The 144,179-nt window shown below is 35.3% G+C and overlaps 1 protein-coding gene across 1 annotated transcript; it reads left to right on the top strand.

Annotated features, from left to right (window-relative positions):
* The first annotated feature begins 18,868 nt into the window (after positions 1-18,868).
* Positions 18,869-113,879, top strand: LOC145693271 (retinol-binding protein pinta-like). The gene is made up of 7 exons (XM_081769115.1): positions 18,869-18,887; positions 46,281-46,429; positions 54,995-55,154; positions 70,086-70,335; positions 91,951-92,061; positions 107,325-107,430; positions 112,981-113,879. Exons 2-7 carry the CDS (start codon positions 46,318-46,320, stop codon positions 113,130-113,132), a joined length of 891 nt encoding a protein of 296 aa, XP_081625241.1. The 5' UTR covers positions 18,869-18,887; positions 46,281-46,317; the 3' UTR covers positions 113,133-113,879.
* The last annotated feature ends 30,300 nt before the right edge of the window (positions 113,880-144,179 follow it).

Here is a 144,179-nt window from a genome sequence, read left to right on the forward strand (position 1 = left end):
GAAGATAGTCATTGTTATTTGGTCATGAAGTCGGATCACACTCAAGAAACCCTTTGGGTATTTTAAATCTCTCGAGGAAAATTTGTTTGTTGTAACAAAATCACTTATTTCTCTTTTCACAAGAATATAGCTACTATTCTTGTGAAAAGAGAAATAAGTGATTTTTTCACAGAACATCAAGTACCAGAGCTGGCGTGAAAATTTAGAAAGATCCATTTCAGATAATTCAGCATCTATTTGCCTTTAACTGTACAAATCTTTCAAAAATTGTAGATCTTGTAATGGTAAATGGGATGTTTGATCACATTTAAGCTAATTGTGAACATATTGTCGGATCAAAAAGTGCATACTCTCCGAAGACCCGTTTCTATTTAATTCGTTGAACGAAATGGTTTGCGAAAGAGAAATATTTTAAATAGTAGCTTGGTTTTCCCATCCACCTTACATGGTGAATTGCTCCAGGCAAACGAAAGAAAACTCGTCAAGAAGGTATGCCACAGAAGAATATGATGGTCAGTTCTAAAATTTCCCTGTAATCTTCTCTGCAGTGTCCTGCTTCTACAAATTTGATAGCAAAATTCAACACTTTATTTCTACATCGGAAATATTGTCTGTTACACCATCATCATCAATTCCTGAAATAAAGTTAGTGCAATCTATTCTAGACCACTCGTTCTGAAAACACTTCAATAGGAGAACGTCCAGTCCAGATGCAAACGAAACACAACACTTATCAAATACACATTTTAAAACTAATTCATAAATGTTGTATCTACAAGGAAGGTATAGAAGGTTATTTTGGAGTTACTGCTCTAGAAGAATGCAAGCACCGTTGACAAGATCCATATTGCAAGGAGTAGTGTCACAATAAACTGCCTGCATGAACTTTACCAAGTTCCATTCTTCTAGCGAATGTACTATAGTAGAATCAACATGTTCTTCTCTTGATGACGACAAAATGGGAACACTAATTAGCCTCTCATGACCATCTTCTGTAATAATTGTTGATAACCTGTCGGCAGTCTCTCTGCCAGTCAAATTCAGCAGTAGTTTTCCGTTCCAATGCAGAACTAACGCACTTGATGCACTCTGAAATTATTTCTTGAAGTTCTGTGCACTACAGGTTTTCTCTCAGCACCGGTGAATGGAAGACCCATTTATTGCTAGTTCCTCTACATTATGGCCTAATGCCTCTGCCGTCGCTATCAGAATATGTATTGCTGCTCTATGAGTGATCTTTTATCGATTAAGAACAACACCAGTATTTGAGTAATAAAATTAGTTTTTCCCCCTTTTACATCTCTTGGACGGTCTGGGCATACACTCATTCTATTTACATTTTCTCTAACATTCTCAACTGGGTTTTCCTCTTCATTACTTGAATTGTTCCATGTCTTTTGGCGTATAAAGTTCAAACAAATTATTTTCAGAAGTGCATTTTCTTTCGCGTTCCTCTTTCGTTTGAAGCCGTGCATATCCCTTTCGTTCTTTTCACGCCAAACTCATGTCTTTACTTTTAATCGTGTAAGAATTATTAATCTGAAAAGCAGAAATCTTTTCACAGGGTGATAATTCTTGCATGACTAAAGCTATCTTTAAGGTAGTACCAGATTTGTGCTTCTGGTAAAACGGTATCTCAAAACGATATGTCACATGACCCTCTTTCTATTTAAAAATTTTGACTTGAATCCAAGATTGCGGATTTCAAGATGGCCACAATGGCGGTACTATACAAAACTAGATGTTTATTCCTCTATTTCTATTATCCAGGGTATCTTTGCATTACATTTAGCCGTTTCTAAATTATATGAGTTTATTCCAGATTTTTCCCATATACTATGTACTGTAAACGGATTCAAAATTTTAGGTTGCTTGGGGCACCATTTAATATTATTCAATGAAGCTAATTTTTCTTCTGGTTTAATTTAGTCCCATATGTAACCATTTTGGGGGGTTAGATCAGTCCGATCTGAAAATTAATATTTATGGACCACCCTAATATATATTTAATATATATATATATATATATATATATGTTGGGAGCAATGTTCGAAAACGGCCATTGGCCGAAGAAAGTGATCAATTCTAAGTTTGGACAGATGCAATTATCCAAAGTACGAAGAAGTCTATCATTTCGGGGTTTGGTCGCTTAATAGTATCCAAAGCTAGGTTTGGATAATTACAGTTCATCCAAAGCTCAATTTAGAAAGGAAAATAAGAAAAAAATTTATTAATTTTTTCACATTTTACACATTTTACAAGATTTTTATTTTTCAATGTTTAAGAAATGAAAATGTATATCACAAAATTCTGTCAAATAAGAAGTATGAAATTCGTATATGAATAAAAATAGTTCTTCGTATTAATTCCTTCTAATTCAGCTTACTTTCTTTTTTAGAAGACTTTTAGAAAATATGCACCATATAAAAATAAGTACAATAATTAATTAAGCATTAACAGCAAAGTGCGTTAAATGTTTTAAGTTCAGTTATTAACACAATGAAACAGTGAAGAATTTGAAAAACGTGTGCTGAAAATTTTAAGCTGTAAGTGCGAAAAAATATAATGAACTTACAGTTATAAAATGGAATAACTGAAATGCAGATTCGCCACATATACAGGCTCTTCAAGTACATTGTAATAGGTCAACTGTCCAGTTACTTGTTCCTACACGCACTTGAGGAATGACACTTTGAGTTACACTTTACACCCTTCTTTACACAATTACATTTTTTGTTCAAACAGAAGTTCCTGCAGCCGCACTTAATAAACCCCTGCCTGGAATGTGTTTCTGCTTCAGCTACACTTCTAAGTGAAATGTCTCTCTGCGGAACATCACTGATCTGAAGAAACTGTTCATCTGCGAACTGGAACTCATTGCGCGCGTACAGCTTTCTAATAATTCCCGAAGAAGTCCCCAACTGGTAGAGATCGTTATCGTTTCTCCCCATAACCACAGCCATGACGTTCCTCGGAGCAGCTCTGCCTCTGTCCAATTCTGGGATTTTGATTAGAACAGTTTGTCCTACGTCTGCACGAGGGAATGTTTTACTTGACGCCATTAACATTTCATTTGCTTGTCGCTTTAAATGTATTTTGGATCCCTCACGTGCCTCTCGTATACTCTCACTTCTTGTGCAGATGTTGCATCTTTTTTCTTGATTTGCGCACGGACATGGAGATTCATTTGCTTCCACAATTGCAGTGTTGATGGTCTCTAAAGAAGCTGGAAATTCTGGAAAAGTCTCTCTTTCCTGCCGAAGATTATTAAGGGAATCACGAACGAATGAATGCTGTGCGTCCTGTCCTGAAGTGTCTTCTTGTACATCACGAGTCAATGAATACTGTACATCCTGTCCTGAGCCTTCCTCTTCCTGCATGGTGTCACAGTGTGGATCACGAGTCAATAAATTCTGTACATCCTGTCCTGAACCTTCCTCTTCCTGCATGGTGTCACAGTGTGGATCACGAGTCAATGAATTCTGTACATCCTGTCCTGAGCCTTCCCCTTCCTGCATGGTGTCACAATGTGGATCACGAGCCAATATTTCTTGTAGATCTTCCTCATTGGTCAAGTCTCGTAATAAATCACATGGAAGAGATGAATCCGAAAGTCCATTTCTCATGGGAACGCCAAACAAAGCCTCGTAGGGGCTCCGGTTAATGCCCCTATGGAAGGACCTGTTTTTCTTCATCTGGACAAAACGAAGACCCTCAGCCCAAGACGAACAGCTATTTTCTGCCATCCATGTAATAAGAATGTCTCGAACATCTTGGTTCGCTCTCTCAACACTTCCTTGAGACTGAGAGTGGCGCGGCTTGCCGTGCACTATTTTCGACCCAAACACTGAGGCCAGCTCACTTGTAACTTCAGCTGCGAACTCACGTCCGTTATCACTTTGAAGAATACAAGGTGCACCAATAATGCAAAATATATCCATCAGATGATAAGCAACTTCTGATGCTCTTTTTGTCTTTAATGGGCGCAAAAACAGAAACTTTGTGAGATGATCCTGATAATTTAATATGAACTTGTATCCTTTGTCCGGTTCACTCTGCATGTCGATAAGATCAACCTGACCCCTAGAATTAAGCAGATTACTGAGAATAGGTTTAACAGTCAGTCCTTTGCACTTTTGCTTCTTTTTCAACTGACACTGCCCACACAATTTGAGATAAATATTGATGATCTCTCGTGTTACATTACAGTACTTTAGCTTAAGTTCTTTGTCCAAGCATCTCAAACGTTTGTGGCCAGTGTCAATGTGAGCTTTATGAATGACACTGTATAATTCTCCGGTGTGACAGAAATACCTAATAACACTATCACCATCTTTACGTTTTTCGATAAGTTTCTCAACCCCACCAATACTTAAAACATCATATCTCTTCAGGCGACGATAGTCCAGTGACGTCAGTGACTCACCTCTTTTCTTTTTCTCTTGCGAAGCCTTCACCTCCAACAGCAATTCATTGTACTTCTCTGGAGATAACAAGAACGTATTATCTGCTGTACTAGCTCGAACGTAGTCGTCTAGTTTTGCTTTGAAGTCTTCTGCTGCAACCATACTCATTGTTGTGCACGGTCTTCAATTTCACTTCAACGAATAAACAATTGTGAGTGGCAAAGAAAGCATACACGTTAACACATAAAGCTACCGCCTGACTGAAGACTGACTTCTGCTTTACCCTCCCTATATTCTCCGAATGCGCATGCGCCACGAATAAAAAATTGCAATGACATCTCGCAAGAACAACTGGAAATAACTAAATTGAGCTTTGGATGAACTGTAATTATCCAAACCTAGCTTTGGATACTATTAAGCGACCAAACCCCGAAATGATAGACTTCTTCGTACTTTGGATAATTGCATCTGTCCAAACTTAGAATTGATCACTTTCTTCGGCCAATGGCCGTTTTCGAACATTGCTCCCAACATATATATATATATATATATATATATATATATATATATATATATATATATATATATATATATATATATATATATAATTATGAAGAATTAATTTAATAAAAATATTAAAACAAAGCCTAGATTAAGTTTAATTGACCTCTTCCATTGAATAGTAGCTAGGCGAAATATTAGAAGTCGTTCTTCTTTATACTTATAACACATTAAAAATAAAAAAAACATTGACCCCATTTGTTTTAATTTATTTTATATTAAATGGGCATCTTCTACAAATGATATTAACATTCATAAGCTCATGAATTTTGAGAATTTTGGATGGCAAATGCAGGCTAAAAGTTTTTAGAAAATCTGAAAAAGTGTTTGACATACAATTTCACCACTTAATTGCGAAGACCAAACTGTAATATTTAGTTAGAACACTGAGAAGTAAAAGTAGGAAACCAACTTTGTATACAATTCTGCAAAACATTGTGTGTATACAGAAAATTAATCAGATTCTTTCTGACGAATTGTTGAAATGTAATTGCGCTACCAAATCCGTTCCAAAACCATCGGTTGTGTTATACTTTATCACCATCATTTTATTAAGTATTTCCCTACATTGCAATTTTCTACTGTTGGAGTGAAAAGGATGGAATATGAAATGATAAGACGTGTTTGGTAGTATAAGGTGAACAGGTAGGCAAGTATGGGTACAGGAAAAAGAAGAATATATTTGTTATATATAAAATTTATATTATGTGTGTATCTTAGATGTAATGTACTTCATGTGAAGTTCAAGTAAGAAATTCATGAGGTCTAGGAGTGATCCAAAAATAATTGTGGATACCGTAAAGGCGATGCGCCATGAGATCGAAATATGTGTTTTCGTTTGCAGACGTAACACGGAAAAATATTGCTTAGAAAGAAATTTTATGTTATGAGGACATATAGTTCCAACTATAAGGAGATGGTTTTGTGACGTAAGACTATCGGAAAAAATAAAATAAATCTTTGCCATGTATAAAACCTGTATTATTTATTTAACTTACTTATAAGAAGCATATAGATATGTATCATTCATCATATTTCACTCATATTTACATATGCACATTGATTGATATGACGTAGATTGATTGATATTGATTGATTTTGTTCAACCTTCAGATTAATAGTATACCAGTTTAGAAATTTGAAGAATGATGATAATGATATTTTATGTTATATTGGTGCTCTAAGTCTAATTCGCTAAAGATATTATTATTATTTTTTTATTTTTTTTTTGGCAAATCTGTTTCAGAAGATTCATCATTGTATATGTGGAGGTATAATCAAATCCACGATTATTCCGATATTGGTATAAACAAGATATACACCTAGAACAAACTAGGTTCTCTTGTTTCTTGCTCTGTGTCATGATAAAACTGAAGAAACGATCAGCCGGTGAAGTTGCAGACTATGGCCATGTATACTCATACCTTTCTTTACTGGTTCCATGCACTAAAGGTCACGTTATACTCTAACAATACACTGAAACCGTTTACTAAATATATTAACTCTGTAAGGAAATATACAACAAATTAACATACTAGGTTCTGTTTCCCGGAATGTGATCTAATACAATAAACAATTTATATTTCGCACTTCTCATGGTCTCCAATTTTAAGTAACACCTGTTAAGGATGACAAAATTAATGTAAAAAAAATTCTCACTTCCGGTCAATTTAAGCTATTATTTCATGAAAACTAGGAACAATACTCTTTTCTCCAGTTTCCATGTACAAGTGCGAATTTGATTCAAGCTTTCAACCTAAGGTTTTCGAAATAAAATCAATTGGTAAAATCTAACCCTTTGATCAGTTTACAACATTCTTACATCCTATCTATTGGTGGTACCGTATAAATATTAGGAAAATCACATACGCGTACTGGCTTTCCTTACGCAATAGTTATTGGTGTTTCAAAGCATATTTTATATTGTAAATACCTCATCAATTGAAGTCACGATGCCTACAGTATTCAATATATTTTTCACCTGGAATCAATCGTTTGACCCTGCGCATATTTTTACATTAGAAACATGTAGGTTCGCATTGATTTCTCGTGGTTCACACGTATGATGTAGAGGCACTCATTAGTAGCATCACATTTGAATTCGATTTTTAATTGTGCTCATGTCCATCATACTCTAGTTTAAGCTGTAGGTTCAAGCAGCGGCGATGATTTCTGAATAACTTGCGGAGGATCATTAAAGCATGCATTTGTTTTCCTTGCAAAGGTATCGAAATCTTAAGTGCTCAAGCAAACTTTGAGGTAATCTCCTAGGATTGGCACCCGTTGGTTCACGTTTCATGCAGATTCTGTGTCTCAATGGACGTCAAACTCTAAACTAATATACTAATTTTCTACCGCTTCATTTTGCATAAAATCTTCGTTGTAAAGTTTTCATAAGTACATGATAGGAAGGAAAATGTATCAAAATTCAGCCTGCTCTATGTTAAAATTCATCAAATATTTCTTCAATATGTATCATTTACAACTCTTAAGAGATAAACAAAAGCATTCTAGAAAAATGAGAAGGAAGATTTCATTACTATCTCTGAATTTCATAATAAGATGCAATTAATAATTCATCATTAATTTAATCGCAAATTCATTTTCAAGCTTTCACTCCAATATCATACTTCTTTTGTCATAGGAAACCAAAGCAACCTCAGTACTTTTTCTTCAAGGCTAAGTCTGTGATATGCATTAGTTAAAAATATAAGGTTATACTTGGAATCATTTAGACGGAATTCACACCTTCAGTAATATCTCATTCCCTTTTCGACATGTATAAACATTTTCGACTGACTTGCACATCATCGGAAACGATTTCCCTAGAGGAACGAATTAACATAATGTCTTAAAGTATTGAATGTTTTCTCACCGACAATCGAACTCGGACCCTAAATATGCTTTCAGTTTGAAAGGTCTCTCACAAGAATCGAACGCAATACTAGTAATTTACGATTTAGAGTTGAATTAATCCTTGCATGAAAAAAAGAATGCTTTCTCACCGAGAATCGAATCTGGAAACCCAAGGATCGTGGTCCTTCGTAACTGTATGGTATACGTATAAACAAGATGAAACATGATTTCCTCTTCGTCATCCCCTCCTCCATCATGTATGTGTGCACAGATATCTGTATACATAGTGTCATTAGTCTCTGTTGAACAGCTACTGAAATAACATGGCTGTGTAAATCATAAGTTACTTTATAATATTGACTTTCATAGATTTCGAACATAATTGGACATAGAAATGTACGCAAGATTTCATTTAAGCAGCCGATTAGAAAAATACGAATTGTGGAAGATTAATGGAACTGCGACCAAATTCTGTATCTGAAAGAATACCATTCCAACAAATGCCAAAATTATCATATAGTAGTGCATATAAATGTTTTGCCCCTCAATATAATCAGTATTGTACAAAGGAATTAGCCTACACTTAAGAACATTCGAACATTGGGCTGTTTCATCAAAACAATGTCCGGATCAATTAAGTGATGCTGGATTTTTTTATACGAACAAAAGAGACCAAACTATATGCTTTTATTGTGCTGGTGGATTAAAAGATTGGACTGATAACGATGTTCCATGGATAGAACATGCAAAATGGTTTCCTAATTGTCCATTTCTTCACCTTAAGAAGGGTCCATTTCTTCACCTAAAACTTTACCACTTAGCCATCGCTGCCCGAAATAATTGGTTAAATGAGAATATGAACCGAATGGGACAACTCACGAACACAATGTTATCAACAATCAATTCGCGTGTCCTTTGATCGAACCAGGGATTCTTTGTACCAGAGGCTAGTGGTCTACCACTGAACCACCGTAATAGTGATTGATTACGTCGCTTTATCTCCGTCGGAAAGTTGATCGTATGAAAAGCGCAACATGCTACTCAAGTGGGTTTCGAGTTACTCTGGGAACCGGAATCCGATGTAGTTGTCGAATATTGTAGCATAAGCATCGGGTTTAAAGCTGAATGCAATTCACCACGTTATGGCGTACGCTGATGATGTGAATTTAATAGGTAATGATAGGAGAACAATAGAAAGAAATGCAGAGGTCCCATTAAACGCTTCAACCTAACTGAGCTTGCAAGAACTTAGGTTTAGAAATAAGTGCAGAGAAAATCAAATACATGGAAGTCTGTCGAGATCGTAATACTGCAAATTATAGATTTGTTAAAATGTCAAAGGATCAGTATTAACAGACCAAAACTATATTCATGAAGAAATAAAATGTGGACTAAAAGCAGGGAATTCGTGTTATAATTTAGTTCAAGACCTTTTGTCGTTGCGAATTCTGTGGAGGAGTTTGAAGCTTAACATATATAGAACGACAATCAGGCCTGTTTGGTTTTGAGTTTAAACGCCCCGTTCAGTAGCGAGGCTATATGAGACGAGACCTACTGATTAACGTGGAATCCGAACCACATGAGCTCCGCCGAGGGTCGAACCCGTGTCTCCCAGAAAGGTGACTATCGACATCTCATTGGTATATGAAATAAAATCTTTCAGTATAATGACTCAAGATTATACCCTTTAGCCTAAGAAAACGGATCATTAAGGCAAGTGCATAATAATGGAAAAATTGGTACAACAATAAAATGGGAGGAATCAGGAGTAGCACGAAAAACGCACGGAGATGTTGTCCCACAAACTTACCTGGGAGGGAATCGAACCAGGAACCCCACTCACCACAGGTAAGCGCTCTATCACTAAACCACACCCTATATATATTTACAGGGTGTTAATGAACTATACCGACAAACTGTAAGAGATGATTCCTCACATCAAAATAAGAGAAAATGTTCATATGGACCTATGGCGAAAAGTGCATAGTTTCAGAGCTAGGGCTGTCTAAAATCGCGAAAATGCTAAGTTTCAAAAGCTACTATTTCGAATTCCGGGAACTCTGGATGGCGCTCCTTATCAGCGTAAAGGAAGCCACAAATAGAGAATCCAAAAGTACATATTTCGTCAATTTTCAATAGGTATACAGGGTATTCCCTACAGGTTGTAACTCTCAGATATGGTCTAAATAGAGTTTTCAGATATACCCTGATTTCAAGGAGGGTCCAAAGTGGGCAGGAGGTAAGCCTTGACAATAATGGACATCCAATGCTTCGGAGAGAAGTCGGAAGTGTTAGGAACTGGCAGCTCAGTTTTTTTTGTGTGTGTGTGTGTATGTGTGTGTTCTGAATAATGTATGATGCGATGTATTTCGTCACGGTGTATTTCACGTTTTCTTCACTTATTACCGTGAAAGAAAACATTGCAGCATGTGTTTTCCCGAGTACGAGAAATCGTGCTGCTGACGATCCTTAACACTTCCAACATCACGCCAAAGGATTCTGTGTTCACAGCTATCAAGGCGTCTGGTTTGCCTACTTTGGACCAATCATAAAATCAGAGCATATCAGGGACGGCGCCAGGAACGCTTGATGGGGTGGGCGGAAAGAGGCGGACCTAGTTCCTGGGTGGGCGGACAATGAAAATGAGAACTGGGCAATGTAGACATTTTTGACAATAATTAAGTTTCAATTATTATAGTCTTTAGTTAGCTAAGGCTCAGACCGAAATTGGGGAGGAACAAGGATGTGGAAAACAGCTGTCATGGTCTTATAGAAGGTACAATTTCAGCATTCGCCTGGTGGGACTAGAGAAATGCAGGACTTAGGATGGGCTATAGGCTCGACCTACAGAATTCCGCGTGGCAGACACACTACCTCTACTTCAATTTTTTTAAAGCAATAATAACGGTGTGTACTGTGTAGTCGATGAAGTTCAAGACAGCTTTAGCTCCTCTCCCTCCAAGAATGCACATGAATGCATAGAAATAAAAGAAGGTTCCAACAACAGACTAACAGATAATACTCTACTTTTCGTTAATAACATAAAATGCACAACAAGTAGGTAAAGTAAACCAAGGATAAAATAGGCTACTGCAAACATTTTTATCTTTGAAGGATTTATTACAAGAAAGCAAGAGACAAAAAATATAAATCAATATATTCAGAAGCAATACTGTCGTCTTCGCTCTCTCCAGCATCTAGTTCATTTTCACTTTCTTCGTAATCGAACACTTCAAATTGCGAATCCTGGTTGTCACATGTATTTGTATTTTTGTCTTTTTCTCTATTGAAGAAGGATTATCACTAACGTCAACGGATTGAAAATCGCGTTTCTTTGAACACAAGGAAGACACTGAGCCTGAGAAGAGATCACTGATAAGTTTTTTTAGCAAGGTGACCAGACGTCCCGTTTTAGCCGGGACAGTCCCTTTTTTCCAACCGTTGTCCCGTTTTTTTCTGATTCTCGAACGGGACGCCTAAATGTCCCGTTTTTAAGTAAAAATGACCTAGGTGTCCCGAATTATTATTCAAAATATAAATTGTCAATGCAAATTTTACTCTCTTCCGTACCAACACTCGTTGCCAAGGTTCAGCCGTGTCTAGAACTTCTGAATTTTCAAATGGGAATTGAGTGTTCGTGGTTCAAGTGGGAATTGACTGGGAATTCTGAGTGTTCAACTAGTTAAAAGAATAGTTGGGTAGAACTTGCAATCGGGACCCATTATTTGTTGTGTGGTACACGTAAAGTTAGAAACGGTGTGTTATCACTCTTACTTGTGTATTTTGTAAATTGAGAACACTGCTGAGTCCCAAAATGCAATCTGGAAGTCAGATATCCCTCCCCCCGTAGCCGATTCGTATGCGTCCCGTTTTCGCAAGTGAAAATTCTGGTCACCTTGTTTTTTAGACATATTAGCTGAACAAGCAGCGACCACCGAGACTTCTGAACGCAACAGAGATCAACTCAACAATGCTGTAATAAGGGTTTTTTCAAATCTGTTTAATGCCACACGGATAAGACATGTGGTAATTGGTACATTGCTGTAAACAATTGCAAGTTGCAACCCTTTTATAAGAAGCTATCGCGCCGACACAAAGCACTATTCCCCTCCCTCCCTTTCTGAAATGAGACAATAGACAATACTGGCCACCTGTCCATTATTTAGGAGGCTTTTTAAAATGTACTTCCTTTTTTTCAGTGCAGTACATACAAACACTGGCGTTTCAATAGCACGATTGTGTATGTGTGTGTTAAACTTTAATTCAATTATCACGACTTTTGTCATCATTATATTACTACAAGTATCTGTCTTAAAATCATTGTTCATTGCAGAGTTAAACAGAGTCCTAGAACCTATTACATTTCAATCGAAAGTAATACCTATTGCTTTTGAAGTACAGGATGTCACCTTCAGTTCCAGATTTACGTATAAGCTTGGGGGCACCAAAAACATTTAAAGAAAAATGACTGTAATGTCATTTCCAAATAATATGAAAAAACAAGCAAGATAAAACGCACATACAACAACGGTCTTCTGTACTATTTATGTATTAAGCTCTCATGAAGCAAGTAATAGGGCCCTGTTTTAAAAACCGCCTGCAATGGGATTTCTGTTGCCCAGCTCTGCTTATAATGGAGCTCTCGTTTCCCAACTCCGCTTGTAATGGGGATCTTGTTTCAGAGCCCCATTTGTAATCGGGACCCTGTTTTACAGCCATTACACTTAACTATTTTAATAAGACTTCACAGCATAAGTGATACAGTATCTTGTATGCGGATAGAACTCTAGTGCTACCCTTTCTTGTACTATTTGGAATTCGACAAGAAATTGAGTCTGGTAACAGTGGATGCATAAGAAGAAGACATGAAACGATAAGCTGGCGAAATAATAGTAAAATATATTGGAATTACAGCCCTAAGCGGCAATAATCTTTATATCGCGAAATTATAGATATTTCGCTGTACGTAAGTATGAAAAGTAGTGTGCAGAAGTATTTTCATAACTTTCAGAACTTGGCACTGATTTTCAAAGTGATATATAGAGTTGAGTTGATTTTGAATTTAATGTCCCTTTCAGCAGCGAGGCTATATGAGACAGAACCTACTGATTAACGTGGAATCCGAACCACATGAGCTCTCTCCGGGAATCGAACCCGGGTCTTCCACTCCAAAGGTGCGTACGCTAACCGCTTAGCCACGGAGGAGCTCATATAGTGATCTATAGAGTGCAATAATGGATCACTAAAGGCAGGGGCGGATCCAGGGGGCGATCGCCCCCCAGAATTGAATATTTTTTATTTTAAAAATAAAACCTATCCTAAGAATTTTCACCTTTGTATTATAAACGTAAAATAAAACCTATTGACTTCGAGCGACTGCCTCCCCAAACATTCAGAATGGACCCTCCCCTGACTAAAGGAAAAAATAGGAGCACGAACCATAGTGATTTCATCCATTCGTTATAGGCATATGAGTCGTTCGTTTGTATACCAGGTATATTAACAATATTTTATGTATCGTTACGTTCAGAACTGCCCGAATTTATGTTGTGTAAGTTAGTATGCAGCAGACTGAATGCATTAGGTTATCGGCACTAGTTACTACATAGCAAGGCAAGGTACCAACATCTTTTCACGTCGCAGTAAAAAGATGCTACCTACATTTATAGGACTTATAATAAATAATTTTATTGCAACAGTTAGCTTTTTCAGCCAGAGACGTATCTAACCAGGGGCCGGAGAGGTCTAAGCCCCCAGTTTTTTGAGTGATAGAAATAATTGAAGCCATTACTTACATATTTTTGAAAGTTTATAGTAAACTCACGATATATCTATCATTATCTGGGTTTTAGTTGCCCCTCCTCCGGTTTTAACCTTCTAGATTCGCCTCTGCTTCCAGCGAATTTGTGTCGTAATACACCTTGTGTAATCTTCGAGAGTTGCATTCCATTTTGAGTTACTCTAGTAACCTGACCTGGAAAAAGCTCACACGATTAGTTGAACTTCAGGCAGTAATTACCAACCCTGTATGATATTCAGATTGTATTTACTTACATCGGATCCCTGGAAACGTTTCAAACTTTATCCAACTGAATAGAAACAACTTGAAATGAGAAATGATGCGGCATCCACATATTGTAGAAGAATGGCGTGGAGCGTTGATTATAGTTGGTGCAAAAAGAAAACAGAGAAGATCGGCAAGGGGCTTTATTAGGACCAAATTAAACTACCGCTAATTTTACAAATTTTACAGTTTTTCTGTAATGTATTCAAAACAGTAAGTTAAGATAACGAAATATTTGCAAAAACGTATTTAGATATGTATTAGGTCCATAAATTACCATATAGCATATATTCAAATAAAAAAGGCGGAATTTTGTCGTTGAAAAAGAAAGCTAGAAATACAAAGAGCCCCATTAACTTCAATAGCTTAGGGCCCCATCAAACCTAAATCCGGCACTGGTCACCTTCATTATTCTACTTCTGTTAGGGTGGGCGGATGGGTGGGCGAGGCCATCCATCGGGTGGGCGGTCGTCCACCCTCGCCCACCCTTAACGCCGTCCCTGGAGCATATCTCAAAATACGGTAGATGGCATTCTTGGGAATTTCACCCTGTATGGGAAATTAATGAAGTATGCATTTTTGGATTGCGTATGTGTGATTTCCTTTACGCTGTTAAGGACCACCTCCAACAGTTTGTTGTTATAGTTCATTAACATCCTGTATACATATCAAGAGAGAGAGAGAGGGGGGGGAGAGAAATAAATAGATAGATAGATATAGATATTCTTTTCGAGTAATCGAAATACGCAGTCCTTATTTAAAAGTTGAATTCCATAAAGCCCTAGGCGAAATATTTAGATATTGCTAGTATACGAGCATATTATAAACGTTGCCTAATTAATTAATTAATTAACGTACGTTTCGTGTGAGAAAATGAAATCTTCGAGTTTTACGTTCCACGGTTATGCCGGCTAAGCTAAAGGAGACGGTGATACTGAGAAATGAATGAAATGGTGGAATGAGGAAAGTGTGAGGAACCAGGAGAACCCCCAGGAAACCCACGTACATAGTGTTTGTCCACCACAAAGTTCACTTGGCGCGAGCTGGGATCGAACCAGGGATTCCGAAGCACCAGAGGTGAATGCTCTACCACTGAGACACCGCGGCCCCTACGTTTCGTGTGATTTTCTTTAGCAGAAATAATATTTTCTGCTAATGTTTAAATTTTCAAACTGCCCGTTTGGCACTGTACGGTGATTCAGAATATTTCGCTACCATGTGTGTTAAACCACTCACAATTGAATGTGCTGTTTAAGTAAATAATAATAATAATAATAATAATAATAATAATAATAATAATAATAATAATAATAATAATAATAATAATAATAATAATAATAATTATAATAATAATAATAATAATAATAATAATAATGTTTATTTGTGTGCCATGAACAGCCTAACGGCAAAAATACAGCACTTTATCAGACAAGATAAACACATATTACATACAATTTAAGCTACATACGAAAACAATAAACCATAATAATAAAATAAAGTAAAATAATATCGGATTAATAATTCCTTGTCAAATTAACACCAAATATTTTTTTAGTCTCAAAATAGTGGTCATAAATACTAAAAATAATATTTGTCAAGCTCTAAAATTCATGTTTTTATACTGATAAAAATAAATTAAACTAAATTAAAAGAATTGGTCAATCTTCTTAAAATGACAGATTTCGGATTCAAAGGAACTAATGTTGATCTATTTCTTGTATTATAAATTGGTACCCTTATACCTATATTATGCATTTAATATTCACTATGATAGTTATTGTCTAGTAGTTTCTTAATAAAATCTCTTTCAACAAGTTTTCTTCTGTCGCTCAATGCCTGCAATTCCCAAAATTGACACCAGTACTCATAACTATGTGAGTAATATCTATTCACATAGTAATATCTATTCATTTTATGGCAGAGTAACCTAATAAAACATTTTTGTACTGATTCAATTTTGTTTGCCAATGTTATACCTATACCATTCCAAATAATTACACCGAACTCTAATTTTGATCTTGCAAACATCTTGTATAAATATATATATGAACTGGCATTTCTAAACTCAGGCCATTATTTGAAAATGAACCCTATTAATCTTCTAGTCCCTTGGATTGTACCATTTATATGATAGGTAAATTTCATATTTCTGTCAAACACTATACCGAAATCTTTAATCTGTTCGGCTTTATGTAATGTTACTCCATTAATTACATATTTGCTCACGTAGAATTGGGTTTTGTTATTATATGATATTGTATTTAGTTTTCTCACAATGTATTTTCAATAAGTTACTTTTACACCATGTACAGTGAAACCTCTGAATAAACGGACACCAAAGGACGGGAATTTTTGTCCGTTACTGAGAGGTGTCCGTTACAGAGAGGTTACACAAATTTAATTTTTCACAAGGGTAATTGTATATATGTAATATATAGTAAATACATTATGTGTGAGCTTAAATACTTAAAATAAATATGAAACTACTGTATTTAGTACATATTTGAATTACTGGGTGGGATAAAGGAAAAATTCATTGGGAAAGATGAAGGAGAAATTCCTGGGAATCAGTTAATATATTTGTATACTGCAAAAGATAATGCGTGTATGGTAATTTTCTTAAGCACATGTCATCACCCTTTTAAAAATCCATTAATTCACATACCGCCTATACTAAAAGTAAAAATAGCTTAATAAAAGTATGCAATGTTATTACTAAATTCTGAAAATGTGGAGAACAAACACACGAACTATGATTTTTTTGGAAAATAGTTTGCAATAGTTGTCTGCTGTGTACATCCTACGGACACTAGTTTCTGTGCGAAATTTGCTTGTAACTGATCGATTGGAGAGCTTCTGTGTTACCGAGATTAATGGCAAATCTCTTTTAATCGTTCCACTGTTTGACACACCAATTTGTACAAAAGAAAAATGTTGCTTTTCCAAAAAAAAAAAAGTAAAAGAAAACATTGCTTGCTGAAAAATATTATTGCAAACAAACAATGTTTGTTTTGTTATCTATGAGATTGTCGGGAAAGATGGAAGGCCCAGAGGGAAAAGGACTAAATTTGTTAGGGAAGGGAATCTTTCGCATAGAATTCTTGGCCATACGACTGACACTGCATGAGTATTATTGTTTACTGAAAGTTTTCTAAGATTTCCGACAAAAAGCAGTTTATTGCGGGCAGAAAAAAAGAAGAATTTCATAAGTCCAGCTAGAAACTGTTCTGTTTGATGGTTCACCAAGTCTACTTACGATAGATATCTTGTGGGGAAAGACTTTTCTGTCTTCTGTAATATATCACAGAACCGAGAATAATTCCTGTCCGTTATGAAGAGGTTATTGAAAAGTTTGGGGGGGGGGGAAGGACTGTCCGCGTCCGTATCTGAGAGTGTCCGTAAAAGGGAGGGTTTTGTTCCATAAGAGAACATATATAGTTGCCGGGACAAAAAATCTGTCCATATTATAGAGGTGTCCGTTAAGGGAGGTTTCACTGTACTAACAGTATCTAGATCTTCCTGTAATAAGTAGTTACCATACTCACTATTTACTATTCTAAAAAATTTAAATCATCGGAATACAACAAAATATTTGAGTATTTAATTTTCTCATGCAAATCATTAATAAATATTGAAAAAAATGGGGTCCCAGAGAAGATCCCTGAGGTATATCATTCTTTATATAACCGTAACTAGAGGTTATTTGACCAATGTTTACTTTAAACGTTCTGTTTGCTAGATAGCTTAGAAACCAGCGAATGTACAATAGAGAAAGGCCTATGTTTCTTAATTTATCAATAAGAAGTTCATGCTCTATGGAATCAAAAGCTTTTGACATACCTTTATATATAGTGTCTACTTGTAATCTATTCTTAAGTCCCAAATGTGTAAAATCAGTAAATAGTAATAATAATAATAATAATAATAATAATAATAATAATAATAATAATAATAATAATAATAATAATAAGAAGAAGAAGAAGAAGAAGAAGAAGAAGAAGATAGAAACAAAAACTCAATAACTGCAATTTTACTGAAATTGTGAACAATGCCATGTAGAAGATTATGTAGAAGAATTTAATCAATATCATTTGTGATGAAAATATTTGGTATATATGTTAATATTTTATATTATGTGGGAAAGTATAAGCAACATTCTTTGATAGGTACATATTAAAATATGTGAAATTGAAATTAATACTTTGTATATTCAACGATCTTTTTTTAAAAAAAAAGAAAAAAGAAAATAGAAAATCAAGAAGTAAGGAGCTTACAAATCCTATAAAGAAACTAATTTATATCTAACTTGTAAGGAATGAACTTTATGACCTTACAGCTGAGTTGACACTATGTTATTGCAAAACTGAGGTTCTTGCTCATCACATTCTGGAAAAAAATGCTAAAGGTTTAACTTCCTTTTTATCTACCGAAATAAACAGGACTTTGTACACTTTTTCATGTATTTGTCAAAAGATAACAATAACAATTGGAGATTTCTTGTTATGATGCAAGTTCCGATAATCTGTCACGACCCTTTCAGAAGATAACTGATTCAAATATTATAACGGACATAAAGAGTTTAGTCCATGCGGAGATATTCTGACTCTCTTAAGTTGATTGACCTAAGGATAAGTTCTTCAAGTGCCCAAATTTTAATAGAGTTTGTGAGTATTGTGCTTATTTATTAGTTGTTTCTTTTTACAGCAACTTTCTTCATGGTGTTTATTTTGACTTTAATAGGCTTTTGACACCTTGAACTGGAAATTGTTATTGAAAGTTCTAAAAAAAAAAGTTTGGGTTGAAAGGAAAGATCGAAGACTCATAAAAAATTATATATAACCAACAAGTAAGTGTTAGAACAGCGGAAGAAATGATAGAGGATAGTGCAATTGGAATTGGAGCTCGACATGGATGCTGTCTTTTGCCAACAATATTTAATATCTATATAGAAGAGATAGCGAAAAAGAGCCTACAAAATGAAGATGGCATTTCAGTAGGAGGTAGAATCATTGGGTGTATAGACCCTACTAGTGCTGTAACGTAGATTTTTTCTGGGGGGAAGCATTAATACGCATATTTGGGCCTCCTAGAGTAAGTTGTTTTTCTAATTCTTGGGCCTCTCGTTCCACCTTTCTCTTACTCTTTATGGGCCACCCGGAGCCTTTGGGCTCCCCGAGCGCAAAGTCTGCGGGGTCGTTAATTACATCCCTAGGCCCGTCGCGTACACGACAAATTAAGGGGACAATATTGACAAATCTCAAAGTCATATGAATAAATATTATTTGTAGGGCCCCATATAGTAGACACTTTTAACAGAAATGAGTCCATGACTCATTTTTCTTTTATTTACCTTTTGTGTGCTGTATTGTAGTTTAGTGAACTTGTTTGATACTTCATTTATAATTTCATGTTCGTATCGTATATGGAATAACAAAATTTTGTCTTAAAGTAGCCCCCACCTTTGAACGGCAGAGAGCTTCCCTGGGGGACAGTTGCCTCTACACAAGTTACGGCCCTGGTGTGTACAGTCTGCAGATGATATGGCGTTTGTTGCGGAATCTGATGGGAAAATCAATAAGAAGTTAGAAAACTTGAGGAAGGGCTCTGAAGAATACGGAATGAAAGTAAATGTTACAAAGACAAAAGCCATGGTGATTGGAAAGAAGATGTCTGTGTCAAATATAGAAGTAGGAGGGTGGGAAATAGAATAGGTGACCAGTTTTCGATACTTGAATAGTATTATACTACTAGTGATTATATGATGTGTACACTTGAAATAAAGCAAGGTTAGAAATGGCGATAAAAGCCTTTAGGAGAAACAAAATACTATTTTGTGGGATCTTGAATAAAGAGTTGAGAAAAAGACTCATAATATGTTTCGTGTAAAATATTATATGGATTAGAAACATGGATATTACCCAAAAATGAAATAGTGTGGGAGAAAAGAACAATTTTGATAGTATTAAGAAAAGGAAAAGAAACTGGTTGGGACATTGGAAAAGAAGAACTGTATCATGAGGAACGTGGTAGAGGGTATGACGACAGGAAAGAGAGGAAGGGGGCGAAGTAGACTACAATTAACTGTACGTGAAGACGAAGAGGTTAGCGGAAGATCATCGATCACGGAGGTTTCTAAGTTATCTCGAGTGACCTGACAGAATACCTCTGATGATGATAATGATGATGCGATTCTAGTTAAATGGTGTAATATACAAATGATTATCAAAATAATAGAAATGCGTATAGTTTGCAATATATATGATGTGTGTGTTGGTAATATTGAGGATATGTGTGTAGGATATGATATGATCGTCTGCATAACGTCAGGGAGGCTAGAGCGAAGTTATTTGTTTTGAAATTCAAAGGTCAAACTATGGTTACGTTAGTTGGTAGTGGTTAATTGTGCAGTGTTCATGACTGGAATAGGAATTAGTATTACTTTTCAGCACAAAGGCTATATAAGACAGGATCTATATTTTAAGGTAGAATTCGAATCATTACAATGTGTTCAAATTTTATTTTTTCTTTTACTTGGAATCGTACTCAGAAACCGTACACAAAAGGGTCTTGTAATAATTACTACACTATCAGGGACGGCAATTATGGATGCGTGGTTATTTGTTCAAATATATATAAGGTTACCATGTGTTATTTGTGTAGCGAGGATTGTGTTCAACATGATGGCATTTTTCCAGAACTCAGATTGAAGAAGGTTTTGGGAAACTTAATAGCGGATAGAAGAGAAATCTCAGTGCCAGAACATAAAAGAAGTTTCTCACGGGAATCGTAGAACAAAGGGATATAAAAGAGTGTGGAAGTAAATCAACACCTCGAATAGCTTATTACGTAATCATAAGTCAGACTCGAGTTCATAACTCAAAATTTGCAGGCAGGTCCTCATTTCTAAGCCGCTGACTTTAGGATGATCGTGCCTAAAATATACAAAGTGATTCAATCATTTTGCAACACGTAATACGGTCGAGTGAGTACTCTTTCCCCAAAATCTTCACCAACAGTTCGTTTTTATGTATAGCGTACTAGATGGCTTAGGCTCTACGATACTGTGGGCTGCAATATCCTGGCCGTCGGTTTATCGAATGATTACGTTAACAGAATTTATTTCTGCGAGTACTTATTTTAAATAACCACATGAATGTTAGGGTTCGAGATGTCAATGACGTAACGTTCGTGGATAACATGTGGGGTACGGTTACATGAATACTTTTATAAGAATATTTTGATTATTAGTTTTTAGGTTAATCCAAATCGTACAGTTTTGAGAGGACTTGCTTTTTCCCCAGACAAAAGAAAGAAAGAAGGAAATAAAAAGAAGTGAAAAGAAACATGTAGATATTTTAAACGTACGATTCACCAGAAATGTAACACATATTTTATAGTGCTTTAGTTTGTTATCGGTAAGGCATTATAAGAAAAAAGATACAGTATCAGCAATGTTATTTTTTTAAACTTAACACAGGAGGAGAATTGCTGAGTTGTCCAATTCTAATCAACTTTACAATATACTAAGGTTAAGGACGGTATTTAAAACATATACAACCCCTGACTTCCGAACCAGTAAAACATGCAAATGTAAGTTTAAAATCACTCGAATTCTGGACATTATTCAACTAAAGTCAATACTAGATAAAACTCGAGAAAGAGTGATTTCATGAAATTCCTTTCTAGTACAAGCAAACTGCAAACTCACTACAATTAAAATCACTCTTTCCAAAATTAGTTTTTAAAAACTTTTTTCTGACAGACTTTGTAGAGATTTATTTTCTTTTTATTTCTCTTGTAGATTATATATATAAACACAATTTTAGAGTTCAAATTTTACTAGTCATTTCAATTTTCTTTCTTTGATTATTATCACTTGCAAAGCATGTTTTAAGCCTGAAATATTGAATTATAACATATCGCATGCTTCAATCAATCTCACATATGATTACGCAGCACAAATTGTGCGTTTAACAAAAGCAACCGTCGCATCAATGTACCAATATCCAGTGGTGCTACTTTAACTTTTTAACAACCGGTTATGTATATACATATAGAATACTATATACAGGGTGTCTCAAAACAACACCGACAACTTTTGGGAGGTGATTCCTTATACCAAGATAAGACCAAAAGTATAGACCAACTTGGGCGCACAAATGTCTAACTTTCGGAGTTATAGGCTGCAGAAATCATGAAAAAATTAACTTCGGTGGCTCAGTGGTAGAGCATTCAACTCCGGTGCTTGGGGTCCCTGGTTCGATCCCAGCTCGCGCCATGTGGACTGTGTGATGGACAAACATCGTGCTCGTGGGTTTTCTCGGGGTTCTTCCGTTTCCTCCCACTTTCTTCATTCCACCATTTCATTTATCTATCTTCATCACCGTCTCCTTTAGCCTAACCGGCATAACCGTGGGACGTAAAACTTAAAGATTTCATTTCATTTCACATCTCGCTGAAACTTCCTAACTAAACTTACATCTGTACACTTTCTCAATAAAACTATACCTGTTTAACAGGGAAATAAGGGAGTAGCATGAAAATTTGATATTGCACTTCATCTGTACTCTTTATCTTATAAAAACAATCTAGTTCTATTATTTTCTTTTCTGAAAATATTGATACCTTTTATAATTACTTATCGTCTTTTCGAGACGATACTTAGTCGTACTTACCCGTTCAATACCGCATAGTCATAGTGGTTTGTAGCATTGGACCCTCCCACAAATAAAAAAAATTCTAGGTGCGTAACTGCTTTCGAGTGACCATAAGAGAGAAAAAATATGATGATCTTGTGGAAAAAGATGGTTCGGGGTTTAAAGAGATTTACACGTTTCATGCATCTACCCTACATACCAAAGAAAGTTATTTTTAAATATAAATCCGTCAGTTGATCTGTTCATTCTTCTCGGTGTATATAAAGCCATCTAAAGCCCCATTAGTCAATGTGCCAGCACCAGATTTTAAAAATAGGGCTTCCTTAAGATTTTCCAAGGAAGGTTTTACATTTTATATGCTCAAAGGTAAGTGTTGTGTATTAAAAGATGAAAATTAAAAATAAATTATTTCCCGAAAACTCCTCCAACGATTTTATTTATATTTCAGATACCAATATTCTATTAACAACACTATAATATGGTATAAGGTTTTTCTCTCTGGGAAAAATCTTTAAGATGTATTTTACTTTTGCAGCGGAGTTATTTTGCAACGGTTTTTTTTTTTAATGACCAGAGCAAGTATGTGCTTATATCATAAACAAATGTATTATTAATAAACTGATTATATGAAGTAACTCATCCGTTCCGAAAAAAAAAATCAGAAGGGGCAGTTTATTGGTGTAGTGTGTTATTTTCGGACAAGTTTCTTTTACAAAATGACTTAATCGGTTTTATTCAAATTTCATAAATGCGTGTCTCATTAATAATCTTTTAATATGCATTAAACATATTCGTTCTGTAAAAAAAGAAAAGAAAAGAAAAGAAAGAAAGAAAGAAATCACTGTTGATCTCTTCTGTAGGAAAGCACGTTGATACATTGAAATTGGAGGTTTAATATGATGATCTAATCATAAATGACAGTTTCAAATACTTTTGCAATTGCTAGTAATATAGCCACTGGATTATAGTTTTCTCTACTGTTTTTATTGCGGAGTGTAGTGACCGGGCATATTAGTGACTCTTTCCATATGTCCGGAAAAACGTTTGTCCTTTTGAGATGATAAGTAAGGTATATAGAGCGTGTTTCAAAATATTACTACAATTCTTCACAGTATTGTGTATTATCAGTATAGTATATTATCAGTTCTAATTGCCTTATTTCGTTTCAGTTTCTTTATTGTATTTCCGACATATCTTATACTATTCTCCTAATATGTAATAAGTTCTCATATTCCTCGTGTAGATATGTTTTATCATGTGAGTTAATACTATTTTTATTTAAGGAGGAGGATTTATTGTAAATGGACTGGAAGTGCTGAGCAAAAGTTATCGCAATTTCATCATTTTTAGATAGCCACTGTTCGTCATAAGTCATGGACTCAGAAGAAAGACGTTGGGATATACATTTTTAATGTAGTTGCAAAAGTTTTGTGGGTTTTGGATTATATTATTTTCAGCATTACAGATAAATTCATTATGTGCTATTGCTATTGATATTTCACGTTTCGCTTCCCTACTGAGTTCTCAGTATCGTTATAATGATATTGTTGAATGGTCGTTCCCTTCCCCTGGAGTCACTTTATGCGATGTTCTTTCTTAAGTTTAATTTTTGTAGTACGTTTTCAGTAAACCAGCAAGGGAAGCCTTTTTGTGTCTGCCTTTTTATGGGAATACACTTCTCAAATATGTATTAAATTACCCTATATAATTTTTCTACTGCTTTATTTGGATCTGTACATTTGTTTACATATTGCCAGTCTATTCTCGCTAAATCATTACTATAAACACTTATATAATTTCCTTTCATAACATTGAAAAAAAATTCTTCTTCTGTCTTTGTTTCTTCTGTTCCTTTTCTTTTCTAGCCTAGCTAGTTTAACATGCGGAAAACTGATACATAAAACGTAACGTGAAAATACTTAAGTCAAAACATGTGGTAACCCACTAGGGATGGTACCGAGACCGAGACGGACTTTTATATACCGAGACGAGACCGAGACCGAGACGGACTTTTACATACCGAGACGAGACCGAGACCGAGACAGACCTCTATAAATCGAGACGAGACCGAGACGAGACCTTGGTCAGTCTCGAAAGTCTCGGTCTCGTCTCGAATATTGACAGCTATTTTGCTTTTACTCAAAATTTGTTTCACTGCTGTGTGAGATAATATGGGACTCATGTACAGTGGCGTATTTAGGGGGTAGGTGTCGGGCTCAAGCCCCTCCCGAAATAAATTTGTGATCATTTTTTCGCATTGCACGTACAACACAAATGTTTCTTACCCGTTCCTCAAGCTTCTTCCGAAACAAAATCAACTTCTGTTGTATATAATCTTCTCTCTCTATATATATATTGTGTATACCTGAGCGTTAAGGGGGGGTATGGCCCCTATAGCCTTCCCTTGGATCCATGCCTTTGAAAATGCTGAAAATTTGTACCATATTGTGGGAAATATTGAAGGGAAAATTCTTCTAGATACTCTGCAATACCACTAGATAAACAAGCAGTGTTGCCAACGCGAAATAAAGGTGCATTTTCTCAAATTGCACTATGTAAGATATTACCTATTTCTAATTTAGATATTGAATAAAACCACAATACCACATACATTATTCAGTCTAACAAAGGACAATACAGTATCACCAACGTCAAAATTTTGAAGATCTCTAATAACTCAAATGGCATAGATGGTGCAATGCGCATCATTTGTATCTTAGCGTCAAATACTATTATCATGGTATAATGTATTTCGAATGAATGAAGGATCAAAGTTACAAGAAATGAAAAATTTAACTTTTTCTAAAGACTTCACTTGGAAAATGTGCTGACATATCACGTCTCATCATGTAGATGCTTCCAAAAGACTTGTGATCATAATGTCGTTTACAACAATTGTTATTTCAAACTTTTTCAGAGATATCAAACACATGGATAGTGATTTTTGTACTGCTTAGTTGTTCCCCTAAACCTTAATCGTGATGTACACAAAACCATGATTAATTAAAAGTTCTAATTATACCCTAGTTACATTTCACTTTTTTTAGTTTCACCACCGACCACCTCAAACTCGATCCATACCATATAGCTATATGCAAATTATTCAAGGACTTACAGTTAGTAATACACATTGTGTTGATTTTTGGATTGGTTTGTTGTAGTTTAACGTCAAACGATTATGCTAGGGCGTCTAAAGGAGACGTGGAGCTAATTATTATAATGGAATCCGAACCACTTCGGTCGTTCAACTGTACCCCCACCAGAAATCGAATTTGGGACGGCGCGAACCGAAGTCAAGCGTGCTAGCCACTTGACCAAATGGAGTCCTCACATTGTGTTGATTTAAGTCATTGAGTCAGTTTTGTCAGATTCGAAGATCAAAAACTAGCATGTCTATGCTCCAAAACTAGCGGATTTGAACTGTTTGTAGGACAAATATATACGATAGAAATGAATTATTTGGTAACTAATGACTGGTACTAATGAAATGATTTTTAATATGGACTGGAAAATGTGCTGGACATATTGCAAGAAATTATGATCGATGAACAAAAACAATTCTAGACAGGATACCACGAGATAAAAACAGTCTAGAAAACGTTCTTGTACAAGAAGGTTTGACGAAATCAAGAACAACTGGGGAGTAACCTGAGATAGAATTGCTCAAGATAAATAGTTGTAGAGAAGACCTTCATCCAGCAGTGGGTTGATAATGGTTGATTATTGGTTGATTATGATTGTGGTTATGATTTTATTATATCTGGACCTCAGAGATAAACTAAACCAAGTTATAATTTCATAATTTTACAGGAGAAGCGAAAAACCGGTTCTTTGAGTAAGACCTATAGTACTGTTTTTCAAACTATACTAAGTAGTTACAAAGTAATAGGATGCTCTTTGACTTATATTATTATACCACTAGAAAGAACATAGTCTAGGCCTATTAAAAAGTATTGTTAAATCAATTTCGACCAAAAAGTGAATTAGCATTAGCATAGTCTACCTCTAAAGTTCATATATATATATATATATATATATATATATATATATATATATATATATATATATATATATATATACTTTTACTGGGTAAGGTAGGGTAAAAACGGATCCAAAATTTAACGAAATTCGTACAGCGAAAAAAAAAATTTTTGACTCTCCATATTGCAGCAAAACTACAAAAATTAATACAAAAGAAAACTAGAAAGTTAAGAATCACTCGAATTGCCGGGACAGAGAAAATAAATACATATAGCTCGAATTACCTATATATTTATATAATATGTATGTTCATGTTTCGCAAGTAATTTTCAATCAATATAAAATTTCAACTTGATGAACGCACGATTAGTTTTCTCGAATAAAGATCACATGCACCGCTGAGAGCTCAGGAATAAGCTTAATCTATGTTACGGCACTGGATATATGCTTATGCAATACATTACGACCTTATGAACTTGTATAAGAAACAGAATGTACTTCAAGTGAGACGCGAACTATACGAAACATCGTACTTTGAATCTAACTTGTTTGGTGATCCAACCCGAGACCACAGATAGCAAAGATGAGTGCCGTAGCTCTCACCACAAGGTTAAGGAAGTGCATGTTTTAAAGAGTCTCTTAAACACTGAGATGTGAAACGGCAATAAAGCATTTGATCAATTTAAAACAAAATATATTGTAGTAATAATTTACTGTATTTATTAAGATAATGAATATTATATTCTGTTTTTAAAATGACAGTCAAAGCAGGATGTATTGGATAATAACTGAGAAATAGTAAAATTTAAATTTCTTTACGATTAAATACATTCGTGCTGTTATGTGTTGCGTTATCCGTTAGGAGGTATTGAACAATTCTGATTCAGAGGAAAGATATAAATTACTGTATAGTACTGAAGTTAATTTAATAAAGCTTAATTGTATAGGCAGTACTGAGACTATTTAAGACGAAGTCTATTGCTGAAAGTGAAATATGATTTACTATTAGGGTTTTATCCCAAGTATGTTATACCCACTGATGATTGAACCTGGAACACACACATGGAAAGCATTAGCACTAGCAAATTAGCTACGAAGAGGTACACTCATGTTCAAAATTATTGTCGAATGTCTATAAATGTGTTGTTGTGCGAATATAATTTGATAACGCATTCGCCTGGAATTTCTTATAATGTTAGTATGTGAATAATCGGCAAAGACATGTATGTGGCAAATTTCATGTCAAAAGAGCAGTAAATAAGAACAATAAAACAAAAATAAAACTTTCTCATTCATTTAGCAACATTTTGTTTTATTAATTCTAACTTTCGTATTTATTTTTTTTCCTATGAAATTTACCACAAATATACATTTCCCGATTATACACATAGTATCAGTATTAAAAGTACCCTGCAAAATCATTATCAAATTTTATTCTTACAAGAAGACAGTTATAGATATGCGACAATTATTTTGGACATGAGTGTACATCATACCATAATTCTAAGTCAAGAATGAAGGCAAAAAATAAGAAGCGGAAACAACAGACTGTACGATAATAATACTTTCACAATTTTAATTTCACACTATATATTTCGAGACGAGACCCGAGACGAGACCGAGACTTGGCTTTCGAGACCGAGACCGAGATCGAGACAGGCATCTGTTGACCGAGACGAGACCGAGACCGAGACGGCGATTTTTGACTCGAGACGAGATCGAGACCGAGACCGCTACTTATCAACCGAGACGAGACCGAGACTGTATAAAGTCTCGTCTCGTCTCGATACCATCCCTATAAAACCCACGAAAAACCTGCCCGGCACGCCCCGAGCATATACAAAAATACATACAAAGCGCAAAAGGTTTGGCTAGTGAATGCACTTACTTTACTTACTTACTTTATTTACTGAGGTGATCTTTTGATCTTGTTTTGTCTTTTACAGTAGATGCTGAAAATGACCGCCTTGTGTTTCAATGCATTTTTGTGCGCGTACTAACATGCTATTATACACTTTGCGCAACTCTGCAGCATCAATTGCCAAACTCTCATTACGAATATTGTCCCTCAAGTCTTCTAATGCTTTTGGATTACTTGCATACACTTTTCCGTTTAGATTACCCCACAGATAAAACTCGCAAGTGGTCAGTTCCGGCAAACACGGCGCCCGAAATCTTTTGCTGATAGTCCATTCTTCTGTGAATCTTTCATGAATTCGTAGTAGTGACTCGCGGAAGTGTGACAGGTCGCCCCATTCTGTTAAAGAAAGCCTAAGAAAGTTCATGGGGCGTCAACTGCGCGTAAAATTCCTCAAATATTCGCATATACTCATCACTGTTTACCGTTGTTTCAGAAGATTCAGTATGTTACTTACAATCCGACTTGCTGACACAGCACACCAGACTATTATTTTCTGATCGTTATGAGATTCCTCATGAATCTTATGTGGATTGGTTGTTGACTAATATCTGCTGTTTTGGGTGTATACATGTCCTGTCAGTTGGAACCAGGCTTCATCACTCATAAAATACAGCGTTGGGTCCAATATTCAATTATGAACCATTTCCAGTAACCATGTACAGTAATTCACACGCTTTTGCTTATCTCCCTCCTTCAGTTCTTGGACACATGTCATTTTGTGCGGCTTCATTCGTAGATCTTTTAAGACACGTTGACAAGACTTAGGACTAGGCTAGTCGACAAAGCGTTACCCCCCACAGTGAACGCGGCCTAAGTGGCTAAACGGTAATTTTAGTTTCACCAAAGTTGTAAATCATACTATGAGCCAGTCAGGGTTTCCAGGTCTTTTCTTTTCATTTCCCGCGCCAGAAGTGGTAGACCTGGATTCGATTCTAGGCAGGAGGTTATGTGGTTAGGGTCCCACGTTGAGCTGTAGTTCACGTCTGATGTAGCCTCGCTGATATAGTCGAAAGAGACGAAGCAAGAGGCATTTTCTTAAAGATATCCTCTGTATCGAAAACAAATATTAGACCCCAATCAATAACTTCCAACATTTACACTACTTTATACTTTACTAGCTATGCACGTGCCTTTGGAGAATGGGGTTCCGGATTCGAATCCTGTGGGAGATCATTGAAAAGTTTCAGCGCATAAAGGTAGTTTAGATTCCACCTTAAACTGTAGGTCCACATCTTGTATAGCTTCGGTGCTGAAAGGACCGCTAAATTCCAAGCCACCAAGTATAAAATTTACATCATGATATTTTTAACCAATTCTCTGGTTTAATCTTTTAATTTTTTTCCTCTCATGATTTTGGCTTCTTCTGAAATTCCTACTCTCTTCCAATTTTAGCACCTTATTTTCAGTTTCAGAACAAAGTTGATAAAACACGAGCAGTTACAGTTAAAATAAATAAATAAAATAAAATAAACATATCTTTCCCAGGAATATTTCTAAGCTGCATGGAAAGAAATGTCTGGAAACTGAAACATTATGTGTTTGTTTTACAAAACTAAGTTTCGAAATAATTTGGCAACGTAGTTTTTCGGTCATTTCAAAGACTGGAAAGAGAATAAGATGTATTGAACCCCAATTTAAAATTATGGTCTTTGCTGTTTAAAACATTTTCGATATACCTAAGTACCAAACTATTAGAGGTGGCATTTTCCGCCTTTCTACTGTGCACACATCTATGGCTTAAACCATCTAAGGGCAATTGTTCCATCATCCACCCCATAAAATGACGCATAGGCGACCCTGGCCCTTTCGGACTGTTGCGCCTGAAGGTTTGGTATATATTAGGTATATTGGAAGTTGGCACAACTTTAACAAAGTATTTATTATTATTATTATTATTATTATTATTATTATTATTATTATTATTATTATTATTATTATTATTATTATTATTATTCATAGTGAACATCAATTTGGCTCGATGTAGCTCTACTTAACAGTAATAAATGAAATCATAAAATAAGAATATTCTTACCTTCTTCATTCTGAGAATTCCGTTCCATTCCCTTTCAGTCTGGAACAAATATCGCAGCCACTTCTCTTCACATTTTTATTTTTAAGTCACGATTCATGTAGTTCGGATCTCTTAAATCATATAGGCATGGCATATTTTGTATTTCGATTATAAACGCCTCTGTGTTAAACACACTAACCATGACTGGATATGTACACAGGACACGTTTTCAAACACAACTGATAATTTCTCTTTGTGATTACACTTGTGGTTATCTGTTTGGGGGTGGAGTTCGAGCTTCGGAGATAGGGGCTCAAATTCAAGTTATTTCGTTGTTTCATCTTTTGCCTAAAGCCAAATATTTTGCTTATAGATTACCATGGCATCAGCTAACTGTCAATCAAGTGTATCACGAGAAATCACCCTATTGTGTTACATAGATTTTTCTGTAATTAGCTAATTTTTCGGAATTTCCTTCTATTTTTGTGAATTTTCTTTTGTTATACACACATACTTTATAATAGCAGAGTTCCATTCTCTGCACAAAGCGTCTTCCAAGCAGCTGTTTCTTGCTACAATCCCCTTGCCTGGCAACACGTCTTTCTTTTCTGTCCTTCCTTTTGAAATCTTTTAAACAGCAGGCGGTCTATTGTTCCGACCTGCACCAAATACGCTCGAGCCGGCGTTTTTTCAGCGATTTTATTGCTTTCGCGTTCATGTTTAGCCGCTCAGATTTAAATACATGGTCAGCGTATTTCAAGCATACGCAGGAGCAATAAATACGCTTTGCGATCGCTTAAAGTAGCCGGGGACATAAACGCGAAATGTTCGCTTGTTGCGACAATTTCCGCGTCAATGTCCTTGGAATCTGGATCATTCGTGCTTGAATATACGAGATCACAGCAGGTGTACGAACAGACGGAGGTCGATTTGGTTTTTGGTTCCACACTGTACTTGCAGTACGCCACTTCTTCACCAAATGATGTATACTGCTCTTTACCGGTACGGAAACATCAGGATACTTCCTTGCAAAAATGTTCTGCGTTTCTTCAAATGAACCGGTAGACACGTACGTCTCCAGTATTGCGCTTCTTTCTTGTAGAGAATACATCTCATTGAGGCTTATTTCATACGTTTTAACATAGGCTTTCGTACTGCAAACTGACAACACACTATACAAGCGTTGTCGCAACAATAGACGATAATTCGCAGTCTGCCTGTCTGTGGTGGTAAGTTTTTTTGTCCGCCACCCGGTATATGCCAAAAAACAGTACTTCAGAAATTCCTTAAGTTAGAGTAACTCCTATTGAAATGAAGCGGACACATGCCAATCGTAATCGAAAACTCCGCTTTTAAGTGAATGAGGGGGGGAAATTTCTATACTTTTCTTCAAACTTAAATAAAGTTTGTTTGTTTCATCATCACGAGAAAACTACTGAAACAATTTAAATTAATTCTCAATCATAATTAGCACTTTCATTTAGCTCCTTGTCCAAGAAAAGGAACATTAAATGTTTCGTTTATATTAATAGGAATAAATAGACGTAAAATTTAAAAGTATCTAAAAGTACTCATAGTTCATGCATCTAAACTTACTTAATTTATTTATTATTATTTTTAAAAAAGTGAATTATTTTTCACTCCATAGTCACAGGCATCGGTATGATTGCATTCCTGCTTGGTATACTATCTCAAAGAAAAGAAATTAAACATACTGAAAAATTATAGAATCCAGCTACAATAAGTTTTCCATTTTCTGGTTTGATATCAGTAACTTTTCTCATTTTATTCATTTTAGTAAGATTAGAAATATCCAGTACGATGTATTATGTTTAAGTTTCAATTCCTTTCTTTCTCTGAGTTCAAAGTAAATATGTGTACTGTGCAACGAGGGCTGATAGGAGTAAGTATGAAAGAGCTATTACTCTACTTCTTGTAATTAACCATTCCGATTTGGTGAATTCAATTGCTGAAAATGATTGCTAGCACTGGATTCTGCACCAAAAGGAACAGAGAAAAAGAGGGTATTTAGTGGCAGATCATATACAGGATGGAAGCTAAATGAGGGAAAAGTGCGAAGATAGGATGTAGAAAATGTCAAGAAATGTCATGATAATTTTGAAAAGAGTAGAGGGATTGAGGTCAAATGTTGGATATAAGAAATGCATGTAGAGTTCCACTAAATAGGAGTAATGTGAACAGTGTTTTGACTGCCAATTGTATGTAACTGGCTGTGAGAAGAGTCACCAGTGTTACAGCCGGCACGTTTTGTTGGAGAGGTCATTAATATATCAGACCCTGAATGGGACAGATGTCTTTGTGCAAGGTACCATTCATACAGTGGAACCACTTCTCATTCCGTTACACGTTGCAAACATTCTTCTTGATATTTCAGGATTCGATTCTATCTCTTTCTATCCCTCGTGCATACAACATGCTCATGGACTGTACTACAGGGTCTAGTTCCTTATTCACGCCATCTTTACGCCAATATTGATATATTACCATAGCGAGGAACGTCTCCTGTTGCAGACGTCAAAAACTATTGGCTAATATTGATTTCAATAGATGGTGTGCGTCAAGTGTCATATGTCACATGAATCCTTTCCCAGATATTCTTATTGCGCTAAGTCTAACATGACAGTTTTTCAGATGTCCCCATGGTTCACATTACACATATTCAGTGGAGCTCTAAATGCATTCTTCATATTCAACATTTCCCCTCAATCCCTCTTCTCGTTTCAAAATTAACGTGACATTTCTAGACATTTTCTACGTTCTATCTTCGCACTTTGTCCTCATTTATCCTGATTCTGTGTACGGTCTGTCACTAAACACCCTCTTTTTCTGTTTCTTTTGATACTGAATCCAGTGTTAGCAATTATTTTCAGCAATTGAATTCACCAAATCGGAATGGTTTCTTGTTAGTAGGTATATAGATTAAAGGAAACACTTAACTAATGTTACCCTTTTATGCTCTTTCAGTTCTTACGAATATGCAAATCTTACAGGTATCTTACTATTTTACCAAATAAAAGAGGAGGGTATGTGATTCGATCTAGTGTCAAAATACTAGGCAAGTTTTCAACTATTAGTCTATTCACACATTCAAGGTGAATCCGTGGATTAATTTTCCGACATTTTATCATACATTAAGCTTTGTAGCTGTAGCGAGTCTCAAGACAAGGGTTTTCTGTTTATTTCTACATTTGCATACAAAATCTTGATTGGAAAACTTATACGAGTGGCAAGCAATCTAGACACTAGGTTTGAACAAACAGATTCAACATTTTGCTCTCTATCCTTCCCCCTTCCGTTATTTGCCCAGCTTCCTTAGTGAAAATTTGTAAATTTCTTTTGGCTATCAGAAAAAAATCCTCGAAATTTCGATTCTCAGATAAAAAACAATGGAGCTTAATTTTGTTTTCTGCTTATATTTTTGTTATGTTTTAATATTTCTTTGACATTTTAATACAGGGAATGCTTTCCGAGAGAGAGATAATGCGTACATAAAAAAGACACATATATCACATATTGGAAAATGATGAGTATTTTCTGGAAGTCAGGATTATCGATAAGTGAATGATACTGTCACATGTTTCATATTACAAGAACATACTAGGTCTCTGTATCATACTTTATTAATGAATAAATCACATTACTATACTTTTTTCACATTTAAAGAGTTTACTCACTCATATTGATCACGAACAGTGAAAATTCTTGTTCCAATCTTTTAGTTAATGTTTTGATTAAAATTTTATTATTTTTATTTTATTTTTAAATATAACCCTTTTAGTTTGAAAACTTTTTCTTTCTCTGAAAGTTTGTACTTGACATTTTTGAATTCCATTAGTTTGATTTTCTTTTAAAATATTAATTTTTTAGTTTTAAAATGTTTTATTTTTACTAACGTTTTCATTTTGATTTTAAAAATGTTGGTTTAAAAATTGTTTGAACTCATTGCAGCATACAAGCTGGACCAATGCTGAAGCAATATGATATTTACTCATTTCAGAATACAAGCTGCACCAACTAAATTTATAGATGTAAATATTTGAGAACTAAAACTTTATCTAAAACTTTTTTGACAATTTCCTAATTTAAGGGGTGGACGAATGTACGCTGCCAAATTTGAATGATGTAGCATCATGTTTCATGTGTTCTGTCCAAGATATTGTGTTCCTAAATATCACATATGATCATATATAGCAATAAAGCCTCATCTAAGAGAATAAATTATGATAATATCCTACCACATGGTAAAATGCGTTACTTATGTATATATTGTGCAATCTTTCACCCATAGAAGAGGGCAAGTAGAACAGATAAAATTTACAGGTGTATATATTAGAGTTCTAGAGACCATTTACCAATAATTACTTTTTCCAATTAACAAAGTAAGGTGTGACCAGTGTACTATTTCCAAAAGTTAAGAATGATGGTTCAATGTACGCATGTCTTATGAGAGAAAGTGAACCCTATACTTGCCTATATAACCATATAACCTGACCAAATCTCATTAAAGAAAATAAGTTAGATCAAACATCTGTTAATTTTTTTTTTTTTTTTTTTTTTTTTTTTTTTTGCAAATTTTAGAAGGGAATGATAGGAACTGAACAAACTTACAGAGTTATATACTACTGTCATGTACCACGTTTCCAAATATTAATTTAGACAATTTCCATAATATAAGGGAATTGTTTTATATACTTTTCCCCAAACTTTGGGGGTAGCGCAAGATACCCTACAAAACTTATCAAAACCTGTATGACGTTAGAACACTTGATCCTGTCACACGATGTCCCACAGCAAATCAGATCCGTTTTCGTTCAATTGGCTCAAATACTACTAAGTTCCAATTATTGTAATACACAATCCTTTAGGGCAATAACATTTGTTGTTTAAAGGTTTCCTTTAAAATGATTAAACACATCAGCGGTTTCTATTTTCTTTACCTAGATGTGAAGAACTAAGGGCTACGGTATTTCACTAAGATGCCCGTATCTGAATTTCTTACATGTAGCTATTGAACTCTGATATCAAATATACTAACTAGAATTTTTTTTGTTTTAGAGATATGAAATTTGGTATTTACGTTTTTCATTTATAATGATGTGCATGTTTCTGTTGTTATCGGTCGCTGACATAGAAAGAGGGACAAATGAATGAATGGGCCTTTATGTTTACCGCATTGCTATCTTCAATTGCTCGCTAATACAGAAGTTCGACGATAATGCAACGAACAGCCATGTACGTGAAAGTATAAAGGTAGCATTCATTAGATATTCTTCCTGGGTTCTAAGAAGAAAATTACTGCTAGTTCTAATGCAACAGTTGTGTTTCTTTACTTAACATATCGTTGGAAATTGATTGGATAGATCTTCCATGTTTATTTTTCTATTTCTAAAAAGGAACATTGAGATTTTTAATGAACTAAGAAAAAATTCCGTTCACATCAAAACACAGAAAATCGTATTTTACTATCCTTGGTGTAAGCTAGTAAGTATGAAGTAAATTTTAAATACTATATTTTTGTTACACGAAAGTTAATAATAATAATATATTAAAGTAAGCTGTTTTGCAGAAATAAACTCCTTTGCTAATAAAATGAATATTACAACGTTTCCTTTACCGCTTTGTATTTCCAGCAACATTTGATATTAGTTATTTATACATGATTACTCTTTAAGTTAAATTTGACAATCAAAGACAATGGCTCAATCCTAATTTGAACTTCAGTAATTATAACAAACTGTAGATAGAAAGGAAACTACGAATATATACTTTGTAGCCTAAGTCTTACTGATAAGCACACGGTTAGAGCATATGAAAGTAAATAATTCACAAAAAATCTTAACTTGTACTGTTCTGTACTGTTTTACTTAATAGCCTGTACAACCGGTGTTATTAACAAGCTAGTTCAGGAAGTAGCCGAATGGGGATCAAGCAAATATAGGGTATGTTTTGCCTGCTTGAATTTAATTAAAGCAAACAGAACAAGGATTTTTCTACAATTATTTAAGATAAACTAAAGTATTCTTGCTGCAATTCTCAATTCAACCATTTCCATGCTTCTTGTATATTTACCAGTGCTTGAAGTATATTTTATACACCTCATTACCCAGAAATGGCAAATATTGCTTGAATTCTTTTCCTTGTCCTCAATTCTTGAAGTATCTTAGATATCGGTGTATTATGGAGCAAACGCAACACAAAACAAACACATTTCTAGCCAACACACACTGAAAATATTCATTACCAACTAAACATTCATTAGGTATTAAGAGATGGAATATGTTCTATTTCATTAGACCGTGACACTTAAGAGAAAATAATATTAATAGCATACTTAAAATACATCGCAGTTACAGCTTAGGCAACCAGTACCACAAGCAGAAGAGTTAGTAAAATGTTATCGAATTATGTTTTTTGAATTAATACTTTTATGATGGAGAACTCCTCTCTGGCTAAGTGGTTAGCGTACGCCCCTTTGGAGTGTGAGATTGGGTTCGATTCCCGGCAGGAGCTCATGTGGTTCGGATTCCACGTTAATAAGTAGGTTCCTGCTGCAAGGAATGTTAAACTCAAAATCAACTCACCTCAACTCTTTTGATAGAAGTTTTTTTATCAAAGAAATTATTTTGCTATCAGTAAAGATAGAAGGAAAAAATGGCAAAAATTCCATCTAACAACTAAAGTATGGTTTTAATAGGTAGTACGCATGTGTTCATTTCTAAGTTTAGCAGAAAATTTCAAATTTGGCAAGATGGGCCACAACAAGTGTACAATTAGCCTTGTAGATATGGAACATTAATGCTCTTGTAACACATTGCAGGCACGTAGTCAGGATTTCGCGAAGGAGGGGGGGTCCGCGACATGAAATACTGTGGTCATCACACCAGGGGCTCGATCATTCTAAACAATTTTACTGGAACATATGTTGGTTCGTTTAGCCAGGATTTTGTAACGGGAGGTGGGGGGGGGGGAACGTGACATGAAATTCTGAAGGTCCAGGAGCTAGATCAATCTAAACTACTTATACTATCAGCATATATTGGTTTGTGAGGATATGTTCGTAAGTATTTTAATAAACTATGAAGAAATCTCGAGTAAAAAAAAGTGTTGAAAAAGATTATACAATATTTACATCCTTCCCCTGTTTATTCAAATATAACAATTTTCCTTTCATTATGACCTCAACATATTATAAAAAGTACATATTCACTATTAGAAAAAGTACATAATAATGTCTTGTAAAATATTTTGCAATATCTGCGTTCCTTTTTCTGTTGAATCAAATGTTAACAGAACTTTCTTTCCACATATATTTTTGTTTTCATCATTCCGTCAACTACTGTCTGTTTCAAATGAAAGGTTAAAGGAGCAGTAGAAAGTTGTTTTTGAAATAACATGTTTGATATTGCAAGGATGCGATGACGAAAAATTATGATAAAAATGTCTACTGTTACACAACGGTACTATGCTTTCGGAAGCTTGAAATCTCCCTGACTAGTAGCAGAAATTCTGGGAATTCCGCAACTTTTCTAGAAATTTCAAATTCTCTTACTCTTCCTGGATATATCGCACACCTCGCAACCATATGCAAGTAATACACATTTCCTCATAAGAAAGAGTAACCAGAAGCTTCCTCTAGTTTATTTTTAACGCTGAGCCTTCTTTTTCTCATTTCATTTTGTATCATCCTTCCCTATTTTTTCATTATTGGTCTCGAAGGAGGGGTCCAAAACTCCCGGACCCCCCCCCTTGGCTACGTGCCTGCACATTACAAAATTTTGACCAATATTTAGCTTAATTATTTGAATACTTAAAAACATAGGTGTCATAAAAATCCGGCAATGAGTAAACATATAATTTAACATGAGTAGACCTCGAATTGATTTGCATTTTTTTAAATGTTACAATATGCATGCAACATTAATGGAGAAACTATGATCTAAAATATGGAGTAAGGAGATAGATATGTACAAAAAATGCAGTATTCAACAAATTTATTCTGCTATCTACCAACCGAATTTGTAAAATTTGTTAAATTGAATTAGTATATTCAATATGAATGAGTTATGGTTCAATACATTGTTATATATGTAGAAGATGCAAATACAAATGGAATGCATGTATCTTGAATGTATGTTAAAATAACCACTGTTCTTCAAACTCGTGTACTACACATTTAGTTAACTTTCGAGTTACTATAAACAAATACATATTTTTTAATATTTTCTTTTCTTTTCTTTGTTTTCTAACTTTGTGCTTGATACTCTTACACGTAGAAAATATTTATCGTGTCTGACAAATTGTTACGTATCAATGTTCAAATGTCACATGCTAAAATAATCGGAAATCTTTTTATACATTTTTCTAGAAGCACTTGATTTACAGCTGATATAAATTTTAAATTGAATGTTGTTGCATCATCTGACTCTGTCTTTCACATAAATGCTATCCAATTGGTCTTGGAGAAATATGTTGTCACTGATGGAAACAATTCCAATGTGGTGGAGAGTTCTAAGTTTCTATTGTATTACTCTCTAGTAGTACTTGAAACTCTACAGGCATATGCACACTTAGCAAAATTTTAGACCCTGAATAAATGCTTCCCTGGGTACATATGAAAAACTTTTGGCAGTGAACTTCGACCTTACTAAAATTTTAGAACATGGATAAATGATGTCCTTCAACTTACCATTGGTCTTCAAAATTATTTGATCTTCTACCTATGACAAGTGTAATTATTTCTACACTCTGCACCTTACATAAAAGAAAGGGACATATGTCTTGATCCTGACTGTATGTGTGCGTTTTTAGCGTAGGTATAACAGAATACATTTTTCCATTCATTGGTATAGTTTCTTCACCAACAATTAACTGCTTGCAAAGAAATAATTTGGTCTGGCATTATGATCTCAAATATAATATACAAGCAAGAAAAACTAAATTGTAGCCTTGCTTAATTGATTTAGTAAAGAATATTGCTACTTTTTAGATAAATCTTGCCTGTCGGAATGCAGGAATAAGCCTTGTTCAGTTTTCAAATGTGATTCGCCAACACACAATTTCCACATACTTTAAAGTCCACACAGCATGAGGTCTGAGTTCTACCTTTCAGAAACTAATTTTACTCAAACTAATTGTTAAGAATAGGAAACGTAATAAATCCATGAATTATTAGACCAAGAGACAAGGGAGTGGTAACCCCTCCCCCTCAGGGAACTTTTAACACTATATTAGAAATGTTCCTTAGGGTCTTTAGAATCAAAATATAGTTGTTGGTCAACATATAAATAAAACATATTGGTCCTGGAGTACTTAACCCTTTAGCGGCCGTGTATACTTACAGGCAACGATGGGATCTCTTTAAACGCCGTAGATCAGACCGTTAGTGCAACACTGGAACAAGTTGTACCTCGATCGATTTGTAAGGTTGTAGGCTTTGAGTTTGCGTAATGAACGGGACATTTACGTGTACAATGGAAACGTCATTGAGAGATTTTTAACACAATTTTCCTTGAAAACGCCCCTTGTCGAGATTCTTTTAATTATGTCATGGCAACAGTGCAAATTAGGGGAATAATAAAATGTGTTTGTGTGTCGTATTTTATGTTCAACTTAAACTGAAAATTTCATCTAGATCCATCGAATAGCAGCAGAGGAAATATATATTTTTGAATAGGTTTCACACAGTTCATAATAATAGATTTTCATGGAAGTACTAGTATGACTTTGTGTCAATGTTCCGACCGTCAGTGCAATACTGAAACAAGTTATACTTCGATTGATTTGTAAGAATGTAGGCTTTGAGTTTACGTAATGAACGAAAGATTTCTGTCTACAAAGAAAAAAATATTTGAGGGGTATTTAAGAAACTTTCCCTAAAAAAAAAAAAAAAAAAAAAGTCCCTTCTCGCAATTCATTTAGTTATTACGTAGGAATACTGCAAATTAGGTGTTTAATAAAATGTATTTGTGTGTTGTGTTTCATATTCAACTTAAACTGAAAATTTCGCTTTGATCCTTAAAGCATCAGCAGAAGAAATATATATTTTATAGTCTCCACAGGGTTCATAATAATTGACTTTCATGGAAGTACGAGTATAACTTTGTGTCAATGTTCCATTTTATTTTTCTACACAAAACGAGTGATACAAATTATTCTAATTGATTTTCTCATGCGTAATATTATGACAGATTCGCAGTACAAAGAAATCCCCCAGAAAGATTTTATGGTTTCTTGGTCATAATCATCATCATCATCATCATAGGTATTCTGCCTTTATTGGCAGGTCACTTACCGCAGCTGAGAAGCTTCCATGCTCCACGGTCCTCTGCTAACCTTTTCGTCTTCGCGTATGATCTTTCTGTTTTAATATCATCCATTAATTGTAGTCTCCTTCGCCCCTTCCCTCTCTTTCCCGACACCATACCCTCTAGGACGTCCCTCATGATACACTCTCTTCTTAGGCAATGTCCCAACCAGTTTCTCTTCCTCTTCCTAATAATATCTAAAAGTGTTCTTTTCTCGCCCACCATTTCTAACACTCTCTCATTCGTTTTCCGCTCGACCCAATTAATTCTTTCCATTCTTCTCCACACCCACATTTCGAAGGCTTGCAGTCGATTTTCGTCACCTTTACGTAATGTCCACGTTTCCGTCCCATACAGTAGAACACTCCACACGAAGCATTTTATGAGTCTTTTTCTCAACTCTTTATTCAAGGTCCCACAAAACAGACTTTTCTTCCTCCTAAAGATTTCTTTCGCCATTCCTATTTTTGCTTTTATTTCACGTTCGCATTTCATGTCATTATTAAGAATACTATCCAGGTATCGAAAACTATTCATTTGTTCTATTTTCTCCCCTCCTACTTTTATATTTGACACAGACCCCTTCGTTCCAGTCACCATGGCTTTTGTCTTTCTAACATTTATTTTCATCCCATATTCTTCAAAGCCCTTTCTAATTTTTTCTAACATTTTATTGATTTTCTTTTCAGATTCTGTAACGAATTCTATTGGTCATAATATAATAAAGATATTTCTAAGCAACAATTTTCTGTTGTGCGGTTACATTATGTATGTATTATACTTTTGAAAATACTTGTTCTTCTGCTATTCTCCAATATATATAGAACTTCCAAACATGTCTGCTGATACTTGAAGTTATCAACCAATTCTCGAAGTTATTGCGTAGGACATGTATTCTTATTACATGAGCACACTGATGACCGCACTTAATATAATATGTAATATGTATTTTCTTTAAATTGCAGTAATATTAAACAATCCGTTGCTATCTTTGTGTTCTTGTCTGTCTGTAAGTTGATAATAATTGCACATCCGCCCAGAAATCCATGTGTTCTCAGTTATTCGGGAGAAGAATAGCAAACAAAAAGAAGCCAGTCAGACAGACAACTATTGCAACAAGACAATTGCTCAATTAAAAATAGAAAAGGTTGTGTAATACGCTGCTCACAAAACGAAACTTACACGCGGACGACAAATTTAATCGAAAAAGTATCCGTAAAATTCTCCAGGCCAAAGGACTGCAACAAGAGAGTGGCACTGCAAAACTGCACCGTCTAACATCAATTTACATCCAAATTCGTACAGAATACGGCACAAACAAACACAGCCTATCGCTGAGACTACCAAAGTTTCACAAACTTACGACGGTTGCTAAGTTAATCTGCTGAATCATGTGTGGCGGAAAATTGTACACTCTTAGTGGATAATTCATCATATTTAGAGCTTATTCCTATACGACAGTATGTAGCAGACATCCTGTTTAACAAGGAGCAGTGCGTATTTTGCCAGAAATAGAACTAAAATGGGGATCACGAAAAAAGGGAAAAGATGTTTCATGGAAAGGTCTAATGATATGTAACACTAGAACAACTGAATACCATTAAAGGAACACGTATTCGATAGGAAGATGAATCACTACTGTTACAGATTCAGGAAGTGGATCTCATAGCAGCCGAAATGAGTTATCACAACTTGTACCAGATCTTCGAGCTGAAATTGTTCATGGGAGAAACATAACTAGTGTTTTGGTTACTGAAGCAGCTTCATTGTTACTGTGAGCTTTTATTAATCACCATCGACAAACATCAGGTTTTTCGTGGCTACATTCCACGGCACAATTGCTACATTCCAAAAGCTCAGACTTCCCTCATCTCCTTTTTAGTTTATATCTATCCTTTTAGCTGCAAGTAATGCAGGCCCAAGTCTTAGGAAAACCCGTGTCTCCAAATTTTTAACGCAATATGTTTGGTCAGCTGATTTAGGTCTATTTCAAGACAGATGCTCCTAAGTATAACAGTCAGATATCTTACAAGCAGTACAGAATTAATAACTCTACTCAACCATACGGCCCACTTACCTTCATATATAGAAATATTTGAATTAGAAACAGCAATGTATGATTGTGTTTTCAAAAGCGGTGATGACCTCTAACCATCAGTCTTAAAACATTCATATATGTTCTCTTCCCTATTGATGGGATAATTTCAGAAAATGTGGTTATTACTTTCAATTAAAAGGGTAAATATAAACTGCATGAGAGATGAGGTAAATATGAGCTTTTGAAATGTAGCATTTCTGCCGTGAGCACCTACGAAGGAACTCACGCCTGTTGGTGGTGATTAAGAACAGCTCACAATAACAGTAAATCAGTTTCAATAACCAAATCACTTACTGACATACCTGCACAGAGTGAGAATTCAATGCATTTATCTTTAGGTGTATTTCTTCCATGAACAATTTCTGCTCGACGACCTGGTAAAATTTGTAGTACCTCATTTCGGCTGCTTGAGATAAATTCTTGAATCTGTAGCAGTAGTGATTCATCTTCCTTTCGAATACGTGTTCCTTTAATGGCACGTTCAGCTGCTCTAGTGCCACATGTCACTAGAGTTTCCCATGAATCATCCTTTCCTTTTTTTCGTGATCCCCATTTTAGTTCTATTTCTGGCAAAATACGCACTGCTCGTTGTTAAACAGGATGTCTGCTACATACTTTTGTATAGCAGTAAGCTATAATTATGGTGAATTATCCAACTAAGAATATACAATTTTCCGCCACACATGATTTAGCAGATTTACTTAACAACTTTGGTAGTAACTTTGTGAAACATTGGTAGTCTCAGCGATAAGCTGTGTTTGTGTGTGCCGTATTCTGTACGAATTTTGATGTAAATTGATGTTAAACGGTGCAGTTTTGCAGTGCCACTCTCTTGCCGCAGTCCTTTGACCTGGAGAATTTTACGGATCATTTTTTCGATGAAATTTGTCGTCCGTGTTTAAGTTTCGTTTTATGCGCAGTGTATTACACAGATTTTTCTATTTTTAATTGAGGAATTGTCTTGTTGCAATAGTTGTCTGTCTGACTGGCTTCTTTTTGTTTGCTATTCTTCTCCAGAATAACTGAGAACACGTGGATTTCAGGGTGGACGTGCTGCTATTATCAACTTACAGATAGACAAGAACACAAAGAATATAACGAATTGTTTATTATTACGGCAATTAAGAAACTACATATTACATACTATCTGAAGTGCGGTCATTAGTGTGCACATGTAATAAGAATACATGTCCTACGCAATAACTTCGAAAATTGTTTGATAACTTCAAGTATCAGCAGACATGTTTGGAAGTTGTATACAGTGTAGAATAGCAGAATAACACGTATTTTTAAAAGAACATAATGTAATCGACCGACAGTAAAATTATTGCTTTGAAATATCTTCTATTGTACCATGGACTAACAAACCATATAACCTTTCCTGGGGGATTTCTGTCATAATATAACGAATGGGAAAATCAATTAGAATAATTTCTATCACCTGTTTTCAAATGGAACATTGACACAAAGTCATACTCATACTTTCATGAAAATCAACTATTATGGACCATGTGAAGACTATAAAATACGTATTTAATCTGCTGCTATTTGGTGGATCAAGACGAAAATTTCAGTGTAAGTTGAACATAATATAGAACACATAAATACATTTTAGTTTTCACGTAGTTTGCAGTGTTGCCACTTTATAACTAAAAGGCTTGCGAGAAGGGACTTTTTAGGGAAATAGTCTTAAATATCAATCAATTAGTTTTCCTTTGTACACAGAAATGTCCCATTAAAGCGTAAATTGATAGCCTTCAATCGTACAAATCGATCGAGGTATAACTTGTTCCAGTGTTGCACTAACGGTCTAATCTACGACCATTTAAAGAGATCCCATCTATGTCTGTAAGTAAACACGGGTGCTAAAGGGTTAAGCGCCTCAGAACCCAGGTGTTGCATATATGTGTTACCCAACCACTTTTTTTATTCTAAGAACCATATGGAACATATCTATTATTGTAGCAAAAATTCCCCAGTGGGGGAAAGGAATTACCACCCCCTTGTCCCTTGGTCTATGTGCATTTATATGCATATCTGTTAGGAATATGCTTTACGCTCAGTACAAAACTTCGTTATTTTATCTGGAAGTACGTTGTAATTGTTGTAGACGACATATCAATATTACATTATAAAAACGAACATGCATATATGCAGACAAGAATTGAAGTTTGATCATGAAACAGCTTTCACCGCTATATTAAATAATTTCTCCTGTTACTTAGTACTTAAAATGATAAACTGTCATTTATCAGAACTACATACCACAGTTAAGTTGACCCCCCCCCAAAAAAAATAGCAAAAATTAAAATATCGTATTGTACCTACCGTAATACATTATATCAAAAGTGAAGATGTTTTATTTATTTTTGGAAATACGGAGACAGCATGATACAAAATGTAATTTTGTGGATGCCAAAAAATACCACATCATGTCTGATATAAATGATATAAATTGTTGCCACATATGAGACAAAGGCGTCCTTTACAAGTGTTATTATCGATGGATGGTACAGTATATACAAGGGCAGTTTTAGTCTATATTATGTACGTCATGTATCGTTGGGTACGTACACTTCACGTACACAGGAAGCATAATGCATGACACAAAGAAAGTATCTGTTTTATATTGAGCATTGTCTTATTAATTGGAAAAGTTGAAAATTTATTAGTCAGGAACACTGTGAATACAATATGGAATGAAAATGTCAATAAACTTCAAAAGTTTTATTTTGTTCATAATATAGGTTATATTTATATTTATATACTGAATATTATATTTATAACTGGTTATATTTATATACTGAAGTCTCTAAGCTTCCTAATTTTTCAATCGTTCGTTGTCGTGTATCATTAGTTCGAGTTATGATGCAACTTTTCTGTAGATCTAATATAAATAAAATAAAGAGTTTGTTTGTCTGTGTGTGTGTCTTTGTGTCTGTCTCTGTGCAGCCTAGCGACCAGATGAGTGGACCGAGAGTTACTAAATTCGAGTCACAGGTTCCTTGGCCCCAAACCAAGACGAAAAGTTGTTTTCAATTTTCCTACCAGGGACCGGGGCATGTAAAAGTAGTAGAAATGACCGATATTAGTGCCAAATTCATAGCTTTTGCGGTCGCTGAGATCAATGGTGAAACTTCGATCGCAATAACTTCCATATTTACCCCATTCGGCTGCGGGCCTCGGTCACGGAGAAGGGATACCGATACATGTAAAAATCATCCAAAATGCCCGATATTAGTTTCAAATCCATAGTTTTCGCGGTCGCTGAGATGAATGGTGACACTCCCACAGGCGTTGATTTCCAAATACAGCTCTCATAAGAAGAATGAGTATTTCAGCTAGTATAAAATATAATGTAAGCATATGATAAACTGATTTTTTCCTGTCTCTCATGTAGCGTATGCCCGATAACATCATTAAAACCACAGACAAAAATGGAATTATATCTTCTTAAAGAACGTAAAGAAGATCCGCAGCAATTGGAAAATGATCTGAAAAATATCAAAGAATGGCTTAGAAAGGAACCGCACATGCCACAGGATATAGGTAAGGTAATTTAATATATTTGATATTTTATTTTAAAATATTTAGTTTATTTTACCTAAATACTTCGTAAATATTCGTTTACCGGTATGTAAATATTCACTTTTATTTTTTATTTTATTTTCATTAAGTTCATAACTAAATATGTATGTCCCTTTATGAATTTTTCCGGTATTATATACAGAATGCGTAATATTGAAATTAGGTAACGACTGAGTTATAGATGATTCAACGGAGATGAATCAATCCGTGTTTTAGTGCTTTCTGTGTGTTAGGTTTTGAATACTTCCTTATGTAAGACATATTCTTTTTCGCTCTTATTTAATTGTTATGAATATGTAAAAAAAAAATAAACTCAGCAACTCAGCTTAGGAACAACAATAATTTTCAGTTAAAACACTGGAATTAGCTACGACATTGGTGATATCGGTTTTGGATCACCTTACATCACCTTAATTGTTCAGAAGAACTGAATATGTTTTCATTTATTCATCACTATTGTTTCATTAATTGTATCAAACTGCATTATCTAAATACAGAATAGGGATTGGCTAAATACAGAACAACTTTGGTATATATATATATATATATATATATATATATATATATATATATATATATATATATATATATACATGCGTATTAGCAGCTACAGCAATTCCAAATCCATCATTCAAGATATTTACTAAATAATTAAGTATATCTTATAATCTCGTTTTAGGGTTTGAAAGCGTTTGTTACCTTTAATATTTACAGTTATATTTATAAACTTTTAAGGGAAAGAACCGACAAATACGGAATTAGTATTTGGGAATCGTTCTCACCAAGTAGTAAAAAGATTAAAACGTTCGACAGTTTTATAATACCTAACATTTGACACGTTTTGCCAAAGTTTTTGTATCGTATAGAAGACAATCTTTTTTTTTTTTTGCGATTCCTCTAAAGCACTGTTTATTTCATTTTTTTTTTTTTTTTTTTGAGTACGGTACAGTATTACTATGTTTGTCCAATTTTCTCATGTTCTTTATTAATGTTAGTTTGCCATTTCAATAATTTGGTCTACTCATTTGCAGTGCTTCGTGGTTGAAATTACTTTTTTAGTACTATATTTAATGAAAATATTCAGACTTTATTTTCTAAAGTATAACACAGTAAATGATTATATTGTTGTGTATTAAATTCGTAGTTCATATTGTGCTATAGATTTGTTACATTTTATAACTGTTTCAGCACATACTGAGTTTTTTTGCACAAAGACTTTGGGTAGACTTATTTAGCATTATAATTGAGACATTGTTTATTAGATTGGCCTTTAGTAGTAATTTTGGTGCTGCTGTTTAGAAATACTACTAATTCATACTTTGATTTAGATGGTAGTGATGTTGAATTTATAAAGGAGACATAAAATATGAGTCGAACCTTATAATTTACATACTAACTCAATCATAAAGTTTTGCAGTACAGACAATTAACTTTCACACAATCGATCAGTTTCAATTTCAATCATATTTCAATGAACTGCATATAATTTCTTTATAATTTAACATTACTATTTTCTTCATGTTTGATATGATGCTTACACTTACCTATTTCCTTCCGTGCAACGCGCACTTTCATGACCTGTTTCCCTTCTATACAAACAGCTTTCTTTTGCCGACAGGGCAATGTTTGCATACCAGTTCGTATATTTCCAACATACAAATAACTTTTTTAGTTTTTTTATTTCCTGGTTATATATAAAGAATAGACAGCACAAGAGACAGATTGCGGTTTGTTTAAATTCAAAGCAAGCAATTTTACCCTAATACAGTAATTAGAATTTACAGTTAATGAAAACTGGATTTTTATATGCTACCGACATTGAGGGTTGTAGTCTTAGAAACATAAAGTACTTAAGTATGTCTAATCCTGCGCAAAAATTGGACTTATAAATGAAAATGTGGTAATGAAACTTCATGAAGTAAATTTTTAATGTTTTATGTCTTTAGCATAGTAGAGAATGCTCATCACGAAATATTTATGATAAATTATTTCATTATGATCCCTACATGTTTGACGACACAAAGAAGGCAACCAGGGATTCAAGTTTAATTGGAAACTCATTATACCTAGACCTGGTCTGATGCTGAAAGCTAAGAGAAAATTTAGTCATCACGGAACATTAGTTACTTCCAATTGTCTGGGACCAAAGGTTTATATTGTAGGAAATATTTTCCCACTCTAACGCGTTGGCCGTGGTGACAAATTTTCCGAAATTGCAATTCGATTGCGACATTTAACACTATACAGCTATCGTCATACGACTGATATTGTACAAACGGTCTGTTCTAGATATTTGTTCCATATATTAGCTCTACAGATTTTATGTATATTCCCCTCGATGTCATCGTCCCCCCTCTTCTAAACTTGTATTCCATCTCACTACTCTTGTCATGTCATATCCAAAATGTTATAACTTTTCTCTATAGCAGTTATGTTAGGAAGTTATGTACTACTTCCGTTTATGCACCTACACCAAATAACCGGCAAACTTAAACTCAACCTTGTCTAACATCGGAGATATTTGCCTCTTTACACTGCAAACGTCAACGTATTTTGTTCTCATGGATTTGTTCTCTGAATTAATAACAGTAATCTACACAAATGATTGGTGCTATTAATTCAGAGACTTTATATTGGAGTTTATTGTGATTGGCCATAGATACTCAAAATACGTCTTAAGGTATTATATGTTAGGGCCTATTTATATTCTTTCACTCTTGTTACTGGCTCAGAGAATTGGTAAGAGCTAAGTCTAATTAGGTAGAATTACGAAACCTTCTATTTAATCGAGAGGCCTTGAATACATTTAGAAAGCGTAGACATGTTTAAATCTCAGTTTTTTTAAAAAACATTAATAGTTCACTCCATTTTAGAAAAAGCTGAAGAGAATTGAAGAGAAAATAACATAACTTCTTTCTCTATTTTTCACTCTGATGCCACGTTTTCTCTGTTAACGAGCTCTCTGAAACATATATCTGGCAGTATAAATACTGTATCTCAGACATTGGTTATCGTGTACTCACGATACAACAACCTAATATGGTGTTATTGGAAACAAGGAAAAATGTGAGATGTTTTATTTGAAATTTTTAGAAAGCTCTATTCAGATTTTAAAAGAACACACAAAAAGTGTACAAAGAGAGAACCCAGAAAGATCCAAGGAATCATAAATGTTCTAAAACAATATTTGGTCTATGTGACTTCCGTAAAATTAAACAGAAAGAGATAAGAGAAATTTAAGTAACAGTTAGACGATGAGAACAGCTTTCGGCATTTTGAATAGTGCCGAAAAACTTGACTTGAATTCTTCTTTTAGATTGATACAAACAATATCTTCACATTGGAAACCGATTGTTTACTATTAAAGTGTTGAATTTGTGGGTTCTTCAAAATATTGACGTATTTTAAAACCTTGGTATTCACAATCCATTGTCTATAACATGGGTAAATGTTTGTTAATGTTTTCAGTAGAAGATGAATGCGATCTTCAAGGAATGGTCTCCGGATTCAAGAATAAATCCATCCGCATTTGAACATTTTGATATTTATTCACCTGAAATTCAGCATTAGAAGTTTATTTATTACTATAATACATATCCAATAAATCTTAAATTATTTAAAATTTCATTTCTTTATTTCGTTTATTTTGACATTAGTACACAACAATAGACGTTTTAGAAAGTACTGGAGGTCATTTCATTCTTATGGTAGTGGATTACAGGTACCGCCAGAGGAGCCACGTCTGTCCAAGTACTATATCAAACACATTACATTATTATCTACGAGATAGAATTAAATTTCATTGTGATAATTATGCCTCCAAAAATGTATCCTTATGGGTTGGATACATAGTAACACTTTTCAATGTCGGATATAGCTAGAGTCAAATTTTAAAAAAGGAAACATTAAGTGTAAGTGCAAAAGTTTCAAAGATTCTGATAAAGGGATATATATATATATATATATATATATAGCAATACATCATCATATGCATCAGTTCTTAAAGGACACAACGCCTGTAAAAAGTCGCAGAAAAAAGAACCAACTCAGAGGCGCACTCTAAGTATCATTTATAAGTACGATAATATGTAACCAAAGAGAAAACACCATCCGAATAGGAAAGAACAGCATATGATCAATGGCTAGCAGCTACAATTAATCACATTTTCTAATAGATGATGGGTTTGGAAACAACGTACAAATGCCAGTACATGCTCTAAGAGCAAGAGTAGCATATAAACGACCGTATGAGCACTAACTAGCTGATGATAAATGACTTTGTGTTATCATCCAAGATAAGACATGGATCTTTTTTGTCTGATTCAACCAGGCTCGTGTGATTTGCTACCGTCCTACCTGTATCATGCACATTGGATTCGCGTGCTAGAAAATTTTCCCCAAGAGTCTATAGTAGAGGTGAGTTTCTGTCCTTTTGCAGCCTTCCTATATAGAATGATATCCAATGTAAAGATTAGAGATGCAAAAAAGCCGGCTTTTTTGAATCGATGTTTTTTTTTCACATAAAAAGCCGGCTTTTTTGGGAAAAAAACGAGAATTTTGGAAATTTTGCCTTTTTTCATTTTCATGATTTTTCTATATAAATAGCTTTCTTATAGTATGTTCTATAGTTAGATAAGAATTCCATGACCTAAATGCCATATTTCGCTCTGATATTCACCATCAAGATGGATGGAGCACATATTTTACGAATTAAAGCTAAGATGAAGAATGTAGTATTTGAGGACAATTTTAGAGGCTATTTAACTTTATTTTAACTTTTGAGTTATCGACATTTTTTTTTCTTTTCTAGATCGTTTTAGTTTGTCATCTGTGTTTCATTTCTAAGAGCTTAGTACTCTTAGCATCTAGCGCAAAAGTTAAACTTATGTTTTTCTATATATTCGTCAAAGCGTACGTTTTTCAATATATCCGTCAAACTGTACTTAAACATTTCTGTTATACTGTAGCTGTGCAATGATTTAGCAATAATTTTCCGGATACAATCTTGAATACCAATTTACACAAATAATCAGTAGCGGATTTAGAAAAGTTCTTTGGGAGGCGTTTCTCTGATTGTTGCGTTTTCTAAAATGTCCTAATTTTATTTGAGAGGTGCTTGAAGTTTATAGGTACAGGCATAACTAATATTTCGTTTCGTTTATATGTTTAGCAACAATCTTCCAGATACAACCTTGAAGATCATTTTATACTGAGAATCAGTGGCGGATTTAGAAAAGTATTTTGGGAGGGATTTTTCTTACTAATGTTTAGTTTTTCTGAACATTCGTAATTTTTATTTGACGGGAGCTTAAAATTTATGAGTAAAGGTATAACTAATAGATATTTCCTTTGTTTTAGACATTCCGTAACTTTGGGGAACAGGCTTCAGTCCGAAAGACCAACCCCCTAACCTTCGCGAAACCGTCACTGCTGGTAATTAGTAATAATAACGATTTAAAAACAATAAGAAAGGAAGTCGGCCAACTCACAGTACACGCACTATTTCTACATTCACAGATGGAGTGAAGAAAAGCTTTGTCAGTATGGTCGAATGCTGGGTTGAATCCCGGACTTCCCGATAGAAGCGCAAAGGCTAACCACACAGTCATGTTTGTTGTGCAGTTGTATTTAGCTTAACTCAAATATATTCCGTAGTCCTTTTTTGGAAGGGGGGAATTCCGTAATGATATGTTGAATCCCTCTTGTTAAAAATTCAGAAAACTTGAGAATTGGGTAAACCGTGATGGTGGTTATATAAAACTTAACTGTAGAATTTCAAGAATATACAGAACCAAAAGTTCTAGATGTGCAGCCTTTAAGTGTATCATATAAATCTAAGTTCTTCTCTTATGTTTTATTTTAATTTTATTTTGTTTCAAAAAGAGGGCATGGAATATTTTGAAGTAAAAATACTACATACAATTTTGTTAGTTATTTGTGTATTTTTTAAAAGAAGTGTTTACTTTTGAAAGGGTTGTCTGGTTTACACCAGCTTTTTTTATTATTATTATTAATGGGTTTAAACCAAAAAATAAAAAGAACGAAAAATGCGAATCGTGTGAACTTTGTGGTGACGTTTTCACATATCAAACCATCTGCATTAGTTTTATTTCCTTTTCAGCTTTTAATCAAGGTGTCCCATGTTCAATTCTCGGTCGAATCACAACCCTTCTTTCATGCGTAAACCAAGTAGCGGTTCGGATGTCACTTTAAGGGTCTTCACTACAGCGAAATTAAACTACCGCTAATTTTAGAGTTTTTCTGTAATATCTTCAAAACAAATAAAAATATTCGAAAAGCAGAAACGTAGTGAAATAGACAATACGATTTTGCACGTGATATCTTTACCACAATTCACCTATCTGCTTTTGGTATGCCGCTATTTACAGAACCAGCAAAAAATGCTAAACCTATTTACAGTTGCAAATCGAAAGCAGATAGATAAGTTATGATAACGGTATCACATAAAAAATCACATTGTTTAGTACGTTTCTGCTTTTTAAATATTTATATTTTTTTTTGAAAATATTACAGAACAACTCTAAAATTAGCGGTAGTTTAATTTCGCTGTAGTGAAGACTTTTAAGCGAAAGTATTCTCCTTGATAACCTCGGTATTACGTAAGGATGTTAAGCCTAAACACACGAAACTAAATCAAATTGTATATTTTTGCATGCCTGAATGCCTGTTGTTTTATAAAGAAGCCAACGTTGCTTAAATATATTGATAGCAATTGGCAAAATTTATGGATTGCCTACGTAGCTTCCAACATTAGATTGGATTGGAGTTTCAATGATATCTACATACTAAATTTGTAATTTAATACCTCAGTTTTAGCGTACTGATTATGATACGTTGTCCTTTAAATTTTACATGCAAATCAATAACAGGATTTTCCCGTTATTGCTTTACGTTTAAAGTAATGACGGGATAATCCCGATGGCTAGGGCGGTAGTTTCTCAATTTAAGATATTTACTGACCAGACTTCTTTAAGCTTATGGGACCCCTTCCAACATAACCGCGTTTTTGCATAATAACACCAAGGCGAAACAAACTTCTTTCTGTGCAGGGGCAGATCCAGGGGGGATCGGGGCGATCGCCCCCCAGAAGAAGAAACTTTATTGTTTTTTATGTATAAATAAAATCCATTCCAGAGATTGGAGCCCTTAAAAGTAGCATTATGGCAACCCACCGCCCCCCCAGAAGTCGGTCCTGGATCCGCCCCTGTTTCTGTGAATATGTAATATAAATACATAAAGCAAAATATCTAAATCAAAAAACCTGGTTTAAAGCCAAAAAAATCTGGTTTAAACTCCCCCCCCCCCAAAACGGGTTTTTGGCATTTTCAAAAACAACCCTGCTTACCTTACCAATCCTGCTTACTTTTGTATATAGGAGGTTAAAAAATTCTTATTATATACATTGATTAATCCTTTGGAATTCATAATGTAAATATGTTGAAGTAAAATTGTTTGAAATATCTTTTCGAAATTCATGGTTTATTTTCGAGGTTTTATATTATTATCTGCATCAACCATTAATTAAATGACTTTTTGTTATAGAGAAGCGAAACAAAGTCTGCTTTATCAATTTAAAGCAGAATTTTGAAAAAAGCCCAAAATTTCCCAAGCAAAAAAGCGAAGCAGAAAAAACCGAGTTTTTTTTCCAAAGAAGCCGGTTTTTTTCTCCAGCCCTTGCATCTCTAGTAAAGATACATCTCATCTCAGATTATATGTTCCGCTATCATGCCACTGATTTCTATGGCAATGAGGTTTCCAACCTGCACATCCACCAAAATAAGGCCAACAGTTACATTGAAAACGGTGGGCTATATGGCGTATAACAAGAGACAATATCAAGGTATCCCATTAATATATATCCGTGTTAAATTGCCAAATACGTCGCTCTTGGACTTTTGTGTCTTTTATGTATTAAAGCGGTGCATCACAAATTGCTGAGCCAATACACTTAAAGGAGTTGGGAAATCAACCAAGAACGAGTGTACTAAACTGGATCACGCTGTGGTGATTAGAAGCCCTCTTCAATGAATTCGCCGATGTCGTCAAATTGTTCATCTCAGAACCAACATATTGAAGATGGTCGGTGGTGAAAAAAGAATTGTATAACCTAGTGCAGGAGGGTAAAAATCACTACCATAAAGTAGAAATTACCCTCTGTTTAAACTATTAATATATGAAGATATAACTCACAGTTTCACAGGTTTTCACATAGAAAAATGCCACCATATTTCTTCTTACCGTCTGGCACAGAGAGCAACATGCCTAGTACAGAAAATGAATATACCACCCGGATATTGGCTTCAAACAAATATAAATTATAGATGTTTTAGTAACAAAGTTTCTGTAGAGCTTATTTAAAAATCAAGCGTAAGTGATGTCTGCAAAATCCTTTGGTGTAATTGGCGTTTTTCTAGATACTCCAAGGTAACTAGTTAATGTAATTATACTCTCACGTTTTACCATTACTTAATCATAATATATTTTGTGTAATATTTTTTTCCTTAGAAGATGCTTTTCTGCTAAATTTTCTAAGGCAGTCGAAATATAGCTTACAGAGAACAAAAGAGAAATTGGATAAACACTTCACATTTAGAGGAGCTCTGCCAGAATTCTTTGCATCAAGAGATCCACATTCACCTGCAATTAAAAAATGTATAGAACATCTGTAAGTATAAAGTAATTTGATATATTCCGTTGTTAAAATAAGTCATATAAAGGTATGAAATAAACTTAAGTACGTCAAATTTAGCCGTGTACATTAAGCCACCATCCTATTTGCATATTTGGCGTTCCGATGAGAAAAAGGAAGAAGTGTGAATGTTTCACTTAGTGGTCTCTATAATTAAGAAATTACGTCAGTGTTAGTAGATTCATATATAGTAAACCTAAACAGAGTTTTAAATGCATTCACGCTATATAGGTTTAACGGAGAACGCTGTATAGTTTAAACGGGACTGGAGTCGACATTTAATATGTGTATTCGATAGAATACTTGAATGTTTATGGAAACTCTGTTGAAAAATAGAGCAAAAATAGTAGTTTTCAGATGCAGATAAATAATCATTTACTTTGGTGTTTGTCTTTTAACCAATCGAAGATTACTTTCTGAATGGCCCTAGTTTAGTGAATCATATAAAATGGCCTTTTCACTAGGATGTAATTATTTTAAAATTAGTCAACATCTTTTCGAGGACGCAGATACTGATAACGTCAATTTATAAGAGGAAGAACCAACACAGTTCATTGAAGAAGAAGAAGATGCTTTTGAAGATGATATGGAGTCAAATGAACAAGATGGTATTGTTGGCAGTGTAAGCTCCGAATTTCTTGTCAAGTCTAAAAGATTCTTCTACAGATGTCTCACAAGAGGAGATTGTTACTTGTACAAGAAAGACAGAAAATAGTGTGTTTAATGAACTATCTGGTTCTTCGCAGATATCTTGTTCAACAATGTGTACCGACAATAAGTATGCTTCTCTGTTGTCTATAAAGAGGAAAAGAAGTAGATCTAAGTCAGAGAGTGCCTACTTAGAAGAAAACTACTATTTTACTCTAAACCTTACAATCCCGTAATTTTTCAACTCAGGATGTAAATTTATAGATAATGAAGTCATTATTGGACAACAACTAGGCCCTTCAGAATGACTTAAATGTGCAACAAAAACATAGAGAAGTGACTGTATCTATTAGAGAAGCTAGAAAGTATACAACTGAGCTGAACTGCAGATCATTGTGCTTCATTTACAAATCCTTGACATTATTATTCATTGCATTAATCTAACATGGAAATAGCTCACCACAGAGAAAACTTTCGGTTGAATTTTGGCTGCATAAATAATTTTGATATGATAGAAATACGAGCTTCTGTTGACCTTTCTTTTTCTTGAGGTAAACAAGACCATGACATCCTTTTACATAAAAGCTTGATTTTCACAGGAAAAAAAGTTTGTGAATTTACGTTAAAAATTCCGTGTGAACTCTTCGACTGAAAAATTAACACACTTTACATTTAGTGCATGTCAAAATTTTACTTTTCTAAATATTGTATTTATACAATCACAATCAATTATTACTATTGTACTACTATGAGTTTTAATTTAGAATTTTACTTTGAAATAAAACACAAACATTTGATTTGCTGGATGGCAAAGCAAACTGTAAGGATAGGTAGAGCTAAGTAATTATGTTAGGAAGTGGTTTAAAATGTTTGGTGTAATTGTTCAGAAGTGTTGGTAAGGTACTTTACTTCTTGTCGATGACTAACAAGATTGTAAGTTCCACGATCTAATTAGGGCCGTCTTTTCTCCCAAACTAACTTCTCAACGCAATTACCGACTTGTCTCTTCTCCGATGAAAATCTGCGCTTCTGTCTGATGAAAAAATGCGTTCTTCCACGAAAGATCACTGCAGTGTGGTTTCAGTTCTAAGTCATTTCCTGGGCTCCACTTACATTCCTCTTTTTCTTTCCAAATATGGAAATCGGCGTGCTAGAGGACATCTCCCATATTCCACATGATGATTGATGTCACAGAATTTCATCTTGGGAAGTTGTGAACCTCTGAAGGTAATGTCCTCATCAAACCTCACTTGATGGTGATGAACCCGATGAAATTTTGATGTTGAATCAAAAATCGAAAATGAACCCCTGACTGCTCAAATGAGAACACGGAAGACGTAGACCTCCGTATAATATATCTTCCATATTGTTGAACGCGGAAACAACCTTTAAATTCATAATTCAGCATTTCTCAATATGACGATGATGGAAACAAAAATAAAGGAAATATAAGGGATAAATTAGAAGTTTGCTTTAACGTGACAAAGTTTAATGAAGTTAGGAAAAAATAATACAGAATGCTCTGCGAGCTTTGAGACTATAACGTCATAATTTTAAAAAATAAAGTTTAATAAAGATTTTCTTGAATTAAGGTCCCGATGAGAATCAAGTTCGGGAATTCCAAGATAACATCCTCAACACTATCAGTACTTTTATAAGGTAATTTATGAAACCATACCTACCCAAGTATTATGCCATTAGAGAGATTCAATTTAATTTGCAATTGACTAAAATTTGATGACAGTCAACACAATCAGAATGAAAGGCCATTGATCCCTTCACACACATTAATTGGTTCTGGTACTAATTCATTTTCTTTTCTATAACACATTATAACCATCTTGTGAAATTACTGAAGATGAACTGGTACTTGGTTTACGTGCAAAATGCAAGTTTCGAATGTATATTCTCAACAAACTAGATAAATATGGTATTAAGCTACCGTATACGAAGCGGCAATTGATTTTACTTTCTTAATGGTATATCGTACGTTGGAAAGGAAATCCAAAAGGTAACAAAGCATTACCTGTTTTGTCGAAGAATTGGCAATACCTATTGTAACACCCTACATACGTGTAAATCTGTATTTGTAAACAATAAAACGTGTTTCTTATTTGTAAACAAAACCACATTCTCTCTTACTACAACTACTAGCAGGGCAAGAAAAGGACAAGCAGAGTCACCTTCATTAAGTCATGTGACAGAAGAGGAACACTAGTAAAACCACTATCCACAAGAGGGTATAAAACAAGTCTGGGAAATCTTTTTCAGCATCAGATTCAGATAGCCATCCCTCTATCCTATCTTGCCTAGAGCTCTGAGAGATCTAACCCAACAGAAGCCTCTTAAGTTGTCGGAAGCTCGGATATCTTGCCCACGTGGCTTGCCTGAAACTCTGTGGGAACTCAGTTCCTCTCTTGCTTGCTTGAAGCACTGGGAGATCCTAAACCGCAACCACCTACCTTGCCTGGAGCTCTGTGATTTCCATGCCTGCTTAGCTTACTTGGATCTCTGCGGGACCTCAACTTCTCTTTGCTTGCCTGAAGTACTGAGAATTTCTAAATCGTTGCCACTTAGCTTGTCAGTAGCTATTTGGTATCCTTCCCTTAGCTACCTGGGCCTTGGATCATCTATTTACTCTATCTACATAAAAGAACTTCGCACTGGTGTTGAGACTAATAAACTGACTTTTTATGTTATGTTTTTATATAACAAAACTTTTATAATAAAAGGTTGTTGGAGAGAAACGAATCCTGTGTGCTAAATTATTCTACCAAATACTTTATGAGAGTAATTTTACACTATTTCAACATATTTCAATATTGCAACTGGCAATTGGTATACCAGTTTTCCATTGATGAAGATGTTAAACGATTTCCTGCCAAAAATTGTATTGACAGCCCAGGGGTGTAGCTACGGAGGTTCCCATCGGGACGAGGCCCCCAAATGATTCCCTGCCCCCCATAATGACCAGATGTTAAAACATCATCGTGAGATTACCTCGCTTCAGTCATTTAAAAATAACAAAGTTTACATAATTAATAATTTACGGTAAAATAGTATAGAACAATAGTATTTTACCATACCGATCACAAAATAGTATAGTATTTCTTCCTTATAGCGATCCGTAAATAGTATAGTATTCTTTTTGTGACAGCAGATTACACAATTTGCGGCGATTTGTATTCGACAGTTTGAAGACAAACGTTTGGCAAGGTACTATAATTTCTACCATAAAACAATGGTACTAAACTAAATTGTAAGTACATTATATTATTTATATGTTGTAAGTAGTGTTTAAGAAAACTTTTTTCTTATCAAATGGAAAATTTGGTGAAAAACAACGTTTTTATATTGTTTTTCAGTTTGGAGTTCATTCGCTTTTTTAAAATGCTATTTCGTGTAAAACAGGAAGTGAGATAAAGCTGTTAATAAAATAATTATGTCTTTTTAGTCAAGAATAATAAATAAACATTTTTTGCCAGAAAATCGTAAATAAATTAAGTGCAAATTCAAAGAAAATCAGTCTTATGTATAAAAGTAACCAAGAAAGTTCTGTCGCGTTTTGTGGAGGTCTGCGAATATTGGCCCTCACATCGTGAGTTGAATGTGAATGGAGATAGGGCGAAAGTCAGTTCTTGGTGTTTATATATCCAACATACTACCTGGTTGTGGCAGTTAAGTTACACCGTGAACTTGCGTAAGGACAGAGTAAACATGGAACCACCACAGAGCGTCATGGGGCGTGTATGCTGTACGAGTTCAAACTGGGGTCAAACGCCGCAGCAGTGTGGCGGAAGATATGCCAGGTCTTTGGTGAGAGTGTCGTGACTGAGCGGACAGTGCAGCGGTGATAATAGGTTTAAGGACGATGACGAGACACTCGAAGACACACCACTTGCCGGAAGACCAAGACACGTACAAAATGTAGATCTTCAGACAGCAATTGAGCCGAGCAATTGCCAGGCATGTGAGGAACTGCACTACCCTAATGCCGTAAAGGACGCCAACACCTAGTGGCCAACTTGCATTAAATGTCGATAGTCGCTATAGCGACGCGTCCAAGAATTGCCACTAGTGTCCCAATGGCGGCAGAGTTTCGTCGAGTCGAAACATCTATCTCTAGTCGGGGTTTTGAAGCTACCACCGCGTAGCAGCGAGAACTTCGTTTTGGTCTGCGCTCCTTAGATTCTTCGCGGAGAATTGCGAAGGGACCAACACTATCGCCAGTCATGGGCATGCGACTATTATTATACATTATTTTTTCCTGACGAATTGCTCCTAAAGTGAGCTCCGAGGGTCAAGAATAACTTCCGCCTCAACATCATGAAGTGAAAAATCTTGAGGTAAGTGCGATAATTGTATGAATGTAGATGACAAGTGTTGTCGATTATTAGAAAGTGAGTATGAAAGCACTATGAAATAAAGTAAATAGACACACGTCATTTTGTTACATAATTACATGTCGAACACATTTTATCTAATCCCAAACAGTTATCGTCGTATATACACGGTTATAGGACCACACTGATTGACCAAATTAAAACGTTCTTAACGATTTATCCCTTTACAAGCGACGTTTCCTCCATCACCTTCGTAGCGAAGTAGGAAGAGAACTCGCCTAGTAATTATAAGGTTGATGATTCGAGTCCCCATGGGGGAATTTTTTGAGACTTTTTTAATTTTTTTTTGATTCAACTTAATGTAAAGAAAACACACATATAGGAGATTTAACATATTTTGGGGGAGTAATTTTGTGGTTCATTGGCGTTTTGTCGAATCTCTGTTGCTGGTGGTATAATTTTCAAAACGGAAGAAGGGCTACCGGGGATCGTCGTTACGGCGCCGCCAATGTTTGGCGAGATGTCGCTAATTGCCCATTTGTGGTTCAAGGACGCTTACGGCATGGGGACACTTCAGTGTGAGTGGCGAAACCATTCGTCAGAACCTTCATCAACTGAGGAAACACTAGAAGTTGAGTCGATGGGTCCCACATAACTTGACTCTGGGTCAAAAGGCAACGCAAGCAGACACCTGTGTTTCTTAGCTGTTTCGTCTGAGAAAGGAGCCATTTCTGGACAGGGTGTTGTCATGTGATGAAGCACTGAGTACTGTCAGCAGTTGAGCCGTGTTCAAGAAAAACTCAAAACTCTGGAGCCAGTACTTCTGAATCCCAAAGGGGTCCTTATGTTACAGGGCAACGCTAAGCCCCACGTGGCTAGGATATCCGGGACACCATTTTACGCCTTGGATAGGAACCACTATTGCATCCGATATTGCCAGCGATAGAACTTTCTTGGTTACCTTTATAGATAGGTTCTGTGTATTGAAATAGTCATTCACAAAGGTATAATGTTTGGTCCGGGGCAGTAGTTTATTGGTTAAACATAATAAAAACTACCTGTAATATAATTTATGACAAAAATTAATAATAATAACAATAATAAGCTAAAAACAGTGTTTTTAGTTTTCCGGAAGGAAACCAATATTTTCCAGTTTTATTCGGGCTTCAAATACACAAGCTGCAACACATTTATTTTTGTAGATTATGCCAAAATTGACGGTCCGCTCCTACAGAAACCTGCTGGCTACATCCCTATGGCAGCCTCATCTATGAATGAGCCAGCAACACTGTCACAAAGCAAAAAGAAAATAGTTATGAGTACTACAATCGAATGAATGGTAGTGGAGATGTTTATGATAAACTCTGTGAAACATACTCCTGAAGTAGAGAATGGAATAGTACTAGTTTGTTGTTGCATTTTGTAGAACTAAAATAAAACTGGCATCAATACGTATACAATTCAGCGTCACAATGACAACAAATGGATGCAAAGGAGTAGATTGCTATTTCTGTGAAATTTAAGAGAACACTTACAAAAACCATTCATGTTACGCTGATTACAGACAAAAAAAAAAAAAAAAAAAAAACTTTCCTCCAAATCTTCGTCTGAAAGTTGAAGAGGTTCTCAGAATTAGGGATGCGTCAGGAATACCAGGATCCGAATGATCACTAGCCTCAGCAGCTCCTATTCGTATTGCTCGTAAAAGATGGTGTAAATTATATTCGTCAAGTCTGGACAAAATATACGCAGTGAGGTGCTTACAATGCTAAATTTTTATATGTTCACAACATCAGAACACTGTGTTTAACAATTGTCAGTAAAGCGAATACCACAGACTTCTGAAGCTATTGAGAAATATAATTTACTGACATTTTTTCTTCGGTGCTTATAAATATTATAAGTCTGACTTATTTGAGATAAAAATTCCATATTAATAGCAAATAGAATATTTTCCACTATATTACTAATAAATACAACGTTACTAAATAAAGATTAAAATATAGAAAGGTATTTTTCATACACATTTTTCCTCTAAATATATTTATTGTTATCCAAAAATACAGTGGAAAAAGTAACAGAAAAAATTTCACTTTTCAGTAATGAGTTTCTTTCAAAAGAATATACGAGGAGAAGTCAAAAATAAACGGACTCGAGAAAAGGTACATTTATTCTAACGATAGAAAACTGAAACACACATTATTTTTCTACGTAATCTCCCTGCACTTCAACACAATTTTCCGAACGTTTCACAAGTTTTTTTGTTTTTCGGCGAAACAAAAGTTTTTCGGTTGCACCTGTAACCAATTTTGCACCGCATCAAAGACTTTTGCATCGATTGCAGGTTTCAGTTTAGTTCGCAACATATCACAATAGTTTTCACTGTTCACAATTTCGCCTCTTGGCGTGAAATGAACGGCTATGAAACCTTACATGTTCCAAAATAGTGTTAGCGTAATCTTACCAGCTAATGATTGACGTTTAAATTTCTTAAATTCCATTCGTAAATTTCTTGCTTCGCGATAAACATATGTCACCATACTACGCTTGCATTCGAGGAATAATTTCCGCAGACTTAACACCTTCCACAAACAAAAAGCAAATCTCTGCCCTTATTTCCTCCATGATGCAAATCGATAATGGAGCTGCCATATTTAACGGTCTGCGATATTCCAACGACTAGCGAGGAAATAAGAGTAACGCGTTGCATAGAATTGTTGAAGACGACGCTAATTCAGCGCTGGATACTGCCAGTAATACCAAAGCCTAGTGCCACAAATTGCAAAAGTCCCTTTACCTTTCGACTTCTTCTCGTATTTAGCTAAAGATACATAATGAATATCCATAGATTATGTATTTATACATTAATTGAATAATATTTATTTAAGAACAGTAAAATATTCTCTGAATGAAAATTCACTCATCCCAGTAATAACAGGTAAAAAAATCACTCTGGTATTCCAGAGTTAGAAAATATTAACATCAGATGAGTTGTAATTGCACATCGTACAACGAGATAGTTATTAGTACGTGCCTAAGCAAATGAATAATGGAAAAGTAAGCATCATGCGGTGCATCAATGTGTCCCCATCTTTTGCGGTTCATGGACTTGAGTTCATATACCTGCTTCAATAATGTTATTTTTAGAATTTGGAAGCTCAAGTTATATTTTTAATGCACATTCTTTTCTGAAATATTTCTTGGAAAATTCATATTCCGTGTGAATGGTTTTATTTCAGTGTCTTACATAGACTCTTTCCAGACTGTAATGTTACATTACAGTTGAGGTAATGAAATTTTTCTTTGGATGGACCCAATATTTTTTGAACGTACTGTGTACTGTAGATTTTTCAATACATATTTTTCGGTCAATGTAGTAAATTCATTTGTTCTTTACTTAAATCAAAATCAATGTGGAAGCTTCGCACTAATCTAGTAGGATTATATTTCGGGGAATAATATCTTTATTCATACATTATTTTAATGTAGACCCTATATATAGGTATTTCAAACGGATGAGTATTGAGATTATACACTTTAATGCTATACGAAAAAATAGGCCCGCAATCGGATAGAAATTCTTGAAATTATCCACCAATCTGATATTGGGCAGAATAATTTAGACCCCTTCGTCTCTCTGAGATTCCCATATCCTCCCAAAATCCGGTTTCATCCAGTTTTTACTAATTTTTATTCGCTTTATATTTTCCGCCACCAAAACTATTTGTTTTGATTGGAACTACCTCCGACGCTCTAGTATTAAGGCGCGCTTTTGTCACTTCTCAATCTGGAAAGCATCAAACAACACGCTAGTTGGCTTCGGATAAATATTTTTGATTCTTTCACGAGAAAGCAGTAACATTCAGGTAAAATGTTTTTAGTTATGAAATAAACAGTAAGAAAACCCTTTGAGAGTCTTGACTGAGCGAAATTTCACTCTAAAACAGTCAAAAATTCTAAAATAAGATATTTCAAGTCAAGGACGCCATGATTGCATCTACAGGTAGCTATGGATAGTAATTGTATCGGGGCGTATTAATTTGCGGCTTTAAGTGATTTTGAAATTAAGATTCAGTGAATTAAAACATTTAGAATATTCTTTTTACCTTTCAAATTCGTGTAGGGTATGATAATTCTGTCCACTTATAACTCTGCATATGTAGCATATGTGATTTTTCAAAAAATCATTATTATTAACATGGCGGTATTTGTAGGCTTCTTTGTAGATAAGCTGAATTTCATAATGACAGTGCAAGCTAGAACAGGGACTCTCCCTTATTCCTAAATTGACCAAAGCACAAACGGAAATGGGTTGAATGATTTTTGTGAGGGTTCTTTTCCCATCAGGAAAGAAACCTATCTTTCTTTTCATTCATAGTAATTGGAAAATATGATTTAATTAGTAGGAGGGCCATTGGGCTCTGATTATTACTTTCTTTTCCATAGTGCATAGAGCCGGTTTAGGACGGTAAAATACAGTAGTTTGTTTGATTTATCTACAATTGAACTGTGTGATAAGATGATTTAACTGGTGTAGTGATATGTATTAATATTTGCTTTCTTAGTTTATGTGTAATGTAGCTTGTATGTGTGTATAATTTAGAAATTTGACAGTAGAAGTGATGTGTGAATCAAAGTGTGATTTATTTCTTTATGGACAGTGTATTGTTTAATTAGACATCTCTTGTAGTCAGTTTAAAGGGATAAATCAATCCGCAACTCAAATTTATAGTAGCACTGTGCCTTAATTACTTAGTAGATTACTTATAGTTAGCGATGACATAATACAAAATTTATTTAATAGTGCAAAGTTAGTTATAGTACCATTCATGCCACCTCGTGTTGGGTTGGAAACTATTCGCCGCTAGGTTTTTGTTACTCCGATACTTAATGATCTGGCCAACATGAAAATGATCATTCTTTAGCAATTAATCATGAGTAAATATTAGCTCTGGCCCATATGAATAGGTATTTACATGATTTACGTTGTAAATTAACTTTCCTGGAAAGCACAGTTATTTGTACAGTCCAATAACTAAATTATTGTTAATAGTAAACCTTTAGGTTTTCCCTTAACTTGAAGTTTGTCTATATGGCTCTATTTTCTTGTCAGGATGCACTTAAATTCTCTCTTTCCGTTGCTTACTGTGAAAGTTCGCATTGTTGACATTTGCAAAAATATAATTGCATGTAGTTAATAATATTGAATTCTCGATGCATACGAAATAATTCGAAGCCGTAAAGTGAAATATATTATGATTTGTTTTGAAAGAATCTGATATTAGTTCATACATTCTCACGCGTATCGGTTAACGTACTATAGTAATCTGCTGATTTTAATATATATACGTATATATAGTAGGACTGCTTCGAACAGTACGGGCGTAATTGTAGAGTATAGGGTGTCTGAAAATAAATAGACGCTAAGGAAAAGGGAACAAAAACATATATGACAGTAATGATAATATTAATGATATATGTATATATGGTAGTGAGTATGAATAAATAATAGAACACAAGTGCATATATGTGCCCAGTGGTAAATTTTGCAACAAGGTATTGGTTGTGTTTATATAATGATAATACATTAGTACATTAACCATTACGTTCAAATATTCTGTGAGGAGAGTGTTTTGTGGAAAAAGAATGAATTGTATTTTCACTTTGTGGCTTGGCATATGATAGGAAACATACTAACTGATCATCCGAACTGACGATACAAATAATTGTCATATAACAAATGATTCCGGATATTTTCCAGTTAAGCACAGAATATAATAACCGTTTGCAGAATTGATACAATTTAAAATTACGCGTTCAGTTTATATTTGCTATACTACTCTGCAACTTATTTTTTTCTTTTTCCTACGTCACCTGGTCAACCTAATTCACTACTGTCCGCAGAGGTGACGAACTGCATAGCATCTGATAATATAGAAAATTTATTTCAATAGAATCTCGTTTTTACGTACCAAAGTATCGATCCTTCCCTCTAAATATCTTCATTTTTCTTAGTTTTGAACTAGGTAGTGATTGAAATTAAATGACACCTCAAGGCCAACCTTGCGGATTTGGGAGCTACTAGTAAGATTTAGCAGACAACTTACTGGTATAACATTTATTTTATTTATTTTTTTTAATTTTGGTAAATCCCTGTTAGGATTTTTCTATTTATTGAGTTTAGTCTAGTTTTCCATACTTTACTCGTAACTCTTCTCAGTTTCTGAGGGGTAGGATAATTTTTTTAGAAATTCTAAATTAGAGACTACACCAACCTTCCGGCTGGACCGCCGTAATCTGAGTGAATTGGGGACGGTAACCGTTAATAATTAATCATTCAACAGGGCTTATTCCTTGTGAGATGGTTGCTTAGAAGGCACGGACTGGTACTTAAGCACTCAGAGACCCCGTTAGGCTACATATTTGGTAGGCCACCTTTCTCGGCATATGAAAGCATATTTGGCAGTGGATGGTAGTGTGTCTAAATTAGACCACTTATCTTTGTAGGTTTAGTGTCCTAGCTTATTCCTTTGGCATCGCTTTGCTTTTCCTTTCTCTTTTCTATCTATCCCTGTATTCTCTTTTTCAAGATATTTTTATTTTTAACCTCCCCCCAGTTTTGAACTTGACAATTATCAACCATTTAACATATATCACTTGAGCTTGACTTATCAGCTTGCGAATGGCGCAAGACACGATTCGTGGAGGTATTCCTTGATGTGGAATATTGGGGATACTTTTCGCACTCATATTTCGACCCACTGCAATAGAGAGCAATGGTTCAGTACACGATAAAATGTTTCCTTTTTCATTATTCGTTCGGAATTCCCCTTCGGATTGTCAGTTATTTCTACTTTTGTTTCTCTTGGTATCCATAGACGTAAATGGTGTAGTTGTTTTGGGCCCAGAAGTAGTGTTAACATATACGAGTTATACATATTCTTTGTTCACGTGCCTGCCATGCGAATTAGCTGCCTCCCAGTTTAAATAAAAAGCTTGAAAATATTAATTTTATCATTATGTGCTGTCAGTTAGTTAATTTTGCGATATATTCGGATTCTCTCATGTGAAGTGTTGCAACCTAAAATTTTAATTTCTCGAGGTTATTGAGTTGAAATTTAAATGGTTATTGAAATGTAATGAAATCTGAGTTTTACGTCACACAGTTATGCCAGGTAGGCCAGAGGAGACGGTGGTGATGAGAAATGATTCAAATGGTGTAATGAGGAAAGTGGGAAGAAACGGGTGAGCCCCGAGAAAACCCACGATCACGGTTTTTGTCCACCACAAAGTACACACTCGCGAGCTGGGATCGAATCAGGTATCCCAAGTACCGTAGGTGAGCTCTCTATTGCTGAGCCAATGCGCCCCCTAAGAGATTATTGGGTATATGTATATTAAGATATAAATATGTATATAATGTAAATATTATATTGAAGTAAAATGTATTATGGTGAATTGTATAAACAAACGTGTGTAAAGGGTCTTGGTACCTACTCCGAACGGTCCTTGGATGCTATAGTTCCGAAATATCCAACAAATATAAAATGTGAATGTTAGAAGATACCGCCGCATATTTTAGATATGCTCTTCAATTTATGTAATATTATTAAATAACATATGTAACGACTAACATCATCTGTATTACACTAACTGCATGTAGCATGGGATTTAGGCAGGTCGTCGTAACCCTAATCTAACCTTAAATCAACAGTAAAGTTAGTAAATTGTAAAATTACATTTCGATTCCATCACTCCCATACGAATTCTTAAACTTGACCAGTGTTTTTCCATCTTAGTAGTGGTGTTCTCAATACAAACAAAAGTCCTTCTGAACTTGGAAAATTCTTGTTCCTTTATATATTGTGTGAATCCGCCCATAAATGTGTGCACCTGGTAGTACAAGGTGATATTAACTGAAAGATAGTCAGTGAATGGGATAGTAATTGAATGACAAAATAAGTAGCATTAATCACTGTGATATTAGTGACAAAACTTTGCTTTCTAAACCCCAGAAATGGAAGAAATGTGTCGATAAATAGTTCTACGGACAGAATATGTGTCAGTTACAATGAGTAAACATAATCTCATGGGTGTGTTTAAAAATGAAATAAAGTTTAATGTGTCGACACCAGAAAGGGTGCTTTGATAATAAGTATGATATTATAGCTATTCTAGAGCTACGAGAGAGGACTCGTATAATTACTTTTAAAATGTTCATATATGAGATAAAGAGTCATTCCTAACTATCACCTCAAGTTTCTTGCTTTCACACATCATATTGTAGACTGTAATTATTCAGGGGATTATATCATATTTATCAAAAGTTAAATAAAATTACATTTTTTTCTTCCTTTCCTATTAATCCGTCTGTTAATATATATATCCTTGCATTACTATTGTTCAATCTCGTGTGTGTATTGATATGTTTATATGTATGTTTATTGCATGTTTATAAAATTCTATGTTTAATTTCCTAATAGATTTAATAAATGTTCACCAATTGTAGTTAGATGGTTCCTTTAAACTATTTTCACTCATGTCGATACGCTGTCTTGTATGTATGTCTGTGTGTGTGAATGAATGATAAATTTAGTTTTAACTGGTAGCATTTAATATTGTTTCACTATGATAGTGTTCATAATATGTATGTAATAGCATGTTATATGTATTAGTGTATGACGAAGGTCATGAAATATATAACAAATTCTAAAGTAGTCTAAATCGGCTCTGGGAGAAAAGCCAAAATAAGAGGATGAACCAGAATAACTAGTCTTTTCAGGAATCTCAAAATTTCTGTTTGTGGAAAATATACGCTTTAATGTTTTTTTCTTGGCTGATTCAAATGTGTGTTCGATCTCCATTATGAATATTCAGATACTGGATATAGGTTATTTATTATTTCGAAATAATAGACAAACAATTAAATTAAAACATCTCGTCACCTTGGCTGGGTTAGGGCAACTCCCACTTGTGCAGTTGCCTGGATCCAGGTCGGGGTAGTATGAGGGAACATGTGTTCCTTCGGAATCACTTTAGAATTGATCCTCAAGTAATAACCTTTGAATATGAATAACCTTTTAATAACTATTCAAGTTTCATTATCATATTTCCATAATTATAAAGTAATCCTTTATCTCTAGTTCCTTCTTCCTTTCTCCTTTTCCTCTTTTTCTTTTCCTCCTTTCTCCTATCTTCTTCTCTTCTTTCGCACTCTTTCTTTGCCTCTTTCTAATAAAACTGAAGAAGGGTCGTGACTGGGAGTTGTCGATATAGACACGGTCATTAAATTGCTTTGATGTTCCTCTTCGGAAGTCAGATATGAATTAGTTAATCCTAAAGCATACATATGAAGCAAGAATTCCAAAATGTATTTATATTTATTGTTTATTTCATATTTGACTAAATTATCATAATTACAAAATTTCAGTTTAAAAACAAGTCAGCGACTTCCTCTGTCCCATTCACGACAAATTCTTTTTCAAGATTTTAGTTTGATTGTGAATTAGATTTTTTGTTTTTAGCAGTTTAGTTCATGCTGGACGGATTGGCTTTGACCGCCCTATTTTGGAACCTAGGAGGCAGTGTAACAGTGAATATGTGATGCAATCTTATTTTAGTTTTATTTATTTATTTATTTTCTGGCGAATTACCTATTATATTTGTTTTATTTCTCATTCTCTCTTCTTGCTTTTTTTATTTGCTTTTTTTAACACAATATTGAGGTATTCAATGGTACACACTTGTAAATATTACATGCTACAGTACTTTTTTGTTCCCATTATTTTTTTTAAATATTCGCTGGAATTACGAGTAGCAAACCATAATTTTTAATTTAATGTTGATTTGGGTGGGACAATTTTTTTAAATGTGGGAGAAATACTTTATTTTTTTAATTTAATAAATTTCTCTACAGACCAACATTTTGTCTACCGGAACTGACTCCAGATGGCTACCGCATAGCATACACTACTTGTTCATTGGAACCTGCATACTTTGATGTGGATTCCATTATGAAAATAGTAACAATGTCAGCAGATATCTTATACAGATTTGATAGTTTACGAAGAGGAACGATTTTGCTGTTTGATTTTTCAAACTTTACTTTTGGTCACTCATTAAGGTTGTCATTTCCATTGATAAAGAAAATACTTTTGTCAGTGTTGGTAAGTTCAAGTTATTTTTATGTACTTCTGTATTGGCATATACACTTGGATATATATAAGAATGTTGGGTAATATGCGTACATTAACGAATTAATTAGCAAAACCTAGAAGATAAGAGGATCAATATAGACAAAAAACACTCATATCATACTTTGGTTCATTCTTTATCATAATTTTAAGTGAAGTAGTTAATTTATTCACTTTACCATAATATTATTGTAATATGCACATCACTTGAAATAAGTGTATACGTACCACTGAGAATATAAGAGACTGCAGCAGCGCGGACTAGCATTAAGCAGTTGAATTGGGACTTACACCACTTGAACGCCAAGCCGCTCAGCTGCTTCGTTTGGCCGACAACGAGCACTATTTGTGAGCGGAATAATGAACTAGGACTCGCACTTTTTGGCGGATAAGTGTAGTTGCCTGCCTATGTGGTGTCAGTCCATTTTCCAATTTTTGTTACTTACACCACTTGGCAGCCAACCCACCCATATGTCACTAGTGTGATCATTCATTACTTCTACTTCCTTATCATTAAGGTCGGTTGTTGGCATATACACTTGTATTATCACAATATCCATTGGTTTTGCATGTAGTTTTACAAACATCATGCGGTCACTGCAGTATTCCACTTTGCTTACACTTCTTGCTACTTCGTTCCTCATTGCTATCACGACACCATTTTTGGCTTTACCGCCACCCGAATAGTATATTCTGTAGTTTCCCGATATTATCTGATCTTTCCCTGGCCATCTCACTTTACTCAAGCCCACTATGCCCACTTTACATTTGTCCATTTATAATTTTAAATTTTCAAGTTTTCCCTCACGTACAGAATAATTATACAATACAGAACTGTACTTATTCAGAATTGTAGTCTGAATCGTATTTCGGCTTTATGTTTTTCTTTTCATTACACACACGCACTCTCCCTAAATAAAAACGTGCTCTGTGATTGTCTAGTGCTCTTTATTCAATACAGCATTTTCTTCAACTGAATGTCACTGGAGAAGCCTGTGGTCGGCATTTTTCATTTTGTCATGTTATTTTTTTAATTATAACTTTTAGATCCTTCTTAAGCATTATTGATATGCTACACAATGTAGGAGCTATGAAATGTTAATTATTTTTTTTATCCGACATTTTCGTTTTCATTCAGAGACCGGTGGCGTGGTGTTCAATTAACAGGGAGTATACCGTATATGTCTAGAGTAAAGGAAAACCTATCCTGGTAAATATTTATTGATGTAGTAAATAATTACTGATATTACTGGTATTTATGTGAATCTATATGTATCAATACATTTATATTTCTTATTTACTGCCACTTCTTATATTAAGAAACATCCTTCTTTCGCTGTTAACAAGGGCGCAGTTTTCTCTGTAAATTTGCAGGGAACATTCAAATGAAGAAGGGTTGTATGAGGATTTTAAGAGAAATTGCTTTCAAATTATGCCAAATATTAATTTCTTGTTTCTCAACTAATATCGATCGTCTTCGATTATTTTTTACAAATCAACCCACTTCCAATTTCCCATACGTAGAAAGTCCCCCCTTCCATAAAAGAGATTTTTTTTTTTTTACAAAAGTACAAGGACACGCTCGATTTATTTTTAGCTACATAAATTGATGTTGAGTTTTGTGTCGAGCCGAGTTTGACAAATAGCACCCTCGTTCATCTCGTTTTGAAATCATGACCTGATTATACTGGAAAGAGAAAACCATGAGAAATGTAAGCAGTAATGCGGAATACTTTTAGAGGTGCTGACGACAGGGTTGCATTTTCTCTCGTACTTTTAGTACGTCTCGAAGGATACGTTTAGTGCATCTCGTCTCGCCTCGATAGCGAAACGACTATAGATTTTTATAACGAGACAGCGTCAAATGCCGTAAGCACGAGCGTCATTAACTTGTTCTGCCAACAACAAATTTCGAGATGGTTTCTTTTGCATAGTTTTGTGCCATTTGGTACGCCTATTCTCACTTTTCGTGCGTCACCGCAAGTGGGTGAAAATGGGCGTACAAATATGACGCAACAAGTTAATGCTGTTCCGCCACCAACGAATTTCGAGGGCATTTCCTTCACATCATTTTGTGCCGTTTTGTGCGCCTACTTCCACTTTTGTGCGTCATTGGGAAGTGGGTCCGGCACCAACGAATTTCGAGGTCGCTTCTTTCCCATCGTTTAGTGCCAGTTTCTTGCCGTTTTGAGCGCGTATTTTCATGTTTCGTGCGTCACTGGAAGTGGGTCAAAATGTGAATCGAAGGTGGAACGAAAATGACCCAGTGCTCCACCACTATTGAATTTCGAGGTCCCTCTTTCGCATCGACTAGTGCCTGTTTTGTGCCTTTTCGTACCCCTATTTCGACGTTTTGTGCGTCACCGGAAGTAGGTCAAAATGGACCTATGAATATAACGAATCAAGTTAATGCTGTTCCGTCAGGAACGACTTCGAGGTCGTTTCCTTCACATCGTCTTCCATCACAGTAAGTCAAAATAGACATTGAATTTGGAAAGAAAAATGCACCACTGTCCCACCAGTATCGAATTTTGAGGTCGCTTTTTTCGCATTGTTTAGTGCATGTTTTGAACCGTTTCTGCGCATTTTTCCTGTTTTGTGCGCCAACGAAAATTGTTCAAAGAGGACCTACAAAACAAATATGTCAGAAAAAGACATATTCATCCCACTTTCAAGGCCCCCTTTTGACCCACTTCCACTGACGCACAAAGCGACACAAATCACGCATAAAAAATGTGAATGAAACAACCTCGACATTCAATGGAGACGAAACAACGTTAACTTATTCCGCTATACTTGTAGGCCATTTTGACCCATTTTCGTTGTCGCACTAAAGTGGAAATAGAGGCTCAAAATGGTACAAAACAGGCACTATATGATACGAAAGAAACGGTCTCCAAGTTCGATGGTGGCGGAACAATGGCTCTTTTTTCTCACACCTTAATGGTCCATTTTGACGCATTTCTGGTGCTTAAAACGTGGAAGTAGGCGAACAGAACGGTACAAAATACACACTAAACGATGTGAAGGAAACGTCTTCCAAATTCGTTGGTGGCAGAACAGCTTTAACTTGTTTCGTTATATCAGTAGGTCCATTTTGACCCACTTCCGGTGACGCAGAAAACGTACACAACAGGCACTAAACAAAGCGAAAGAAACGACCTCGAAATTCGATAGTGGCGGAACAGTGAGCCATTTAACTCCCATTTTAAAGGCCCGTTTAACTCACCTCGGGTAATGCACAAGACGAGAAATAGGTGCAGATTTTTTTTTTAAAAAAAAGGCACTAAACGATGATACAGAAACGACCTAGAAATTCGATAGTATCGGAACAGTGGGTCATTTTCGTCACACCTTAGAGGCCCATTTTGACATACTTCAGGTGACACACAAAACGAGGAAATAGGGGCACGAAACGGCACGAAACAGGCACTAGTCGATACGAAAGGAAGGACCTCGAAATTCGGTAGTGGCGGAGAAGTGAGTCATTTAACTCCCACTTTGAAGGCCTGTTTCACTCACTTCCGGTGACGCACAAGACGAGGAACTATGCAAAGAAACCTTTAAAAAAATAGGCACTAAACGATGCGAAAGAAACGACCTAGAAGTTCGATAGTGGCGGAACAGTGGGACATTTTCGTCCCATCTTGGAAGCCCATTTCGACTCACTTCCGGTGACGCACAAATGTGAAAATACGCGCTCAAAACGGCAAGAAACTAGCAGTAAACGATGTGAAAGAAGCGACCTCGAAATTCGTTGGTGGCGGAACAGTGGCTCTTTTTCGCCCCACCTTTGAGACTCATTTTAACCTACTTCCCATGACACACAAAACGTGAAAGTAGACGCACAAAACGGCATAAAACAATATGAAGGAAACGACCTCGAAATTCGTTGGTGGCGGAACAGCAGTAACGTGTTCCGCTATATTTGTAGGACCATTTTAACCCACTTCCGGTGATGCACAAAGTGTAGGAATACATGCACAAAAGTTGCGAAACAAAGCACCTCGAAATTCGTTGGTGGTGGAACAAGTTAATCACGCCGTGAGCACCAATATATGTATATACTGTAGTTCTTATCATCAAGGCTGAGAACTGCACTGTCCAATTTTTTTTTAGCCAAACCAGAGGCCCTACCAGGATAGTTACGTCATCCGGCTCGGCTCGGTTCAACTAAGCGAACAGTTTGAGCTGGCTTGGTTGGGATGACCCATCGACTGGACTCAATTAAGCCGGTAGCTTGAGCCGGCTCGGTAGAGACGAGTCATCGACTAGGCTCGATTGGAGCCAATGGCTCGAACCAGCTCCGTTGAAACGAGTCCATCGGCTGGATTCGAGTCAGCACAACTGAGCCAATGGTTGGGGTGAGCAATCAGCTCGGTTCGGTTCGGCTCGGATAAGCCATCGGCTCGAACTGGCTCGGTTGGGTGAGCTGTTGTGTCGGCTCACTTCTCGGTTCGGCTCGATAAGTGAATGAGCAGTGCGCGAGCCGCTTGAGTCGTTCACAACCCTAAACCCAGGACGAGCAGTTTCGAACATGTTTGGCTGGAGTTCTATAAGTTTTAACAATTTTGGTTCTAGAACGAATACTTGCTCCTCCTGAACTCAAATCTAGAATCTCGTGAACGAGCCCTTACCTCTTGAAGATTTCTTGACGACCAAGATCGACAGTCAACTAATTTTTAGTATTCAGATACAAACCGCCTATTTTCCATGTTTATACACGATGTTATAATAATAATTAGTTATAATAGTAGTAGTAGTAGTAGTAGTAGTAGTAGTAATAGTATCATTGATAATTAAATTTCTATATTGGATCCTTGAAGAGAGTAGTACTTGGAACTACACAAAGGATTTAGCTTGAATTGGCTAGACTCGACTCGAAACTCGATCCGAATTAGAGTTTATTTGGGTGAAATTTTTTTGAACCGAGTTCTCGAGTCGAGCTCAAAGAGTCTGCTTCAAGTCAAGTCGAGTTTTAAAGAAAACTCGCTCGAACTCGCTCGTGCCCATCCCTATTGTATGCATGACGGGTATATAGAGTTGTTTCGAGGGGGATAGAACCATAAACATAAAATATTTAAAAAAAAACTGAGTTTCACGGCTTTCTTCCCAGGGGGCGAAGGGATGGTAGTTATCCGCATGTCTTATAAGTACCTTATTTGAAATATGTAAAACACTAACAAGTGGACAACACAATATTCACACATCTTCTTATCTTCAGTTTTAATTGCTGGTTTCAATTGCAATTAACAATAACGATTAACAATTATAAGTTTCAATTGTCAATTACAATTAACAATTAAATGTTTTAATTGCACCCTTTGCGATTGACAATTAACAACTAAAAGTTTCAATTGGCTGGTGACCAATTAACAATTCACGAAAATTTAATTGCAAAGTTTATGATTGGATTCAATTGCAATTGCAATTAATTGTCAATTATAAATTGAAATCAATTGCAATTAATTTTCAGAGCAATTGCTTTCAATTGATTGATCAATTACAATTGATTTCAATTGATTTTGCCCAACAGTGCTGTCAGCCAATAAAGTAGCTAAGGAGAAGGGAAATTGAAGAATGCTAGTCCGAATAGGTCCTCTCTTCCTTTATTGCCCGGCGACTTTATAGGTCACACCCAGTGGCAGAACAATGGTCTTTGGCGCCCTTAGGCAAAATAGGACTTTTAGTATTAAATCTTCATAATTTTCCTCACAGTGTTCATCCATATCAAAAACTCAAAGGAAGCTTTCTACAATTTCGAACTGTGGGAAATGATCACTAGGTTTAGAAGATAGCGAATGATGATGCTTATTTGTTCGATTTTTGTAATGACTTGCGTTAATCCAGGATAATCCTCAGAAAAGGAAAAAACTAGAATCTCATTGTAGTTGTCTTTCTTAATTTTGTTTGCAGTAAGATCGATGATTTCATTCTGAATTTGTGGGCTTAGGTACTTGATCTTTTTCCTGTCGTCTTCTAAAAATGATTTTCAAAACATCTAAAGAAATTACCTGAGTTGTATCATTCTTTCACAGATTGTAGATGTCCACGATGTATTACATTACCAAAATACAGGGAAATGAAAGCACGGAACACTCGTTTTAATACTTACTCTCAATAATTAATTCTCGCTTGTGTTTCCAGATCGAGTTTGCTTACCGTTATTTGTCTTTTAACTTATGCAGATTTCGCCATTACTGACTGAATATAGGTTTCTGAGCTTTCATGCCTTACTATTTTATTTGGCAAGTTCTTCTATGTATTTATGCCATTAATCCATTCTTCTCGGAAATTTCGTCCCCGCCTATCTGCAATCGGCCAGCAAGGCTCACAGTGGACCCCATCTAACTTGGAGACTAACATAATCATAGTATTTCTAGAAGACCAGCCTTATTTCAAAAAGTGTAGCACTCATCGGAAAATCTACGATTTCCATCATTTCCATTTGTAGGATACACGGGTAATCGTGGCTTTCATGAACCATAGTTCAAAATCTGCTTTTTAAAGAACAATATCTGTCACTTCAGATGGGTAGATTGGTGCTCATTTGGATGCCCCCTGACGTTGGGGCCCCGGGCAGTTGCCGGTTTGCCCGACGCTTGGTACTTGTGCTTGGTTCTGTGTATCCGCGGTACGTGGCAATTTTGCTATGCCTCTTATCATGGCAAATCTTTTTAACTCGTTTCAATCCAGATCTTATAAGGCATAAAATTTTTCATTATTGTTGAAAGCCTGTTGCGCAGGGGAATTTTATTTAAAATTATTAAGTTTAATATATGTAATATAAGACTTATATCGTATTAATACAAGAGGAATAATTTCTTAATCATACAGTGCTATAACCTCAACAAGTTTACAGCAATACCAATAGTTTGACACGCAAATGTAATAAACTGCGAGCGAAGTGAGCATATTCTTGAAATATTCGGAAATAAAGACCGTGAAAATTTGGAGCTCCATTTATATAATTTGCTTCTTTTTTTATTAAAAACCTGGAGCGCCCCGTAATATATTGAAAAGCCTTGCCCCGTAGGCAATGTCTACCTTGCCTACCCTATTACTAAACCACTGGTCACAGCTCCGAGAATATATAAATGGGAATTGTGCAATCATCATTGCTGTTTTAGCTATGATTATTTGAGAGCTTACGATTAAATGACATAATATGCTCTTGGGATCACGATTTTATGTACTTTTGTACGAGTGTAGCTTATGGTTTTGCTGACAGACTAATAAATGTTAGCTATCCTGATAAATAGTATTCTAAAGGAGTTTGTGCTATCGTCCTAAGAAGGTAGTATTGTGTTTCTTTTAGTAGACCTTTTTTTTATTTAGAGCAGAAGTTTAGACTAGGAATTATTTTTGTGTGTTATATTAAACCTACTATCAATAAGGAAATTGGTTTTGGTATTATGTGTTTTGGGAGTTTGAGTGAGCTCTCTAGAAATCCAATTCTCTGCAAGAAATAGTAAATGCTTTATTGAACTCGGTGTATTTGGTCTGTGTCCTGCTGTGAAGATAGGTTTATAATCAGCTTATTAGATAGTGTAACATTGGGCGTGGATTTGTAAGCGTTCGGCCTGATTGTAAAGCGTTTAACCTACAACACCGTTACTCCTGAGTGCAAATTAAAACATCTCAAGTAAGACTATCATTCCTAATCTAATCATACCCTGTCATTTAATAGACTTTAGTTATAATTCCTGACATGGTAATTTTTGAGTTTAATGAAGCTTTGTCAATAGTAGGGACCTGGACTAGGATAGTCATAATTGATAGAGCTAGTCTTTATAAATTACGAAGCTCATCACTTGTATTGAAAATGAACGAAAAATGAAGTGAATAATCCATACTCAAAAAATTAGAGCATTTTGTTACTATCAAAGTTTATACTCTAATGATTTTAATACGTTATCTACATTCTCTAAATAAGGGAAATAACAGTGCATGAGAAATCTTCTTTGGGTTCATTGCTTTTCACTTTGTAAATGAAGAACTTTAATTTGATTAGGGAACATGCTATTTAGAAACAAAATATGAAGAGGGAAAGAAATCCTTTATTTTGATTCCGAATAGTTATCTCTGATACCTATTGAATTCCTAGAAGTGCTTTTCATTTGTTCTTTTCGATTTTCGTGGTTAGTAATCGGGAATCTATTTTTACGTATTAATTTAATATTGTGCTTTTAATTTTTAATTTAACTTTATATCAGCTAGTACTTTATATTACTTCGTAAGACTATAATGTCAATTGTTTCTCTTTTTTGTACTTATAATACAGTTTATATTAAACTGTTAATAAGTACATACACCATTCTTTTATTTGTAAGTCCATGTTTTTATACATTTGAAGCAGAAGCTATTACATTCCAATGAATATAGAAGAAACTTATAATTCTTTTGTCCTGAATACATCTCTTTTTTATCTATAGCAGCGTTTCCCAACCGGTGTGCCACGGCACACTGGTGTGCCGCGAATGGGCCGCTGGTGTGCCGCGAGGAGATCGAAACAAAATTATTAATTCTATAGCAATCAAATTGCAAGACATTGGAAACAATGTATATTTGTATTTCACATTACTATGAACCTCTACTATAAATCTACAATTTTAAGTTACATGCTGTGTTACTTTTCTGTACATTTTTAATGTTGAAAAAAGTATTTATCATTGTTATGACCATTATCGATTTTTTATTGTTGCAGACTATTTGGTAACTTGAAATTTTAAAATATCATTCAATCCTTTTGCAAAGCAAACATGCATACAAATTACCTACATTTGTGTTCTAAAAGTAAAAGAGATTTGTTTGTTCGTTCCTTATTTAGTGATCTTCGTTCTTAGTGAAGGGTTGGATACAGTTTTCGAAAAAGAAAGTGTATTTATAAAAACATGAGTTCTTTTTATTTCATTGCAATTGTTTTCTATTTTTAAATTAGAATAAAAAATAAGCACAATTATTTAGCAGGGGGGGACACCAATGATCGAGCTTTCTTCTCTGTGAAAAGGATATCAAGAATCACAGAAAAAAATTACCATTGTATTTTATCATTACAAATAATAATAATAATAATAATAATAATAATAATAATAATAATAATAATAATAATAATAATAATAATAATATCTATATGAGTGTGCCCGAGAATTTAAGTTACACTGCAGTGTGCCGCAAGTTGCGAAAAGTTGGGAAACGCTGATCTATAGTGTTACTCGCAGTCATCTTTGTACACATGCATTGATACCAGAAAAGGACTTAAGAGTTGACATTTTATATTATATATATATATGGTGTTCTAAAAATGGCGCCCACGGACCACAGAGCATTATTCTACAAGTCAAAATAAAGCAAAATATACCTATACGTGGGGCGTTCAATAAAGATATGGCCTAACCCATTTCCAGTTGAGATAGGTTACAGATATTAATAATGTGGAATGGTACATATCTGAATAGAAATACTGCAAAGTATCAGCCTTCTAACCTAAACCGCTTTTTGTTACAGTTCCTAATCCATGACTATGGACTAAGGTGTGACTATGGACAAAGTTGAAGCCAGAGCAGTAATTCGTTACCTGTTTCTTGAGGAGAAATCGCCCAAGGAGATACACAAGGAGATGACCAATGTGTATGGTGGTGTTACCCCATCCTACAGAATGGTGAAACGTAGCAAGGAATTTAGATGTGTTCGGACGTCAGTGCGAAATAACCGAAGTCCAGGAAGGCCTCGATCAACCATTGATGATGACTCTGTGAAACAAGTGGAGGCATTAATCCTGGAAGACAGACGAATAACTATCCAGGTACTATCCCAACAGGTCAAAATAAGTGTATGGTCCATCGAAACAATCATCCATGACCATCTACACATGTCAAAATTGAGTGCCAGATTGATTCCAAGACTGCTGCAACCTTTTCAGAAGGAACAACGCGTTCAAGCATCAAGGCAATGTTTGGAACTGTGCAATAGTGACGCAAGAGACTTTTTTCCCGTCTCTTTACACAGGACGAAACATGGATCCATACGTTTGATCCCGAGACCAAAATGGAGTCCAAGCAGTGGTGTCACAAGGGGTCACCAACCCCCGAAAAAGCTTGCGTGGTGCCATCAGCTTGCAAGATGATGTTGAATGTTTTTCTGGGATTGAGAGGCCATCATCATGACCGATTACCTTCCCAAGAGTGCCACAATTACTGGACAATACTACAGTGACCTGCTACAAAAGCCAAGAGCGAAACTCAAAACATCCAGACGAGGAAAACTGTCGAAAGGTGTGCTGCTGCTCCAGGACAAAGCACCCTGCCAAAATGCTAACATTGCCAGTAGACAAACAGCCAGTTGTGAGTACGAAATATTGTCACATCCCCCTTACTCGCCTGATATGGCACCGTTCGACTTCTTCCTCTTTCCCACTCTGAAGAGATTTCTTCGGGGAAAACGTTTCTCTTCAACTCAGGACCTCATTTTTGCAACATTCGCATGGTTCACAGGGTAGCCTGCACAATTTTACAAGGATGGCATAGATGCATTGAAGCACCGGTGGAAGAAGTGTGTAAATTTCCGTGGTAACTATGTGGAGAAGGAGTAAGCTCTTCAAAAACATCAAGAAACTGGAAGTCGATCAGGCCACATATTTATTGAACGCCCCACGTATTTGTATACATTTTGAGTCAAAGTCTGGAGAGACAAATTGCAATATGTGTCAACATGGCAAATAAAGAACCATAGATTAATTGAACCGATTTATCAAATAATCATATCGATTTTTTCCAGATTTCAACTAAATTTGATATTGATGGATACTAGCATCATTTATTAGTGTAGCAATCGATTCATCTGCTTTGTTGGATTCGTAGAGTAACGCTAATGGCTCCAAGTTAATCTGTGACGTTGCCACATTGTGAAATTTTGATTCCCCACTGCGGCTGAGGGAGGCCCGGGAGGGCATTCCATCCTATAACATTTTCGCTTTATTTTGTCCTGTAGAAGAGTGCTCTGTGGTCCGTGCGCGCTATTTTTAGAACACTCGATATATAGTAATAGTATATAATAATATATATATAAGTTCAAGTTTGTTAAAACTCTGGGTATTAAACATGCTGTTTATTGAAAGAAAACTCACGTTTGAAGTTCCTGGTATACTATGAAGAAATTAAGTCATTTTCCGCTAGGAAATATAGCAGATAATATCTTACAAAGATAAAAACAATAGCATTTTTAGCCTTTGGTAGCAGATCAAACTGTATCTAATTGGTACACTAACTAGCTAACTAACTCTATGGCCTATGGAACCCGGAGGTTCAATGCCACGTTCACAAAAGCTCTCCACTGACTTCTATCCTTAGCTAATTGGATCCAGTTTCTACTTTGTATTCCTATCTCTGCGAAATCCATCTTAATATTGTCCTCCCATCTGCGCCTAGGTCTTCCTAATTGTCGTTTTCCGATTGGTCTTCCAGTCAAGACTTTGAAAGCGTTTCTACTTTCTTCAATTCTAGCTACATGACCTGCCCACCTAAGCCTCCTAGACTTGACGACCCTAACAATGTTGGGTAAACCGTATAAATTATGTAGTTCCTCGTTATGAAGTTTCCGCCATTCCTCATTCCCGTTCCCCTTGGGTCCGAATATTCTTCTCAGGATTTTGTTCTCAAATACCTTCAGTCTATGTTCCTCCCTCAGAGTAAGCGACTATGTTTCACAACCATACAGAACAACAGGCATAATTATCGTTTTATATATTTTAAGCTTTAAATTCTTCGACAGAATTCGCGACGACAAGAGATTTTGAACCGAATAGTAACACGAATTCCCTGCTTTTAGTTGACACTTAATTTCTTCGTGAATATGATTCTTCTCTGTTAATATTGATCCTAGATATTTGAAACTATACACTTTATCAAAAGTATTATTTAATATTTTAACGCATCCATAATTTCCTGTATTACGGTCCCGACGCACTTCCATGTATTTAGTTTTCTCTGCATTTACCCATGTCCCTGCAAGTGTTTAATAAGATCTCTGCATTTCTTTCTATTGTTCTCCTATCATCCGCTATTAAATTTACATCATCAGCATATGCCATAACATGGTGAATACCGTTCAACTGTAGGCTCTGGTTTCTATCTTTGATTTTCGTTATGGCGTATTCCAGCACAAAGTTAAATAATAATGGCGACAAGGCATCTCCTTGTTTTAGGCCATTTTCGACGTGAAAGCTCGTGGACAAAAGTTTTCCTACCGGGAATTTACTTTGGGATTCATTTAAACATATCTTAATTAATCTAATTTGCTTTCTCGGTATTGCATGTTCTGTAAGAACGTTGTATAATGTTTCTCTCCTAACCGAGTCGTACGCCTTTCTAAAATCAATAAATAATTGATGTACCGGGGTATTGTATTTCCACTTTTTTTCGAGTATTTGGCGAATGGTAAATACACTCATGCTCAAAAATTAAGGATAATTGCAGATTGTGGTACTACACAACGTGGCACTACACAAAACTCGCTCTAATAGCATAGGCACATAGTGAACACAACATACGAACAAACAAAACATATCGGTACCACGGTATTGGTGATATCCACTGTATCCACGGTATTGGTGATATCCACTGTATCCACGGTATTGGTGATAAGTTGAGAAACACATGTGCTACACAACGCCACTGTTTCCTACGCATGTACCCCGACATCAATATGTGATATGATCACCATGTACACGTACACAGGCCGCACAACGGGTTGGCATACTCTGGATCATGTGGTCGAGCAGTTGCTGGGGTATAGCCTCCCATTCTTGCACCAGTGCCTGTCGGAGTTCCTGAAGTGTCCTAGGGGTTTGAAGACGTGCAGTGATACGCCGACCGAGAGCATCCCAGACATGCTCGATGGGGTTTAGGTCTGGAGAACAGGCATTCCACTCCGTTCGCCTGATATCTTTTGTTTCACGGTACTCCTCCACGATGGCAACTCGGTGGGGCCATGCGTTATCATCCATCAAGAGGAAGGTGGTACCCACTGCACCCCTGAAAAGGCGAATATACTGATGCAAAATGACGTCCCAATACACCTGACGTGTTACAGTTTCTTTGTCAAAGTCATGCAGGGGTGTACGTGAACCAATCATAATCCCACACCACACCATCAAACCCCTATCTCCATACAGGTCCCTTTCAAGGACATTATGGTGTTGGTATCTGATTCCTGGTTCACGCCAGATGATAACCCGGCGAGAATCACTGTTCAGACTATACCTGGACTCGTCCGTGAACATAACCTGGGACCACTGTTCCATTGACCATATACTGTGTTCTTGACACCAGGCTTTACGGGCTATCCTGTGAACAGGGGTCAGTGGAATGCACCTAGCAGGTCTCTGGGCAAATAAACCATGTCTGTTCAGTCGTCTGTAGACTGTGTGTCGGGAGACAGCTGTTCCAGTGGCTGTGGCAAGGTCCCGAGCAAGGATACCTCCTGTACTCCGTGGCCGTCTGCGGGCACTGATGGTGAGATACCGGTCTTCTTGTGGTGTTGTACACTGTGGACGTCCCATACTATAGCGCCTGGACACGTCTGCTGGAATAGTTGCCATAATCTTGAGAACACACTTTGTGATACACGGAGGGACGTGCTACGACCTGCTGTTTGACCAGCCTCCAGTCGCCCTATTATTCTACCCCTCTAACGTCATCAATATGTGTTCTTTCAGCCATTTTCAACACATAGTCACTATTAGCACGTCTGAGAACATCTGCACACTTACACGCTGCACCGTACTCTGACATGCACCAACAGATCTCTGCGTATTTGGACTGCTGCCAGCGCCACTGTGCGACGACCGCACCGCATGCGAATGGTTAAATGCACCGAATGCTCATACCCCGAGGTGAATGTTCCAATCGAAAACCGCCCACCAGAGCGTTGTTTCACCATGTATCCGCATTATCCTTAATTTATGAGCACGAGTGTGTTTGGTCAATAGTTGATCGATTTCGTCTTAATCCGCACTGATAATCTCCAATAATTTCGTCTGCGTATGGGGTCAATCTTGCTAATAGAATATTTGAAAGGATTTTATAGGATGTTGACAAAAGAGAAGTGACTCGATAATTATTACAGTCAGTTTTGTCGCCTTTCTTGTGGATTGGAACAATGATTGATTCTTTCCAGTCTTGTGACAATTTTTTCTTGTTGTAGACAAGGAGAATGTGTTTGTGTATCTTGTTCCAGAATTTTTCGTCTCCAGCTAAAATTATCTCAGCCAGAATTTCATCCGCACCCGGAAATTTGTATTTCTTTAATTTCTTTATAGCGGTTTCTACTTCTATTCGGTTGGATTCTGGAATATACGGTTCTGCGGTGTGTATCTCCTTTTCAGCACGCACATTCGTTTTTGGCTGCGTGTTCAGCAAATCGTCAAAGAAATCTTTCCATCTATTTAAGAGGCTATCTGTATCAGTGAGAACTGTTCCGCCAGCTTTCTTTAATATATAAGCACGAGGTTGATAGCCTTTCTTACATTCGCTGATCCCCTTATACATGTCACGAATATTTTCATTTTTACTATTATCTTCAAGTTCCTTAATTTTAGCTTTCAAAAAATTGCGTTTCTTTGTTCTGAAACTTTTGAAAGTTTCCCGCCTGATATCTCAGAAATCTTGTGTAGTTATTTCATTCGGATTTTGTAGCCAGCGTAATTTTGCCTGTTTTCTCTTCCCTGCTAGATTAATGCATTCCTGGTCGAAACATGGTACACAAAATACGTAATTTGGAAGTATTTTCCATACAATTAAAAAGTGGTAGTCTGATTTAAAGAACAAGGTTGGTTTTGTAAGTAGAAGTCATCACTTGCAGTAAATCATCACATGCCAGTAAGCGTCAATACACCGGGGCATGTCTGTACAACTTTCATATTATGTACGTATATTTGAATCCATTGCCAGGGTTGAAGGGTAAGATATTCCTCAGCCAAGTGTATGTAAGATTGTATTTGCAATTTGCACTTATATTTCACAATGTTTGCACTGCACAATGTCGAGCACTTAGATAGGAAAGTATGAAACTTTAATGGAGGATAATGCGTTTATGTAAAAAAGAATGCAAACTATACGTTAGAAATACGTTAGAGGGGGAAAATGTAAAGAAGTTGCTGGCAAACTTAATTACGAAAAAGGTAAAGAAGTACGGACCCTAAAAGAGGAAATAAACTGTGAGGTACAAACAGGGGCTTACTTCTATGATCATACATATGAGTTTGACGCATTTCGTTACAAAAGATACAGATTAAATATAGCATATAATGATTAATAGTCAAAAGCAAAATATAACGGAGCACCATTCGCGTTTCGAATCGAGTGGAATACAACAGTAACGAAATTAGTTAGTGTCGAGATGTTCGTGTACTCTCAAAAGTGAAATGGACAATGCAAGTTCATTGGAATGATATCGCTATATTGGGGAACTAATGCACAATAGCAATATGGAAATTCGTAATATTGAAAACACTACAATTGAAGCTTCCCAGGCAGAAGATTAGGAGACAAAAATTTCGGTCACTTAAGCAGGCCATTCGAAAGCACAACACAAAACTATTTATTTAATTCCTGGAGTGATGGTAATCCCAAAGTTATCGACTTCGATGAAGGCAATCCAGAAACATATTTTGTAGAATGGGCCGAAGTTCCTTTGCATTGTTATTCTGAATGTACTCACTGTTGTTAGACCGTTTCTGGTTTAAGATGGAACTCAACGTAGAAAAAAGAAAAAAATCACACAGACAGAACTAGATACTTTAAGTGGAGGGGATGATGTGCGAGGGATTTGTTTTGATCAAGAATTCTAACATCATTACTGAAGTGTTACGAAGACCATTCAAACTCTACTTTTTTTTATCACGCTATCAACTTGTCTGGCTATTTACCGCAAATGAAATCGCGTAAACACGGTGACACAGAGCTGTAGACCTCCTTGTTGACAGTTCGGACACGTCCCACAAATTTGTGATGCACAACGCGAAAGTGTAAATAAACACATTAAAAAAGAGAGAGAGAGAGAGAAAGAGAGAGATGTTGATTTGCAAATACTAATTCTGTGCGAGAAACCTGGTCACAAGTTTCGCCGAAACATACAGTACTTCGTAATTGTACTGTTTATTTGTGCATAATTTATTTCACTACTGCACCTGAAAATCTTAATCGACATTCGGTAATTCCTTCGTAGATATACAATAGATTATGATAAACTAAGCATTTACAGACGAAAATAAACTTGCTAAAACTAATTACGCATTCACAATTATAACGTTCTTACCAAAGGTAATCGTCAACCTGGTTCGGCTAATGATATAAGTAAATCTTGAGTGGTAGTAATTGTTTACACATAAAAATATCTTCAATAATTATATACACTATTATTCTCACCTTTTCTATCGAAATTACAAGTCGATGATCGGTATTAAATGGTTTATTAGTTGATACTCTTTTAACGTATTTTCACTCAAACTGTCTTGCAAACATACATGTTGATTAGGTAACTATCAACAACTACCTAGCAACGAATTATACAATAATGTATATTTCTTACATATATTAAAAACATTCTTCTTTTGTTATTTTCAAATTAGCACTATATCAGGTATAGTGCTTGTGTATGAGCACTTTCTGCCCAAGGTACAGGTAATTATTAAACGATACAAAGTATCTCGTTGTATAAAAATGTCGCCCGACGATGGGACTGAATATAAAAGTTACAAGCGAGCTTGGCTTTTATATTTAAGAACCACTGGTCCGTTTATAATAATGGTATTACATTACTTATGTCCTTTACATTTTGATCGCCCCTCGTATATATATATCTTCATTAAGCTTCATATATATAAATACATTTATAATAAATCTTTCCTTCCATTATCATTTATCTTTTATTATAAAAACGTCGTCGCTTAATAATCTAATCAATGAAGGGTGCGAAGTCAAAATCGGTAAAAGGCAAATTACTTTTTAAAACATAAATCTCAATGATTAACAGTTTCAATCATTATTACAAACGGTGATGTAAAGGAAAAAATGTTTGATCTTTCCAGGGCGCATTATATAATAACTACATTAGATGATGTTTTAAAATATACATTGTATCAATAAAGCGTCAGAATATAGAAGAATCTTATTCGAGTAATATGTAAGGTAGCGCATAAAGACAGTCGTCGGATAAATAGCTTAATAGAAAGAACCTTATTCTTAACATAATCTTTGACAACAAATTCTCAACACAGATCAATATAATGTAAATAACCTTTGTGTTTAATCAATTATGAATCAAATTATAATTCTTCACATTAACAAGAGAGAATTAAAATCATTTGAAAATTATCATTGGTTAATGAGAATTAAAGAAAATTAAATTGAATAAAAATAAAATAAATGTTCATGAAAATCTATAGCTAATATGGGTTTAACCCTTACTTCATCAACTGTATTCAGCTTAAATTCGTATTTGCATATGATTCTAATAAAGTACATTGTACTGCACAATCATGATTAGGTTCCGTACTATTTTGTACATGTATTGCGTCGTGATTCTGATTTTGATACGAAGTGCCATCTCTTGACCTCCAATTACGTCTATCCACGTAGTTTGCTGTATTCCTGGAATTTCGCCATGTATTTCGTCTATTTTTAAACCTATTTTGAGTATATGATCTTACATAAGGATTGCCACGACTAATTAGGTTAGGCGGATTCCCTACATAGCTTTGCCTATTTTGCTCGTTCTGGTTGCTTGAATTTACTCGGTTTATGTTGTGCTCCGTATCGTTCACACTACGGATATTTAAATTCCGAACAGGTACAAAATGATCTGAATTATTTTTACTTTTACCTACTCCTGCTTGTTGATTCAGAGCATGGTATTGAGTTTCATAACATTGAACAAGCATTAGTAAGTGGTTGAAACTCATACACTGTGTAGAAAACAGGATCTGTTGTAACTTGAACGGTAACAAATTTCGAATTGATGCTATGATTCTAGATTCTGATTGCAATGGATTTACGACTTTTAATTCATTGTATGTATTTACAACAAACTCGACAACGGATTTGTGCAAACGAGGATTGAAATGTTGGTTTCTAATCGTGGCATCTCTATTTGCAAGCAAAAAGTCATTTTCATAATTTGCGATTAGCGCTGCTTTAAACTCCTCATACGTACTAACGTGATCTCGTACTGCTTTAAACCATAAAGAACATGGTGGGAGTAATAAATGAGGGATTAATTTCATATATTGTGATCTATCTATACACATTATATTGCACTCATCCTGAATTTTTTCTAGGAAAGAAGTAGCATTCTCATTACACTTACCACTGAACTTACTCATGGCACGTATTTCACTCATCTTTACGTTTAACTTTACCTTCCTTTTATCATTCCGTGTTCTTCTTGAGTGACAATTCCTACCTATGGCGTGATGTGTAGTTACACCGTCTCTTTTCCGCCCATCTGAACTCCTCGGATGATTTTCTTCCAAAATAATGTCCTCATCAGATACGGGTGAAGGCGAGGTCATCTCTGGCGAACAAGGGAATTCCACACGATCATTACTCGTGTTGTTGGGGTACGTGTTGTCCTTGATCTGTAGTGTCCTAATTTCCTCTTGTAAGATAGCGATCAACTGCGTGTTCCCACGTATCTGATTGGAGTTATCCGTGACCTGGATTTTTTGTTGACGTACAGAAGATTCTATTGCTTCTAAATCCCTTTGTACACCACTGACTTCTTGGATTAGATGGCTGTGACTAACTTGACAATCCTCAGATATTCTTTTTAACTTTTCGTCAAACTGCGAGGTGATGTCATTCATCGCCTGAAGAATAAATTGTTTCGTCTCATCTGACTTCTGCTCCATCGTCTGCTTTATGGCTTCCATATCTTCTTTTCGGCTTTGTTCTTGCCGTTCCATATCTTCTTTTCGGCTTTGTTCTTGCCGTTGTAAGAGTAGTAATATTCGGTCTTCTAGTGTCATTCCTGGTGCTGCACTTTGTTCACCATTATCACTATCACTGATTTCTTTTTCCATTGTTTCCCCGTTCATATTTCTTGAGATTATTCTACCACTTCTCAGTCTTGTCAAGTTCGTAGTCATTAACTTTTTTGCAGAAGTAAATTCACCCTTACTTAACTTCGGGAATTGAATTTACAAGTTCCCGGGTGAGGTAAACCAAAATTTTTATAACGTTCTTACCAAAGGTAATCGTCAACCTGGTTCGGCTAATGATATAAGTAAATCTTGAGTGGTAGTAATTGTTTACACATAAAAATATCTTCAATAATTATATACACTATTATTCTCACCTTTTCTATCGAAATTACAAGTCGATGATCGGTATTAAATGGTTTATTAGTTGATACTCTTTTAACGTATTTTCACTCAAACTGTCTTGCAAACATACATGTTGATTAGGTAACTATCAACAACTACCTAGCAACGAATTATACAATAATGTATATTTCTTACATATATTAAAAATATTCTTCTTTTGTTATTTTCAAATTAACACTATATCAGGTATAGTGCTTGTGTATGAGCACTTTCTGCCCAAGGTACAGGTAATTATTAAACGATACAAAGTATCTCGTTGTACAATTTGCCCTGTTTCAAAATTTAAATGTTTTCTTTCAGTTTTCAACGAAAACGTTATTCCTTTTTACTGACGCTTATGTATTTTTGTGCTTGCTTTCATCCAAAATCGGATTAACGCAAAACAGTCGTACTTTACGAGTGCTTAGTGTTATTAATTAAGAAATATAATGTGCTGCAGTATATGGCTATCTCAGCTGTCCTGTTAATTAGTCCTATAATTGGTATCTTAATAAATGGCACTTTTATATTTTCTATAAGAATGTTAGCCAGAAACAATCAATTTACTTTCAACCAACATAATACCAATTTACTTTCGTTCATAGTAATACAATTTAATTAGAGTTCCAAATTATGCTATGCATAAGTGTCGGAAGTCTTATAAAACGGTTGTGTCTGTCTGTCCTTCTGTCAACAGATATCAGAGCACAAATGGTCTGAGATATCGAGATGCAGTTTCTTGCAATTGATTCAGTGTTAAAAAATATTGTTAATTCCTCCTTAACTTTCTCTTCAAACAGGAAGTGGTTAGAACTAGCTATCTCCGGTTCCAATGCTTATCGCCATAGAACAACAATGGTAACAGATAGCGACAAAGCGGTTCTCATCAATCGACACAGTGTTTCAAGAAAACATGTAGTCAAAACATGTAGCAGTACTGTACAAAAATCGGAAGTGGTTTAAATTTACTAAACTTTCGGTTTCAATACTGATCTTCATACAGCAAAAGTAGTAAGAAATTTCGAGATGCAATGTTGTATTATTGACTCAGCGTGCAGAGAATAGGTTCCATTTAGTCCGCTAACCCTCTATTCAAACCGGAAGTGATTCAAATTAACCGTTTCAACACTTATCACCATAGGAGAAATATAGTAATAGATAGCAAAAGCCTGTTTCCTGCAATCAATTTAGAGTCACAAGACACCATATCGTAAAGAATTGCAACACTCTAACAAAACCGGAAGTTGTTGAATTTAATACTACTTCTGGTTTTAATACTCATACCCGTAGAGCAAAATCCGTAAGATATATCGAGATGAAGTTATTTATAATCTGTTCAGATTCCCAAGAATAGATTGCTTCTCCTCCCTCTCAACATTTTATTGAATCCGGAAGTATTTTTTAAATTAACTATTTCTGGTTTCAACATTTATCGCCATAAAACAGAAATGGTAACAGATTGCAACAAGTTGTTTTTTTGGGGGGGAATCGATTCAGACTCTCAAGTGTGCATACCATCACAATCTAAATCATTTAATCTAAATCGGAAGTGGTTGAAATTTGCTACTACTTCAGGTTTCACTACTGATTTTCGTAGAGCAGAAACGGTAAGAGACATCGAGATGCATTTTTTTTTGTTTTAACAATCAATTCAGTTTCTCTAGAATAGGTTCTATCCCCTCTCTTAACGATATATTCAAATCGTAAGTGGTTCAAATTAACAATAATCGGTTTCAACTTTTATCGCCAAAGAACAAGAACAGTAAGGCATAGGGAATAATGGGTTTTCGATATGCATTCTACGTCTGAGGAACAGTTCTATCTTTACTCCTATTAATCTATTATAGTCAGTAGTTATAAATGTACTACTTCAAATATGACTATCAAGTTCGCATAATTTGTAACTGTATTGTAATTTTACCCGTTACTTATTAATGTATTTATCTATTAATGTGAACATTGCTCATTTGTAAAACTGACAAAAATCCTGCTTCAATAATGTACAAATTAAATTTACATTTATAGTGTTCGTTTTTATGTACCTTTTTCAGAAAATAATTATCTTGAAACTGAAAATTATCTTGAAAATTATTCAGAATCATTTTAAAATGTTTTTTCAGTGTAGTTAGAAAATATTGAAATCTCTAAAAGAAATATAGCAAGATTTGCAATTACGAAATGAAACAATGTTTATGTTACTCACTTTCATTTCATTCTGTTTGCTTCAGGAAGGGACCCCAGAGATTTTGAAATATATAATCTGCATGAATGTAAACAAGACTGCTTTAAAGTTGATTCAAACTGGATTGATTTTCGTGCCAGAGAAGCAAAAGAAGAGGGTATGTAATACCGTTCTAAATATTACATTATCATTATTTGATATTTGATTTCAATGATCATTTGGTAAACAATAACATGGATACTTAAAAAACGTAAGGAACAAATATGTTTTTTTTAACACTGACCTTCGTGTTGCACAAGGTAAATCATGTAAATCAGAATATGCAGTATATCAAAGCTAGCTGGAATTCTTTTCCCAGAAATAAAGTTAGCAACTTAGTTCATATGTTCTTATTTCTTACATGTTTTATTATTGAGATTCCTTAGATGTGTTAGATCCCTTAGATTCCTTAGATCTTCTGCAAAACATATTTTAAAAAATGTATATAGTACAATATAATTGTGATGTAGTTGAGTGTATCTTACATTTAAAAATGAATTTTTGTTTGAGCGTGTATGATATCCAGTATACAAATATATACCGTTGACTTGCCATACTTCAAAGTGATTTTATCGAAAAGATCATAGGAAGAGATTGGTTCGTTAAAATTTATGTAAAAAGAATACAATATCTCAGGAGTTTTTCGTGAGAGGAAGACGAAACTCGGTAAATAATCTCATTTCAAGATTCGAGTTCAACTACTCATATGATTTATAATTTGGAAAGATACTGCGGGGGTAAAACACTCCTCGGGGATAGGAAGGGATGACAAATAATTTAAAGTAATTTTACTAAAAATGATTGGAAAGCAGTTATTGCTTACGTATCAAAACCAACAAAATAACTTTATCATTATTCGAATGAATAAATGTAAAACGAAACATCGTCCAAATTACAAAACCAAGAATTTACAAAGATACAACATAATAGAACTGAAAATAAATTTAAAAGTAACGTAGTAATTTATGAGTTTTAGTTAATTGAAGACCTAACTGCAAAAGATCTCAAGGTTGATGCTCAGGTCATATCCATAATTTATGGTATGCCAATATTACAATATGAATATATTTTTGATATGACTCATCACTTCACGAAAATATTCAGTATATTTGTTTTCGAAATGGTTTTGTAATGAAATAACATATAATACCACCATTTTCTAAATCCCAGAATTATATCTTGTATTCTAAACCCAAATTTAAGTAAGTATTTAATAATAAATGCAACTGAGAAATGGACTTTTGTACTTGAGTAAACGTAGGAACTCTTAAATTGGGTTCGATTGACCTCACTGGTATGTTTAGCCTGAACCACAAGAATCTGCCAGTAACGTATACACACTCATGGTTAGATACAAGAAACTGAACAACTTGAGAATCTTCAACTTAAAACAGCTTACAATCCAAATATTTTAGATTGAAGAGAAGATGTACGACCAAAGGGATAGACTGGTTATAAAAAGTCCATAATCCTTTGTGCTAGCTACCATAATAATTTATAATGTTGAACCAATGCTATTGTAGAATCATCACTATTATTATCATAGTTATTGTGGCATTATTGGCAAATCACGTATCGCAACTGAGAAGCTTTTATGCTTCACGGTCTTCAACTAACCTCTTCGTCTTGATGTACGATATATTTTTTTAGCAATTGTAGCTTCCTTCGCCCTCTCTCTCTCTTTCCTGCCACCATACCTACTAGCTTGATCCTCATGAAACAATTCCTTCTTAGCCATTGACCCAAACAATTTCTTTTCCTCTTTTCAATATCTAAAATTCTTTTTCTTTTCTCCTGCACCATTTCACACAGAACCAGAGACGCGTTAGTTGACACACACACACACACACACAAAGCATAACTTTTCTGATTTCAGCAAAACGTTTAGATGCATAATTTTTAAGCATCTAGCTAATTGCATAATAAAAACTGTGTTAATTGATGCACTTGTGTGCATAAAAATAGTTATACACGCAAACTTTTGCTCAAATCACAAAATCTTATGCACTTTTTTGTATCCTACTGAAGCATATGCATGTATTAATTGAAACAGTAGTTTGCAACGGTGGTTGCATATCCCTTACTATATACAGGATTTCCAAAGGTGTGGAAACGATTAAATCAATTTAGAACACTCCTAAAAATATGTAATCGAGCTTTTCTGTGTGATACAGGACACATTGAAAATATTCCCTATTACATGAGAGTCTCTGTGGCCATTTTGCGGAAGATGTCACACTGGATTTAAGTTAATTCAGTGAAATGATGTCACACTAGATTTGAGTTAATTCAGTGAAATATGAACTTCACGATACGCTACTATTTTTAAAATGAAGTATGATTTCCTGAAGACATCAATATGATTGTTTTCTATATTCTTTGTTAACGACATTTTGATCACATAGGTTTAGAACATATACAAAAGCTTACCATTGTACATTCATGACCATAGTTTCGTTCAGAATGCAAACAGAGTTAAAACTACCATACCAATCTTTGCGAAATCACACCCTATTTCAAAAATAGTATCAGATCGTAAAGTTACCATTTCACTAAATTAGTTAAAACCCATTCTCACATCTTCCAAATTGGCCGGAGACTCTCAAGTAATGTGGAATATTTTCTCTCTGTCATGCATCACACCAATAAACCTTGATTTCTTAGTTTTTTTAGTGTTCTAAATTTATTCTGTCCTTTTCATACCATTGACAACCCTCAAACAATGCAATATACAATTTCTGGCACTCAATTTATGAGACGCTTCTAAACTACGTCCCAACAATTATGAAAATAGTTACAAATATAAGGCCTTCAAATAATATATCTTACAAGTCAAAAACTGAAAAGAACTCAATTTATTATACATAGCTTTTTGTTTTACAGATTGCTCTACAAGAGCAGTTTTGCCATTTTCACTCAAGCTAAAACCCTAAATTATCTTTGGTAAAATAAAAGAGCTTGGATCAATGTTAGAAAAATCTTACCGATAGAAAATGTAGCGATGGGGAACAGAAAACAATATAAAGTAAAAAAAAAAAAAAAAAAAAGAAAGAAAAAAGAAAAGAGGACGCTACCCACTAAAATTTTATTTTGTATTTTTTTCACCTGTTAGTTATCAAGTCACATACAGTTTAATTCATTCTTCGTTTCCAGTTCTACATCTAGTATACTAAAATGCATTCATATAGAAAGCAATACAAAAGTTTCAGAAAACAGAGACATACAAAAGTTTCATTTTAAAATCACCTGAAAAAAATATTCACTTACTTTTCTCTGTGTCTAATTACTAAAGATGAATTTTGCAAACGAACATATATCTGGACGTTTAGAGTTAGTTAAAATAATATGAAAATTGTGTCTTTTATGATGTGGTATAATTACAATGTTCTGAAAAAAAAAGCTATGTCTCTGGGATAAAAGTCTGTAGTTCTATAGTAATTCAGTATGTTAAATTCAAATCTGAATATCGCTTATCAGGGTTACTTTAAGAATTTATATGAGAATGAAACAGTAACTAAGATGTTACTGGTTTATACTATGTTTTGTAGTGGGCGTGTCTCTTGTCTCTACTGATACATCAGCAGCAGTCTTCCGACATGCTGGGTCACGTTTCTTTGATTTCCCATTTAGAAAGCTCTGAATTTTAACAACAGTAGAAGTAACAGTCAGTTTAAATCTCACAAGAATGAAAGGCAGTATCAGATTGAATTCATTGGAAGAACAAGACACTAGTTGAAAATCTTGTTAACCTCTGAAAACTTAGCCTGATAGACTTGCCAGAAATTACATTTGAAATTTCATTTTCTCACTATACGCCGTGTTCTCATATATGTGTACATATCGTACATGCCGTCAATATATTTAATATTTAACATGTGTCATGTACTTATGGAACACCCTGTATTACTGAAAAACTGTGCCTGATAGCAAAATTCTAATATCAGATTTCAATTCAGCGTGATAAATTATTACAGAATTACAGATTGTCATCTTGGAAATATGGCCCTTGTAAAACAGTGTTATTAATTAAGGTAGTTTTCAGTCCATTAAACATCTACCCAAAACGTTGCTTTTTTTCACCTTTCCACCCACCAAATTCAGTACCTTTTCCACAAAAATCCTATAACTAGATTACGAAAAATAATTACATATAATTTGATTCTTCGTTAGTTACTTCTATTTATAACACATATCGAGAGAAATTTCGTAACCAATATGTCAAAATAACTAAAAGAAATTAAGCCATTTAAATTGCAAGACTCGACTGCGAATTTGAATGTTTAGAAGACAATAGATTGGTAACTGTAAGATATGTTAAATCTCGTTGGTTATTTTGAAGATGATATAAAGGGTGTATCAGTGCTTGTGTCGAGCAGTGGTGGCAATATATATTTTGACACGCTGGCCCGTGACGAAGATTTGATGCCCCCTTCCGCAAGAAAAAGTCTAAACAATCATTTGAAAGAAAGAAGAAAAAAAAAACGGGGCGAGAATCTAAAAAAGAAATACATATCTCAACTCCTTTTACTAAACTGAACAAGAATAAAAATAGCCTTCTTCAGCCATAGGTGTCTGAACGCATGGTGTCGGCGCTCATAAGTTCAAAATTCAGGCTCACTCAATCTCAACCTTATGAATTGAGCGTGAAGTCGAGATAATGTTGTGAGGGTAGATCGAGTGTACGTGAGGTAAGATTGGTGATGTGAGCGTGAGTTTGAGTGAGGTTGATCCAAAGTGGGCATCTTTGTCTTCAGCACCTTTTAAGCCTTACTATTGGAGCTTTCATAGTTACTTTTCACATAAACATATTTTCATATAAATATATTGTATTTGCTTTCTCACAAAGAAGTGTATTTTAGAAGACACGAGAGTATCAGAGTGCTATATTATTTTTTAAAGGAATCACTTTTTAAAAAAGAAAGAAAAAAATCGTTATCTACACTTTGGAATCGAAATAATAATGAAATATTTTTCTTACGTGAAAGACGAAGATTCTTCTTTCGAAATGGTATTTTTTAAGGGTTACTGAAGATTTGAGGCACATTTCATGTCCTAAAATAGATATTTTCAAAATCTGACTGTTCTGGTACTTTTATATTTTCTTCAATTCTTCCAACAAAATAACAGAATGATGTATTTTATTATATGTACATTTTGCAAAGATTTTAATTCTCTATATATAGGCCTAATAATAATTCAATATAATGTTAAATTAATATTTTGTCCATATATTTCACTTCTCTCTCACTTATATTTTTCTTTTATATTATTAGATGTACTACTTCTGTTCATTTTTAATTTTTGCGATTTGGTAGCCCATTATTCAAAATTTCAGCGGCATTGCCCCGGGTGTCCCATTGTTAACCCTTTTAAATTATGGCTTTAAAAAAAAATTATAGACTTTCAATCAAGCAGCTACAGCATAATTCCTATTTATCCTAGGATCATGCTTCGTACCTCATTGTGTTCAGAATTGAACAACCTTTCAAATTGTACTATTCACATTTCCCTGTCGTGTTCCTGAGTTAGGAAATTTTCAGGGAAAATAGAGATTGTTGGTAAAAAGAAATCTCTTTTATCTATTTTGAGTCCATCTGGACCTCCCCCCCCCCCCCTGTTAACGCAAAGATCTCAAAATCAACTGGGAAATACTAAGTATACTGAATATGTCTACAACATTTCAGGCTTCTATCTAGAAAAATAAGGTAGAAAATATTAACCAATTGTGCTAAGAATATTCCCACAATACCCTAGATTCTCGTATAAAACGGGAAATTTCCTGAGACATCCCTATTGCGGTCGTGGTTCGTACCGCATTCTTTTCAGAGTAGAACAGCCTTTCAGAGATTTGTTATGTATATATATATATACCTTTTTGCTTCTCTGTACACTCTGTATTAACACAGAGATCTGCAACGAATCTGAAAAACACTAAGATGTGCACTGAGTGTGTGTGCAAAATTTCTAGGTGCAAAAGTAAGCCCGCCAAAAATAATACGCCCACAATACCATAAATTTCCGTATAAAACAGATGTTAGGTAAAAATTTCCTGACACATCCGTATTTACCCTAGGATCATAGTCCGTACCTCATTCTCTTCAGGATGGAACAGCCTTTCAAACTGCACCATTCACATGTCTCCATCGTGTATCTGAGGTTGGAGAATCGCGAAAAAGTGATTTGTTAAAAATATATTTTTTTACATTGTTTCCCCACCGGACCCCCTGTATTAACGCAGAGACCTGAATCACATCTGAAAAAATACTAAGGCGTGCATTTAATGTGTGTGCAAAATTTCTAGGTGCAGTCTTCTAGGTGCAGTCTTCTAGGTGCAAAAGTAAGCCCGCCAAAAAATATGTGCACAATACCATAAATTCCCATATAAAACAGATCTAAGGAAAATATCCTGACATATTCGTATCTATCTTTGGATCATGGTCCGTACCTCAATCCCTTCAAAATAGAACAGCCTTTCAAATAGCACCATTCACATGTGTCATGTATCTAAGGCAAGAAAATCACGAAAAATATTTTTTAAAAAATATTCTTTTTATTTACTTTTTTGCTCCTCTGGATCCCTGTGTTAACGCAGAGTTCTGAAGCAAAACCGAAAAATATTAAGACGTGCACTGAATGTGTGTGTGTGGCAGTTTAGTTACACCGAGAACTTGCGTAACGACAGAGTGAACACTGGACCTCCACAGAGAGTCATAAGGGCGTGTATGCTGTAGAGTTCAAACTTCCACTGCCACGAGTGGAAGATATGCCAGGCTTTTGGTGAGGGTGTCGTGATTACGCGGACAGTGCAAGGGTGGTTTAGCAAGTTAAAGGAAGGTAACGAAACAATCAAAGACGCACCAAGTACCGAAAGACCAATACACGTACAAAATTAAGATCTTCAAGGCAATAATTTAGGCGAACAGTGGCTAGATACGTGAGGAACTGGGACCACAATTCAGTCTAAATAGAGAGAAAATTCGGTAGCACCACTATCAACTTGGGAAGCACTACAAGTTGGATCATGGGTCTCACATGATTTGATTTAGGGCCAGAAGGCAACGCGAGCAGACACCTGTGTTTCTTTGCAGTCTCGTTTGAGAAAGGCATCATTTCTCGACAGGGTGTTGACATGTGATGAGAAGTGGGTCCCGTACGAAGTTTCACGGTACTGTCGTCATTACTTATCATTCCCTGAACCGGTTTCAAAACAGTTGAAACCAGCATTGCACTACAAGGTCTTCCTGTGTGTTTAGTGCACTATTCGCGGCATTGTTCATCGCAAACTGGTACCAGCTGATCAAAGCATCAATGCAATTGTGTATTGTCAGCAGTTGAGTTGTGTTCAAGAAAACCTTAAAATTCTGGAGCCAGTACTAGTGAATCGCAAAGGGCTGCTAGACGATAACGCTAAGCCCCAAGTGGCTAGGATGACCAATGTACGCCTTGGATGGGAAACACTATTGCATCCGTCATACTCCCCGGACATTGCACCGTCCGATTCTTACCTGTTCCGTTCCTTGGACAATCACCTTAGAGTACGCTAGTTCAAATCCTTAGTAGAGGCAAAAGTGCACTTGATACCTTCTTCGCTTCACGGCCCACTAAGTTCTACCGCTATGGAATCCATGGTCTTCCAGAACATACTCAGAAGGTCATCGATGCTAACGAGGACTATTTTTGATCTTCCAGGTACGTCTTAGGTGACATATATATGTTCGAAGGTGTTGGGTGAAAAAGCAACAGAATTTTTTTGGTTACATTTATATGAAAAATCTGCTAAGGATTGTATGTGTTAATTGAACTCTAGAAAACAAACTCATTAAACTAAATGGTAAATATGTCAGTCAAGAAGGACCGAATATATACATTTCGTGGAATGAAAGTTATCTTGGTGTTCTGAGGTTTAAACCATTGAAAGGAAAAAGAAACTAGTGTAAAACGTAAGCATTATTCACAAATGTGTCCACATACTTAAATTATCAATGTCTTTGCGTAAAAATGTAATATTCTACTAAATCTTGTACAGAACATAAAATAGCTAAGGACTAGGTGTAAGTTTTAAGTATGAACACATGTTTTAGCATTTCTTTTTACGATTTATTTTAACGGTAAAATAAATGGTATTAGTTTGCACTGGTACATTGGTATGCAACACTTAAAGACGAAAGTACATTTCGAAAGCTCTGTCACGCACAGTAACATAGAACGGTGAAACTTGATTCATACATAGAAAGTAGTGCTATAGTAAGATGCAGGTAACAATAGGATGAAACACGTAATTGAAAAAAAAATGTTGTCTTTACACATAAATAAGTTAAAGTAAAGTCTTTGTGACTCATGACATCACGAAAGGAGTAAAATGGTCCTTTATCATACTGAACGATACAAACTCTGCAACGCACTTTCACTCTGCTCAGAAGATTAGTAATGAAGTGTTATGATATTGAGTTGCCTTACTGCACCAACGCTGTTGAGAACTGCTGTATAATCTTTGATGAATATGGAGGTGTTCTAAAGGTAATCTCAGTTAATGTCCAATATGCTCAACTTGTTTCAAGTCGGGGAATTGTTTAGGCCAGTCCTTTCGCCGAATATCATCTCGTTCCTAGAGAAACGACACCTTTGCGGTCCAATGCGGTCGTGCATTATCATCCAAAAGGAGAAGATGGAGTCGACTGCACCTCTGGAAAAAGGATCCAGTGCCACAATTGTCTTGACTGGTGAGTGTATGGCTTTCAAAAATTTGGAGAGCGGTATGCCCATGCGTCATTATGCCTCCAAACACGAAAACACTTGGAGTACCAAAACGTTCATATTCGACAATGCTCCTGAGATCATTGTGTGTTTCTACTTCTCGCCAGATGAGTGAACGTCCAGAATCTCTGTACAGATTGAGTTTCCTCTCATCTAAGAAGAAAATGCAACTCTAGTCCTCAGCAGGCTGGTTCTGGTGTTCCTCTCGTCGACACAAACGGTGCCGCAGATGTGCAGGTGTAATGAAGCATACAAAAATGACTGCAGGGAGAGACTACCCTCACGTAGTGCTATGAGTTGGGTACGAAAGGGAAAGATTAATGATCAAAAGATCCTTATCATTCTCAAATATCGAAGCTACGTTAAATGTAAAATATTACAGCTAATGATGTAACCATCTTTAACCGAAGGTGACATTGACCAAGAGTTGAAAACTAGTTAATAAAGATGGGCACAAGTCGAGTCAAAGCTAATTTTCTCGAGTCGAGTCACTGTTTTTGAAATCGAGTTTTGAGTAGAATCGAGTTTGATAAATGGCTCGCTCGTTCAGCTCGTTTTAACTCGTTTTAAAATCATGACCTGATTAGACTGGAAAGCGAAAGTGAGGAGAAATGTAAACAATAATGTGGAATATTTTTAGTGTTGCTCATGAGAGGGGACACTGCTCGCATCTCGTCTCGTTTCGATGATGAGACGGCAACAGATTTTTATAATGAGACAGCCCCAAATGTGAGCACAATAACAATATACTGTAATTCTTATCATCAAGGTTGAGACTTGCACAGTCGAATTTTTAAACCCAAACACAAGCCCAACCCGGATAGTGATATCAACTGGCTCGAGCTGGCTCGGTTGGATAAACCATTGACTCAAGCGGGCTCGGTTCGGTTCGGCTCAGGTGAGCCATCGACTCGAGCCGAGTTCGCTTGACGTGAAGCATCGGCTCGGTAGGCGTGACATGTGCGCGGTCATTCTGCTCTCAAGCTTGAACTGACCCATTTAAACCAACTGCACCATTAGAGTCTGCACAGATTATACAACACGATAAAATGGGTCAAATTTTGTTTGCTAAAAGTCAGATATCGCTTTTAGGAAATTACTGTATATCTGGCTCAATTGGTTTCTTGTACCTGGATTCTCGTTTATAAAATCCTTGGTTTGAATGTGTAAAAGACTACTACGAATCTAAGTTCTTGTACAAGCAGGTGTACATTTCCAACTCAATACATTTCTTGTATAACCAGGGGTAAAAGTGGATCTGGAAAGTAGGGATACGCATGACATCACGCCTTCCCGCATGCCTATCTTTGAACATTGTAATTATTTTGGAAAATGGGGGACGCCACTGATATTTTCTGGAAGCGGGGGGATGGCGTCCCCCTACGTTCCCCCTCATTTTTACCCCTGTGTATAATTCTCTTGAAAAATAAATGGATTGAACCAGTGTTTAGTAGTTTTTATTGGTTCAGGTGGATGGGGTAATGGGTCCCTTACCCCTCCTTTGGTTATGACCCTGGTACTCTAAATCATCTCCTTAACTTTGAAAGCTTTCAAGGCATATAGATTATCAACTGAAAAAAATAATAAATTTGCTTCTACTGCTTGTTGAAACTGAGGCAAGCAAACTCACCGAGAAGAGACCCGGGACCGCACATATAGAAGGCAAGTATATTCGCCATTTGGCAGCGAAGACGTAGCATTCCTTGAGTGTGAATGATATTAGTAACAACTATCAACTTGTATAATTTGCGTCATATGCTGTATATAAGGAAAAGTTAATGACAAAGTAACGCGTTACATTTTAAAAGTAACTTAACCCCATCAGGATTCTGAAGCCTATAGTCGGACAATTTGTCCATGCCGACCAGATGCCGCGGTCGGCTTGCCGGCGTCGGACGCCGGCATCTTTCAGCGCGATTTTCGACCGCGACGAATAGTTGCCTTGGCGAGCGGTTGGCAAACAGCCGGAAATGAGCATTAAATGCGCCGGCACCGCCGTCGGAAAGAGGCCGGCATAAGAAGTCGGCAGAGGGTCGGAAAGAGGCCTTTCCGATTGTTTTTCCGGCTCTGACGGTCGGCAACAGTCGGCAAAGAGTCGGCAAAGGGAATTTTACTTGACGATTTTCGACCGCTTGCCGCCTCGGCAAAAGGTCGGCAAATTTGAACAAGTAGATCGACGTTCCGCCGCGGACGGGTGCCGGCCGCCTCCGGCGGCCCATCACCGTCGACGGCGGCAATCCCTTTTTCCGACCGCGACGTCCTGATGGGGAACCAACTGATTGAACTCTAGACCATGTTTCTATCAAATTATGTTTTGATATCAATGAAATATTTTATCATTTTTCAGTCAATGTACCCATATTATTTAAAATTACCCAGTTTCTAGTCAAATACATTTATAATCATTTATGAATGTTCAAACTTACGCTGTGAAACCTGAGAGAACCTCAGTGTGTCATTAGTTCCCAAATAGATACTGATTAAACGCTTTTACTGATAAATCCAACAGAACAGCAAAATATAAGTGGGTTAATTGTCATTGGTATATATTTTCTCCAATGAAAATGTTCAAATCAAGGCACTATTTAAGGTTTTAAAGACAAATTATAAAACAATTAAGTCAATTATTTTGCCTGTAGTGTTGTGTGGGTGCGACTCACAGACTCTTACGTTAATATAAGAAAGCACATTAAAAGCTTTTGAAAGCAAACATTTGAGATCAATTTTCGAAGGTTGAGCCGACTCGGTTGGGTGAGCTGTTGGCTCGGCTCCCTTCTCAGTTCGGCTAGATAGTGAATGCGTTGTGAGCCGAACCGCTCGAGTCATTGACAACCCTAAACCCGGGACGATCAGTGTTTAACATGTTTGGTTGGCACCTTATAAATTTTAACTATTTTTGGCGCGAGCCCGAATAGTTGCTCCTCCGGAACTAAAACCCAGAACCTCGTGAACGATGTCCTTCCTTGCCTCCTAGACTTATCGACGACCGAAGCCGGCAGTTAACCAGTAAACAAATAATATAATTTGTAGTATTCAGATGTTTATAAATGCTCTTCTAATGTTATTATTATTTGTATCATCGATAATGACATTAGGTAGAGAAAAGCTTGAAAAAATCGTTTCATAGCCCGTAGGTGAAAAAGAGAGAAACAAGTATTCCCTTTCTAAAAGGGGGTTGCCACGTTAGAAGAACTTCTGGCTGTCATAAAAAAAATCTTGAAAAATTACCATATTTCACCATATACGCATAGTCTTGAAAGGATCTTAAAACATTTTTTCCATCTTGCAAGGAGTCGAACAGTGTGCAACTTTCTGGGACGCCTTCCTTGCTACCTGCTATCGCCCTCCCACTGACATAAAGCAAAAAACAGTTTCGCCGATTCCGAAACAACGAATTCTTTTGGACAGGGATGGAGAATGCGCCAAAATACACGTTTTTAATGAGGAGGTTCACTGTTTGTCCACTAGAAGGGGGAAATGCCTTCCTTGCTTTCAAGAAGTTGTAATATGTACATAGTAAATAGAAAGATCGGGTTGCAAGGTTTTTTTTTTATGACAGCTACAAGATTCATTTAACGTGGCAATGGGACCCAATCCAAGAGGACAAATGATTGTTCACCCACATAGTTGATATATCAAATTCATCTAGGCGCCTTTTCTGCACAGACAGTGGTACCCTAAAAGTACTCCGACATGTTTATGACAAGTCAGATAGCCACTCTTTTCATTTTTCTTTCTCTTTGAATAGTCAGTATTGTGGGCATCTTGAATTGTGCGAGTTCGTTTAGGAGCGGTCGGTGGACATGTGTAATAAACCAACATCCCAAAGAGCATTGACCTTGCTTTCCACTAGGAGTGTTCCAAGAACCGGTTAACCGGTTTCGGTTCGGTTTGTATTTTAAACCGAATTAATCGGTTTGAACTTGAAACCGGTCCGGTTCGGTTTGGGAAAGGTTCGGTTCGGTTTGGGAACGGTTCGGTTTGGTTTTGAAACGGTTCGGTTCGGTTTTGAAACGGTTCGGTTTGTAAACTGTTTGGTTCGGTTTGTAGAATGGTTCGGTTCGGTTTAAGACTGTTGGGCTCTTTTTGAGGACTGTTTTGTTCGGCTTCAGTTCAATATTTGAAATCGACAGAAATGCAGTTTGCCTTATCAGGAACCGTCCACCCAGACATTATAATAAGGCTGAATGTTACGTTTTTCGGTATAACTTTATTCAGATTAAAATTAGTTCGATATTACTGAAAGAATTGAGGGGTCGTACTTGCGTGGGTACTTTTACTGATGCTTTGGATTTTGGAATAAAACTCTTAATATCAGTTGGAAGACAACTTTACGGTATGGGCGGATTTAGGAGATACCGTGGTAGAGGGGGCAGTTACTTGACTCATCTTGAAGTGACTAGGGGGGGCATGATTTACGCCCTGTATGTGGAATATATCGTGGTACAATATTATCAGGTAACCAAGAAAATTTGTGCTTTTTTTGAGAACAGTAACTTTTGTCGCGTTAATGTGGTCAAATTGATTCTAATGACGTTACACAGCATGGCGCTGAATTAATTGTACAAAAACAGAGGGGTGATTCCTGACAGCAAAACAAACAAACAAAAAAAGTTCCAGTACACATAGGACGAAAAGCGTGTCGTGTTATAGGCTGCCGAACATTTGAAAATTTGAAATTGGTGACCTTGACGAACGTTTACGTCTTATAAGCGGACGAAAGTTTGAAATTGGTGACCTTCATAGTTTTGGCGGTGACCAAGAAAATGTTTCCGTCAGTAAATTAGACATACCCCGGTTTTACTGCTTCTCTCGTAATACTGCGGTGTGGTCTATAACACCGCGACCAACTGATCGCTAACTATGCGTCGGCAACCAGAGATCTGGCATGTTTCCATTAAATTAACGGTATGTAGGTGTAATGTACAATGTTATTTTAAAATCTTGAAGACCACCATCGCTTAATGAAAGTGTATAAAATTTCTCAATGAAGATCCTAGCAAACGTTCCCCGCAGAAGATAGCGGCAGGCACTTCCTGATTACTTAACCATCTAAATGAATAATTTCACTTAGAAACCTCTCGTCTATTCGCGCTGTCTAGGACTAAATTAAGTCGGGGACCAATATTGAAGATGATACTTAATTACATATTAAACATTGTAACAAAAGAAACATCAAAGCTTCAACACACACTGTATTTTAAACTATAATATAAAACGGTTTAGGATATCCAACATATCTTTCCACAGACACTATAGAACATAAAATATAAATCATATAGAACATAGGTTTAAACCAATAAATTCAATATTTTACTTCACTTTCCAGTTCCTTCCGCCAGCTCGTTCACTGCCTATTGTCAATTTCCCTTCGAATCATGGTCTGCTACTGCAAAAAGCCCTCATAAGCATGATTGCCAGCATACACAAAACCGAGAATAATTTTGTTTTTTGCTTATATTTTTATTATTTTATTATATTTTTTTTAAAATATCTCCTTAAATGGATAGCTTTCTATTATATCTACATACTAATAGCTGAGTTTTACTCATAAACGTAAGGAAAATGGAATATACGCGCACTTTTTTTGAGCATGTGGGTACAAATCATGAATTCATGATAATTAGGGTGCAAGCAATAGTTAGTAAGTAAATATCTTAAATTTTAAAATTCCGCAATATATTTCAAGAGAAAAATCAAATTTTCCCAACTATCTACTGCACTTCAATAGCACCGAGCAGAAATATAATCAAAAAAAAATAATAATAATCTTTGGGTACAATTATTCTAAATATTTCACAATGGTTCCACATCAGGAGCGCCCAAATTGTAAAAAATAGGGGCGCGGTGGCTCAGTGGTAGAGCGTTGACCTCCGGTGTTTGGAGACCCTGGTTCGATCCCAGCTCGCGCTGTGTGGACTTTGTGGTAGGTAAATACCGTGTTCGTGGGTTTTCTCGGGGTTCTCCCGTTTCCTCCCACTTTCTTCATTCCACCATTTCATTCATTTCTCATCTTCAACGTCTCTTTTAGCCTAACAGGCATAACCGTGGGACGTAAAACTCAAAGATTTCATTTCATTTCATTTCCATTTGTTAAAGAACTGTTTTTCTGACAGATTTCTTGGATTTTCCCGAATTTCCCCAAAATTATGAATTATAACGTATCATTTTGTGGTATCATTAGATAGCGAAAATCATTACAAAGATATTGATGCACTGACCATAAATGTATGCTGATTAGGCTAAAAGTCTAAAATTCCCTTTAGAAAAGTGATTTTGAGTGGATTAATATTATTACTATCATTATTTTTAAATTGGTGGATACATGACAAAAACAAAGTTCATATTGTTTTCAGGAGCTCAAAAACTATAAAGAACTTCTAGTTGCATGCAAAAAATAAATAAATAAAAAATAAAAATATCAAAGTTAAACATTGCTAACCAGTGTTATTGCTCAATTTTTTGTGTTTCTTTTTAAGAAAACAATCTTGGTTACTGAGGTAGACTTTTATGGTATTATTACATTCTTGTCTATTTTTATCTAGAAATTGTATTTTAAAAAGAAACAAATAGATGTTGTCTTTTAAAAATATATTTGTATAATCATAATCATTTTATAATCGTAAGGTGAAATTTATTGGAGGCGACTACAGTACGCTACATGCTCTTGTGCCCAAGGACATACTGCCAAATGAATATGGAGGGAAAGCTGGGACTATTAAGGAACTAAGTGGTAATAACATAGAAGTAGTTTGTCGTTAGAGTATCACAGCAAATAGGGTTTATAGAACGTTTCCGTATGTCACACTTAATAACTATCTTGGTTTACACTTCCTTACGGTTTTACATAATCCTCTCCAATATAATTTGGTGGTGTTTCGCAGAGCAATATTGAATAATGGATATCGTTGATATAATCCAATGCAGAAAAACATATTGGTTCTAAATACGCAAACAAATATACACTCTATTTGCGAAATACACTAATTTATAGTTCCTGAAAGACGCGAAAAATAATCGGTACTTTCAAATATTTAGTATGGTAGTAAATAGCTTGAATCGCACAACTCATTAAGATTAATCATTTCATAGATATACCTTAAATTATAAATTTCTTAATTTAAAGCTGCTATCTCTTTTCAAATTTCGTATTACATATTTAAGTAATACATTAAGCCCGGCGTAGTACTACACCCACACCGCATCAACACAGAAACAAATATATAATACAAACCGCCATATCAAATGTCTGGGTTTCTAGGTCAATTTCAGTATGAGTAACGCTACAAGGAAATAGAAAGAGAGGAAAATTGTTGGAAATAGATTATTTTCAACCAAATATGGTAAAATTAATTTTTTTCAATTGTTTGGATAATAGGGGGTACGTGACCGTATGATCTATATTAAAATCCGCGCCTGCTTAATTGCAGGCTTTCAGTTTAGAAAAAAAAGTTAAAGCACGTGAATTAAAGTTCACAACCTACATAGCTTCAAGTTCCTTATGCTTTCCATGCTAAAAGAATACATCAGAAAATAGGAATTAATTTGAATTGAACTGTACAGTCAAAGACCAAATAATCTATGGAAACATCCAAGTGATTGCAACAAGAAGTCGATAATTAAAGTACCATTAAAATGCCAAAGGGTATTTGACACATTTGTGTACTTACATATCTACAATACTAAGTTAAGATATTATTATTATTATTATTATTATTATTATTATTATTATTATTATTATTATTATTATTATTTCAGGTATTTTGCCTTTGGACAGGTGCTGGACTAATGAGGTTTTATTTTCCACTTTTAGATTTGGGCGTGGAAAATTTTTTTCCACCTTTCTATTTGTTCAGCTTCTTCTTTTATCTCCCAATATTTTCTTCTTATTTTTCAAATCATCGATCAGTCGTGTACTTCATATTCCTTGCTTTCCTTCTATCTTTCCTTCTATGGCAGTATGAAGAAGACAATTTCTTCGCAACATGTGTCCAATCTAATTGGGCTTCCGACAAAGGATGCTAACTAGAAGTCCTCTTTTCTCCTATCCGTTTTAAGACGTTGTCTTTTTTTTTACTCTCTCTGTCCATTTTATCTTCTCCATTTTCGTCCAACACCACATTTTGAAACTCTCTAATTTTTTCTGTGTCTAAATTCATTTATGTCTAAGTCTCTGAACCGTAAAGTCCAATACTTCATATATAGCACTTAACCAATTTCTTCTTAATTGTTCTATTAAGAGTGATCTTTTCTTGTTGAATGCTTCTTTGACTATAGCAACTCTTGACCTGATCTCTTTGATACAGTAAGCGCCTCTCGTCAAAATACTTCCCAGATATTTGAAATTATGGAACTTTTCTACTATGAACCATAAGGGGCCGTTAGCACGGGATATTTTTATGACTTTCAACTTTTCGATGTTGATTTCTATTTCATATAGTTTTCCGGTGTCAACTATTTTGTGAACCATCTCTTGTAGTCCTCCTTCGATTCTAGCTATAATAACCATATCATCTGCATACTCGATCTTTTTCATGATCTGCCCTAGAATTTTGAAATCAGCATTCCTATTAATGCTTCCTTCATTAAATATTCACTGTAAATGTTGAATAATTGTGGCTACACACTACAACTTTGTCTGACTCCTCTTCCAATCTCCGCGCTATTGGTTTCTTCTTCATTCAAGCGCAACTTCAGTTTTTGTCCTACGTACAAGTTTCGAATTAGTCGTCGATGTCTCCTATTGACCTCGATTTCTTCAAGTATTTTCAGAAGTTTCGTCCAATTGACTCGGCTGGAAGCTTTCCGCAGTCGATGAAGCACAAACACAACTCTTTCTTTACATCAAGAACTCGTTCTAATATAAATCAGATCAAGCCAATAATATCTCTGGTGCCTTTTCCTTTCCGGAATCCAAATTTATTTTCTTCTAACATCTCGTCTAGCTTACCTTTCAGCTGCCTGTTCAGTGTTTACGCAATATTCTTTCGAGTGTGAGAAATAAAGCTAATGGTTCTGTGATCGCTGCAGTTCTTTGTATACTTTGTCTTGTGCAATGCAGTCACTGTAACATCAAGAAATTTCTTTGGCCATTTTCCACTCGGATAGATTTTAATAAGTAAAGTCAGTATTTTCATTGAATTCTCTCCTAATCCCTTGAGCAAATCTACTGGTATGTCTTTGTCTCTAGTTCCCCTTCTCCTTCACATGTTTTTGACTGCTTGCACTACTTACCTTTTCAATATACTGTGTCGTCTTTCTTCACCACCCAGTTTCTTCTTCGATTTCAGTAGTTTTGGAACAGTTCTTCTGATCATACAGATCTTTTATGTGTTCCTCTCAAATTCTGATTTGATTTGATTCAGATTTTGATTTTATCGTCCCTTTCAGTAGCGAGACAAATGTTACACGTTGGCTTACAGTTCAACATGGGATCCGAACTACATGAGCTTCTGCCGGGAATTGAACCCACATTTAACACACTAAAGCCGTGCACACTAACCTTGTAGCCACGAGGAATGTCATATTCTAGGTTTTAAACTAATATCTACCTTTATTATTCTAGAAAGCTATATTAGACCAGGGGCCAAGGGGGTGATAACTCCTCCCCCTTAGGGAACTTTTGCCACTATATGAGAAATGGTCCTTAGAATCGAAAAATAGTTGTTTTTCAATATATAAGTGCAACACCAGAATCTTGGGGCCCTTAACCCTTTAGCAGCCTTATATATTTACAGACATCGATGGGATTTCTTTAAATAACCGTAGATCAAGCCGTTAGGGGAACACTGAAACAAGTTATACCTGGATCGATTTGTAAGATTGTAGGGTTTTAGTTTACGTAATGAGGGGGACATTTCTGTGTACGAAGCAAAACTTGTTGATGGATATTTAAGAAAATTTCCCTTAAAAACGGCCCTTTTCGCTATTCTTTTAGTTATTACGTGGCAACACTACAAACTAGGTGAATAATAACAAGTATTTATGTATTCTATTTTATAGTCAGCTTAAACTGAAAATTTCATCTTCGCCCATCGAATACTAGCAGAGGAAATATGTTTATATATATATTTTTCACAGAGTTCATAATTATAGATATTCATGAATGTACGAGTGTGACTTTATGTTAATGTTTCGACTATCAGTGCAACATTGGAACAAGTTATACCTCGATCGATTTGTAAGATTGTAGACTTTCAGTTTTCGTCATAAACGAGATATTTTTGCGTACAAAGGAAAAATAATTGGTTGGTATTTAAGCAAACTTCCCTAAATAGTTCCTTCTCGCGATTATTTTAGTTATTGCGTGGCAACATTGCAAGCTACGTGAACAATAAAATGTTTTTATGTGTCCTATATTATGTTCAATTTAAACTGAAACTTTTGTCTTGATCCATCAAATAGCAGCAGAGGAAATGTGTATTTTATAGTTTTCACAAGGTCCATAATAATTTATTTTCATGGAAGTAAGAGTATGGCTTGGATGACTTTGTCAATTTTCTCTTTTTTTTCTATAGAAAACAAGTGACAAAACATTGTAGTAGTTGATTTTCTTATTCATTATATTATGACAGATTCCCAGTACCGATAAATCCCCCAGGAAGGTTTTATGGTTTGTTGGTCCATGGTATAATAGAAATTATTTCAAAGCAATAATTTTATTGTTGTGCGGTTACATTATGTCATTTTGAAAATATTTATTGTTCTGGTATTCTATAATAAATACAACTTCCAAAAATGTTTGTTGGTATGTGAAGTTATCAGGAAACTCTCGAAGTTACTTCGTAGAACATGTATTCTTATTACATGTGGACACGGATAATCACACTTAATATAATATGTAATATGTAGTTTTTTTTTAATTGAAGTAATATTAAACAATTTGTTATATTCTTTGTGATCTTGTCTGTCTGTAAGTTGATAATCGTAGCACATTCGCCCTAAAATACACCTGTCCTCAGTTATTGTAAAGAAGAATGGTAAACGAAAAGAAGCCAGTCAGACAGACGAAAGTTGTATGATACCTAAAGACTATATATATAAAAAAAACATATTTCCTCTGCTCCTATTTGATAGATCAAGGTGAAGTTTTCAGTTTAAGTTCACCACAAAATACGTAGAACACATAAATACGTTTTATTGTTCACCTAGTTTGCAGTGTTGCCACGTAATGAATAAAAGAATAAGGAAATAGGACGTTTTAAGGGACAGTTTCTTAAATATCCATCAATTAGTTTTCCTCTGTACACAGAAATGCCCCCTCATTACGTAAACTTAAAAGCCTACAATCTTACAAATCGATAATGGTATAACTTGTTCCAATGTTGCTCTAACGGTCTGATATACGGCCATTTAAAGAGATCCCATCGATGTCAGTAAATATACATGGGTGCTAAAGGGTTAAGGCTCCCAGGAACCAGGTGTTGTATTTACATGTTGACCAGGTGTTGTGTTTACATGTTGTATTGTTTGATTCTAAGGACCCTAAGGAACATTTCTCATATAGTGGCAAAAGTTCCCTTAAGGGGAGAGTTATCACCCCCTTGGCTCTTTGTCTATAGTAATTGATATGGCGTTCACATAACAGGTGCTCGAAGTGAGGCAAAAGGTACTCTATTATACTTTGCGTACTATTGTTTTAATTATTATTTTTAGTTGTACAGAATTATACCGTTGTATGAAGAGAAATGAACAGAAAAAGTCGTACTTTTCGATACCAACTTTGAACACTCCATGGTCTTACCTTTGACTTCAGATTACGATTAATACATTTGCAATTAGTTATTTGTATATAAAATCTAGCAACAAAATGCAACAAATAACGTATAGATTATTACTCATTATTTTTCTGGATAAATTTAATATTTGAACAGTAAATACATTCTTGCAATACTTTATTCTGTTTTGACGAAAAACTCCGTATTTGGAGTTTACGTTTATCATCCGTTTAACGGATTGTTAAGTTACCTGTTTTCGTATACTTGCTGCTGTAGCATTACCAAATCAGTTAGAAAATTTCTATTTCTGTTATATACGAAATTCATTTCGTATGACTATTTAATTAAGGTGTGCCGGGGGCTTTTCTAAAAGATCAGTGTCAAGTACAGTAGAATCACCTACCGCAAACTACTTTGATATTTCTTGCGGCTTAGGGGTAGTTTTACCTATGTTTATAACGTTGTTTAAACCACTGAAATTATTCTAATTTGTCCTTCAATCATCTAATATATTTCTGTTTTCACTAAAATTTATTTCAAATTAACATGTGAGTCTTACTTTTCAGCGAATTGGTACCGTTTCTTAGTAAGTCACAGAGACTGGATATTGGAAATGGAAACGAAGAAAACGAATGAACAGAGGAGACCAGGAAAACCTAAGACACACAGCGACCTCTTCGGTATGGAAGGAAGTTTTAGATGTCTGATGGTTGACTAAAGTTTCGATTTTATAGATTCCACGAAACTTACGTTGATACCGTAACCGGTAAACTCCATCAAATCATTTGAAGCTTGGCAACGATGAGAAGATGTATAATGGATCGAGAGAATATAATGTTTTATAACTTTCAAGTATACTGGAAAGGAAGGATTACAATTCCCATGCAATTCAATGCAATGACATATACCAAAGGAACGTACTTCCTCGGCCATCTGCAGATACATTTATAACATTCGACCACAACCCATTTCACTCAATAGCTCAATTTCACCAGATGAGGTCCTTACCATATGTTCTCCTGTTTCGTTCTATGTAAGTTCGTATATGTTTCAATACCACCTAATGCACGATAACACACTGAGCAAGGCTATGTGATTATATGTAAAAAAACACTATCACGTAACAGTTATTGTGTTCAAACTGTTACGTGATAGTGTCTTTTACATATCATCACATAGTCTTGCTCAGTGTGTTATAGCGTATTAGCACAAAATGGAAACAAGACCTGATAGAATACTTAGTATGCCACCTGTATGCGCCACTTGAACATAGTTTTCTTACTATAGTACTGTAACGTTAAGAGATTGTAATGTGCAGATATTTCAATAAGACGTCAGACAATTATGATGTTAATCGAACTTTACCAATACAACGAAAGCGCTATATCATGTTACTGTGTAATCGTGGTACTACAACTAGAATATTCAATTCATCTTGTTATTATACTGATATTCACGAAACACTCATCTGCTTGCAGTGTTCTTTTAAATACTCCAGTTATAGTACTACGAAAGTTCTAACGAGCTAATAATTATGTACAATGCTAGAGTTGATGGCTCATGATACAGTGAAACCTGTCTATGTTGGCCACCATCGGTTCCATCGAAAAGTGGCCAACTTAGACAGGTAGCCAACTTACAGAAAATAAGTGTGATTTGTGTATTTTTAGAATAGGATTTCTAGTATTACTTGATTGTAAAATTTTAATAAGCAGTGGCACGACAGCTACTTATAAATAATGTATATACAGTAATCATAAAAATATACAGTACTAGAAAATATTACTATAGTATGTTTAATATATGTGCATACCTTTCTCTTCCTGAAAACTAGTCTGGTACATTGGATTATTCGGATTGAAATAACAATAACATAACCATGAAATAGAAACATATGTACGCAGTTAATTGAAATTTATATTATAGCACACTGAGTTATTCAGATTGAAAACAAGAAAAGCTAAGTTATAAATTGAGAAATTCATATGCAATTTATATGACTTCTTTTCAGTTGTTACTGAATGGTGGTTCATTCTAGACGTATTTGTTTTATTCTTTTTGGCAGATATGCACATTCTAATATTGTAGTTAGCTACCTCTTGTTAATGAGCTAGAAGTGTTTCCCTCGGAGCAAAACATGTTTTGAGAAAATCTTGAGGGAATTCATATCTTCAAAACACTGCTATCTTTTGACAAGCCGACAGGTGCCAATAGTTACAATTGAGATGGTTAGTTTTAACTTTGAGGATTTTCCGGAGTTACTGAAGTTCCCCACTGATGAGAGGAGCTGATATAACTAATGGTTTTACCCACCGCCCCCTGGATTCACTCCTCTCGCTCGCTCCTTATAGAGAGCGAGCGAGAGAAGAGTGACTCCAGCGGGCGGTGGTTTTACCAAAACAGACAGGGTAAACAAATACGTACAACCATTTTCTGAATTCCTATACGTGCTTTTTCTTATTCACATCTTCCTTCAGCACCCCTCTATCAGGGTAGTCTTCTGGCCATTGACCTCCAAGACCAAATCGCAGGAATCCTTGTATCTTTTCTCCAGTCACAAATACAGAACATCTGCCTCTCATATGGGAATTCGAAAGAGTTAAGAAAAATAACAAAACGGTATTTTGCGTGGCCAAGAAACGCAGGTAAACTTATTATTATCATCATAGGGTAAACATTGCTTCAGTGTGGCCAACTTCCAAGATAGACAGGTGGCCAACTTATAGAGTAATAAGTAATGAATGTCTTATGGGAAAATGCAGGTTCAAGACGAACTAGGCCAAGATAAGCAAGTGGCCAACTTAGAGAGGTGGCCAAGTTGACAGGTTTCACTGTATTTGCTATCAAAGGAAGACCCTGATTCGGTTGGAGCTTAAGTAATCTTAATTTCATATTGAGCTGTAGGTTTAGGGCTCATATAGCTCCGGTACTGACAACAGACCTTACAACTAAATCAAACCAGATGAAATGTATACTATCAGTACGTTTAAAAGCAGCATGTTTTCTCAAAAATCTATTAAGGAAGGAAGAATATACTTCTATTTATAAAGTAGTTGTTTGCTTGGTTAGTTTCAGTTTAACGCTTTCTTTCAGCACCAATTCTATATGAGACGTACAGCTACAGTGTTTAGTGTCATCAGAACAACTATAATGTTTTCATATTCAAGAAACTCTCATACCAGGAATCGAAGCCATAACCTCGTTCATCAAAGTCGCGCACTAGCTACTAGCTCAACCGAAAATAATTATTTAGGTGCCTTGTTCTTTACCTTGATGAGGTTATTCGTGTGAAATAATGTCCTTCCATAAGAGACAAAATAATTTTGTCAGACAGAATAATTTTCTTTGAAAAGAGAGAAATCAGTATATGAACAGTGCTGAGTTCCAGCGCAATCTTTGGTTTAAGCAGATTAATTTTTCCAAAATATTTTTTTTCTATTTTCCTTGATATGAATTCAAATTTTAATATTGTGATTTTACTGATATATCTTCAAGTTTAGTTAAATATATCTTAATTACTCGAAATGAAATTACATTATAAGTACATTCAAAGTTATTTAGATTAAATTAAATAAAAAAATCAGAAATTAAGGAATATTTAGACAAATTCGGAAATTAAATAGTAAAATAAACAACTAAGTTTCCGGTTTACTTGAAATAAAAGAGAAAACAATAATTCGTTATGAAAATCAAATGCTGAAAAGTAGGTATTACAAATATTGTTCTTAGTTAATCATTCAGTTTTTGTAACCTGTTTTTCTCAGTTGACTCTGTCTAGGTATTTTACTCTAAGGTAAATCATCATAATAAAACTGTGATCGAATAAACAATTCGAACAAATTGAGGGGGTGAGTGCAACAGTGGTCTAACCCACATTTTTAAAAATGGAGAAAAATTCAGTTGAACTTAACCACATGTGGTTTTTTGTACAACATATATATGTACAATGTATGATACATTCAACCAGTTGTGGTTGCTTTTGGTATATTGTACAAAAAACACATGTGTTTAAGTTTAACTTGATTTTTCTCCATTTTTTTTAAAACAAAATGTGGGTTAGACCACTGTTGCGCTCACTCCCTCAATTAGTATGTGTGTTCTACAATCATATAAATTTTCCAGAAAATTTTCTGGAAAATTTTCCGATTCATAAAATCATACTCTACTTATTCTTACATTGTTTTTCAGCCGTAAAATTTATTGGTAATAAATATTGTCTGAGAAAAGTTTCATGAGGTGAAAATCTAAAAATTCTTAATTTTTTGCAAAAATGTTTCAAAAACGTCAATGTGTTCTTCCCTAATAATTCACCTTTGATTTCACAAAATAATATTTCCTCAGTTTAATACGCGTAAGACGAAGTTCCCTCATAGCTTTACTACTTTTCTTGATTTACATATTTGCAACATATATAAATAACTAGAGATAATATAAAGTACCTACTGTAAATATTTGACTACCCAAAATTCCAGTTTAAGTAACTCATGAAAACAAATAATGAACATTTTCTGGAAGTGAGCATGTATCTATTCATATATTCATTCAGAAGACAAAGTAAAATGTAACTAATAAGCAATCTGACTTGTGTATTTGTTCATCCAATAAAATAGTTTTAAAAACCTAGAAAGCCGTGCTATTAGCGCTGCGTTCTAAAACCAACAAGTAATTTCATTTTTATTTACAAAATAAAAATAATATATTTGTTTTTTTGTTATATATGTACTTGTTCTATCAAATAGTTAATATTTCTAATATATGTTTTATACATAATAATGATAGTTTTGCGGTACATAATATCTGCTTTAAGATATTGATTATACCAAACTTCAATATTGAAGTTATAATTTACGAGTGTTAAACACAAAAAATCAAGGCATTTCTTCTTACTTTCTGTTACAAAAATAATCTTCATTAGGAACTTTTATGTAGTTAGAAAATACAACTCTTTCTTCACATATAAACCTACATAGGCAGGTTTATATGTGAAAACATAGTGGAATTTTCTCTTTTTGAAATAACTGTTAAATTCACAAAGGTTTCGTTTCGCTTTTTTGTTATATTTTAAACAATGGGATGAGATATTTGTACTCTACGAACTAGATCTATGTTCCATATACTTTACACACACACACACACACACACACACACAGAGAGAGAGAGAGAGAGAGAGAGAGAGAGAGACTATGTAAATTTTTACTTGCCAACCCGAAATATTAGAAAATTTTCCCATTCTCGAAAGCTAATTCGAAAATTATAATTTGTTGCTGTTTAATACAGAAATGCAATTTCAAAGCTCAATGTACAGTTAAATATAGTGGAAAATTTTGCACCTAACATCACTATGCATAACATTCAAAATTATGGGGTCGGGCTTATGGAAAGTTTCTCCACTTGTTTCTACATCGTAATAAAAATTTTCCGATCCATGAAAATTCCCTTCATTGTTTCTTCAGAGCAATAAAACTTTCCGATTCACAAAAAAGTTGCTTCCAAATGAAAATTTTTCGACTCATACATATAGAAAATTTTTCGGTTCGTGCAAACTTGTTTCACTTACTTCTACATAGCACTGGAAATTTTCAGAGTTATGAAACTTTTCAGATTCTTTAAACGATCTTAACAATTTGTAACATTTCTATACATGAATTCAATCAGTTTTATGGTTAATGAGGAATTGTTACCTGGTCACTAATATTTATTTAGAGAGGAATATTTTCCGCGGAAAATTTTCCACCTGACATCACTAGTGTTCTATCTTCAAGGTTTTCTACTAAGTATGGAGCAGTTTTTTTTAAATTTATTTCTTGAACAATACTATCTAGATTTTCCTTGCCAACTGTACTTATACTGTATTTAAGTGTTTCATCTCAGGTACTTTATTTATTTCATTATAATTTATCACTTATTTCCTTATAGTATTTCACTTCATTTTAGTTATATATATATTCTTTAAGAAATCTCTAATAACTAGATTATCTCTGCGCAAACTTTTAATAAAAATCACTTTGTAAGAGGTATATTTCATTTTAATTCCTGACTAAAAATCTTTAAGTCATTCGCATATTAGCTATAAACTTTGGGGAGGGGTCTGCTTGATTATGCAACCATATATTCTTTAAGCTCATTGAATGGGTTTAATGCCTTATAGTGGTGTACGGTAATAAGTAAACTTTATTCTTTTGTGCAAGACAATATTAGTGCATCGCTCGAAACATCACATAAAGAATGCCTGAAAGTGAAAGTACAACTTAGGTTTGTAGTTCCGTAAACGCTTTAGCTACAGCAAGTGACATTGGCCATATGGCAGAAACATTTACTTCTTAACATGGAAAAGCATAGTTATGCTTGCATTTGTCGTATGCTATTTCTATTATCGACAAGCTATTGCAGTCTCTTGGTAATTTCTAACAGTCTACTTTCATAGTAGTTAGTGTTTTATCCAGACCTGTTTGTAGGAGAAAATCCGTCCCCCCGTCCCAAATTGTGAATATTAATTTAACGTACAGGCAGTGGCGTCGCCTTGTGCAGTTCGCAAGAGCACGCGGACCACCAAATATCTGTGCTGTTTGTTGCTCCTTAAGATATTTAATAATATTTAAAATATTGTTATATTGTCATTTCGTTTCTACTCTCAGCTTCATTTACCCTTTGCGTATATGGATTCCATCATTATACCATGTTCACAATAGACCAGCGAGTGTGATAGACTGTTCTGTGTGTAGAACGGAAGGGAAGCGTGGGTAGCTGAGGAGAGGAACTGCGGTCTCCTGACGTTCAAATCAAGATTTACACGAGTAGCGTTCAGAGCTATTGTTGACTAATTTCCAGTAATTTGGCGCTTTAAACAGAATTAAAGAATAAACTTTTGCAACTTAAAATAAAAGAACATAGTAGCATATAATTCTTTCTTTCAATCACATATCTACATTTCTTTTTATATCAATTTTTTGTAACGAAAATAAACTAATGGAATAAACAAAATCACGGCTTTCCGAAGTCGTACAGACGGGAATGCGAGGTTTAGAACCATTCCCAAAGGATTTTTAAGTTAAAGCAGAACTAAATTAAATTTTAATTGAGTTTCAAGACTTACTTTTAAATAGGTATAATCTGATTTATGTTTGGGCTACGGTTTTCCTGCCTAAATAAACTAAATGTTTGTAAGAAAAGTAAATAGCTTATCAATACATACTGTACTTGATAACATTGCTACAATTGTAAATTTTCACCTTCTGTATTGTGGGAACCTGAAGGAAATTTTGGAACTGATTTTTCTATTTCAACATTCATCTTAAACACATGCAAAATAGAAAAAGACGAATATTGACATTTGCAGTAATGTACGTTCAGCTGTAACACTTCTTAAAAAAAGAAACAACATGGAAAGATTTTTCTTTAGTAGGGGGGACTGAACTTACTACGGAGATTGTACTTTATGTGCAGAAACATTATTCTCTTAATGTATTTCGAAGTAGCAAAAGTGAAAATGTGTTTTGTGATATTCTGTTTGATTTATAAATGTCTTAGGTAGTATTTATTATTTCTTTTCCATAATTTTCTTCAACTATGTACTGCTAGAATTTTTGGTAGGTATGCGCTCCACTGTCCATCCCTATTCCTCCATTAAATCTCTCAATTATTTAAATATATGCTGAACTATAAAAAATTAGGAGGATATATTCCGTATACTCTCGTATACAATCCTCGATAGATTAGTAGTGTTAGGTTTTCCTAAAATATTTTCTCAGTACTAGTAAATCTGAGACCTGTTCGATACGGCAGCAGTGTTTGAAAGATTTCTTGTAAGAAAAATCTTATCATTATATTATTTTGTAGACGATTTTGTTGAGTGATTGCAAACTACTGTATATCTTTTGACTAATTGTGAAAGTTTAAGAAGAAGTTAGAAGACAATCGACCAAAGTTAACTATTACCTGGAGGTGAAAGCTAAACTGTGTAAACTTTCAAAGTAAATTTAAAACAATAAATGGCTGATAAATTATGAAAGGAAAATATCATTATTTTGCTTTTCTCGCGTCTTATATTAAGGGAATTACCAGTTAACCTGAATTGTGTAATATATTTGGGATATCTTATTGAAAAAGTAAAGACGAGTGGATTTCCTTGGGTTTCCTTCGTTTTTTCCCACTTTCTTCATTCCACCATTTCATACATTTCTCATCATCACCGTCTCCTTTAGCCTAGCCGGCATATCTGTGGGACGTAAAACTCAAGATTTCATTTCATTTTTTATTTAATTTTGAAAAAGTAAAGAAGTATGAGAACTGTAATAAATACATTAAAATTATGCTGAATTTAACTGGTGTGAGCACCAGAGACGCACCCACACAACTGGCTCGGATCTCCCCTCAAAACTTCTTAACTCGACATACAGATGGTGATCAGAAAAATGGAAACACCTGAACGAAATTGCAACTTACCAGATTAACATGGTGTCGGGCCATCTTTCGCCTTCAGAACAGCCTTGATGCGACGTGAGATGGAGGCATAGAAGTCGTGATTGGTAGCAAGTGGAATTTTACACCATTCCTCGTGCAGGGCATCGGTCAGTTCTGTGAGAGAGGATGGAGGTGGAAATCGTCGCCGGAGTCGTGTTTCCAAGAAGAACCACAGATGTTCAATTATGTTGAGATCTGGGGATTGGGCGGGCCAAGGGAGGTGTTGAACTTCATCCCGATGTTCCTCAAACCACGCTGCAACAACGCCAGCTGTGTGAATGGGTGCATTATCATCCTGGAAGATGGCGTCGTTATCCGGGAACAACATCCGGATCATAGGATGCAAGTGGTCTCCTAAAATTGCAACATAATCGTGGGCAGTGATTCGTCCGCTAAGTGTGACCACAGGACCCAATGAAAACCATGATATGGCGACCCACAGCATCACCGAGCCGCTGCAATGTTTCACAGTTGGGCGGAGACACTGCAGATCATAAGCTTCTTTTGGTGTTCTCCACACATAAACACGGCCCGTGGTTGGGAATAGGGTGAATGATGACTCATCCGACCATGTCACACGTTTTCAGTCCTCAACGGTCCAAGTTGCATGGTCGCGGCACCATTTGCGGCGTGCGAAAGTGTTATAGTCCCTGATGAGCGGTTTGGCCCGTGCAACACGACCACGTAAGTTCATGTCATGTAATTCGCGGCGGACTGTGATTGTCGAAACAGGGTGGGGGAGGTGCTGATTGAGTTCCTCTGTCACTTGCTCCGCAGTGGCACGACGGTTCTGCGTGACAATGCGCTTTAATACCCGGCGTGACCTGTCATTCATGATTTTCTTCCGCCCACTGTTCCGCTTCCCCGATGTGGTTTCCTCGTGTGTTGTGTAGGTCGTTATCACCTTCGACACTGTCCCACGCGACACACCTAACACAGTAGCCACTGCCGTCACACTCACTCCACATAACCGCTCACCAACAGTTTGCTCTCCTTCAAAATCTGAGAGGTCTCCCATTTTACACTACCTCCGTCTGCTGCAACCACTGGACACTGCTGTTCCACTGAGCGTGACGTAGTATGGAGACCGACCTAACACACCAACACCAGCGGTCCGGCGCTGCGGGCGCCACGACACCATTGCCAACCCATACATCTGACGTGTTGCCAACTACAGGTGTTTCCATTTTTCTGATCACCATCTGTAAGTTTATTCATTTTCATAATAAAACTATAATTGTTTAGTACAGAAATGACTGATGTAGCCTAAAGATCTGGTGTTACACTTCGTCTGTAGTATTTCTTTTCTTTAAAAAATCTATACTTTTTCTTAGAATATAGATTGCGGAACTTAACGATTAGATATCGTTTCTCGGCTGTAGAGTTATATCGGATCAATCGTATATAGATATAATGTCTTATAGTATTGAGCCCTTCTCCCGAACATTATACTCATTCAACAAACTTTTCTGAGTGCGTGCTTGGAAAGTACGTCAAATATTCTATCAGGATTCGTTCCCACGGTCATTTCTATTAAGATTCATAATAATCTTGTAGAAAAATAAGTCACATTCGCTCACTTTTGATTGATTGCATCTGGTTTTGAGGTGTTTGAATATGCTGTATGTCTGCAAGAGCAGTCCGAAGATTCTAGTAATTCTGGTATTTTCCGGTGGGAGAACATCTTGTCTTATATAGCCTAACATCTGAGTGAGAACGTAAATACAAAATAGTCATAAAGTGTCTTGAGACAACAATGCAAACGCACTTGGACAAAGCGTTCGTAATTAATGGTGTCTCTGCAACTACCATAATAATAAGATGCATTGCATGTTTCGTGTATACTGTTAACAGTCCACAAAACAACATACCTGGCAATTCAAATATACAGGACAGTAGACGTTTGCAGTCTAATGGAGATTCCATTTAGTATATTGTGAAATTAATAGTGAGTCTGTAGAAAGAGGATGGTATATAACAAAAATCGTGAAGATCACTGTGAATAATCGGACGTCGTCTTCAGAAACTTAAAGTTATTTTACCATATTAAAGTATATAAAAGCATGTAAAAAGTGCCGTAGCTCAAAACAATCTCAGTAAATTAGCTATAGTATCAACATAGAACAAAATTGAAGAAACTGAACTTCAGAAGAGTTATTGACAAGTTGATTGCCTAGAAGAAAATTAGAATTGATTTCATATACTAATGAAATGGAGCATTTGTTTATGGATGGGTACTTTTTATTATATATATGGTTAGTTTCATTGATTTCTGTGAGTTTTCATATTAAAATGCTGAAAGAATTCTAGAATTAAAAGTTTGTAACGGCTGTGAACTATCAAAAACTTTATTCACGGGATTCCACTGCGTGTAGGTATATATTTTTCTGTACCAGATTAATTTTTTTGTACACTTTTTTTTTTTATTTTCCAGTACGTTTTTCCATTTTAAGAGCCTGCCTTACTAAAAATAATACGAAATTTGCCATTTTTCTTTTGCTTGATTATTCATCAGTAAAAGGAGATAATGCAATGTAAGTCACCACAATCATAGATAATGCTATTCTACAACCGAAAATATGAACCTGAAGAATGTTCAGTGTTGCAATCCGTAGAAATTACAGTGTTGCCAGAAAAAACAATTTCCCTAAAATCTAAGTTAAGACAAAGAGTAGAGGAATGAACTCAACTGCATTTGATTGCGTATCATGTTGTTTTGGTTTCTTGTGAACTACTTTTTAATTAACATTATTATTTAGGTTCAATAACTGTATGTTAAAACTATTTTCTTTATTATAAACTAAAGACAACTATTAATTAAAAAGTAGTTCACAGGAAACCAAAACAATATGATACGTAATCAAATGCTGTTGAGTTTGTTCCTCTACTCTTTGTCTTAACTTAGATTATAGGGAAATTGTTTTTTCTGGCAACACTGTAATTTCTATGGATGGCAACACTGAACATTCTTCAGGTTCATATTTTCTGTTGTAGAATAACATTATCTATGATTGTGGTGACTTGCATTTCAATATCTCCTTTCACTGATGAATAAACAAGCAAAAGAAAAATGGTAAATTTTATATTATTTTTTGTAAGGCAGGCTCTTAAGCCTTCTGTTGGTGATTTCCTTGGTACAATTTCCATATTGCTAGACAACATTAGTGATCTTTGTTCACAATATGTCACCTTTCATTAAATAGCTCACTTTGAAAAACGTTCGGATGGTACGTTCATATGGAAGGTTTCACAAACTGGAATAAAACTACACGTAAAAATCTAAAAGAGTAGAACAAAAGAACCTTAAAACATGAACAATGAAAATCTCATTCGCAGCAGTGATAGTGAGGCAAAGAAAATTGAGGTTTAAAATACTTCTCTAGACCCTATATTAGTTTTGTTATTGAAATTTCTTTGTTATTGGAGGGAATCTAAACCACCGTTATGTATTCAAATTTAAACTTTTCCTACCTGGAATCGAATCCGGGACCTTGTGCACCAAAATAGCACTCACTAGCCACCAGAAAAGTTGGAAGATATAAGAGCGAGATCTGTTCTAAGTATGACTGCCAAAGAAGCTACAAATCTGCGTATGCAATCGGAACTTCCACTTCGGTGTTATGGTATAAAAAGATACATTTGTCTAAAATAGGTGCTAGGGTCGATTCCCGGTAAAGACTTTTTTTCACAATACCTCACCTATATTAACCACCCATCTCCTTTAACCTAAAGTGTACACTTGTGGTACAATAAACTAAAAAGAACTCATTTATTTTTATTTTCGAAAAGTTATATATATATATGTGTGTGTGTGTGGTAGTTGAGGTAAATTTGAACTAACACTTCCAAAAACTTTGAGCCGATTATTCAAATTAGTTACGCATAGACTGTGACTGTATACATACGTACTATGCTAGTTCACTACCAGAAGGGCCACCCTGCCGAATTGGTCTAAATGAAGTAACCAGACGAAAAGTGTTCTGGTAAAAGGCAGCAGTTACCCAGTAGCCATGTTGGCGGAAATCATATTGATTGGACATTAGTCCAAGACGTGATCAGAGTGATTTATACATCTCGGATACTGCCAGGGCGGAAAGCATTGGGAAACCACCACCCTATTTTCCCTATTTTCCCTAGTTTGCTGAAAGGGAACATATGCACAATTGTCTTTCGCAGGTCAATATATAATGAATGACTTCCATATGGTTAATAAAGATAATTCCGAGAGAGGCTCGCAAAGAGATTAGCATCTGTAATAAGAGGCATGCGTAAATAAAAATGATTTCGTCTCGTGGAAAAATTTATTAACATTTTCGTTTGTTCATCTAAAAATCCCTAAGGATCGCAGCGCGAAATCCATTACACAGATTATTAAACATAATTTAGAAGAAACTGTATCAACAGTTCATTCATCTCGCCTAGGGAAGAAATCACACTCCTAACTTACCGACAAAAATAGTACTTACCGAACTGTATCAAAAATTGCTGACTGATACTAGAGGAGCGCCAAGGTTGTTAAGCTTCGATGATATTTCGACTCGAATAAACGAGGAAACATTTCTCAATCTAAACAACAGACACCCAGCTCCTTCCAGGGATCTTAATTTACCCGATCTTCCAAACGACCTGTCCCTAAAATCACAGTGAATAATGGAATAGTGTCAAAAGCTATTATAGTTTCCCTAGTGGTTCTGCATCAGGGATTTATGGTTTGTAACTTCAACATTTAAAAGATCTTATTTCCAAATTAGCAGATGATACGGCATCAAACCTCATACTGAGCGGAAATACCAATCTTGAAATATGTAAATATTTTTGGTGCAAATATATGTGTACTTCGAAAGAAGCATGGAGCACTTAGACCCATAGCTGTTAGATATACATATAGACGTTTAGCATCTAAGGCAGCAGTTTCGTCTGTGTATGTGAAATGCGCCTCTTATTTTCAACTTCACCAACTCAAATTTGCGACGAAAAAAGGAAAAGAAGCTATTATACATGCCACTTGCAGTTACATACAAGCACATAAGAATTCGAATAACGTCTTTCTCAAGATCGATTTCAAAAATGATTTCAGTTCTGTATAAAGAGATATTATGGTACAGAATGTGAAAGAAGTATTGCCTCAATTATATTAATTCTTTTTTCAAAGAAATGCTCAACTGTCAATCTTATTTATTGGTGAACGAACGATTCCATCACAAGTTGGCTGTCAACAAGGTGATCCAGCTGATCCAATGCTCTTTAGATTGGCCATCTTCCCAGTAGTTCGCACTTTATCGTCTGAAGTAAATATCTTCTACTCGGATGACGATCACTTGGGTGGTTATCCCCAGTCTTTTTACCAAGGTACGAAGACTCTAATAGAAGAATTAAAAAAAAAGTTGTTCTTGAGGTTAACCCGTCTAAATATGAACTTTTTTCACATCTGGGAACCCAAACAAAGCAGACGAATCCCAGTTTCAAGAATTGTTACCTGAGATACGGACGGTACTTAAAAATGAATTATCTGTCTTGGGATCACCTCTCCCTGAGAATGGATATGAGGAAAATTTTGACGAGCATTTAAGTAGATTAAAAATAATAACTCAGCGTCTGAAGACTTTACCAGCGCATGTCACCTTTTTCTACTTAAGAATCGCCTGGGAATGCTGAAACACATCTATCTTTTACTCATCACACCCACATGGTCCATGCCTTCCAATGTACTTCAGCTTGATAATTGCTTGAAATATGCATTACAGTCAATAATCAATTATTCTTTCAATGAAAATCAATGGACTGAAGCAAGATTACAATTCGCCTAGGAGGTTTAGCATAATAAAAGTCTCAGATTTAAGCCTTCTAGCTTTCCTGTCTTCCTGTTTTTTAATGAAGTCACTGTCTCCAACATACTAAACATTCCAGTTGACAAAGTGGAAATTCATCACCTGACGGAGGGATTGTAGATATGAAAACAATAATGATACTTCCTATGTGTTGGACTTACAACAGAATTGGGATAAAATTATATAACAGCAATAATTGATAAAGAATTGTTCCCTGAAAATACATCTGATAGAGGCCGTTTTAAATCTTTACAAAGAAAAGAATTTGGTGCATGTCTACAGACTACATCATCAAAAAACATTGGAACTTTCTTCGACAACAACATGTTACAAATTTGTGTCGCTCTACGTCTCCGTTTAAATATCTGTCATAATTTCAAATGTACATGTCAGGAACCAATTGATGAAAAAGACTTACATGCAGTAAGCTTTTCTAGGAGTAGAGGTCGAATTTCTCGTCATGGAGAGTTAAATAATATAATAAGACGAGCTCTTGATATCCCAAGTATTTTAGAAACATCTGGAATATCCAGAGATGATAGGAAACGACTAGACGGATTGACATTAACTCCTAGGGAAAGGGGGCAACGACTGATATGCTACGTAACATGTGTTGACACTTTTGCACCTTCCCATTTAGCTTCATAACGTAAAGAGGCAGGAAATGCTGCTGGGATAGCCTGTAAGCGAAAACCCACGAAAAATTCCAAATTAAAAGAACATCATATGTTCATCACCTTTGCTACCGAAAATATAGGAGTTTTTATCTTGAAAGCGAGGAAGTTCCAAAGGAAATTGGGTCGAAATTAAATCTGAAGACAGAAGATCAGAAAAGTACATAATTTTTATTTCAGCGTATTAGTTTAGCAATACAGCGAGGTAATGCGGTCAGCATTTTACGTTCCTTCCCTTCTTCAAAAATGGAAGAAGTTTTTCATTTGAAATGAACCGAATTTATGAACACTTTGGATTGAAAAGTTTGTAAACTAAGTTTCGTCAGCTCCGTTATATTCTTCATGCTACTTTCAGAAATATGGAAGATGAACTTACTCGTTATTCTGTTATGAAGTTAATTTGTTCTACACTATTTTGCTTTTAATTTTTATTTATTCGAGTATTAACTGGAAATCAGATTTGAATCGAATATGTAGCCGTATTTTAACTTCTTTATTATTGAAAATATCACCCATATCAACATGTTCCTATAGTAGTTATGTTACCATCCTTAATCAACGTTTAAATTTCGAATGATAGATTGTATATGTAATAAAAAATATTAAATCTTTCTTTCTTAAAAAAATAAGGAGGAAAATTATTCCCACACTTGAATCTCCGGGAGAGAGAAGTCTTGGGAAGGGCTATTTGACGAGAGGGTAACAAAGTCGGCCAGATAGCTAGAGAAGGCAAGACAATCACGAACAAGGGTAACACACGTATCATGTTACAGAGAGGGAATTTGGGTAATGTTAGAAAAGAAATGAATCAATATATTCTAGAGTTGTTAGGAGTTTGTGGAATTGTGAAGCCAACAGGGGCGTCGCTTAGGGGGGCAGGGAGGGGCAAATGCTCCCCCTGAGTTTGAGATTTCTAAAGATTTTATCAATAACATAGTAGTAAATCAGTGTAATACGCGAAATTTTACTTATATCAAGTGGTTTTGACCCCCCCAAGCAAAATCTGAAATGACGCTCCTGCACTGTTGCTCTGCCGACTCCTGTTGTCACAGATGCCGTGGCAGTCGAGGTAACAATAACACGTACCCTTGGAAGACTGTCTGCTACAGCAGGTAAAATGTTAATAGTAGAAGCACTTGTAGTACCAAATAGAAAAACTTCTACGTCTTTATCTACATTATTTCCCATGGTGCTCTCACCATTAAACTTTGATTTACAATCAGAGCAGCTCTACGGCTGTGTACCCTGTCTTAATACTCTTATTTTGCATAGAGTGAGTTTTAGACAGCTTATATGATAACACCGAGAAAAGAAATCAACATTCACTAACTCGGCATGCTGTTCATTACACTTCACTTCCCAGTATTCATGAGCCTCAGGCTCATGCCCAGTTTCCCTCATGAAATTCACCAGCATACTGATGGCTTTTATTCACTGACTCATACAGTATATACACTACCACGAATAGCCAACCACTAGCCAGGGATGCAGATTTCTCTCTTATTAGTATTTAAAAAAACAATGAACTATTTAATTATGTAGCCTTTAAATTAACAAATTGTCTCCCTTGTCCACGATTTAGGTGATCAAAGTATTGTCTCCATGTAATAGACGAAGTGGTGTGCCAAGACACAGAGATCGTACATATATATATATAAATCGATTCTTATCGTTGATCTCTAGATTGAAGTGGTAGAAATCTGGAATTTCCAGTTTCAGTGTTAATCTAGTAGAACAAAAACTATAAAGGATAGGGAGAAATAGCTTTTTCTTTCTTTTTTTTTTATTAATCTGACTACTTGTCTGTCTTTCCACTCTACTAAAACTAGAAATTGATTGAAATTCACTGCACCTTCCTCATTAAAATTAATCCTAATAAATACTATGGTAACTGTTTCTTGAGATGATCAATTTCCGTCCTTATTTCCTTAATCTAATCGGAAATTGTAGAAATCTGTCTTTTCTGGTTTCAATGTTAATTGCAAACAGAGCAGAAACGGAAACAGATAGCATGAAACATTTCGTGGGATAGATTCTGCTTACTAAAAGAGGTTTTATCTCTTCCGTCCTAATCCGTCTATTGAAAGCAGAAATGGAAAACCCTGGTCTATGCTATTAAACCTACATTGTTTTATTCCAAACTTGCAAACGCCTTCATGTCTTTCTACGAGTAATTGTTTATGCGTTCCTCCTTCTGTGTCTCAGTACAGAATTCATTTGAACTGGAAATCTTGCACGAAATTCGAATAAGACATTAACGAACCACCCCAGCTATTTTTCTAGCTCAAGTATCAAGAAGCGCTAAAACAAGTGTTGAATTAGTATTTTTAAATGAAGACTCCACTAAACCAAATTTCATACCTCTAAACTTAAGGAATTCCGAGAGTTGAATATTTTCTTATAATGATTAGAACTCCAATCCCCCTCCCCCACTTTTACGATATCCTTTGTATTTCGAATGTCCAAAAATTATAGCTTAGTTGTACCTTATGTCACAAACCCTATGTAATGTCCAATTTTTAAGTTTCTTTCTTAAGATGTTAGACCTAGGCTTTGATAAATCAATCAGGAACTCTTTCATGAACCGCATAGAGATTTCAGTTGTAAAAGCGATGAAGGCATTATATATATAATTTTCTTTTGGTTTCTCTACCATCTACTCTACAACTGCACATATACAACCATACTTACACAAAACTTAAGAGTACAGTTGACGGAGTAGAAACGTTGAAACAAGAAGGACTCCTAATTACATACTGTTCGTTCTCACCTAGCATTAGAATATTATTACTCCTCTTAAACGGCATGAAAAGAATATGACAAAATGTGTCACTAGCATGACTATTTTATTTAATATCTGAAATAAATTACACTAGACAAACAAGTAATACATTAGAAAAGTAACAATAATAACAATAACATTTCTTCACTTCTTTGTTATTTGAAGTATAATAATGGAAATTTAGTTGCTAGTTAGCAGTACTGATAAAATAATTATGTTAATATAAATGAAAGTGTGAAATATATGCTGAGAAGCCTTAAGAAAATTATTCCTTCATCCATCAGTATCGGAGAACTACACTAAGGTAAATAATTGTATTATGCAGTTTCTTCTGAAAGGCTGCAATTGTGTATTTTATTATATTTTGAATAGACTCTTCCAACTAATATTAACTTGCTAGAATGAGAAAACTTTATTGATATAAAAATGAATATATATTGCATTAAAAAAAATAACAGACTTCATTCCAAAAAAAAAAGGAAATTTATATAGTCATACCTTCTTCATAGCCAGCGAAATGTAGGTATCTGGATATTTTAAGGGATCTTTAGAAGTGCAGTATAGCTGAATAATAATTTTCCCATTAAGATTACTATGTAATGATTAAAATGATTATCTAGAATAATCAGTGATGAAAATTTTCCCGGAAAATTTTCCGATTCATAAAAACATACTACACTTATTCTTACATCGTTGTTTAGTCGAGATGTGAGGTGGAAAATTTTCTTCTATATTTTTCCGGAAAATTTTCCGTTCTTAACAAATATCAGTGATTAAGTAACAATTCGTCAGTATTCATAAAATTGATTGAATTCATATATAGAAACGTTAAAAAGTGAAAGATCGTTGAAAGAATCTGAAAATTTTCATGGCTCAGACAATTTTCAGTACGATGTAAGAACTAGTGGAACAATTTTCCATGAATTGAAAAATTGTTTGTCCTGTACAATGAAAATTTCCCGGAAAATTTTCCGATTCATAAAAACATACTACACTTATTCTTACATCGTTGTTTAGTCGAGATGTGAGGTGGAAAATTTTCTTCTATATTTTTCCGGAAAATTTTCCGTTCTTAACAAATATCAGTGATTAAGTAACAATTCGTCAGTATTCATAAAATTGATTGAATTCATATATAGAAACGTTAAAAAGTGAAAGATCGTTGAAAGAATCTGAAAATTTTCATGGCTCAGACAATTTTCAGTACGATGTAAGAACTAGTGGAACAATTTTCCATGAATTGAAAAATTGTTTGTCCTGTACAATGAAAATTTTCCGGAAAATTTTCCGATTCATAAAAACATACTCCACTTATTCCTACATCGTTGTCTAGTTAAGATGTGAGGTGGAAATTTTTCTTCTATATTTTTCCGGAAAATTTTCCGTTAACAAATATCAATGATTAAGTAACAATTCGTCAGTATTCATAAAATTGATTGAATTTATATATAGAAACGTTAAAAAGTGAAAGATCGTTGAAAGAATCTGAAAATTTTCATGGCTCAGACAATTTTCAGTATGATGTAAGAACTAGTGGAACAATTTTCCATGAATTGAAAAATTGTTTGTCCTGTACAATGAAAATTTTCCGGAAAATTTTCCGATTCATAAAAACATACTCCACTTATTCCTACATCGCTGTCTAGTTAAGATGTGAGGTGGAAATTTTTCTTCTATATTTTTCCGGAAAATTTTCCGTTCTTAACAAATATCAGTGATTAAGTAACAATTCGTCAGTATTCATAAAATTGATTGAATTCATATATAGAAACGTTAAAGAGTGAAAGATCGTTTAAAGGATCTGAAAATTTTCATGGCTCAGACAATTTTCAGTACGATGTAGGAACTAGTGGAACAATTTTCCATGAATTAAAAAATTGTTTGTACTGTACAATGAAAATTTTCCGATTCATAAAAATATATTCCACTTATTCCTACATCGTTGTTTAGTTGAGATGTGAGTTGGAAAATTTTCTTCTATATTTTTCCGTTCTTAACAAATATCAGTGATTAAGTAACAATTCGTCAGTATTCATAAAATTGATTGAATTAATATATAGAAATGTTAAAAAGTGAAAGATCGTTGAAAGAATCTGAAAACTTTCATGGCTTAGACAATTTTTAGTATTATGTAGAAACAAGTGAAACAATTTTTCATGAATCGAAAAATGGTGTCCTCTACAGTGATGAAAATTTTCCGGGAAATTTTGAAATGGAAAATTTTCCGATTCGTAAAAATATAATCCACTTATTCCTACATCGTTGTTTAGCCGTGATGTTTGGTGGAGAATTTTGTTGTATATTTTTCCGGAAATTTTTCCGTTCTTAACAAATATCAATGATCAAGTAACAATTCGTCAGTATTCATAAAATTGATTGAATTCATATATAGAAATGTTAGAAAGTGAAAGAATCTGAAAATTTTCATGGTTTAGATAATTTTCAGTACTATGTAGGAACAAGTGGAACAATTTTTCATGAATCGAAAAATTGTCTGTCCTGTACAGTGATTAAAATTTTCCGGAAAATTTTGAAAGGGAAAATTTTCCAATTTGTAAAAGAATAGTCCACTTATTCCTACATCGTTGTTTAACCGTGATGTGAGGTGAAAAATTTTCTTCTATAAGAGAGAGAAACACACTGTAAAATTTTATTTTCCAACTTGAAATACAAAATTTTCCGGCTCCCGAAAGCTAATAGGAAAATTATAATTTGTTGCTGACTAACTTGCCTCTACTGAAATTCAATTTTGTAGCTCTATGTGCAGTTAAATATAGTGGAAAATTTTCCACCTAACATCACTATACATAATATCCAAAATTGTCAGGCCTATGAAAAGTGTTTTCCACTTGTTTCTACATCATGATGAAAATTTTCCGATCTATGAAAATTCCTCTCACTTGTTTCTACAGAGCAATAAAACTTTCCGATTCAGAAAACAGTTGTTTTACTTCTTGCTTCGAAATGATGAAAACTTTCCGACTCAAAAAATTCTTCAATTTTTCCATATAAGGCAGAAAATATTTCGATTCATGAAAAATTGTTTAACTTGTTCCTACATAGTACTGAAAATTGTCTGAGCCATGAAAATTTGCAGATTCTTTAAACGATCTTTCCGTTTTTAACATTTCTATACATGAATTCAATCAATTTCATGATTGCTGAGGAATTGTTACTTGATTACTGATATTTTTTTAGAACGGAAAATTTTCCGGAAAAATATAGCGGAAAATTTTCCGGAAAATTTTCTGAAATGGAAAATTTTCCGCGGAAAATTTTCCGCCTCACATCACTAAGAATAATATTTCCCCATATTGTCATTTACAGTTTCGTAGGAAAAAATCATATACATCATTAGAAAAATGTAATAAAAGAAGTTTGATTAATTTAAGTTTTATCATATGTCGTTTTTACACAGTATTGCCGTGGGAATCCAAACTTTCCAGAGTTCGAACAACTTGGAATTCGAACAAGCTTTTTCTCGAAATTCCAGAACATATTTTTATGAGAGAGATATGTTCAGATTTCCTTTCTACAAGATATCCCTTTTCACTAGTGAGGCTATATGGGACATGTATCTAACAAGGGACATCACCCAATTGTCCGGATCCGATTTCAATGAATTTTTTCTTGCTGATAGACGACATGTATTCATTGTTTGTGATGAGAGAAATTTTTGCCATGGTGCATGTTTTCTAATTTCTATAATTGTGAAGAGTTGTGATGTGGTTATTAGAGATTACTGAAGAAGTCCCTTACTTCCCTTCGTAAACGGTGTTTTAATGAAAGGACAACCATGTAGATACATATACGGCCTAGGGAGAAGTTGCATGGTAGGTATGATCTTGAATGTACCAATCTTGAAATCCGCCATTTTGAATTAAAGTCAAGTTTTTTAAATAGGAATAGAGTAATACGATACATAATTTTGAGCTAGAATTTAATCAGAAAGACAATGGTGAAGTTAGTTTTACGATACGCCTATCTGGGGAAAGGTTACAAGCATATTAATTGTTTATACTTACTACGTGCGTCCCTTACCTCCGCTTCTAACCTGCGTATTAATGATAATAAGTGGATAAAAGCTTCGGTAATATATATTATGCCTAGATGGAAGTGATACGGTAAGGGTATCCTTGACGACAGCCATCTTGAAATCCGCCATTTTGAATTAAAATGAAGTTTTAAAAATGAAAACCATAGCATGAGACACTTGATTTTAATAGCAAATATTCCCAAAACTCTAATGGTATGCTTATTTTTGTTCTATAGTTAACCAGTATGAATTTAGGACTGCTTCTAATATGCACCAAACGTCCATTATTCGATCTTTCATATTGGCAACACTCCTAATTTTCATCGCATGTCTTAAGATTCCAATTGGCACTTTGCAATTGTTGCCATGCCACATGTTTTCTAAATTTATTACATCTTTTAAGAGTTGCGATTTGTCAGTTCGTTAATAGTGTTGGGATAAGCATCCAGCAATCTTTCTGCATTTTGAAGACTTGCAATGTAATTATTTATTTTAAACCAGAAAACATTAGGAACCTATGGACCTATGTGACGTAAAGAAATACAAGTGAAATTAAAACAAATTGGTGTTATACGAACACAAAATTATTAGAAAATGTAGCCTACATGTTGCACAAACGACAAACAATAAAATATTTTTAATATTTGGTCTAGGAATGAATTCGTGCGGTTGGTACGCACACATTGAAGCTGTAGTACAAACACAAAATACATAAATACCTTAAGAAAAATATTGTCCATCGCTAGCCACCACTTTCGCCCATCTGTCAGGCAATGTACGGATTCCGTGGCGAAAGAAGTCCTCATCCTTGGAAGCGATCCAGTCAGAGACCCATGTTTCGATATCTTCTGAAGAAGTAAACCGCTGTCCAATCAAATCGTTGTTCATGCAATCGAACAAGTAGTATTCCGAAGGAGCAACGTCTGGTGAATACGGCGGGTGGGGTAAAACTTCCCATCCGACATTTTCTAAATAGGTTTTGACCGGTTTTGCGACATGTGGGCGAGCGTTATCATGTTGAACAATAAGTTTATCATGTCTGTTCTCCCATTCTGGTCGTGTTCTGGCCAGAGCTTGCTTCAAACGCATTAATTGCCGTCGATAACGTTCTCCATTCATAGTTTCACCCGGTTGCAGCAGCTCATAGTACACCACACCTTTCATATCCCACCATATGCACAGCATAATCTTTGCACAGTGAATATCTCGTTTTGGTTGTGATGGACCTGGTTCACCTGGTTTCACCCAGGCCTTTTTTTCGTTTAGGGTTCTCGTAATGGATCCACTTCTCATCACCCGTAATAATTCGATGCAGAAACCCCTTTCTGCTCTGTCGTTGAAGCAGCAATTCGCAAATGGTTTTTCGTCTTTCAACGTCTCTGTCTTTCAATTCATGTGGAACCCAATGTGACATCTTTTGAATCATTCCCATGGCTTTCAAGCGTTTGGAGACTGTTGTTTGATCAACGCCTAATGCTGCTGCAAGTTGTTCCTGCGTTTGACACGAATCCTGCTCGAGCAATGCTGTCAATTCTTCGTCTTGAAATTTTTTTGGCTGTCCAGCTCGCTCTTGGTCTGCCAAGCCGAAATCACCACTTCTAAACCGTGCAAACCACTTCTGACACGTTCGCTCAGCTAGAGCATGGTCACCATACACTTCCACCAAAATACGATGACTTTCAGTCGTCGCATTTTTCTGCATGTTAAAGTAATGCAGCAGGACACCCCGCAAAAACACTTTATCAGGCACAAATTGTGCCATGTTCACTTAACTACAAACTGGTGTTGTTGACGCTTTAATCCACTGCCCTATACTACGAACGATACGCGATGACAGGGGTTTGCAACACATGTGTGGATACACGGAACTGTGGGACGCTCCGTTCGTTGCGTCATCTCTTGTCCACCCGCACGAATTAATTCCTAGACCAAATAAATATAAGTTCAAAGGAACAGCAGCAATGATAGAAAATATCAAAGAGGCATAATATGACTGTTCCCAACACGCTGTTTGTACAATGAAAAAAATATGGAAACAGGTATCTTGTTTATAAAGAGGGTAACTTAATCGAGTTTCCGACCAATAATGATTATAATCTTACAAACATGAACCATTCACAACAATCGCTAGAAAACGAATGACTTTTTTGTCTGACTAGCTAAAAAATTAGCACAGAAAATAAATAAATAAAATAAATATACAAGAAAGAAATAAATATAGAACAAAAAAGAGACCATTCATTTACACAACAATCCTATTTTGTTTTACTTTTTGAAGTGAATTTTCATTTGATTTCTCGTCTTATCTACTATCCATTACAAGCTACGTCTTCGGTATTACCTGAACGAAAAGTTCGAGTTGTTTCGTTGTGCGATGATTGATGTCAGTAAACAAGCTTTTGAAGAGCAAGTATAGGAAATAAATACTTAAGTTTTACATGGCATAGGAAATAAATAATTACATGGCAAGTCTTCAAAATGCAGAAAGATTGCTGTTTGCTTATCCCAAGACTACTCATGAACTGACAAATCGCAACTCTTAAAAAATGTAATAAATTTAGAAAACATGAGCCATGGTAACAATTGCAAAGTGCAAGTTGGAATATTAAAACATGCGGTGAAAATTAGGAGTATTGCTAATTTGAAAGATCGAATAATGGACGTTTGGGGCACATTAGAAGCAGTCCTAAATTCATACTGGGTAACTATAGAACAAAAATAAGAATATCATTGGCTTTTTGGGAAAATTTACTATTAAAATGAGGTGTCACATGGTATGGTTTTTATTTTTCAAAACTTCACTTTAATTCAAAATGGCGGATTTCAAGATGGCTGCCGTCAATGATACCCGTACCGTATCACTTTCCTCTTGGCATAATGAATATTACCGAAGCTTTTATCCACTTATTATCATTAATACGCGTGTTAGAATCGGAGGTAAGGGACTTACGCACGTAGTAAGTATAAACAATTAATATGCTTGTAACTTTTCCGCCAAATGGGCGAATCTTAAAACTAACTTCACCATTGTCTTCCTGATTAAATTCTAGCTCAAAATTATGCATCGTATTACTCTATTCCTATTTAAAAAACGTGACTTTAATTCAAAATGGCGGATTTCAAGATAGCTACCGTCAAGGTTATACCTACCATACGACTTCCTGCTAGGCCTTATATGTATCTAAATGGTTGTTCTTTCATTAACACTCCGTTTACAAAGGCAAGTAAGGGACTTCTGCAGTAATCTCTAATAACGACATCACAACTCTTAACAATTATAAAAATTAGAAAACATGCACCATGGCAAAAAAATTCTGTAATCACAAATAATGAATACATGTCCTCTATCAGCAAGAAAAGTTTTATTGAAATCGGAGCCGGACAATTGAGTGATGTCCCTTGTAAGTTTAAAGTGGGATCCGAACCAAAGTGATGAGTTCAAATTTTAATATACTTCCACCACAAACTGAACTCGAGGTAACATGCAGCAAAGACGCACTCGCTAGCCGCTAGACTAGCAGGGGAGGTATCCATGTGCGTTTGTGTGTACGTTTCCCCAGTTTCCTACTGGTATCATATTAGGTTATTCACGTTCTAACCAGTAATTACGTCTCTTCTAATAATTTCTACATACTCAATCCTTATTTCTTTTCTTCTTTTTTAAAGATAAACACAGGTTTTGTATAACTTAAATGTCGTTAATTTAAACTTTAATTCGCATATTATTTTCATTTGTAAATATTTTATCTCAGAATCCAGCGTATTTACTATAAAAAGTCATTTTGAAAGTTCTTGTTCGTAGATCCAAGGAATAGTATTCATGGTGGAAAAATTGTTTTAGAACAGGACCAGGAAATAGATTAACCTTGAATTCGAAAGTATCAGTGTATTTTTTACGCACTACCCAGAATCACCAGCAAAATGTCACGCTATAAGTTTTATGACCCATGATTATGCCGGCTAGGCTAAAGGAGATGATGAGAAATGAACGAAAGGGTGGAATGAAGAAAGCGTGAAGAAATGGTAGAAGCCCGAGAACACCATGTACACCACAAAACACGCTTGGTACGAGATGGGATCAAAGCAAGGACTCCAGGAATCCGACGTAAAAGCTCTACCACTGTCACGAGGCAATCTCTTTTTCAAATTTATTCAGTAATCTTGCCGTTGGGACCCTTCTTTTCTTATTCTGAATTATGTTGTAAGAGATGTTTATATATGAAAAGTTGACTTCCAGAGACATCCATCTCCATCCATGGTCATAATGGTTACGTACCTGTATAAAAGTTGCAAGTCGCTAAGACCATTTCCAAGTATAAACTAAGAAAAAATGGACACAATCTCCGTATACATACTGAAAAGTGGTCAATATTAGTTTTGAACTTACTCGATTAAATTAACAAGTAGATTGCCTACTCAGTCCTTTTTTAGTGACGGTGTTTAACAAAAACCCTGAGTGCCTATATCTTAATTTTAAATTTGAGAATAATGTTGTAAGTGCTTGGAAGGCATTAGTGAATGAGATACAACCTGTTTCTCTCAAAGTAAACCATATTTGTAATCAACCTTTTCTGTTAATATAATTAAAACTGTAGATATAGCTTGCAGGGAGGCACGTTTGAGTGCCAATGAGAATGTATAAGGTTCAGAAAACACACTAAATTTCATATTCATATTTTCGATTAAGTTAACAATACACGTGTATATATTTACCATGCAAATTGGAGAGCATTTTCAAAGTACTTTTCTAGTATGTAAGAGTCCATAGGATACTGACATAAGCATGGGCGTCTCTGGAATGTTAAAATTGGGGGGGACAGAGACGACTAGAATGCTAGTAGACCCCAACTAAAATTATATCAAATTATGAGTAAATTGCAATCTCATTTACTAACGGGATCCGCTCTTTCTACCTTTACCAACACAATTCATCATAATTTTCTTCCATTACTGATAGCCTACTTGCCGAAAAAAAAAGTTTATATATAATATGGCTCTTGGATAATTTCTTCACCTTGACATTCCTACTGGTGAATTCTTTTTCAGTGTTCTTAAACGCATTTGCAACAGTGTAGTTTAATAGTCCATCGTAGCTCACTGAAAGAAGTATTACGATGACACTCTCGATTTGAATGTGAATTTCGAAGTTTTGATTTTCCTTCTTCTTCTGTATTCTTAATAAACTCAAAAGGTATATTATCTATCTTTTTGTTCTTCATTTCGCTGTATGTTTTTGAACTTGTCCAATAAACCATCCTCGTTTACTTCGTTTTACATTTTAATGTCTAAAATGTTCGATTTATTCTTGCTGTCATCCGACTTCTCAATGTTTTGTTTCCATCTTCCTCAAACACTCATTTCTATCTTTAATTTCTATATTGTCATAGTAATTCTCTCTTGCTACCCTTCCACAGTATTCACATGAAATTTGTATATTTTCCTTTCTAAATACGTAGATAAACTTTCTATACATCTTTTTTCCTTCTCTAGTTTTCCTTAGTCATGGAAACCAATTGTTGCTAATTCAAGAATGAAAAGTCAGATTTTGCGCAAGAAACAGTTGACTCACAGTATGACAAACATAAGAACTAGATCCTGAATCAGGGATGCATTGGTCGTGTGACCATTCCTTACATTCAATACATTGAACCCAACATTCTCTAAGCAAACTATTTGAAAATGATTCTAGAAAACTAAACAGGAACATTCTTCTTCGTCACTTTCAGAGTCACTGTCATTGTCATGTACGGATTTTGTCCTGCTACGCAACCTCGTCTGCCTGAATTTGCTGTATCTTTATATGAACTTTTATTTTCAGAAAATAACTGATTTCTTGAAAATTGTTGTGAGGTTTTAGCCATTCTCTCTTTGATTTTTTGTCCTTGTTCATTGGAAGTGCTGTCTGATTTCAATTCTTTTATTTTTGTGCTCTCTTTTCATTTCTTCATCTTCCAATTTTCTATTTACTGAAGTCTCTGTCAAGATAGCGGTTTCTCTTTTCGAGTGTTTTTTTAATTATTTGTACTACGCTGTTAGGCTTTTTTCCGTGGCCTAATCATTTCAGGGGAAATTTGTAGTGGTTGGCTTACTACATCATTAGGGCTTCAAAATTGATTGGTTATCTTCGGAAAAATTACATCAGTCTAAGTAGGCCTATGTATTTCAGAGTTGTTCATAGGTTGAGGTTGATCGGTAGGATATGTCTGGATGTCAGGGTTTTCATAAGTTGAAAATTCAGGATTAAGTCCAACGTCAGAATCAATTTGTTTGGAAGTATCATGAGGTAACTCCATTTCTGATTCTGGTCGATTAGTTAACGATGGAAGGAAGTCGGCTTCAGAGAAAATATGCTCATTATAAGGGTAAATGCCAGTAAACTGAAAACCAGATTGAATGTGTGCTAATATCATAGCAAGGGGATAAGAAGTAGCCATTATCTTAGGGATGTCCAGGATTGTTGAGCATCCAAGAGTCACATGCAGAATTAATGTGCTTTTTAGTGGTCCAAACACAGTTCGGTCCAAACGCTGCAGGCGGTGGGAACAATAACATGATTACAACGTGTTCCTTTGCGAAGTTAAGACCTTTAATGGCTAGGTGGGAAATGTGGTTGTCCAGGAGTAACAAAACTGGTTTCTCAGGTGAGCATGGAACTACAGAAACAAAATGTTGAAGAAATAAAACAAAACATGATTCTGTCATCCATCCAGACGCATTAGCACATCCCTTGAAGCCTGGAGGTCCAAGTGCAATAAAATGATCCTTGAAGTAAACTTGCGGATAGACAAAGAAGGGTGGTATGTGATTTCCGAATGGCGAAGCTGTTGTACCTGAAGTTACTAAGTTTCGCGTTTCGGCAGAAACCATGGCTCCCACATACTTGAATCCTCTTCGCGCGATTTCTTTGTCTGGTCTCTGTACTTGTTACTCCTCTTTCATCCAGATACCAAATGTCTTCCGGCAGAAGCTTGTGCTTCTTCAAGACGTCAGAAAGATTGCAAAAAAATCGTTCTATATTTGTGCGGTTGAACACTGAAGTTCTTTCTAAACTAGTTGTCTCTGGTACACAAGGAGCTAGTTGAGGATGCCTCTTCAAAGAAGCAGTCAACCAATCTGTACCAGCCATGTTATTTTCATGCCAATTTGACGGCATTTTAAGGTTACTTGCTTCAGCAACTTGAAATGCCAATTTACGAACTTTTCTTGTATTCAATCTAAAGTAAATATCGGCGGCAAGTAGCAAGTACTAAGTTAATTTTTGTTCTGCGGTATCTGAAAAACTTGACGGTTTTTATGTATCCAACGGGTATTATTGATACTGATACATACTTAGTACTAATATCACTGTCAGGCATTTTCTGTGCGTGTTGAGCTAAAGACTTATAATTCACATTAAAGTCTCTGGCAGATTGTTAAATTGAACGTCCTTCCAATTTAGCAGTTCTAGCTCCTGGCAATATACCATCATGCAGGACTTTGTCTTTGGTGGTTGATATTTTGCAATTCCGAACCATTGTGGTCTGAAAAGAGTCACATAAAACAACTAACCCCATTCAGAATGTGATAAGCAACCCCATTCAGTACGTGACAACCAACCCCACTCACCTTGTTTATTTTTGTACGACCTTCATGGAACATAGGACGAGATCCAAGAAATATAAATTATTAAAATTATACCATTATAAACATACATTTATAATACCTTATTGAAACTTCCAAGCTTCCTAGGTGAAAAGCAAAATACGACGCACAATCTAAGCGTCTTCCTGCTAAAACTATCTCACATTGCACTCTGGGTAATTACACGTCACCAGAGAGAGGCACAAATTCATGCGTCATCTATGAACTGAATTGCTGTTGTAACAACCAGTCCCGGTCTCCCTATATATATATTCCTCACGCTGTTCACTGCTTATAGTAGCTAATTTTTCAGAGAAATAAGTCAAATAGAAATGTAGTGGATGAATTTTTTAAATACATAGTTCACCTTTATGCCTCGCAATTTTTCAATAAGGTTCTGTACCAGTATTTCATTGTTTTCTTTTCTTACAAGTAAACCTATCGATGTCCAAATATAGTTTATTAACCAAACGTGGCAGAGAAGTATGGAGTATCAGGAAACGAGCGTAAGCAAAATTTAAAATGCTTCCGTTCACAAAGATGGCAGAAATGGTCAAAAACCTGACTGATCAGAATAAGCCATAACAATGTGTTTCAAGTTTGAAGATCTCATTTCATTTGTAAAACAGGTAAGGGGACGAAAAACAGAAACAGATTAACCGATATTGCGAGGAAGTAGATATCTGTTTGAGTGTATGCTTATCATGGCCACCATCTTGAAGTTGGCTATCTTGTGTCTCGCTCGACTTTTTTAAAATAGGAAGGGAGTCATCTAATATATCAAACTGGGCTAGAATTTTATGAGAAATATAATGGCAAAGTCTATGTTTCCATAAGTTTATATTTGTAAGACAGAATGAAATGTTAATTGATATGAATTCGTGATCATTTGGAATGAGGTTAGAGTTAGAGAGTGTTTTTTAGCTTTGAATGGAGAAAAGACACAGAAGTTAAGAAGTGACATTAGTAATGGTTTGTTGATATTTACTAGATATATAGCTATGAAGAGACTGGAGGTGTGGGAAGAGGATTTTAATATGAACGTAAAGAAAAGATTAGAGAAAAAAGGGTGGCTGTTAGGGTGGAAGAGAGAAGAAGAGGAAAACGTTGACAAAAAAGTGGTAGTATCTAATTGGTGATGTGACATTGTCGGATAATGAGAAGAAAGTATTGAGTTTAGGATATAAGTTTAAAGGAGGAGGTAAAACGGAGACCAGTATTTGATTGCAGAGGTAATATATTTGAACCACTAAAGGAGGAGTTAAAGAAGACTATAGAAATGTTAAGGAAACAACAAGACACTAGCAGTGTGAAAAACTCGATGGAGTTAAAAGGAAGGATAGAGGAAGTAGGACAGAGTAAAGCTAAAACAATCATGTTCAGTATTGACGTGAAAGCTATGTTTCCAAGCCTAAGAATGAACAACATTATTAAAGTCATTACACAATTGATGAAGAATAGAAGGATCAATAGTTGGAGTGTAGAGAAACTGAAGGAGGCCCTGGAGACTATATGAAATAACAGTTATTGTGCTATAGGTGAAAAGTTCGTAAAAATGATAGAGGAAATAAGCATAGGTTCCAAGCTGAGTCCGGTGCTGGCAGAAATTGTTATGAACGACTGGGAGAAGAAAGTAAGGATGAAAGAAAGTGACAAAGGAGTGTCTCTGGGACATATGTTGATGATTCCATAGGGATTTGGGAAGGAACAGTGAGACAGTTGGAAAAGTTTGTAAAAGAAATTGAGGATACAAAGAAAGACATAAAACTAGAGCTCGAGGTGGAAAAGGAAGAGGCTATAGTGTTCCTGGATATGAGAATAAAGAGAAAGTAAGGAGTGGTCTACACAAAATGGTACCAAAAATTTGCTCGTCAGGAAACTATTGCCACACTAAAATTGATCTGGATCACTCGACCAAAATGAATTTCATCAATAATATAGAGAAAAGAATTTTGCAAATAAGCACTGAAAAAGACAAAGCAGAACAAAGTATACACACATTCCATAAGCAGCTAGAGAATACGATAGAAAAATGTTAAAGTACAGAAGATGGGAAAACAAAAATGGAGAAAGAGAAGAAAGAAGACAAGGTGGAAAACGAAGTGAAGGTGGGATATTAGACAGAAAAATGTGGTGGGGAATGGAAAGTTTGGGAGAAGAAACAGAAATTATTAAAATAATGTTGAAGAAGATGGGAGGCATATCAATATACAGAAAAGGAAGCAAGAGACTACTGGAAATAATAAGGGAGAAAAGAAGGAAGAAGAGAGAAGAGCAGGGAACATTGATGGAAAAAAAGGAGTGATATACGAAATTCAGTGCTGCGAGTGTGATATGTGTTATATTGGAGAAACTGGAAAGAAAC

Source organism: Thermobia domestica, chromosome 8 (assembly GCF_964235325.1).
Source record: "Thermobia domestica chromosome 8, izTheDome1.hap1.1, whole genome shotgun sequence".
Classification (NCBI taxonomy): Eukaryota; Metazoa; Arthropoda; class Insecta; order Zygentoma; family Lepismatidae; genus Thermobia; species Thermobia domestica.

Coding starts and splice junctions, on each gene's coding strand:
- LOC145693271 (XM_081769115.1), top strand. CDS start 46,318: ATGGAATTATATCTTCTTAAAGAACGTAAAGAAGATCCGCAGCAATTG. Junction 55,155..70,085: donor AAAAAATGTATAGAACATCT/GTAAGTATAAAG, acceptor ATTTCTCTACAG/ACCAACATTTTGTCTACCGG. Junction 70,336..91,950: donor AAATACTTTTGTCAGTGTTG/GTAAGTTCAAGT, acceptor TGTTTGCTTCAG/GAAGGGACCCCAGAGATTTT.